At 40.0% G+C, this 102,743-nt stretch overlaps 5 protein-coding genes across 8 annotated transcripts in view; 2 read left to right on the top strand and 3 right to left on the bottom strand.

The window, feature by feature from the left end:
- The first annotated feature begins 5,487 nt into the window (after nucleotides 1–5,487).
- LOC308395510 (uncharacterized protein) lies at nucleotides 5,488–55,150 on the top strand. Of its 3 annotated transcripts, none has more exons than XM_080880391.1 (11): nucleotides 5,488–5,608; nucleotides 6,107–6,324; nucleotides 14,714–14,791; nucleotides 14,905–14,996; nucleotides 15,105–15,221; nucleotides 16,745–17,528; nucleotides 39,090–39,263; nucleotides 40,300–40,489; nucleotides 44,561–44,634; nucleotides 47,794–47,922; nucleotides 48,060–55,150. In XM_080880391.1, the coding sequence occupies exons 4-11, from the start codon at nucleotides 14,988–14,990 to the stop codon at nucleotides 48,173–48,175; spliced, it is 1,593 nt and encodes a 530-aa protein (XP_080736517.1). In that variant the 5' UTR covers nucleotides 5,488–5,608; nucleotides 6,107–6,324; nucleotides 14,714–14,791; nucleotides 14,905–14,987; the 3' UTR covers nucleotides 48,176–55,150. The 3 variants fall into 3 exon arrangements, with proteins under 3 accessions (XP_080736517.1, XP_080736518.1, XP_080736519.1); XM_080880392.1 differs by having other exon boundaries at nucleotides 5,490–5,608; nucleotides 6,153–6,324; XM_080880393.1 differs by lacking the exon at nucleotides 6,107–6,324 and having other exon boundaries at nucleotides 5,498–5,608.
- Nucleotides 55,151–57,106: 1,956 nt separating this feature from the next.
- Nucleotides 57,107–59,544, bottom strand: LOC308394992 (uncharacterized protein). 2 transcript variants are annotated; one of them, XM_080879644.1, is made up of 5 exons: nucleotides 59,420–59,544; nucleotides 58,461–58,607; nucleotides 57,885–58,059; nucleotides 57,575–57,740; nucleotides 57,107–57,422 (listed from the first exon to the last, which is right to left on the bottom strand). In XM_080879644.1, exons 2-4 carry the CDS (start codon nucleotides 58,513–58,515, stop codon nucleotides 57,575–57,577), a joined length of 396 nt encoding a protein of 131 aa, XP_080735770.1. In that variant the 5' UTR covers nucleotides 58,516–58,607; nucleotides 59,420–59,544; the 3' UTR covers nucleotides 57,107–57,422. The 2 variants fall into 2 exon arrangements, with proteins under 2 accessions (XP_080735770.1, XP_080735771.1); XM_080879645.1 differs by lacking the exon at nucleotides 59,420–59,544 and adding an exon at nucleotides 59,065–59,278.
- Nucleotides 59,545–62,905: 3,361 nt separating this feature from the next.
- LOC308394891 (ectonucleoside triphosphate diphosphohydrolase 7-like) lies at nucleotides 62,906–75,367 on the bottom strand. The gene is made up of 13 exons (XM_080879492.1): nucleotides 75,241–75,367; nucleotides 74,805–74,990; nucleotides 73,847–74,052; nucleotides 71,215–71,365; nucleotides 70,860–70,963; nucleotides 70,679–70,738; nucleotides 70,401–70,549; nucleotides 70,138–70,304; nucleotides 68,512–68,713; nucleotides 68,276–68,395; nucleotides 68,076–68,161; nucleotides 66,756–66,917; nucleotides 62,906–66,041 (listed from the first exon to the last, which is right to left on the bottom strand). The coding sequence occupies exons 1-13, from the start codon at nucleotides 75,246–75,248 to the stop codon at nucleotides 65,825–65,827; spliced, it is 1,818 nt and encodes a 605-aa protein (XP_080735618.1). The 5' UTR covers nucleotides 75,249–75,367; the 3' UTR covers nucleotides 62,906–65,824.
- Nucleotides 75,368–76,810: 1,443 nt separating this feature from the next.
- LOC308394890 (mitoferrin-2-like) lies at nucleotides 76,811–85,659 on the top strand. The gene is made up of 4 exons (XM_080879491.1): nucleotides 76,811–77,285; nucleotides 81,386–81,614; nucleotides 81,950–82,006; nucleotides 82,425–85,659. Exons 1-4 carry the CDS (start codon nucleotides 76,950–76,952, stop codon nucleotides 83,003–83,005), a joined length of 1,203 nt encoding a protein of 400 aa, XP_080735617.1. The 5' UTR covers nucleotides 76,811–76,949; the 3' UTR covers nucleotides 83,006–85,659.
- A 15,544-nt stretch (nucleotides 85,660–101,203) lies between these two features.
- The window catches only part of LOC308394843 (homeobox protein Nkx-2.3-like), a 6,873-nt gene continuing 5,333 nt past the window's right edge, over nucleotides 101,204–102,743 (bottom strand). The window contains exon 2 of the mRNA XM_080879415.1: nucleotides 101,204–102,743. This exon is cut by the window's right edge and continues 3,456 nt beyond it. The gene's annotated coding sequence lies outside the window, so the exon portion shown is untranslated.

The following is a 102,743-nucleotide window of genomic DNA, read 5'->3' as shown; positions in this document are numbered from 1 at the left end:
TCATATGCCAAGTAAGTACTGAATGTTTTACTCAATGTTTTGCAAATTAAACTTATCCTTTTCTCTTATAGAGTTTTAGTCTTATTGATGGTACATGATAAGAAACACAGACTGATTGATTTTTAAATGGTGACTTTTTAAAAAAAACTTCTGTGAATACCCAGAACACTGATGGGAAGTTGTAGCAGAATTGTAGATCTACTGTATCGCTGTGTATTTGCGCTAAGAATAAAAATATCATTGAACCTTCCTGGTGTTGACCTTTTTGCAGCATCTCTGTTGATATTTTCCACTATCTCTAAAAGAGACAGAGGTCTATGCTGTGGGGCTGAGCTAGTTTAGGTTACCTTGGTAATCAAGGACAAGGTTGACTCCCTCATGCAAGATTGTCACAACAGAGCAGTAAGATAAGCATGCATGATTTATAGACACTCACCCAAATCTATCAAAAGAAAGTGCATTGCTAAAAAACAAACAAAGAAAACTGAAGAGCTGTTGAACTAGAGAACTCATCAATTAATGTCTTTTTAGGAGAAATGTTAAAAGGAGCCTGAAGAGATGGAGGAGGGCCATATTGGCCTCAACTGGCAGAAGTCACTGACAGGGTAGATGAGAAGAGCTATGACAGGAAGCACCAGGTTCGGATGAGATTTGCCCTGAGATGCTAAAGCCTCTAGACATTATGGGAATGTTTCAGTTGACACACCTCTTTAATGTTAGGTTGTAATCTGGCATTGTGCCTGTGGAGTGGCAGACTGGAGTGGTGATTGCAATTTTCAAAAAGGAGATCCTGAGTGAGTGCTCCAGTTATCGTACTCAGGCTCCCGGCAAAATTTCTTTTAGGGTGCTGGAACGGAGGCCCCAGCTAATGGTGGGACCTCAGATTTAGGACAAGCAATGCAGATTCCAGCCTGGTTCTAAAACAGTTGCCCAGATCTTCACCCTTGCAGAACTTCTGAAGGGAATAGAAGAGAATCTGACCATCCAGTCTACTGGTGCTTTATAGGCACAGAGAAAGCTGACAAGAATGGAGTGAGGGTGAGAGCTGTGTCTGCATCCTTGGTATAAAGTACACCGTGTTTTTAATGGATGTTGAGTTACCGCTTGTCTCTGATCCTGTTTTTGACGTTTATGGACAGAATCTCAAAGTGTAGCCAGGCTGAGGAGGGCATCTGCTTTTTGAAGCTCAGTCAAGCATTTCTTCAGTTTGCAGAAGATGTGGTTCTATTGGCTTCATCAGAGAGTTCCCATCAGCATGCACTGCAGTGATCTGCAGCCAAGCATGAAACAACTGGGGTGAGAGGTCAGGGTTCTCCACTGAAAATCTCCTCCTTCTGCTCCTTCTGAGATACAGAACAGAGGAAAAAGAGTTAAAATATCTTGAACTCATTTAGAAGTGATGAGAAGGTGAAGTATGAGTTGGACCAGCAGATTGGTGTAGTGTCAACAGAAATGCACATACCAGTCTGTGGTAGTGAAGAGAGAGCTCGGCTAAAAGACAAAGTTTTGAATTTACCAGTCCATTAACCTCCCAACCCTCTCCTGTGGTTATGAAATCTGGGTGAATACAGCCACAGCTGCTGCATGTCAAAAGAAGCCAGTGGAGGTGGTTTGTGAATCTGGTTAAGAGGCCTCCTTCACTTTGAAGCCACCTTTATCAAATTTGGCTACCACCATCTCAGATTTTGGATTCACCAATGAAAACAACAGCTAATGCAAGCAACTTTGGTTTCAAGGCACAAACACAAATAGCTCCTAATTAGTAACACAAATTTCCAATGCTGTATAGAAAAATACAAAGGAAAGAAATTCACCAATTCAATAAAAACACTGCCAAACATTTTATTTAGCTAAGTTGAAGCACAGCAACCGGCTAGAAGGCTGGCTCCAAGAAACCACGCCTCTTAAGATAACTTTATTGTCGCCTAGACAGACGTCAAGAACGGGTAAATTAAGACTGCAGAGAACTAAAACCTTTTTGTGCTAGGTTGTAAACATATTTGATTTCTGCTGTAAAGTTTATGGAAGTCTATAGAGATTTACTTGTTTTGAAGCAAACAACCAGTGGCCAGTTAAGAAGCTGCAGGTTTTTTGGCACTAAAGCATTATTGCCATCTTTTCCGAAGGCATGGTTGAAAACCCTGCAGACATAAGTAAAATACATAAATTCATTTATTTAAGTATATAAATATTTAGTGTTAAGATTTGGTTACCAAAACACATTCCAGAAGTCAGGTGTCTCAAGCTTATGCTTTGTCTGAACCCTGTTTTTTGCTAGCTAAAACTCAAATCCAGCTTGGGGTGACACTGAATCATAGCTGTACGTTGCTAATGAAACAAGATAGCCAGTGCTGGCAACAGCAAATAACACACTCAGTTATGGGCTCTGTACTTTAAACATAGCAATCTTTGAGAAGAAATAGTAGTTCATTGTCAAAACAATAATGTGTGTTGAATGCAATCACCAAAAAAATTTTTTTATATTAATTATTAAACCAGTATTGGTGTTGTTGTTGAAATACAGAGCCATGGAGACAGCAGTGAGCTAAAGGCTGATGTCATACATTGTGAATTTTACACCTTATTGTGTTTGTATAATGATATACTTTTTACATTGTTATTATTTCACTGTGTCTATAAATCAAAATTTCTTTATCAGAGTAACAAAAAAGGTAGGTGATAGGTAGACATTTAATAAATGAACTTTGAACTCATAGATGACACATCGAGATGTATCAATTGAAACAGAACCATACTAAGTAGAATGCAGTCATGTATAAATACTAAGAAAAAACAGGATTACAACCTTAATATTTTGAAATGTAGCTTAGAATGTGTAACAGAGTGGCAGCAGAAAAGAAACATTCAGAGTTCAGAAAAAAGAAGAAAATCTCATTTCGCATGTGTATAAATATTAATACTTATTATTGAGGGACTACTAAGTAGCAATGTACCTGGAGGGGCAGTTCAGATTGCTGTGCTCGGCTGTGACTATTACTCATATTTCATTGCAATATAAAATTGAAAATATTAATTTATATTTCTCAGCTGAAATTAAATTAATGGTGGGGCAGAACTGCAATTTCACCATGGACATAAATTAATGAGTAAACAATCCTTTAAATCTACACAATCTTTTGAAAACACAGGCGTGTTTTTGGTAAATGATTGACTAATAAGGTGGGTTTTACTTCCCAGTGGTATTTTGGTTGAAAAGGTTAATATTGTTCTTTAAGTGTGTATCTATCTATCTATCTATCTATCTATCTATCTATCTATCTATCTATCTATCTATCTATCTATCTATCTATCGTTGAGAGGGCAACACATATGGGCTTCAACTGGCAGACACAGATAATCACAAACACCACGCAGCTTATCCTCGGTAATATTCATAAAATGTGGTGTAATGCGCTCATGCACCATGACAACCTACTTTCCTCTGAGAGTACATTAAGAATTAACTATCTTTACACAAGCAGCTATATCTGACCTAAATATCGCTGCCTGAACTGTATGGCTGTCTCTGTAATATAAGGCAGCAGCCAGCTTTTGCTATGTCACTGCTATGTAACTGATATAATATAAACATAATTTATCAATATGACATAAAAAATAAACCATGACTGTAAGTATAATGTTGAATTAAATGCAGTTATTAAATGAATACAATGTGTAATCATGTGCAGACTACAAAAGTAAGAATTTCTACGGTAAACCTGGCTTATCAATAGCTGCTCTATACACCCCAGTTTCCTAGGAGGCTGGAATACCGTGTGTAAAATAAACAAACGCAGACTGCAACGACCTGCAGATGAGTTGAAAGATGTTATCTCAACAGCAGCATATTTTGTTCATGTATATGCATGTATAGATGCATCATACATGCCTATCATGAAGCATTAATGGTCACACGCATTCAAGTTCTCCATACCACATGTGCTGCTTGGAGCTATTATTTTAAACAACCTGCAAACCATTGCTCCATGAATCTGCATGTTACAAACCATTGTTTTTGTTTTTGGAAAGTGGTGGTTGTATATCCATAGTAATCAAACAATCTTTTAGTTTTCAAACATTTCAAAATTTATTAATGCTCTTCTTCTGCTGAATTGACTAAATGTTTGCTAAGTGTATCAAATTAGCACAGGAACACAGTTTCTAGCTTGCACATATTTACAGAGTTAAAAATATCTGTTGCCTCTGTTTGTAGTTCAAAGAAAATATTTTTGATAGAAATCTACTGCATACGTTTCTTACATGTTAAGAAATCGTTCTTTATTATTGTGCAAAATGTTTGATCTGATTACAAAATAAATGAATGTTGTTATTGACCATGATGAATATTAATGTTACAGCTTATCGTCTTATGTTTACTGAACACGTTCTGTCAAGTTCGATTATTCTACCTCAGTTGTATCTATATTCACAAACTGGCCTGTCTCTATTTAACTGGTTGTTAATGCGAATATAAAGAACTGGAATTATATGGTACTTTTATTGCTTTACATGGGTTAGAAAAAGACTTGCATCATGGCTGTTCAGTAACAGTAAAGACGTCTGCTCCTCTGTTTGACATGGGGGTATGTAGGTGAAGTGGTCCCAGCGGGGTTCTGCTCTGAAGTCGCCCCAGAGCCCCGCTGAGGTCAGTGGGTTCGTAGCGTGAATCCTCCCGGTGTCCTTAAAGACGGGTCGTATGACCACACCCCTATGACGACACCGTGTCGTAGATCAAACTGTATCCGTTTTCACTCATGGGTCAAGTTATAAAAAGTGAACGAGCGCAAAACCGGCTGATCTGTCTTTCATAATAAAAGTCTGATCTCACGGGACCCTGGACACAAAATCACTGCTATCATATGATACATTTTCAAACTCGTGATGAAATGTCTTGAGGTTAGAATGAACTCTTTTAGCTTTTACCTGGTATCTGGCTTGTTTGTCATGAGAAAACAACTTAACATATATAACTTATAATAATTCTATTTTCTATCCAAATCAGGAATCATGTTTTTGGCCTTACGGTTTGTATGGATATTCTTTAAAAAAGAATTGTACATTTCTTTTCATATCTTACATTTTGTTACAGTGAACATGTCCCCAGGGGAATCACGGTAGAATGCATGCTTTTAAAATTGTATTTTATGTGTGAAAGAACTTCACTTTGTGTTATTCCGAGGTATGTAATGGGAGAGGATAACAGCTATAGACCTAGCTATAGATAAGCTATAGACCTAACAAATACAATCCTTGAACACAACAGATATGAAGGGATATTAAGGGGAAAAATAGTTATAAAACGTGTATGTACCCCGTTTTTAATTGATTTAATACAAATAGGTATTATTTAAAATGTTGCATTATAAAAAGTATGTCTTTAATATAACCCTAAATTAATAACGTACGTTTCATATCTTATTCTTCAGCGCGACTTTTATTTTGAAAGGCAATCCCAGAAGTGCAGCCCAATCTTTTAGCTCTGACACTCGCTCTTCGGGATTATTCGTAAACTCAAGTGCCCCCCAACCCGCCGATGAGAACTGCAACTGTTTTTTTTTTTTTTGTTTGTTTGTTTTTTTACAGCTGACACACTTCCCATTTCGATCAGGTCAGTCTCTTTTTCACTACTTGTATGGCTCGCTGAACCCTGAACCTAGTAGCTAACCACAGCGTAGCCAACAGCAACAACAGCGCTGTTACTCAGTGACAGCAAACAGGACACACACTGCACGCGCGGATCCACGCCCTCTATCTCTCTGCTTGTGTTTATATTTCATTCTGAGCCCGTAAAAGTGGTTCTAACCCGCGGAGCCGGCTCCAAAAGTGTCCCCCAGTGTTATTTTGTGAGTCCCGCGGACGGCACCAAGTCAAACACAGAGGGGGGTCTGCTGTACGAGCTCGTAAAAGTTTATTAACGACGGAATTAGCTTCAGAGGAGAGATGAGTGCTTCTGTTTTCCCACCCTCTCATCTCCAAAACGTTAGGTTTCTGCACCAATGAAGGGGAGGGAGAGACAGGAGGAGGAGGAGGACGGGGTGGTGGTGGTGGAGAAGGGGGTGTTTAACAGTCCTACAACCATCTTCTGTCCCGTTTATCCGCCATATAGGCCAGCTCGATACTGCCGTGAACTAACTTCCTGCATGTGGCTGTAGCTTGAACGGGATTTCTGGGCTGAGCGGTCACTGCTGCTGTCCATGCGTGAGCCTCTTCTCCCCCCTCCGTGGATGGTGCGGAGTAATATCATCTGGAGAGGCCGAGGCCGACATTTTACCCCGGTCCGGAGGAGCATTAACTCGGAGGGGACATCCGAGGACACGCGTTAAGGTAAAGCCCGTCTCGCAGCTTTGTGCCTTTGGACAAATACATAAGCATTTACGTAAAGTTTTACGACCGATAATTAACTGACAAAATATTTAAAGCACATATAGAAAAAAATATGACGGCTTTTAACGGTCTTCTGTGATAAAAATGGCTACTTTCACACGGATTTACACACTGTAGCTGCACGATAAAGAACTATACTTTTGAATTTGGAATAATAAATGCACCGCGTTCACAAAAACATCTGGAAATATATGCTTTCCACGTGCGATATACGTAACAAGTTAGCGTATATATATATATATATATATATATATATATATATATATATATATATATATATATATATATATATATATGTGTGTACCAAATTACACTTTTACTACCCCATTTCACGCTACATAACGCATTTATACCGTTTTGTTTATGTTTCCTATATGCGCGGCCAGGCAGCTTTTGCTCCCGGTGTTTATTCTTTGTAATGGCTCAAACTTTACAGTTGCTCGCCGACAAAGCCTACATTTAATGACGGGCATAACTTGCCTCGGCCTGTAACAGCCACCATCAATCGGCAGCAGCACCTGCAGGTGGACCTACAGAAGCCAAAGTTGTTCTGAGATTTATTCAACTTTAATGTAACGAAAGTCCGAGTCGGTGTGGACAGAGAGTGGCCACCTGACCGCAGCTGGGGCCGTTAAAGCGCCGGAGCCCGTCCACAGGCTCTCAAATCGGCCGTATTAACAATTAATATTGGACATCCGGTGGCACTGCCAGCTGCGCCCCATTTTTATTGTCTGTGCGCTGAAAGGATCCCTGTTGTCTCGGCTGGATACTCCGCGAAGCGTGGTGGCTGATTTAGGTAGGAATATTTATTTCTGCGTTATATTGCAGTTTTAAAAAAGTAAACTAAAAATGCATAAAATGTGAATGTGAGGTGTGAAAGAGAAAGGCTGGATGTGGGAGCGCGGCTCTCCAGCTCGCTGTGCCATGCGGGACACGCTGCTGGCTGCCACCATGGCACCTTCCCTTCGTGCTCTGGCTCTTTATGTGCTGCTGCTGTTGTTGTATCCAGCTGTGCGGGGACACAGCACCGTTGTGCCCCGTCAGTTCGATTCCACCGACCGGGTCAGTGATTAAAAGATTTATTCGGGAATATTGCGGACGCGCACTGGATGGACGGGGAAGACAGGCGAGGGGCGGCAGAAGGGGGCCACTTTTGCTCTCCATCGTTACGGGAAACGGAGCTCCAAGGACACGGAGAGGCGGGGGCGCATCCAGGTCGTTTTGGGTGTTTGTTCTTGTATTTTTTTTCTTTGCAGTTATTAACATGTTTTAATTTTATTGCTGGAGATGCGAAAGATTTTTCCCAGGCAGACCGACCTTTGTCCGCCGCCTAGATTTTTGGAGCTTTAATTTGGCAAATTGGCTTCCCAGACAGACTGACAGCCAGATCGTCTCTCCTCCCCGCTCTCCCGCCTCCTCCTCGCTGTTTTCGGCCACACTCTCTGCTATCACAGCCTCTCACTGGGCTCCTTCTGAATTTACTTTTTTCTCACTTTCAGTCTCTCTCCCTCGTGCGTAACCTCCATTCATTCGTGCAATTTGCCATCAGCCTGGAGTTTTTTTCCCCTGATTATTTCTGAAGAGGCCTCCAGCTGCAAAAGGTTCAGTGTCTGGTCAGACTGCTTTAATTCTGCCTCGTGGTCCAGTGTCAGAATGACTTGCTTCCACTCCCACATTTGTGCGTTATACCCAGCTAGCACTATACTACGTTAATTCTGAAAGTGCAAAACAAGTTTTTATGGAGAAAGTGTGGTAGTATATGGAAAAAAAAATACCATAAATTATCACATGACTGTTTGAAACTTCAAAAATAATAATAATCATAAGAGAAATAGCTGGCACTCCTTAGGCAGGTGCTATACTTATATCCTTGCTTGCAGACTGTCATGAGGACAGCTGCCACACCATGGACATGTAGTCCTTCCTGTTATACTTTCAGTTAGGTTAGGGGCCAGTTTAAGCAGTTATGTCTAGTTGTTCCATTGCAGTGTTTCATTAATGAACTTCTGAATACTCAAGAACTCTCACTCTCTGGACTTTGAGTTTCATGTGGTGAGATAGTTCACAACTACTGGAGCTCTACAGAAGGCAGAAGGCAAAAAACTGAAATTTTGACTTTTTTTATTTTTTTTATTTTGGTAATCTTAGTTTAGTTTTTTCCTCTCTCTGTTTTCCAGGTTTCTCTTTTAAAACACCTTTCTGTAAGTATTTGGGACCTCAAAGCTCCAAGAGCCACTTTACAGTAACATCTGCTGTTTTGATTCCAGGCATGAAGCCATTCATTTCAGTTGCATTTTTATTTATATAGTATCAATTCACCACAACTGTCACCTTAAGTCTCTTGACATTGTAAGCTAAAGACCATATAATGCTAGAGAATAAGGACCAACAACCAGATGTGAACAGCGTTTGGTGACATTGGGAAGGAAGAGCTCCCTTTTAACAGGAAGAGACCTCCAGAAGAACAGGCTCAGAGGGGGTCAACCATCTGCAGGAGAGAAATTAGCAGTGGCCACCTGGTAGCATTCACTTTCAACCACCATAAGCTGCTGCTTCTTATAGGCATATGAAAGTATCAGTTGTGGTTGAGCTATGCTCCTGATCTGTTTTAGTTATCTTTTGGAAACAGGCATCGTCAGGGCAGACTCCTCTAACATGCATTTGCGAGATGCTAGCATGCTTTCTGAGAAAAACTAAGACATAAGTGTCATTTTATTTCAGTTTGGACATTACGAAATACATAAAACACTACTGTTCATTGAGCTCCCTCTGCTGCAGTCTCGCTTTCACAGCAGCCAGTTTCGTTCGACAATGGCATTGAAAGGACGATTTCTGAGAGAGTAAATTGGAAAGCCCTCAGATTTCTGTCCAGAGCCTCATTAACCCTCTGATAGTGAAGCTCACCCCCCACACTTACTTTCATTCTTGCAAACAGGGGAGCTGTAACTCTGGTGTCATGGCGATGCTCTTTACCCAAATAAAAACCCCACCACAGGCAAACCGTTTTTAAAACTGCCCGTGTTGGAATACAGTGGGGCTGAAACAATTCATGGATTGGTCACCTAGTTCATCAGCTGAAAATAACCAAGAACTCATTTTGAATTTTAATGTTGTTTTCTTTTTCTTTTTTAGTTTGAAGCAAGAAGTACGTCCTTTTTCCAGCACGTCATTTGAATGACAGTAAATAGACTGGATCTGCATTCTTTATTGTAGCTTGGGTGAAACAATGTGTCAGTTTGGAATGTAGGAAATTGTAAATAAGTTACGTGCCTTTTTTATGATTATTTTCACACACAACAATTGAGAAAACAAATGCCAGATGAATCAATAATAGTGCAACTGTTTGCAGCTTTTGAATGTACTGTAGATTTGTTTTGGAAGGGTACATTATGGCGTGACACAGATTCTTTTGAATACTCTGCCCTGTGTTACATAACAAGCTGTTGCAAGGATATGGGTTCAGTTTTATTTTGCATTTTTCTGTGCCCACACAGTGTTCACCGGATAATTGCTCCAGTGCATTTGTAATAGACTAATAGAAAAGTCAGCTCTAAGTATACATGGGGTTAGAAATGGCTGCAATTACTGTAAGTTCTGAAGGCATCGAAAGGTCCTCTGTGGCGGGGGATGGCTGGTGGGGGGCCTCCATAACAAGGAAAAGTAAATTTCGTCATGCACCACCTGCACTACATGAACCATTTTCTTACCGCATTGTGAGTGTTAGCATATATATTTACTTTGTCAGTGTGCGTCCAGTGTTGTTACATAAGCCACAGTTGTGCAGGCATCCACTTTGCTTGCAGAGTCTTGTTTACAAAGCGCTAAATGCATCGTTGGCTGAATGTAAAGCCTATGGTTATTGGTTACTGTTGACTTTTTTGTTTCCCCGCTGCCTTGCTGTGAACTCTGTGAGTGTGTTTATGAGCAAAGAGCCCTTTGGACTGTGCCCTATATTTAACCAATGTGCACAAAAGGATTTCTCAGCTGTTATTGCATGAAGCCACCTATATCAGCCATGGTATGAACAAATATAAATACAAGTCTGTTTGGTGTATCTGTTTCATTGTGCAAATTTCCCCTGTAGAGGCAGCAAATAGCTAGAGGAGCGCTGTGTTCATATAAACAAGATTAAAAGAAATGGTAAATAGTACACCATGGACACATTTGCATGTGCGCTTCGCTCCTGTTTGCAGGATATATCAGCACCAATGTCGCATCCGGCAACAGAGGGGAAAGTGGCGTGGTAGCCTACTAAATGCCATTTTGATTTATCGTATTCAAAAGCTTTTTTTTGCTCTGGTAAGTACAGAAATATTCAAAGCTGGCACTCAAACAACTTTATTGTTGGTACAAGTGAACTGCTTCCATAATAATCTACATAGCTTTAACCCTTAGTGCAAACTCCCAGAGCTTCGCGTTTCAAACGGTCCCGCTCTTTGTGCTGTAAACTTTATGATAAATAATGTGTATCTTTTCTTCATTTGTATGAAGCCTGGATTATTATATTTATTCCACCCGTTGGTTATCAGCTTCAGAGGCCTGTTTGTGTCTGATAAGTGTTTGTGTACACAGTATGTTGGTAGCTGGCTTGTCTCATGTGCCAAATACCAGTTTTCCATTTGGCGTGCCAAGGCAGTGTCATAACCGCCCAGCCAATCCTCATTTCCTCATTCTTGTGTGCCTGAGGTCAATCCACAGAGAACGTATTATGGCATTGTTCTCAAACACTGAACCAGGGTCTGTGTGAGCTGCTTTCTTCGACTTTTCCACAGGTACTGAACAGTAGGTCTGCATTGTTCCTGCGGCGTGTGTGTGTGTGTGTGGGTGTTATGTTGCTCGGTATTTCATCATGTTGCCATCTGAAAAGAGCCGGGTGTATTTGGCGCCTGCAGTGTGGCCTCCTCCCTTCTCCTTTAAGGGAGAATCAGAGTTTTGGTTACACAAACATTAATGAATGGAGCAGCTGAAAGCAACGTCAATGCTCAAGTTTACCCGTATGAGGCGGAGCTAAAGAAGCAGTTCTTCAGTGGACCAGTAAGATAGTCCGATGAAAAGCGATTTACTGTGTGTGTTCGTCTGCACCACTGTTGCTCATAAACAATTAAAACACATCAGTGAGTCACAGTGTTGCACTGTGACATGTAGCTTCAACATTATTAACACACTGCAGAGGGTTTTTTGTAGCTTTTTTTTAATCTGGCGTGCAATCTGTTCTGCATCTGTTCGTGGCTGAAAATGGTCACCGACAAATGCACCATTTCTTCCTGTTCAATGTGGAATTGGTTGAAATCTGTGAATTTTCCACCCGCCTGTCCTGCACCTCTTGCCTCTCTTCCCTTTCTATTCTAAGCCCCTTCAAACAGACAAGTACACGACACATGCTTCATGGGGCTACAAATAGGTCAATGTTGACTTTTGACTTTATAATTCCTGCGATACTGTATTCAGATATCGGTCCAGTCTTTACTCAAAAAGCTACGCCTTTTATCAGTGACAACGTGCAGATCTGTGAGGTCAGTTGTTTAATTCTGTGTTTAACACACCATCCGTCAGTGTCGGTGGGCCAGTTGTTAGCAGGAGATGTAACATAGTGTGAATGAAATTATCAGCAGAGGGTTAGAACTTTGTAGTATTTCGCATTAGCATCGGTAATAATTTTGCTTGTGCATTACTGTCTAAAAGTCTTGACTCACCCCTCATTTCTTTATATTTTTCTTGCAAGAAGCCACACTTTATTTTTTAAAGAGGTCTTGAGCTACAGGTTTGTTTGGTTTTTTTTATACTAATTTTCAGTTCTTGTACCTGTGTGAATCATTCAAACATAAAAAGGCATCTGACTCAAGGGATAAACCAATGTTCTGTTTACACATAACAGACAGTTTGGTGCCAGACAAAAGATCTGGCAGGTGTAAAAACTATCTGCAGCAGATAAACTGAAAGTCATGTCCTTAAGAAATACGAGAAAATCCAGCAAAGACCTGACACAGGAGAGATGCATCTGGTCTTTCTGATAAACCATCGATGTTTACCAAAACCTCATCAGAAGTCTCAGTGGAAGGGAGGTTGTCTTGACAGAGAGAAAACACTGAAGCATGCCAAATTACCCAAGAACTCGACTGAAAATCAGTGGCAACAGGTCTTATAAAGTGAATTTCAAACTTTAAATTTTTGGTTCAGATCACTATCAATATGTACAGAAGTGGTTAGGAGAGAGGTACAACAGTAAGTCTCTGCAGCCACCTGTAGAACACATTGGAGGCTCTGTCGTGTTTTGGGACTTGCATATCAACCAGTGGTGTTGGGGATCTTGTCATAATTGGTGGAATTATAAATACAAGAAAACACAAACAGATTTTGAGCCACCTTGAAATCTGGAAAGTATCTTATTGGCAATGGAAAATAGGCTGCCCATTCAGTGAAAGAATACCTGGATAGAAAAAAACACATTGGAATACAACAGTTTTGGATTGGCCTCCTCAGAGCCAGGCGTTATTGAAAGAATGTGGGATCATGGTGACAGAGACGTAACAATAGGCAGGAAGCAAAGCCTGCCTACTGGAAGCTGGGAAACTATTCTGCTCCGAGAAATTCTGAAGACTACTTAAAGGAATGACAAGAAACCTTGCCTAAGATTTCAGGCTGTGTTGAAAAATAAACATGGTCATACCAAGTATTAACTTTAAGCTAGTTAGAATTGTACAAACTCCAGTTTTTGCCTTATCTACTGCATTTCCATGTGTTTGCACTGCTAATTTCCCTTTTTTCTAGCTAAATGTAAAAAAATAAAGGGTGGCTCAAGACTTTTGCACAGTACTGTATGTTTGGAGCGGTTGTTCTCAAGTTAGTTGGCATGACTGAAAGTTCTGATTATGATGCTATCCCTGTCAGGCTCTCTGTCTCTTCCTCTTGGGAAGCTTTTATTGCACTCAAAGTTGCAGAGCGTTTTGTCATCAATGCATTTATTATTGTTTCATGTCGACTTTCTTTTGTGATAGCCAGTCTACATGCAGTGTGTGCAGATAGCTGGCCACGGTATCTGTAAGGTACTGAAACTGGAAGAACTGGATGCATATCAACTTTGTACTTTTCACCTGATCTGACTTGAAAAAATGGCAGTTTGTCAAAGTATGTGACCACTTCAATAATATAATGCTGAAACATTATTTAGGGTTTTAAGTAAGGTTACTTGTGATGTTTTTAAAATGTAAAAATAAAACAAAAACTTATTTTTAAAGATTTATATTAATAAAAGAAGGAGTGAATCAGTTGGGCAGTGAAGAGAGCAGACAGAGATGGACTGACTTCTTTCTTTTTTTGTTTGTTTGCTCATGACCTTGGCAGTCATGATACAAGCTAACACAGCTCAATTCAACTTGTCAGCTAAGCTTAACTAGCTTGCTTTGCACATTTTTCACTTAGCTGGACAAGAGCTAATATTTAGCCTTGAGGATATTGACTTCCTCCTGCCCTGCATACTTTAGCCTTTTGATTCCATAGCATACAAAGCATGGAAGCTGTGTTTTATTGACAGTTTAAACTTAACTAGTGCTAATCTTTAGATGATCTATCCAAACTCTTCTCCTTTCCAGCTCATTGATCCTCATCCCACACTGGTCATGTAATGTTTAACAAATGAACATCAAAGTTCTCCTTTAATGCACATAACAGTATAAATAACAAATGCCAGTGAATCACATGAATGCTTTGTCACACAACAGAATTCAACCTTTATCTGGTGCATGAAAGCTTTTGCATTTGCTGTTTTAAACACTCGTTGTTAGCAGAGGTTTCTCAGGAAGTGATATGTCCTACATTTTTGCAGCACCAGCATGTTTTTTTTTCATGTTGAATGAATGGATGTATTAATAGAAAGCTAACCAACTAATGTAAGTAACAATAGCTGCCGCTGTAGAACAGACAAATAAAGAGCTCTGAACTCATTAATGTTTTGCTTTACAAATACAAAATATATATAAAAAAAAAAACCACCACAATAAACAAACGAAAGTGAATTTCACAGATTGCCCTTGTGAAATGTTTTCTGTCAAAGAAGCCCATTCATCTAAGAGCGGCACTGTGGATCTGTTATTAAAAAGACACATTTAAAACCTGCATTGTATCATCTGTACCGCTGTCGTCTCCTCCTTTTGTGCCGATCAAACAAACTGAAATCAGTAGCAGCAAACAGACAACTTGTACTGCACGAAGCCAACAAAACAATATAAGGCTTATGTAACACTGTAACATTTTTGTGTTCATATTATGTATTGCATCCCAAGATTTCATTGTCACATTGATTTGCTCCCTTTTTTATTGTTTTCTCCTTCAGGCTGAGAAATCGAGAGCTGCAGAGCTGCGACATGTGAAAAGAGCTCACCCACTTGGCCTACTCACCTCTCAATCTTAGGTAAGTACTTTCTTCCATTTCTCTTTGTCTCCTTTTATCTACCTTCACTTCTATCTTTGTGATGAACTCTTCTTTCCCTCTTTTGTCTCTGCTGGTGACATCTCAATGCTCAGACCGGAACTCAGTTGAGTTTTTCGCTGCTAAACTCACTCACACTCACGTTGGGACTGCGACCTGACAACCTCCTGCCTTGGGCATGCCTCAGGTAAAGTAGGAAAGCTACAGTGGCTCTCACCCATCACCTCTGAATTATCCTACTCCTTGCTTCGGTGTTGGATTTACTCTGTGTCTGTGTGTTTTACCTCCTTTCCAGCCGGGTATGAATGGGATGGAGCCTGCATTTGGCGAGGCCTATGGGGGGCACAGGGGTCTGATGAGCCCCTACCCTCTGGCCATGTCGCCACAGGGAGGCAGGACAGAGTACGACCAGGTAAGACAGCACAACATGGACAGAGCCAAAGCTCACGCAGCTTATAGTGTGACCTCGGGTAGACACTGTATAGTACACACAGATATATTAATAGCTGCCTAATTTGAGTTGGTGAGTCATTGTAGCAATTTAAATGATGTCATTAGTGATTGATCTATTAGTGGACAATACCGTGCTCTTACTTTGAAAGTATATCTTATTGGCTAGCTTGCTGGCTGTCAGTACAGTCACAGTTCAGCTGCTTCCCCAGAGAGGATTTCACCCTGATGTCAGATCCAGATCCAGCATCTGCACCTGGTGATACTACAGGAGGAGGAAACCTGGTTCATGTGTAGCGATGCTCAGCTCACTGAGGCTGCAGAACAGAATAAGCACTGTGATCACCAGCCTATTTGTCTATAAAGTGAAAGACTTGCAGGAGCAGCAGCTGATTATAATGCTCAGTTATAAATTTGCCAACCTGCCAATAATCAATTCTTAATCTCTGGGAAAAAATGTGTTTGTCTTTAAGGACAACAAAATATGACCTGTTTTTTATTTGTAATGTAGATTTTTTTTTGCTTGCATCTCTACATTTATTGTTCAATCTGTACTATAGTTTTGTGTTTATTTTCTTCAGGAAAATAAACACGGGCCACAGGCTTGATGATGATTGGATCGTGAACCATTTCCAATCCACTTGATCTTTAACCATTACAGCTTTCACTACACCGCACATTAGAGCTATTTCTCAGCTGTATTTAAACACGTGCTTTTATAAGAGCATGGGAAGAAGTCTGGAAAGACTTATCATTAAACAGATGCCCAGGTAAACTGTGCTTTTATGATAAAGCCTATATTATTAGGTTACATACAGCGATGAAGTCATCCTTCCGCTTCAGTGCTGTCACATAATCCTCCTCCTCTGTCTGTGTGTGCATTGATGCATTAAGCTGCTGCATGTCTCTTCTCTTTAATGTCCTATCATGCCTCTATTAGGAATATAATGAGAGCTCAGCAGCAGTAACCGCAGTGGCAGAAGGTCAGGTGGTCAGGCTATGGCAGAGTGGGAAATGTAATTGGGACACGAGACTGTTGTTTGTATTCTGTTTTTGGTTTCTGCTTGAAAAGCCATTAATCCTCTACCACTCTCAATCTTTTTGTATATATATACATCGCAAATACAGTTTATTTATTTATTCAGCAATGTTTAAACATCATGCCTCACATGAAAACAAGACCAAATTCTTCACGTGGCATCTCAGTTATCAACAGTCAGTGTATGTGGGCCAGGTGTGAAATAATCCTGACAGGATTACGGCACTGGGGGAGGGTGGGTAATTTTGATTAAGGTTTTTTTTCCCCCCACACAACTCAGTCTGACCTGTTTTAGTAGCAGAAGTAGATTCACAATTTAAAATGCTAGTAAATGCTGTCATTTTACACCAAAATAATCTTTAAAATACTGAATGATTTAAAAGTTTGTTTATTTTTTTGTCACAAATCATATGTTTAAGTGTCATTTATCTCTGTCCCCCTTTTAGAGTGTGCTCCTTATGCTGGGCTCCCCAGCATTGCCAAGGAAACGGCCCTTTGAGTTGCTAAGCGACCTGGTGGACGACGGAGGCTTTGGTGAAGACCTGCACCCAGAGCGCTGGGATGTGTCCGCGCTGGATGAGATGGCTCGTTACACCAAACTGGGCCTCGGGGTCGGAGGGGAGCTGCTGCCCTGCTCCGAGGAGGCTGTGCTGATGGGCTGCTGGGGGAGGAGTCGGGAAGAGCAGGAGGAAGAGGATGAGGAGGAGGAGAGGAGGAGGAACAGACACGCAGTCCCTCCTGGCACCCCGGAAGTCCAGAAAACTGCTTCAGGGAAGGAGGAAGAGGAGGAGGAAGGGTGTATCTCTGTTGCCCGGACAACAGAGCTGTGCGTTTCAGGAAGAGTGACTGAAGGTGGACAGGATGAGGGGGTGTCAAGGGAGCGGACGGTGGAGGTGTATCAGGTGGCCCAAGAGGAAGAGGAAGCAGCAGCAGCTGCAGTAGGACTGGCTCTGGAGCACTGCAGTGAGGAGCACAACTACTCCCTGAGCCAGGGAGGGGAGCTGGGGGCAGGACCTGCTCACAACTCCCAGACAGAGGAGGTGCAGGTGGTGGAGAATCAGCAGGAAGAGCAGGATAGGGAGGACAGCCAGGCCGAGACCGAACTGAAGTTGGAGGATGAGGATGAGGAGCAGGACGAAGACGAGGAAGAAGAGGAGGAAGAGGGAGAGGAAGGAATGGAGGAGACAGTGGTGGAAGCTGAAATTTCGAGCTCCTCGGAAACTGAATGTGGTGAGTTCTGGCTTCAGTGTGTGTGCGTGTGTGTGTGTGATGGCGAGGACATCTCGGCTCATCACAGCGCGGCCAGCAGCCTGTCTGCCCACACACAATCCATTTTGTTCTGCCTCCAGTCCAGACGAGACCTCAAACCGTCTCGTCTGACTTGGTTGGCTGAGCACAGGCACATGTGATACCAAATTTTGCGGGTGTAATTCCCAGACATCACACTGCTTCAGTGGCTACAGTGTTACTGTTATAAAATGGCTTTGAGGGCTGAAGTGTCTTTGGGTATTGAAATACCATCTGTAACAGGCGCGCTGCTTTGTTTCTGGGATGGGGTGGGGGTTTAGCTGAGCACGTTAAATAGGGTATGAAAGTTGGTACAGATTGTTAAACAACCATTACAGAAGAACGGGATTTCTAAGCAGCTTCAAAAGCAACATAAACATGCCAGCTACAGACTGCAGCATTCAGCTGGTGGCTCATTAAAAACCATTTTTCTTGCCTCATTATTTCTTTACAGCCCACTTATCTCTCATTCACAAATATCAAAGGTACATAGTACGACTCAAAAGCAGACTTGATCAGTTAATTCTACAACTATTTTGGTAATTGCTTAACTGTAAAGATGCCAAACTATTACAGATTTTTTGCTTCTGTGTTTTATGTAATACAAATAGTAGAAATAGTCTTTGCTTTTCAGACTCTAAATGACAAAAGAAGAACTTTGAAGCTGTCACACGGGTTCTGTGAAATTTGACATTGTTTCATAGTAATGGATTTGTTGCTGTTGTCTTCAGGATGCACAGTTTGTGTGCTAAAAAGCATTCCTACAACGTGTTTCAATGACCAGGACTTTTTGTAATTACTGCTAAAGAAACATTTGTTTTCTATGGCGGATTGAAGTCTCCTGGTCATAGCACCTTTGGGTGCCAGTACTGAGTACCAGAGTTATCATAGATGTGAGCTTTCTAATTAAATATTTTCAGTATTTTTTTTTTAAATTTTCAATTCTAGTTTCAGTTAAACTCTGGCATGAGTTTACTGTTATTGTGTGGATGCCTTAATAGGCATCCACACTATTGAGTTCCTGTTTCTCTTTATTGTGTGGATGCTTTAAGCATCCACACTATTGAGTTCCTGTTTCTCTTTATTCTTTATTATTATTATTGTGTGGATGCTTAAGCATCCACACTATTGAGTTCCTGTTTCTCTTTATTCTTTATTATTCTTAGGACTTCCGTACACTTTTCGCCGTGGAACTACTTCCACAATTTTTGTGCTATTTTCACCGTTCAAACTTTAAACTATTCAGCTATTTTTGCTAATGCCGGCTATGACTTTTGCTATTTTTAACTATTATACTTTTTAAAATATTCCACTTTTTTCCTTTAATTTGTCCCATTGAAATGAATGGGAAACTTCTGCAATTCTGCTAAAATTTGCTTGTTTTTGAAACTTAACTACTTCCTCATATTTTCACCTAGAACAACCATTCAAACTTTAAAATGTTCACAAATTATTGGGCTATTCAGGTATGATTCAGCTTTTTCAAATCTTTTACTGTTTTACTTTTATGCCTCTTAAAGTTTTGAGTTGCAAAATTGTGATTTTTCACAAAATACATGCGTTGTTATGGTTGCTATGCTCTTGGCTTCCAGTGTGACACTGAAGCTTTTGCAGTCTTCTCTTCATGTCCGAACAACTGTTTGCTACTTGCTCAATTTTCACTCAACTTCCACAAATTATACATCAAAACGTAGGTATTTTTGCTGACTTTCAGAAAATGTCACTATCATTGTTGTGGTATTCATAGAACTTTCGCAAATCTCCTCAGACCAACACAATGTCAGAAAACTCTCCATATAAAGTCAATGGAGAGTTTGTTCAAAATCACCGCTGCATTTCTGTAATGAGAGGCATATTCGAATCGTCATATCTCCTTAACGAAGCAAAGTTAAGACATGAGGCTTGTCCCCGAATATCTTCAGACACCCCTGACGCTCACAATTCAAGAATTTCTTTCTCAGCTATTACCGTTCTGAAATGAGTTGGACTTGTTTGAGGGTAGGAAATTCGTCCTTCGCTCAGATTTCTTCAGATTTCAAACTGTGGAAATGAACCACTTTTTTCTCTCGTCATAACTTTTTGTTGGATTTCCACAGAGACCTGAAAATTTCCATGATTGTTCACCAAAGCCTGCTGTCTCTTACGGTGAAAGAATGATATCGATACTCCAAATAGATTTCAAGTCACAAAGCGTTGTTTGAGGGCAAGTCAAGGCAGTTTTTGCTTCGCTCTACTCAGTTATGGTGCATTAGAAGTCAAATATCTTTAATAATTCATATTTTAATGATGAATTGTAAACACTGGAAGATTCCCCCATCTCTTCTGAACAAAACGGTGTAAGAATGACCGCTCTAGCCCCTACGGTTTGGAAATTATGGTCATTTGTTTGAGGGGAGTCCTCACTATGAGAAATAGGCTGCAATAATCCTGTGCCTCTCTGTGCTGCGTGTGTAAAAAGAGGCACATGTTTTGGCGGGAAAAAGTACACAGGCTCTCTGATTGGTGGATTCAAATTCAGCAGCTCCCAGGCTGACCTAGAAACTTACTTCTCTCTCCCTGTGCATTTTTTTGCTGATTTTTTCATTTAACAAATATATTTGAGGGACCCTCAGCATGTTCAGCATTTTTTCAGCTGTCCATTTTGCTTTTCCAATTTTTCTGTTTAACTTATTACTATTGTGCTAAATCATACTGTTTCTGCTATTTTATAAGATTTGTGCTTAATATAGTATTTCTGCTTTTAATAGGATTTGTGCTTAATATAGTATTTCTGCTTTTTATAGAATTTGTGCTTAATATAGTATTTCTGCTTTTTATATGATTTGTGCTTAATATGGTATTTCTGCTAAATTATAGTATTTCTGCTTTTTATAGGATTTGTGCTAAAACATAGTATTTCTACTAAATGTAGTATTTATGCTTAATCATACTATTTCTGCTTTTTATAGGATTTGTGCTTAATATAGTATTTCTGCTAAATTATAGTATTTCTGCTTTTTATAGGATTTGTGCTAAAACATAGTATTTCTACTAAATGTAGTATTTATGCTTAATCATAGTATTTCTATATATTTCTGCCTGGTCCCCAGGCAGCCAATCCTCTGTGAGGACTTAGACATTCAAATTTTCAAATCAGGTCCTGCACGGTTTCCCAGCCAATCATATATGTGTCCTGAGGCATTCAAATTTGCATATTGGGGACTTCATGGCTTCTAAGCCAGCCAATCATATCTGAGGGCTGAGGAATTCAAATCCACAAATCAGGGCCTGCACAGCTTCCCAGCCAGCCAATCATGTATGTGGGCTCCAGGTATTCAAATTTGCATATTGGGGAATTCGTGGCTTCTAAGTCAACAAGTCATCCGTGTCATATATCTCTAAAAATTCATATTTTAATGATAAATTGTCAACACTTGAAGATTCCCCCATCTCTTCTGAACAAAACGGTGTAAGAATGACCGTTCTAGCTCCTACGGTTAGGAAATTATGGTCATTTGTTTGAGGGGAGTCGTCATTATGAGAAATAGACTGCAATGATCCTGTGTCTCTCTGTGCTGCGTGTGTAAAAAGGATGCACCTGTTTTGGAGGGAAAGAGTGCACAGGCTCTCTGATTGGTGGATTCAAATTCAGCAGCTCCCAGGCTGACCTAGAAACTCACTTTTCTCTCCCTGTGTGTGTGTGTGTGTGTGTGTGTGTGTGTGTGTGTGTGTGTGTGTGACAGAGAGAGAGAGAGAGAGAGAGAAAGGCTTTTAATGGGATGATCTCATTCTAAGATTCAAATTCAATATATTTAGACTGGTTGACTGAATTGGATCTTGTGTGTGTGTCTCTCTGTGCATGTGTGTTTTCTTATGTGTACATATTTGTGATTGTGTGGCTGTTATAGATTTTTTTGCTGATTTTTTTCATTTAACAAGTATAGTTGAGGGACGTTCAGCATGTTCATCATTTTTTCAGCTGTCCATTTTTGCTTTTCCAATTTTTCTGTTTAAGTTATTACTATTGTGCTAAATCATACTATTTCTGCTATTTTATAAGATTTGTGCCAAATACCGTATTTCTGCCAAATATAGTATTTCTGATTAATTATAGTTTTTTCTACCAAATCATAGTACAGTATTTCTGCTTTTTATAGGGTTTGTGCTTAATATAGTATTTCTGCTAAATTATAGTATTTCTGCTTTTTATAGTATTTGTGCTAAAACATAGTCTCAATTTAAAATTACAATATTCATAGTTCATCACAGTGTCTCTGGTAAATCACAATATTTCTGCTCTGTTGTACTATTTTTCTAAATCATAGTGTTTCTGTAATGTTTAAGTATTTTTGGCTAAATATATTCTTTCTGTTATCTTATACTATTTCTCCTAAATTCTTGTATTTTTGAGAAGTTATCATGTTTCTGGTAAGTTACAATATTTCTGCTAAATTCTGCTATGCTATTGTATTTCTGCCAAGTATTATGTTTCCTCTAAGATATTGCAGTTCTGCTAAGTTATTCCATTTTAGCAAACTTCTTTTGCTTCTGCAAAGTTTTTACAATTTCTGCAACTTTTCAGCTTTTTCAGCTACTTTTTGCATACAGCTTCAGCTTTAAGCATCCACACTGCATTTTCGCAGGAAATGCAAATTTTTCTAGTTATTATTATTCTTAGGACTTCCGTACACTTTTCGCCGTAGAACTACTTCCACAATTTTCAGCCGATTTTCACCGTTCAAATTTTAAACTATTCAGCTATTTTTGCTCTTTCCGGCTATGACTTTTGCTATTTTTAACTATTATACTTTTTAAAATATTCCACTTTTTTCCTTTAATTTGTCCCATTGAAATGAATGGGAAACTTCAGCAATTCTGCTAAAATTTGCTTGTTTTTGAAACTTAACTACTTCCTCATACTTTCACCTAGAACAACCATTCAAATTTTAAAATGTTCACAAATTATTGGGCTATTCAGGTATGATTCAGCTTTTTCAAATCTTTTACTGTTTTACTTTTATGCCTCTTAAAGTTTTGCGTTGCAAAATTGTGATTTTTCACAAAATACATGTGTTGTTATGGTTGCTATGCTCTTGGCTTCCAGTGTGCCACTGAAGGTTTTGCAATTTTCACTTCATGTCCGAACAACTTCCTGCTACTTGCTCAATTTTCACTCAACTTCCACAAATTATACATCAAAACGTAGGTATTTTTGCTGGCTTTCAGAAAATGTCACCATCATTGTTGTGGGATTTATAGAATTTTTGCAAATCTCCTCAGACTAACACAAGGTCAGAAAACTCTCCATATAAAGTGAATGGAGAGCTTGTTCAAAATCACCGCTGGATTTCTGTAATGAGAGGCATATTCGAATCGTCATATCTCCTTAACGAAGCAAAGTTAAGACATGAGGCTTGTCCCCGAATATCTTCAGACACCCCTGACGCTCACAATTCAAGAATTTCTTTCTCACCTATTACCGTTCTGAAATGAGTTGGACTTGTTTGAGGGTAGGAAATTCGTCCTTCGCTCAGATTTCTTCAGATTTCAAACTGTGGAAATGAACCACTTTTTTCTCTCGTCATAACTTTTTGTTGGATTTCCACAGAGACCTGAAAATTTCCATGATTGTTCACCAAAGCCTGCTGTCTCTTACGGTGAAAGAATGATATCGATACTCCAAATAGATTTCGAGTTAGAAAGCGTTGTTTGAGGGCAAGTCAAGGCAGTTTTTGCTTCGCTCTACTCCGTTATGGTGCATTACAAGTCAAATATCTTTAATAATTCATATTTTAATGATAAATTGTAAACACTGGAAGATCCCCCCATCTCTTCTGAACAAAACGGTGTAAGAATGACCGCTCTAGCCCCTACGGTTTGGAAATTATGGTCATTTGTTTGAGGGGAGTCCTCACTATGAGAAATAGGCTGCAATAATCCTGTGCCTCTCTGTGCTGCGTGTGTAAAAAGAGGCACATGTTTTGGCGGGAAAAAGTACACAGGCTCTCTGATTGGTGGATTCAAATTCAGCAGCTCCCAGGCTGACCTAGAAACTTACTTCTCTCTCCCTGTGCATTTTTTTGCTGATTTTGTCATTTAACAAGTATATTTGAGGGACCCTCAGCATGTTCAGCATTTTTTCAGCTGTCCATTTTGCTTTTCCAATTTTTCTGTTTAACTTATTACTATTGTGCTAAATAATACTATTTCTGCTATTTTATAAGATTTGTGCCTAATATAGTATTTCTGCTAAATTACAATATTTCTGCTTTTTATACTATTTGTGCTAAAACATAGTATTTCTACTAAATGTAATATTTATGCTTAATCATACTATTTCTGCTTTTTATGGGATTTGTGCCTAATATAGTATTTCTGCTTTTTATAGGATTTTTGCTCAAACATAGTATTTCTACTAAATGTAGTGTTTATGCTTAATCATCCTATTTCTGCTTTTTATAGGATTTGTGCTTAATATAGTATTTCTGCTAAATTATAGTATTTCTGCTTTTTATAGTATTTGTGCTAAAACATAGTATTTCTACTAAATGTAGTATTTATGCTTAATCATAGTATTTCTATATATTTCTGCCAGGTCCCCAGGCAGCCAATCCTCTGTGAGGACTGAGAAATTCAAATTTTCAAATCAGGGCCTGCACGGCTTCCCAGCCAATCATATATGTGTCCTGAGGCATTCAAATTTGCATATTGGGGCCTTCATGGCTTCTAAGCCAGCCAATCATATCTGAGGGCTGAGGAATTCAAATCCACAAATCAGGAACTGCACAGCTTCCCAGCCAGCCAATCATGTATGTGGGCTCCAGGTATTCAAATTTGCATATTGGGGAATTCGTGGTTTCTAAGTCAACAAGTCATCCATGTCATATATCTCTAAAAATTCATATTTTAATGATAAATTGTCAACACTTGAAGATTCCCCCATCTCTTCTGAACAAAACGGTGTAAGAATGACCGCTCTAGCCCCTATGGTTAGGAAATTATGGTCATTTGTTTGAGGGGAATCCTCACTATGTGAAATAAACTGAAAGAAGCAGGTCTATGTCTCTGTGCTGCGTGTGTAAAAAGAGGCACCTGTTTTGGCGGGAAAACGTAAACAGCCTCTCTGATTGGTGGATTCAAATTCAGCAGCTCCCAGGCTGACCTAGAAACTTAGTCCTCTCTCCCTGTGTGTGTGTGTGTGTGTGTGTGTGTGTGTGTGTGTGTGTGTGTGTGTGTGTGTGTGTGTGTGTGTGTGTGTGTGTGTGTGTTTAGTGGGAGAGAGAGGATCCTGCCCTTATTTGACAGCATGTCATTGTAGGATTTAAATTGAACATAGTTAGACTGGTTGACTGGATTAGAGCCTGTGTTTGTGTGTCCCTCTGTGCATTTGTGTTTCAATAAGTTATTACTATTCTGCTAAATCATAGTATTTCTGGTACTTTTCGGTACTTGTGCTAAATACAGTATTTCTGCTAAATCATACTATTTCTGCTTTTCATAGGATTTATGCCTAATATAGTATTTCTGCTAAATTATAGTATTTCTGCTTTTTATAGGATTTGTGCCTAACATAGTATTTCTGCTAAATTATAGTATTTCTGCTTTTTATACTATTTGTGCTAAAACATAGTATTTCTACTAAATGTAGTATTTATGCTTAATAATAGTATTTCTATATATTTCTGCCAGGTCCCCAGGCAGCCAATCCTCTGTGAGGACTGAGACATTCAAATTTTCAAATCAGGGCCTGCACAGTTTCCCAGCCAATCAAATAAGTGTCCTGAGGCATTCAAATTTGCATATTGGGGCCTTCGTGGCTTCTAAGCCAGCCAATCATATCTGAGGGCTGAGGAATTCAAATCCACAAATCAGGGCCTGCACGGCTTCCCAGCCAGCCAATCACATATGTGGTCTCAGGCATTCAAATTTGCATATTGGGGAATTCGTGGCTTCTAAGTCAACAAGTCATCCATGTCATATATCTCTAAAAATTCATATTTTAATATTAAATTGTCAACACTTGAAGATTCCCCCATCTCTTCTGAACAAAACGGTGTAAGAATGACCGTTCTAGCCCCTACGGTTAGGAAATTACGGTCATTTGTTTGAGGGGAGTCGTCACTATGAGAAATAGACTGCAAAAATCCTGTGTCTCTCTGTGCTGCTGCACCTGTTTTGGTGGGGAAAAGTGCACAGCCTCTCTGATTGGTGGATTCAAATTCACCAGCTCCCAGGCTGACCTAGAAACTTACTTCTCTCTCCCTGTGTGTGTGTGTGTGTGTGTGTGTGTGTGTGTGTGTGTGTGTGTGTGTGTGTGTGTGTGTGTGTGTGTGTGTGTGTGACAGAGAGAGAGAGAGAGAGAAAGGCTTTTAATGGGATGATCTCATTCTAAGATTTAAATTCAATATATTTAGACTGGTTGACTGAATTGGATCTTGTGTGTGGGTCTCTCTGTGCATGTGTGTTTCCTCATGTGTACATATTTGTGATTGTGTGGCTGTAATAAATTTTTTTGCAGATTTTTGTCATTTAACAAGTATATTTGAGGGACCCTCAGCATGTTCAGCATTTTTTCAGCTGTCCATTTTGCTTTTCCAATTTTTCTGTTTAACTTATTACTATTGTGCTAAATCATACTATTTCTGCTATTTTATAAGATTTGTGCTTAATATACTATTTCTGCTTTTATAGGATTTGTGCTTAATATAGTATTTCTGCTAAATGTAGTATTTATGCTTAATCATACTATTTCTGCTTTTCATAGTATTTGTGCTTAATATAGTATTTCTGCTAAATTTAGTATTTCTGATTAATTATAGTTTTTCTACTAAATCATAGTACAGTATTTCTGCTTTTTATGGGATTTGTGCTTAATATAGTATTTCTGCTAAATTATAGTATTTCTGCCAAATTATAATATTTGTGCTAAAACATAGTCTCAATTTAAAATTACAATATTCATAGTTCATCACAGTGTCTCTGGTAAATCACAATATTTCTGCTCTGTTGTACTATTTTTCTAAATCATAGTGTTTCTGTAATGTTTAAGTATTTTTGGCTAAATATATTCTTTCTGTTATCTTATACTATTTCTCCTAAATTCTTGTATTTTTGAGAAGTTATCATGTTTCTGGTAAGTTACAATATTTCTGCTAAATTCTGCTATGCTATTGTATTTCTGCCAAGTATTATGTTTCCTCTAAGATATTGCAGTTCTGCTAAGTTATTCCATTTTAGCAAACTTCCTTTGCTTCTGCAAAGTTTTTACAATTTCTGCAACTTTTCAGCTTTTTCAGCTAGTTTTTGCATACAGCTTCAGCTTTAAGCATCCACACTGCATTTTCGCAGGAAATGCAAATTTTTCTAGTTCTTTATTATTCCGGGTGTTTCCGTACACTTTTCGCCGTGGAACTACTTCCACAATTTTTGTGCTATTTTCACCGTTCAAACTCTAAACTGTTCTGCTCTTTCTGCTAATGCCGGCTATGACTTTTGGTGTTTATTACTATTATACTTTTTAAAATATTACACTTTTTTCCTTTAATTTGTCCCATTGAAATGAATGGGAAACTTCCACAATTCTGCTAAAACTTTCTTGTCTTTGAAACTTAACTACTGCCTCATACTTTCACCTAGAAACTCCATTCAAACTTTAAAACGTTCTCAAATGATTGGGCTATTCCTGTATGATTCAGCTTTTTCAGATCTTCTACTGTTTTCATCTTATCTCTCTTTAAGTCTTCAGTTGCAAAATTGTGATTTTTCAGAAAATACATGCGTTGCTATGGTTGCTATGCAATTAACTCAGAGGAGACAGTGAAACTGTTTGAATTTTCTCTTCATGTCCAAACAACTTCTTGCTACTCGCTCAATTTCCACTCAAGCCCCACAGATTATACACCAAAACGTAGGTATTTTTGCTGGCTTTCAGAAAATGTCCCTATCATTGTTGTGGGACTCATAGTTATTTTGCAAATCTCCTCAGAGTAACACAAAGTCAGAAAACTCTCCATATAAACTCAATGGAGAGTTTGTTCAAAATCACCGCTGGATTTCTCTAATGAGAGGCATTTTCAAATTGTCATATCTCCTTAACGAAGCGAAGTTAAGACATGAGGCTTGTCCCGGTATATCTTCAGACACTCCTGATGCTCACAATTCAAGAATTATTTTCTCACCTATTACCGTTCTGAGATGAGTTAGACTTGTTTGAGGGTAGGAAATTTGTCCCTCGCTCAGATTTCATCAGATTTCAAATTCTGGAAATGAGTCACTTTTTTCTCTCATCATATCTTTTTGATGGATTTCCACAGAGCCCTGAAAATTTCCATGACTGTTCACCAAAGCCTGCTGTTTCTTACGGTGAAAGAATGATTTTGATGCTCCATATAGATTTAGAGTTACCAAAGGTTGTTTGAGAGCAAGTCAAGGCAGTTTTTGCTTCGCCTCTACTCAGTTACAGTGTATTACAAGTCATATATCTTTAATAATTTATATTTTATCTCTGAATTATGAAGACCTGAAGATTCCCCCATCTCTTCTGAACAAAACAATGTCTGAATGACCGTTCTAGCCTCTACGGTTAGGAAATTATGGCCATTTGTTCGAGGGGAATCCTGAATGTCAGAAATACACTGAAGAAAACTCACACCTCTCTCTGTGTCTGCGTGTGTAAGGGCTGACTACAGCAGGTGCAGCTAATTTAACTGACCTACATATACCAAGCCCAGACTCTCCACAGCTCCTGTTCCCTTTACTGTCTGTGTATGTGTGTCTGTGTATCAATATTTCTCCTATGTTTAGGTATTACTCCTCAATCATAGTATTTCTGCTAAAGCAAAGTACTTCTACTACATCTTAGTACTTCTGCTAAATCATAGTATTTTTTGAAAAATCATAGTATATTTGCCAAATCATGGTATTTGTGCAAAATCATGGTTTTGGGGCCAAATCATAATATTTCTGTTATGTTATAGTATATGTGCTGAATATATTATATGTGCCAAATCACAGTATTTATACCAAATTATAGTATTTATGCCAAATTACAGTATTTCTGCTAAAAAGCAGAAATAGTCCTTTTTAGCAGGAATTTCTGCCAAAAGATAGTATTTATGTTAAAACATAGTATTTCTGCTAAATCAGAGTATTCCTGCCAAATCATAGTATTTGTACTGAAACATAGTACTTCTGCCCAATCACATTATTTGTACTAAATGATAGTACTTGTGCCAAATCATAGTATTTGTGCCAAAGCATCGTATTTGTATGGAGTCATAGTATTTCTTCTAAATCATAGTATTTCAATCAAATCTCAGTAGTTGTTGTTAAAACGCAGTATTATTGCAAAATCATAGTATTTGTACCCATTCATAGTATTTCTGCTAAATCATAGCATTTGTGCCAAATCATGGTATTTGTGCAAAAACATAGTATGTCTGCAAAACCATAGTATATCCCTTATGTTATAGTATTACTACTAAGGCATAGTATTTCTGTCAAATCATAGTATTTGTACTAAATCATAGTACTTGTGCCAAATCATAGTATTTGTTGCACATCATAGTATTGGAACCAAAACATAGTATTTGTCCCAAAGCATCGTATTTGTATGGAGTAATAGTATTTCTTCAAAATCCTAGTATTTCAATCAAATCTCAGTAGTTGTGTTAAAATGCAGTATTATTGCCAAATCATAGTATTTGTGCCAAATCATAGTATTTTTGCCAAATTGTGGTATTTGTGCCCAATTAATAATTCTGTTATGTTATAGTATTACTACTAAGTTGTAGAATATCTGTTATGTTATAGTGTATCTGCGGAATATAGTATTTGTGCCAAATCGTAGTATTTATACCAAATCACAGTATTTGTGCTAAAACATAGTATTTCTGCCATATTGTGGCATTTGTGCAAGAACATTGAACTGTTATGTTATAGTATTACTACTAAGTCATAGTATTTCTGCGTTGTTATAGTATTTGTACTAAAACGTAGTATCTCTGCCAAGTCATAGAATTACTGCAATTTCATAGTTTTTTTTAGGAAATCTGTTATGTTATAGTATTACTACTAAGTCATAGTATTTCTGCCAAATCATAGTATTTGTGCCAAAGCATCGTATTTGTATGGAGTCATAGTATTTCAATCAAATCTCAGTAGTTGTTGTTAAAACGCAGTATTATTGCCAAATCATAGTATTTGTACCCAATCTTAGTATTTCTGCTAAATCATAGCATTTGTTCCAAATCATGGTATTTGTGCAGAAAACTTGGTTTGTCTGCAAAACCATAGTATATCTCTTATGTTATAGTATTACTACTAAGGCATAGTATTTCTGCCAAATCATAGTATTTGTACTAAATCATAGTACTTGTGCCAAATCATAGTATTTGTTGCACATCATAGTATTGGAACCCAAACATAGTATTTGTCCCAAAGCATCGTATTTGTATGGAGTAATAGTATTTCTTCAAAATCATAGTATTTCAATCAAATCTCAGTAGTTGTGTTAAAATGCAGTATTATTGCCAAATCATAGTATTTGTACCCAATCATAGTATTTTTGCCAAATTGTGGTATTTGTGCCCAATTAATAATTCTGTTATGTTATAGTATTACTACTAAGTCGTAGAATATCTGTTATGTTATAGTGTATCTGCGGAATATAGTATGTGTGCCAAATCGTAGTATTTATACCAAATCACAGTATTTCTGCCATATTGTGGTATTTGTGCAAGAACATTGAACTGTTATGTTATAGTATTACTACTAAGTCATAGTATTTCTGCCAAATCATAGTATTTGTGTGAATTTGTATACTGTAATATCACTGTAGTATGTAGTGGCTAAGTAGGGGGTGTTTACAGTGTAAATAGGTCATCTCTTGTGTTGGAGTGCCCTCTTGTGGCGCCTTTTGGGTAGTGCCTTAGTAAACGTGAACCCTGTAAGAAGTGGTATCAGACTGATTTGTAGTGGAGGAATTTGTTGCCAGTGTTCTTAATCATAGAAACCACACCATATCACCTCTCCACATCCTCCTACTGTATGCCATGCCTCCCTGTACCATCCATCTGACCGCCAATAAACTCCACCTGTGGTAATCTAATCCCTGGATGTGAGCCTCTCCTTCTGACCGAGGATAGTTACTATTGCAGCACCACCCAGCATTAAACTGACGTACACCATTCTGTACAATAGTATTTGTGCTAAAAAGTAGTATTTCTGCCAAATCATAGTATTACTGCTATTTCATACTATTTAAGCGAAATTACAGTGTTTCTGCAAAAACATGTTTGAGGGGTGGAAATCTGTCCTCCTCTCATTTTTCAAACTCCGAAAATTAAGCCATTTCTTCTCTCGTCATGTCTCCGCGACGGAGATACAAAGAGCTATGTAAATCGTAGTCAAAGTACACCAAAGTCCGCTGATTCACCCAGTGCAAGAATTATGCTTCTATCCCACCTAGTTTTTGAGTACAAATTTATACACTATCACAGACCGGTAATTCATATTGATAATTTATTACAATTCTGCAAAGTTTTATGATTTTAGCAGCTTTTCTAATATGGACCTCACATTCTTGTTAACAGTCTATGGCAGAAATACATACAAGTACACAGCCTGATGAAGCAGACAGAAGCAGTACCTCTGATTGGTTCAGCATTTTCACCTCTTATCAGCACAAATCTCAGCCTCTTCTGCTGTTTTCATTAGAATTGTAAGCTTTTCCACCTTTTTTCAGTTACGTGAGAACCAGTTTGGCTCAATGAGTAGCTGAAAAATGTCAGCCTCTTCTGCTGTTTTAGCAGGATTTCAGAGTTCAGCTTTTTCACTTGTTTTAAGCACAAATTTCAGTTTCTTTACCTCATTTCACAACAAAGTTCTTCCTCTTCACCTCTTTTCTGCTAATTTGAGCTTCTGCTCCACAGTGCACATTGTCCCTCTCATCATATCTTTGCTTGTGACCAGAACTCATTTGGCTCAGAGGGTAGGGCATCTGCCGTGAGACCCGGTGGCAGAGGTTTGAATCCTACCTGTGACAGTTGCTACACATGTTCCCTGCTTGCATGTGCTCTGCTTTCTTGTGTGTCACTGCTCTCCAGTGTGTCATTACACATACAGCCATCTTCAGCAAGTACTTCTGCTTCTACACCTCTTTTCAGCTCATCTTTTTGCTTCTTTGCCTCTTTTCAGCAGAAATTCTTCTGATTCACCTCTTTTCTGCCAAATGTTTAGCTTTTTCACCTCTTATCAGCACAATTCTAAGCAGCTTCTGCTAATTTCACCACAATTGTCACTCTCTCCACCTCTTCTTTGTGTGAATGAGTTTGGTGCAGTGAGGTGAATTGCCGCCTTTAGACCAGAAGGGCCAGGTTCGAATCCTGCTCAGGGCAATGTTTTGTTTTGTTTTTTTTCAACTTTTTCAGCTTTTTTCAGCAGACATCTTCAGCGTTAAGGCATCCACACAGCATTTTCGCAGGAAATGCAAATTTTTCTAGTTGTTGTTGTGTTTGGTTTAGCTTTCATTAGTTTCAGTGTCAGTTTTTGTCTTATTAATTATTACTATATGAAAGCTATTTGTTTGGGACAGAATGTTGAAGTGTTACATTACAGACAGATAATATTTTGAAACTGATTTGAATTAGTTTGTGAGGACACTGTAATGTTTCTGGGGATGTTCAAGCATATTATTAATTATTAATAATTGTAATTATTAATTATTATTAATTTAATTAATTATTAAAGCAAATTATTTGCTAGTTGTTCATTCTGACAACAACGTTTACACTGAGCTCGCTTTAAGAGGATGGAATTAAATATTGGCCTAACAAATATTTTGTTGTTATTATAGGAGCTGTATGAAATTTGTAATCACATTCCTCCTTAATCAAATGTTGTTGAAATGTGTGGCACTTTGAAATATGTGTTTGCGCTCTGTGTGGTGTTGCAAACACACACTACGTCAGATTAGTTTGGCTAATTTTAGCAGTGTTATCAGCAGTAGCCTGACTTTCTTCCATGCTACTGTCCACATCATGATACAAAATATGGTTATATGTAGCTTTGGTTGCTTGGATATATTCCACTTTATTCTGACAAAGCTGACATACAACTGCTCTGTTTTTTTAAACATCAAAGTAATGCAGAACAGAGCCGGCTAGCAAGCCTGTCATCTGTTTACTTTCACCCTCACTCATTTACAACTTCCTTTTTTTTAACATAGATTTCCTACCTGTGTATAGAAAGTGTGCCACATAAATGCATACAGCTAGATAAAGTAGATGTGTGTACAGTAAGATAGTAAAATGGGTAGTAAAAAAATCTAATCTTAGCTCAGTGTGACTTTACTGTCTTTTCTACACTTTCTCTTCTTCAGTGCACATGCACACCCTCTCTCTCACACACTCTCTCACAGACACAAACACACAATAGATAGGTGATGTGAACAAAATATTCAGTTTGAGCACAATCTGTTTAATTTTTGTAAATGCAATGAAAGTTTACCTGCAAGAGTTGAACCCAAAATAAGAGAGAGATAGAGTGAAGCCAGCAGGGAAAGTCATCAGCTTTTCACTCAGCTTTAAATAAGTTAAGAAAAGTTCCATCCATCCATCCATTCGCTTCCGCTTATCCTTTTCAGGGTCGAGGGGGGCGCTGGAGCCTATCCCAGCTGTCATAGGGCGAGAGGCGGGGTACACCCTGGACAGGTCGCCAGTCTGTCGCAGGACCAACACACAGGGACAGACAACCATTCGCACTCACATTCATTCGCACATTCACACCTAGTGACAATTTGGATTATCCAATTAAGTTAAGAAAAGTTATGAAATGAAATTTGCACTTAAACCACAAACTAACAAGCCTGACATTAAAAGCACCTGAACTGCTGCTGGTTGGTGTTAGCTTCTTCCATGCTGTGTTAATATGAAGAGTACACTGGTGCTGTAGAGCACAAAGGTGCCCACCCACTTTTGGAAGGTCTCCCATGAATTCATGAAGTGAATTGCCCTTTCATTTTTTCTATTGACATTTCAGACAATTCCTTTTTTAAAGGTAAAGGTACAAGATAGTGTACATAGATACTTTTAACAACAAAGGAGCTACTGATGCAACAATGCCATACAATTCCCATAGTCTGCATTGAATGACTTCCAGCCTTCCCAGATTTACTCCTTTTCATTATTCCAGTATTGTACAATATCCATCCACCCCTCCATTTTCTTCAGCTTCATTGATTCAGGATCGTAGTTGGGCTGAACGCTATACCGGCTGTCGGTGAGTACACCCTGGACGGGTCACCAATGTAGCCGACATAGAGAGAGAGAGAGACTATTATTCACACTTACACTCACACCTACTGCCAATTTAGGCTCACCAGTTAACCCATGCATGTGGGAGGAGTCTTACATGCCCCCAGGGCCAATGCAGGAAAGGTCTGTATGGCCTAGTTATGTTACAGTGCTTGGTTCCTGACTGTCTTCACTTTTAAGATTTCTGAAGTTTCATCCTTAATCTTGACACATTTCTATGGCAACCGTAACCTCCACCAGTCAGAGACGTCACTGCTTCAAGGTAGGGTTGTGGGTAGAGTAGTTATTTTCTGCAACATCATGAATGAAATTCTTTTTTTCTTTTCATATTTTTATATTAATATTAATATTTTTATATTTTATTTTTATTCTTTTTATATTCTTTTTAGAAAAAAACTATCACTAGGTCAATATCACTAGGTAAGTCAGCGGTACAAGCTGTTAATCAGCATCCCTATGGAGAATATGAATATGGTTTTTCACTTCTGGAACTTAAGTATTGGGGTCTTTATATCAATACAAGCTATATGTTGTTAAAATACATACTGCCACCAGTTTGCTGCATGACTATGACTGAAATGGATGCAGTGTTGTTGAGTTTAATTTCTGCTGCATAAAACTGAGTAGAATCACTGTGAAAAATTTTAGAACAGCTTCAATATCATCACTGTTTATTGACTTGATGCTGTAAGGCTGTTATTTACTCTCCTGCTGACTGTTTTGATTAGATGAAAGTGAAAGAAAGTCAGCTTTTTAAATGTCACTCTGGTTTGCTCATAAAAAAAGGAGCTTTCATTGTATTTCAGAACTCAACTGAGTATCTCTTATGTAGATGTGGGGATGTTTATTCTGGAGGAAATTTGAAAAAAGCATGGAGGTCTTATTAGGTCAGCACAATATGAATCCTCCCTCCCATATTTGCAACATGTCAGTGTAAGTTTTAGGGCAGCAGTTACCACTGAGACCTCGGTGATATTTTCAATAGGAAATTGCTATGTCGCAATTCTGATCACTTTCAGCGATAAACACAGCTGTGATTTTTTTTTTTCATTCTTGCTACTGCACAAAAAGATCTGGTGCCATGACTTTTAAAATCCTGCTTACAATCCAGACACTAAATACCATCAATTGGATTTTCAAAACTAAACAGATGAAAAATTGTTGGGCTCATTCATGGATTGTATGTGCAAAAACAGTGCAAAAAATGAATTCTTGGATTGGCCACAACAAGCAGTCAGTTGTTGCCTGAGTCATACATAAAGGCTGATAGAAAGTGTGCTCTGATTCGCATTTCTTTGTCTTTGGCTTCTGAACACTTGTCTATGACGTGTTGCTGCTCTGGAGAAATTTACAGATAGCTTGCTAAAGGTTTTTGTGTTAACAGGTAAAAGATCAGGTTACATTGACATTACAGGGAAGCAAAGGATGCAGAGGTTTAGAGTTGAAAGACTTTGTTTTGTGATAACTAACATTCAAACTAACAGGACTAAACTGGAGGTTTCTAGGCAGTAGTAAAATGTTGTAGTGTAACAATTAGGTACATTGTAGTGGCCTAATCCCTCAGTAATAAACAGATGAAGTCACTGTTTGCTGAGAGCACAGAACATCATCAGAACCCTTTAATGTGAGATGAGTTGTTATTCCCAAACTACAAGCCATGAAACATAAGCATGTATGTTGATAACACCTATGTAAACTGACTTCCATTCAGATTAGCATCTTTTCCCAGGCCTTTTCTGCCTCTAATCGGCTTTGCGTTAGATAAACAAATCTTAGGCTTCTCGTTGCAAGGTAATAGAGAGGTCGGTGGCTCACTCTCAAAGAGCGAGGTCCAGCTCGTGTTTCAGCTGTCGCAAGACACAATTGTTGGTCCTTTGTTCCTGTGGTGTGTGTTTGTGTGTGTTTGTCCTGTTGAGCTTTTATTACCATTAGCCCACAGCGATAGCAACGGTATAAATGACGGATTGTAAAAATGTGATGTGTACTCGCTAAAATTGATGATGGTTGAGTGAGTTTAGGAAACCAGACAAAAGGCTGAGAAACAGAAAACCATGGAGCAAAAGATCGAGTTGAAGGGGGAGCGCAGACAATGGCGTTATCTGCAGACAGGACCAGACACCATGATGTTACATAAGCTGTCTGTGTCTGTGGTGTGTGTGTGTGTGTGTGTGTGTGTGTGTGTGTGTGTGTGTGTGTGTGTGTGTGTGTGTGTGTGTGTGTGTGTGTGTGTGTGTGTGGACTGTCCACTCATGAATAAAAGCAAGGGCAGGACTTCACAGTTATCAAGTTCAAATCTGATTTAATCACAGCAGAAACGACTGTGTTCACTGTGACAGCGTCTTCTTTCTGTTTTGGACGTCTGTGCAGCGGGTTCGAAGAAGAGCTTCTTCTCTCCTCCTGCTGGTGGAGCTTTGCACGCTGTATTATTTATGACGCCATTATTCGTGGGTCTGCATGCCTGAGGCTAATCTTCTATGACGTCTTTGTGTGAAACGGCATACGTGCTGGTGGCTTTGTCATGAGGACATACAGCATGTGTTTTTTGGATTGGGGCTCACAGCATGATCTCATAGCGACCAAACATAAACACGAATAGCTGTCAGTTATGATTGGGTTGCATTCGTCATTTCACTTGCTGGGTATTTCTCTTCTAATAAATATTGCATATGTGGCTGTCAGCGTTGTCCACCTCCAAGATTCACTTTCCTCCGGAGCAGTGTGGCCTGGAGCATCAATGCTGGATTTGGATTATCTCGTCAAGCGATTCTGTTGCAACATTTTAACCAGATTACGTTCAATAAATGTTATTTGTATGCTTAAAAAATAATGAAGATTTAATTTTCTCATTGCTATTTTTATCAGATTCTTCCAGCCATTCTGAAGAGCCATGAAAATATTTTCTAATGTGAACTATGGCTTGTGGAGCCGGTGTTGTAGCTGTAGGTTTCTATGACGCTTTACATTTCTGGCATCCTGAACGATTGAATTGAGTAGAGGGTATTTTATCACTGCAGTTTCATATTCATAAGTTAAACACTGCAGCTGTTCTGTGATCACTCAGAGAGTCAGAAGCAACACAATTGCTCTCACACAAAGCGCACGCTCTGCCTGGGTTGTGCTGAATGGTGTTGAGTAAGTATGCCTCACTCTGAGCTCAAGCTCCAGCAGATTATTTTATCTAACTGCTAACCCCTAAATCTTATGACAAAGTAACAGTGTTTTCAACAGTGAGGTGAACTGAAGCATGATTATTACTGCTGCTGTGGGGAAAAAATACACGCAACCTGTAATTACCTTGAACAAAGAACCGCAATGAAAGGGTTGTCTAATGTCATTATTCGGACATCATCTGACACAACGCACAGGTTAAATGTTGATGCATCGCTGAGAGAGAACGGTAGAAGCAACAGTAGGTCTGGCACTTAGCGCTCGGTGCTCAGGCTCTGTGGGGATACAGCTGCTGTGCAGAGAGAGCTGCAGGAATGAGCGAGAACTGTGCTGTTCTTAAATATTTTCCCTAGTTGTAGCTCACCAGAGCGGTGTGAAAGTGTGCACCTTTTCCCAACAAAGAGCCTGATTATCACGTTTGAGATGAACTAAAGCTCATACACTCACTTGCCAATTTATTAGGTGCACGTAACCCTAACAGGTTTCCCTTTCCCTGCCTTCTGCCTGGCACAGATTCTACATTCCTCAGAGATTTTGCTCCCTATTGACATGACACACTGTCACACAGTTGCTTCAGATTTAAGGGCAGCACGTGATGTGAATCTCCCGTTTCACCATGTCCCAAAGGTGCTCTACTGGATTGACTGGCATCTGGAGGCCATTTGAGTACAGTGAACTCATTGTCACATTCAAGAAACCAGTTTGAGATGATTTGAGCGACATTGCACCTTATCCTACTGAAAGCAGCCATTAAAAGTTGTCAGGAGCAATACTCGGGTGGGCTGTGGTGTTTAAGGATGATCGGTTGGTGCTCAGAGGTCTGAAGTGTGCCAGGAAAATATCCCCCACAGCACCACTGACCTGAACCGCTGACACAAAGCAACATGGGTCCATGCTTTCATGCTGTTTATGCCAAGTTCTGACCCTACGAATCTGAATGGTACAACAGAAATCGGGACTCATCAGACCAGGCAACGATTTTTCAGTTTTCTGTTGTTGACACGTGTGATCTTCTGCTGCCGTAGTCTGTCCGCTTCCAGGTTTGGCCTGTTGTGTTTTCAGAGATGCTCTTCTGGATATCTTGGTTGTAACAAGTGATTATTTAACTTACTCTTGTCTTCCTATCAACTCAAAGCAGTCGCATCATTCTCCTCTGACCTCTTGGATCAACAAAGCATTTTGGTCCAGTGAACTGTTGCTAACTGGATCATTTCTGTTTGTCTAACCATTCTCTGTAAACTTTAGAGATGATTGTGAAATACTCAGACCAGTCCACCTGGCACCCACAACCATTACACGCAAAGACACTTTTCTTCATCGGTTTGAACTTCAACATCTCGTCTTGACGATGTCTGGCTAATTAGATATTTACATTAATGAGCAGCTGAACAGTAATCAGTGCTTCCTCCCTTCTATCCTTGTACTGTTAAAATTCTAAGTGATAAAAATTACAAACATTTATGAAAATGCAGGAACCAAAACGATTACTCCGGAGTATTTCTGCTGTGCTTCAAAGTAATGATACCCACTATTCTAGAAAATATAAGCTGTATTATCATGACCCTGTCAGTGTTTAAATAAACTCTTTTTGATGGTTCAGCAGTTGTGCCACTTGTATTTGTACTTACATGTAATTTAGTGCAATGGTATCCAGCCAGAAGATAAGATGTCACAAGATAAAAAGAAACAGAGCAAAAGAGAAACTTGCATTTTATACAGAGCTGACAGGGAAGCCTTGTCAGGACAAAAAGGATTATAGGAAATAATTTCCACCCACTCACATGTCTGTTTGGATGCAGCACCAGGGGGAATTCAAGAAACCGACAAGATGGCTTCCGATCTTTCTGGAGATATAAGTTTTATGAAACACTTTCTTCTTGGCTGCTTTCCTTACTCACTGATTCTTTTCATCAAATATTTTGTTCTTGTGTCTATTCTCTGTCACTTAGTTTGTTTGTTGTTTTAACAGGCAAGCAAGTTGCTTGAAGAACTGCAAGGTTTTTCCCACATGAGTGCCTAAGTCTTTGCATATTTGTCCTTCTAGAGGTGGAAGCAGAGCCAGCCAGGCAGCTGGGCGAGCGACCGTCGAAGCGTCGCTGTTTCTGGGAGTACAGACGTGCTCGGGAGTCAGCCACAAAGAAGAAACTTGGCGGTGACGTCCACTGGTCTCTGTCCTGGAGCTCCAGCACTCTTCCCAGCACGCTGTACCGCCGAGAGGGTGAGAATACAGCATTACTGCGTGATGCTAGTGAATGCTATTTAATGCTGATTGTTTCATACAAAAAATAAATAAATAAAAAAGTCAGAAAAGTTACTAGATTATTAAGTGAAACTGGTTGTTTCTCTGGGGAAGACATTTTTGGAGTGCCGATGACCTAATTATTAAAAAAGATAATTGTCAGATTGATAAGTTAAACCCTAATCAAAGGGCTGGATTGAAGGTTTAGCAGCAGGAGTCATTAACCCAACGTGCACGCTGCAGTTGGGATCGTCCCATTTCCTTTTTCTCCCGTGACACAGATCAGACCTGCACCCTCAGGCATGTGCCCTACATACAACTTGCATGTCAAAATGTGGATTTTTCAACATTCCCATCGTACGCGAATCTCACGTCAGGCTCAACAATAGCTTTGCTGCAGTGCTGCAGCCCGTGTCGTGCTGTACAAACCAGAATGGCAGTCCTTTAAACTTAGTCCAGTCAAACCACTCAAACAAGAGTCAGCACTGATAACAGTTTACGTGTTGTGTAAATACTCCGTAAATCTATCAAACTATTGGGGTGGATGCTTATTTTAAATCATGTCATTCATTGTACAGTAATTTCTATGTGACATCTCTATGATAGTTCTGTATCATGTCATATACCTCTAATGTAGTCATTTCAGGGGGGAAACAATAGCTCTTGTAGCAAGCTCAGATGATCCACCCACACCATTTGCAAATCTTCTATTTTAAGGGGCTAGCAATTAGTAGAAAGTTGGTTTAAATAGCAATTTAGCAAAGTGCCTTGGGTGCCTAATGTTTATTTCAAACTTTAATCATGCAAAGCTGCTCTAGAAGAGTCCAGTACTAAAAATATAGAGCTGCAAACCATAATACCTCCAAATGAAAGCAGATATTAAAACAAATAGATGCCTTGCCTTGTACCACTGGGAGATTTGGCATCCTGACATTTTAAGGCCAGGTTTGGTAGAGCTGCACTGTTTTTACCTGACCGGACACGTATGGAGTTCATTTTGTTGTCGTTAATTCAGGCAAAAAGGGGCGACGCAAAGCCCGGAAAACAGATGCCAGCGACCTGACGCCGAACCCTCAGAAGCTCCACAACATCGGGGAGCAGCTGCAGAAGCTCAACGCAGCGATCGATGGCATGGGTCCGGTCAACGACCTGCCCGCTGTGGCCCGAGCCCGTTCACGCAAGGAGAAGAACAAGCTGGCCTCCAGGTACAGCATGCTCTTTACTGCCCTCCTACATCCTCTGCACTAAGTGAGAACACTGGAAATGCTCTGTATTGATTTATGAGGCCTGAGTGGGAATTTTTAGAGGGTTTCAGCTTTTGTAATTTGTTGGCAGAAAAGAGAAGCCTGCGGGGCTCTGTGGTCTAGTATCTGCAGTCTTTAGCCCTGTCAAGATTGGTTTTCAAATATGTGCAGCATTTAATAGTTGACCTTCTAAATTCGGGTGGTGGAGGACATGGACGGTGAAGAACACATGGAGACGTGATATCTGTGTGGATTTTAGACCATCAGTTGCATTCATGTGATGGAAAATAAAAGGATCTTGGGAAATGGGTCGTGTTTTTGCTGATTTGAATTTTTCCTTTGATGATGCCGTCATGTCGTTGAACTCTGCAGATCAGCAAGCCTTAAAAGAAACTACCATTTGTAAAATTTCAAACGGGCTTTAATTTACTTAAAATATGTCCCTCAGAATAACACACACACACAACACTGAAGGTCGAAAAGCTTGGTCTTCAGTGTATTTTTGCATTGCCTGTTTCTTTGTAACAAACTTACCTTGGATATTATCTTGACAGAATAAGTGAAGGAAGGACGGAGGGAAGCAGAGGAAAAAACGAGAGGCGGGGAGATGGAGGGGAGCAGGATGAAAAGCTGAATACAAGGAAATCAGGCAGGATTGAAGAGGCAGACGAGGAGTAGAGGGAAAGATGGGTCATATAAAGTTCATCTTTGCAGGGAGGGAGGGGGAGATTTCAGAATTCAGGACATTATTGCAGGAGCCTGGGAATATCTTGTAATTCAAAACATACATTAAACACGACGCAAACATGTCATCTAATAGAAAGTTTGGCAAGGACTTACAGAAATAAAGCTGAAAAAGAGACTGAAGGGGAGGGGAGTGAGGGAAATTTAACGTCAGAGGAAGTGTGACTGCGAAGTCACCGAGTACATGTTTTTGTTTAGTATGCAGGAATCTCATGTGAAGATTCACTTCTTTTACTCTGTCATAGCTGTGGCTGCGTGAGTCCAGGTTGGGGTTAGTAGTTGGATTAGCCTGACCGCCTTCAGACCTTCCTTCTCATTCTTTTCCCTGCTCATGTCTGAAATAACCTGCCTGGGGCATTCAGGCGGCACAAAGGAAAAACACTGGGCTGGTTCTTAGCCCTCGCCCAGTTTGGCACAACATTCCAGCCAACACGCTTAGCAATGATAACTGTCCCGGATGCTAACTTACTAACTAGACTCAGCAGGAATACACCATCATTTGGGAAAGTATTGTTTAGCTTCTTCAGTGGTTTCATGGTGTAGTGATTTTGACCAGTTAGAAACCAGAGGAGACACAAATCCATACATCCGCTGAAGTGAGCTCTTTCAAGTAATGAACCAACAAAAAGAAGCTTTATAGCTAACTTCTTCATAATAGACCTATATCACTGCTTTTTTTTTCTTTCTTTCTTTTTAAATAATTTTATTTGTATTTTATCAAAGTCCCTCCAGAAGCCTCTCCACTGTTCTGAATAGTAAATCTGGCTGCTTGTTTCAAGCTCTTATCTAAATACATGTAAAAAAAGAAAAAGGTGTAACGTCTATTTTAGTGGTGTTTTGGGCATATGAAGTGCATCTATAGGATCACCGGTTAAATTGGATTAAATAACAGCAAAATAAATGAAAACTTAAACATTGTTGCCATCTTTGCCAAAAAATAAGATATAAATAGCATTTTTACAGACTAGAAAAATACACAAATATTCACACCAAAAAAAAGGTGAGTGGTAGGTGTTGTATGAACACGAGCAAAAGAAAAGCTCTGGCTCATTCCACCAGAGCACTGAGCAAACATTAAGCTAAGTCATGTTGTAGATAGAGAAAGCTAAAAATAAAATCATACTAGAACTTACCATCATCTTTTCTGCTACTATCTTATTATTATACTGTAACTGTATTTGCTTGCCACTACACAATTGAATGTGAATGAATTTAATTGAGTTGAATGCAGTTTTATTTGTATAACACCGAATCACGACAGCCAACTCAAAGACACCCCCCCCCCCCCATGAGCATGCACGGACTTGGGGAAGGAAATACTCCTTTTTAAACTTCAGTATGTAATTGGATCGTTGGAAGCAGGGACAGGACAACCTCCATCATACACTGTTAAGAGGTTTTGGGGGGGTTTTGCTATGCATTTCCTGTTATAATAATTTGTTTCACCTAGCTTGCAAGCTAATGTGAAGTTTGAACCTTTGGCCATCAAGTTTATATGAATTAGCTTAAGTTCGGCTGTGTTCAGGAATATAGGACTTGGTGACACCAGAAATAATAGCAAGGCAAGGCAAGGCAAGTTTATTTGTATAGCACAATTCAACAACAAGGTGATTCAAAGTGCTTTACAGAGACATTAGAAACAAGAACAAATAAAAAGCATGATTTAAAATTGAATAAAACAAGCAAATAAACTAACTAACTAATTAACAAACAAACAAACAAACAAACAAACAAACAAACAAACAACAGTATATAAAATCAAAACAGATAAAATCAGAACAGTAGATAAAATCAGTAGTTAAATGTAAGTTTTGAAATTTAAGCTTAAAGTGTGGATTTGGTGCTTTATTCAAATGCAGCTGAGAACAGGTGAGTCTTCAACCTGGATTCAAATAAACTGAGTGTTTCAGCTGATCTGAGGCTTTCTGGGAGTTTGTTCCAGATATAAGGAGCATAAAAGCTGAATGCAGCTTCTCCGTGTCTGGTTCTGACTCTGGGAACTGATAAAAGACCGGATCCAGATGACCTGAGGGATCTGGATGGTTCATACTGGGTCAGGAGGTCATTGATGTATTTTGGTCCTAAACCATTCAGAGCTTTATAGGCCAGCATCAGAACTTTAAAGGCTATCCTCTGACGGACAGGCAGCCAGTGTAAGGACCTCAGAGCTGGACTGATGTGGTCCACTTTTTTAGCAGCAGAATTTCAGGCTGAAGTCCAAGAACTACTTTGGATTTGACACAGTCTGTAGATTTACCCACAGAAGCAAAGTAAATCTTGCAATCTTTGCAACTTTGGCAATCTTTGACATTACAAATGCTGCTCAGTACTCATGTTAAGAAGGTTAATAATCATGTTTCACAGGATGCATAAATTCAGTGCAGAGAATTGCCAACCGTCATCAGATATCATCAGATTGTAGATTTCCTGCCTGATGCATTGTCCACAACACCCTATTGTGGCTGGCCACAGGTTGGCATACACTTCCAGGTTTCTTAAACACAACCATTTGCAGCCCTTTTCCAAACACATGCATGAACCAGAAGCTTTCAACTTGGTGAACACTTTTCCTACCTTCAGGCAGCGACTGATTTTCATTCAGTACATTACTTAAATCAATTTGCAGCTGTAGGTAATCCATCACAATAAACAGCAAGATCTCTCAAGGACTATTTTTGGATTTGCATTAAGAACAGAAACTCTATATCTCTATAATCACATTTCCAAATGTAAAAACCTGTGGTGCATATTGGAACCTGCTCAGTACTTGGTTAAGTCCCATCCCCGCAGTGATTAGGAACATTTAAATTTTTGTACTGTCGTCCACATCCTCCTCAAACCATCAGGGACTGTGGTACAAAAAAGAAAAACCTGGCAAGGCTCAAGTCAACATGTGGAGAAACACTGAGGAAATATTCTATCCAGCGCTACTGACCTGCAAGTATTTTCTTTCCCTAAGTTTCATTTAGCTCACTCATAGCTGTATGAAAAGAGAAATTCTCTCCACATTGCAGAAAATAGTCCCCATGAGAGGCATTAATATTTGACACGCATTGATTGTTTTATTCTCAGATCCCTTTTTTCCAACACTCTCAAACCAGAACTGGATTTGCCCTTTTGTGGTGTCAAATGGTCCTTCAGAGGGGTTAAAGAGGTTTTCAATCTTCCTCATGGTTTGGAAATACGGTCAGCGTGAGCCAGCTGACTCAGTAACGGGGTCATGTGGAGAATGGGAATGCTCGCACAAAGTCTAAAGAATGACAGTGTTTTATTTTCCTCTGTTTTCAGGGCCTGCCGGCTGAAAAAGAAGGCCCAGCACGAAGCCAACAAGATCAAGCTGTGGGGGCTCAATCAGGAATATGGTCAGTACTCAGGAAATCACTGGGTATTCTTTAGCAGGGGGTTTCAGATGCCTGACACTTCTGACTTTTCCCTGAACATATAGTCAAAATAGTCATTAAACTCTATACATGCTCTTCTTATAAATGATTGCATCTAGATTTTTATTTTATGTTTATTTTTATATTTCTCTCTTTTTCAAATGGGTGACCCTTCTTGCTGTGGGTGGCTAACGATAATGATATCTGCTTTTTCTTGTGATACAGTCACCTATACAGCAGCACCAAATATCAGCATTATAGTCTAAACATTTAGTCAGTTCCCATCAACCTTTTGGCTTCTCCCAGTAGTGACGGTGTTCAAATAAATTAGAGTAAAGTGAAGTTAAATGGAGGAGAGCAAGAAAATGCAAATCAGCTGCTAATTAATTAAACTGCTGCATTCATTAAAAACCAAAACTCTATCCTGGAGGTTTCCACAAAACCAGTGAGTGGTGTCACATGGGTGTGTCCATCTTTTATATACAGTGTGTGGTCCCACACCTAGTCCTAACTGCTTCAACGTGTGTGTTCAGAAATCTTCTTCTACTGTTCAAGTCAAGTCAAGTCAAGTATTTATTTATTTGTTTGAGTTAGTGTTGCTTCCTCATCAGCTTGCACTAGTCTTGCTTCTCTTCCTTAACCTTTTCTATCAAATAGAAGATAATCTTGGCCTCCTCTATCAGTTGTGTGTGAAAATCTAAGTAGATGAGCAGTTTCTGAGACAAGTTTGTCTCGCACCACAGCTATGTTTAGTTCAAAGACACATAAATCAATTTTCTGTCCCTTGCTCGGTTTGCAGTTTAGGAGTTCGTCTTGATCATGTCGACATGCTTAAATGCTCTGAATTCCTGCCAGGTGATTGGTTGATCAGATCTTTGAATTGTTGAGCCGTTAAACGGGTGAAGCAGTTTTGTATGTACAAAGCTTCTAAACATTGTGAGTCTTTTTTCACTTCACGTGAGTTGACTTTAGTAGAGGAAAGAAGTGGGAGAACTGGCTCTGTGGGACAGACTGTTGTAACACTATATATGAGATGGAAGAGCCTTACAATTTAAATTGATAGATGATTGAATGAGTTAATTTATTATACCCAGCGTCAGTTAATGAGAGTAAAACCACATCAGAGGCTGCAGCGTGGCAAGGTGGACATTTTCCTTACTAATGAAATTTAAATCAAGCTAAATTAGTGAGAAACCATCTTTTCAAATAACACTGAAGATGCTCTGTTTAAGAAAACAGGTTAATGCAGAGAACTGATAGTAACAAGACCACGAGGAGCAGGGAAACCCTTGGAAGTGCGACTTCACCTCGCTCCTGATAATCAACACCTCGACTCTGCCAAATCTATCAACCCAGTTCTGCCCACCTACTCCTCCTCCTCCTCGTCCTACTCTTCGTGCTCCTCGTCTGGTTTTCTATCGATCTCTGTGAATTCCAACCTCACTAGCATCAACTTTCTTTGTCCATTTCTCCTTGATTTTCTCTGAACGTTTCAGTCTTTCCTGATTTTGGCCCAGCATTTGCTCGCAAAGATTTTAGTTGTGGCTTCTGCTTTTGTGATTTTTTGCCTTCTGACTGGCCCAAATACAGAACTTAACCTCACAGATTTCCTTCCTTCCGTTTTTCCTCCTCTGCTCCTGTGTCATTTGTTTTTCTCTTCCATTCACTCGCTTTATATCGCTGCTGTTTGCATCTATACAAAACACACTTTTGCATACTTAGCCGCAGATTCAACAGGAAACTTCAAACAAAGAGCACTTTGGTACCATGCCAGTGCTGTGTGAAGCCTCCGGACTTGCTTTGTGTGAATGTGTGTGTGTGTGTGTGTGTGTGTGTGTGTGTGTGTGTGTGTGTGTGTGTGTGTGTGTGTGTGTGTGTGTGTTACAGAGACTTGGGGAGCAGCTGGTCAGACCCACTGTGGTCCTTCGCCCACACACGCACTCCCTGCTGATATGAGCCCTGGACAAATCACATCAAGGCGAGAATAATGTACACAGACAGAAGGGGTGTCATGGCACCACTGGGTCACATGACCTGACAGGGGAGGAGCCACTAGCATAGGAGGTGCCGATGATTCACAGCACTACTATCTGAGCTAAACTAAACCGTTTCTGTTTTATAAGCAAACAAAAACACAGATGTTTGGGGAAAATTTTCAAACACTGGAAAGAAGCGGGGCTTACATAAATATACCATTATAATGTTAATATAATAATTCACTCTTAAACCACTTTTGCTAATTATAGATGTAAAACAATCCATTTATTTTTAAATTAAAAACTAAGATTACCTCTTCTATTAATCACATGCCCACCCACTGGCTGGGCTTGCTGCTTACCATCCGCAAACCTCTCCAAGTATAATATTAATAATAAGAAAATACTTTTTATTAAACGTACATTTTCCAAGCCAATTTCAACCCTACATTTTCTGCTTTCCCGTGGGCCCAACCAGCTGCTTCTCTGTGCCACATGTTGTAGCAACCCATCTGCTATTATCTCACAGACCCAAGAAGGATTCCTTTAACAAAAAGCGTGTTTCTTGACTCCAGATGCTTCATATTACTAGTCAGTATCTGTTAGCCACTGAGCAGCTCCACTTGGACAGTTAGGAGTTGAAGATCGAGGGTTGAGTCACAAACTCACTCATCTGACCTTTTGGGCACCACTTTCACTCCTTTAGTTTCAGCTTGATGTTTACTTTCCCTTTCTTTTTCTCTCTGCTTTCTCTTCTGCTTTCTGAAAATAAACATCTGCTTCGTACCGCTGAGGGGAGTTCTGCGAGAGCAGCTTTGCATGATTGGCAGTTCAAAATAGTTCTTATTTATCTCACAGCCTTTCTGTAGCCCCTTCAATTCACCCTATCTCTAAAACAAGCTGTTTCAGCTGCTCTCTCTTTGAGCCAATTTAGTCCCGATTAGCCATCCCTTGCAAACAGAAGGTCAGTATGTTTGACAGCCCTGCACTAAACACTGTAATTTGTCTCATGTAGGCGACTAAAAATGCACGCCTTTGGATTCTGTGGAACTCCACAGCCCTGAATGATATCAGTTATTCTCCCTCGACTTTCAGAAACAGAATTCGACCCCTGGAAACGCTTTCCTGACTCACACTGCTGTTTTTTCCTCTTTTTGCTGCATAGAAAACCTGTTGGGAGCTCTGCTACGGATTAAGGAAGTGATCAGGCGGCGAGTGGAGAGCAGCGAGGAGGAGGACACGGACGAACGAGGGATGACCCAACGGCTCGAAGACATCCTCAGAGAGTCGAGTGGTGAGAAACAGACTAACATTACAGATATGTAATAAGCAGTTTGGATATTTCGTGCTATAAAAACAGGTTTGATTTTGCTTGCGACTTGTCCTTTTCTTTCCATCGCACCTCCTAATTTATCTCCATGGCTACCTCAGGTCCCTTAGTTGCTGGGCGGACCAAAGACTTTGTGCAGAGGATTTTGGCAGCCAGCGCAGGCGGTCAGAACCAACGCAAAGAGCCCCCACAGGACGGGGATGAGGCATCGGGGTAAAACCCCAAAACAGCAGTCCCTTTTCTCTCCGTACCCTCTTCTTCCAACCCCGCCCTCCCAGCACCACCAACTTGTCGAGACCAAGCTCCTCTACACCTCTTCTGCTCTCACGTCGTACACATTTAAGCAAAGAGACGGCAAAGTGGAGAGGCTGGGAACCAAGAGGAGGTGAGGAAGAAGAGGAAGGAGTAGCCTAAACAAAGCGATAGTAAATTGCTACCTTGCTCCTGGTCCTCTCCTGTTGGTCCTCCAAACAGCAGCCGTCTTCACCGCTCTGTCTCTGCAGGCTGCACCACAACCACCAACAGGCCAGAGCTGCTGCTGCTGCTGCTGCTGCTGCTGATGTCTCTGTATTCTGTGTTCTCTGTGTGCGTGCATAAGTGTGTGCGTGTAACATACTGTATGAGCGTGTATAGTGTTCCTCTCTCCCTCTCTGTGCTGTATTTGTACCCCATTGTGCCTATGAATAGACATTGCACTGTTTTGTAGATGGTCGTAGTTGTTGTCAGGGGGCCGTTAGTGAGCCGAGGGCGAGGGGGCATTTGAGGATAAGAGGAAGTTCTAAAAATAAGGAAGTGGGAGGAGCCCAGGCACGGGAAACAAAGAAGAGGGTGTGTTTGTTTTGGTTTGGGGTTTTTTTTTGTTGTTGTTTTTTGTTTGGCTGGGCTTCTATAGAAGCTCTACATACCATTTGAATTGCACCAGCATCTGAAATGAGACCCAATGCCAGACCAGTCAATGGTAACTGATTGAAAAGTCCTCGGAGCTTTAATAGTCACCCATCCCTCTCTGACACCCCCGTCACCCCATCAAAATGTAAGCAGAGATCAAAAGAAAAAAAAAGAAAACAAACTGCACCTTAATTTAAACTGACCAAAGATAAGTGATACTGCTGAACTACTCTGACACCTCTCACCACTTCAGATGCTGCCAGCCATTAACACACCATCCTGTCCTGCTGAGAGAGGGGTGAAGTGACTGATACACTTTTAATTCTTGTCCTATTTACCTGCATGCATCATTCAAAGATGGGCATCACCTGATAGACTTAGATCCTTTTCACGTAAATGCACTACCGTCACGGACCCGAGAGGCCGTGGTGTGGCAGACGGGACTTGACCAAACGCCTTGTCGATTGGTTGGCCGTCTAGCTCTGCAGCCTGGTGCTCCTTTAGCTGATCTGTGGTGGATTTATTTTTTACCCCAAAAAAGGGAAGTGTCCTCGATGCCTGCCCCAAGCCCTCTCCTCAACCCCCTGACCTGATTATGTAGCGCAATTTCCTGACTTGCAATGACAAATAGAGAAAAAAAAACACACACACACACTTGTAGAGCTAGAAAGCAAATAATTTGTTTTTGTTGATTTGATTTTGTTGTTATTTGATGATGCCACAGCCCACAAAGTGGGCGTCAGTCTTGAGAGTTTTGAGAGAGAAAAATCTGCCTTTTTATTTTCTGTTTTTCTTTATTTTTCTGTGGTCTCTGCTAAAGCTGGAGACCAACCTGTCCACACTCTGTAAATGTTGTTGGACGCTAAAAAAATTAATTAAGACCTTTGAATTGCACTGTGGTAAGAGCAACAAAGCACCTTTGAAGAGGGCTTCAAATCCTCCAAAAGAGAGAGGAAAAAAAAGACTCTTGGCACCTTTTTCTAAAGACAGATATTGATTGAGAGACTTGAGGGCACCAAGCGCTTTGCGACCAACTGCTGGTTTGGGCTTGTTTCAGTATGGTGCTACTATATGATGACAGAAAAGTCATGCAAACACATTTGGAGGCATGAGGCAGTAACTGCTGACTGGGTTTTGGCCTGCAAGGACGTACTGTTGTAATAGGCGGTTTGTTTGCATAATGACGCCTTTCTCAAGTGCCTGGAGCTTAAAGCCACAGGGACCTGTGTTATTAAAACCTATTACAAGGTAAAACTTAACTCGTGACTGCTGCGCCAAGCTTGGCATCACTTGACTTTACTTAGAAGAAGAAGAAGGAAAAAAATGCAGGCTCATCTGGGGTCACCAAAAAAAAAAGGTGAAGCAGAATGTTTTCCTTTTAAATTAAGTCTATACATGGAAACCTACATTGTTTTCACGTATATGTTGAAATCTATTTGTGGAAACAATAGTGGGCACTGGTTTCTGTGAACATCATATCTGGGAAATATACATAGGGGAGCGGCTGTTCTCGGAGCAATTCCCTTTTGTTTTTTAACCTTGACAAGCTCCCATCTGGGCTGCATTCCAAAGCTGCTGTTCTACACACTGCCCCCTTTCTATGGAAAAAAAATTGGAAAAACAAGACATTTCCTGTCTCATTCAGGAACGGAGCGGTTCAACTTAAACTCTTCACGTCGTGGATGTCTTGCTTGTTGTCATTTTTTTTAGAAGAGTGAGGGGCAGCTTAGCGTCGCTCCTGCTTTTAGTTTTCTGCTCTGTTCTGGGAAATGTTGCTCATGGTTGTATAAAGCTGTACTGTAAACAGAGGATTCCTGTTGCTCAGCTGGAATGGCCTTCCTTGCTGGGGAACAGAGCGTCGAGGCTCTGGTGCCAAAGACGGTCTGAGAATGAAAAGATACCCGATTCAGCTCTAATGTCAATGAGGCGTCCTCAACGTTACCACAGAAACCCGCTCAGGCTTTCATGTGATCATCCGTGAAGAGACGCGTGATCTCGGGGAAGGTCACTGAGTGTAGCTAATGGTGTGCACTTCTACACCCATAACCCCCCCCCCAAAACTCACACTTTCTCCCGGGGGGCTGGGAAGCTGCTGATGCTGCCAGCAGAGTCACGGGATCGTGCGCTGGCAGCAGCTCGTGCAACAACAACAGAAAACATGAGGAAAGAGCAGAGAAACAACTGTGCAGATCGCCGAGCTTTAAAACGCTCTCACACCCATCTGTCACGTCAGAGGAGGAGGATGAGGTCTTTGTGTTTAAAGACTACACAAGTTTGTACAGATATTTTCCTTCGTTCAGATCGCTGTTACGTAACACAGCGCACCATCTGCTGTGTACATTCATCTATATGCCAAAAACTGCAAACAGTTGTAACACGGTGAATTCCTGCCTCTGATCCAAACAGAAAAACAGCCGGTTTTACACAAGCGGTGCGCTCATCTAAGGGCCTTAACTGATGCTGTAGCTTGTTGTATTGTGGAATATCCCTTTAACTGTAAAGCTTTAATAGGGAGTGGCCGGTCTTGGCAAGGCCACTTGTTTCTGTTTCTCACATTCCTGATTCAGTTCCTCTGTAGTGTTTCTGTTTGTGTGCACCTGGAAGGAGGAGAGAGAGAAAAGTGAACTGACCCAAAGATGTCAGTCGTGTGGTCACTGTTCACTTTTTCACGGTCAGAACAGGGCGAGCCCGGCCCAGGCTCAGCCGCGGATCTGCTGGGGTTTAACAAACAGCCCAGAACAAACAGTCTCGGCTTACAATTTTGTCCACATCCGACCTAATATAGACAATGACTCTGCAGAAACTGGACGATTCTTATCTGACTGGCTTCCTCGTCGGGTGTCACCATCTGCCAGACGCAGAGAGAAGTAAACAATTGTGAAACTTGCCTGTTGCTCATGTGCACGTGGGCTTTTTCTGAGAAAGTTCTGGAGAAAGGGGGAAGACGTTGAGTGCTCAGCAGTTTAGGGAATGGTGACAGTTGAAAGTAAGGAGCTTCTGCATATGTGGTATACAGAGAGGACACACATCTGAGGCTGTTAATGATTGCTACCAGTGTGGAAATTCCCACTGAAAACGTTACAGGGAGGTTTTAATCTTTTCATCCATTTATCTCAGCAGACTAAGTTTCACGTTTCAAAGCAGTATCGTTGACTGTTGACATTTTAAACGTTAGAGGTGCATTAAATGCTGGCACGGAAGTATGGATACGAAAAGATGCAATATAACTGAGGCAGGTACTTATTAGAACAACAACAAAAACCCCTCTGTGGGCTAATAAAACAGTAAAAGCTCTGTATCTCATACACAGCTGTGCTGTGTGGAGATGCTCTGCTTTTGAAAGACTTCCAGTGGAATTTTGAACTGCAACCAAAACATGAGAAAATGAATTAACAGTAATTCTGGTCATAAAGTGATTTCACAACCGAGATGACCAGACCGTCCCTTTTTCTGGCTGCTGTGAACAGGATTTTATTTCATTGTAAGTTTGTCTGTTATCTTCAGTAACTGTTTAAAATCACGAGATTAACCGATTGTTTTCTTTTTTTACACTCTGACGTTTTTATAGCTGCCTGAGGAAGAAGTTTTAACCTCTGTGTGTGCCATGCTTGTAAAGTGTAGCTTAAATCCTTGAAGCAGCAGTGTTAGGGTGAGAACAATTAGAAGTGGTTGACCTTCCTAAGCTTACACATGGCTGCAGTGGCTTTTTGGACCAGGCATTCAGGCCCTGTGGACCCGCTGGGCTGAATAGACTCATCAGTAAGACTACACCGGTGGGACGCTGCTGACCTCCAAGTGCCCGTCCCCGCTCTGCTCCACTGCTCTCATTGTTGGAAACACTCTGGCTTCTCCAGTTTCAAAGGCAGAGGAGGCCAGGGAAGCGGCACTTAGTCAGGGACCCTGAGTAGTTTATCCGAACCCTTCTAATCCACACCGTCACCTCCACCCTCTGCCACACTCTGATATCTTTCAATCGCCCTGGTGGCCTGCGTCTCGATGCCCCGCTTCCTTTATTGCTGACCTGGAAACTTCCATCTGGAAGGAGCCAGATGGGGTCCAAGTGTCAGTTTCAACCTGCAGGTCCATATTACTTTTCTCCATCAATTAAATTGAAGTGGAAGGAGCTAGATGAGGCTTTGCCAGTCGGTGCCTCATGTGGTATCATTGCATTTAAATCAGAGAGCGGAACATCTGTTTTTAGAACATCTGGCAGTGGTTGTTTAAGGACTCTGACTTTGTATGATTAACAAGGTCCTACTTGTGCACACCATGTTCTGCCAAACCTAGATTGCTTGCAAACTTAATGATAAATTATTGAACATTTTATTCAGACAGCAAGATACCACAACTTCAAGGCTTTAGAGGAACTGCTTGGTGCTTTGGGAAATACTGTTGCTAAAGGTTAAATCGTACCTTATGAGGTTATGTGTGAGGCTTTGGTCTTGTGTTAAAGCAGCGGTTGCAATGTCATCTTAACTAATTTGCTAATCTTTTATATGTCGTTATCAGAGTGGAATTTGAACTCTCGCCATTAACATTTTGGCAGCAGCTCTGTTGTTCTTTTTGGAGCTGTATTTAGGCTAGAGGGTGAAAGCACTGTACTGTCAGCTGAGGTCAGCAAACTATATCAAGAAACCGTTTGGTTACAGTACCCACAAAGAGAATACTGTTAATTAGGTATAAGTGATAAAATATTCAGATTGCAGTCATCAAAACTCAAACACAGACTTGTTGAAAGTCCACACAAGTTAGAAAGTCACATTGTTTGTCAGATAATTCCGTTAAAAAATCCTCAAAGGCACCACCTTTAAAGCCGGGACATGCAGTTCAAGCTGAGGCTTAGCAGGATTCATATGTCCAGCAGAAGCAGTGCGATCGCTGTCCGCTGGCAGTCTGAGAAAGAATCATCTCCCTACACTGAGCTCCGTTTCCAGGTGGAGGACGTGTACAGTCTGGTACAACTGGGAGCTTCTCTTGCTTGTGCTGGTGTTGGTTCGTCAGCCAGCTGTGGAAAACAAAAGTTAGGCTTCCAATGAGCTGAAGGGAAACCAAATGTTAAAAGCAAGAGAAAGTGTCACTGTGCTTTTCATGCTGTAGTTTTTGGATCTTAGACACGTACATCATCCACTTCTGCCGATGTGCTGTCAGGATCTTGGAGGACACCAAAGGAGTGTGTTTGGAGTTGGTGAACCCCGTTTATGCAGACAGACACTGTTAAACAGCTTCTGCTTTAGGAAACAGTCATTGCCTAGAGCTGCCTGTGTCTGCACCTGTCAGTCAAACTGGCCATGGCCAGAAATCCAAATGGGTGAATTGTAGTTGCCGTAAAGTGGGAAATTAGCTGTAAAGACCAAAACTATATATTGTACCAGGCTGTAATCATGTTCATGACAGAAGTTGGGCATTTTAACATGGGAGTCTATGGGAAGTGGCAGTTAGACACGTCTGTGGTGCCTTTGTTCTTCAGCCACAGAAGCTGGTGTTTAATAGAAAAGTCCAAAGGACACTTTCATTTCTGTTAAAAAAGTTATTCTTTTGTACTTTTCAGGGGAAATACAGCTGATGTTTTGGCAGGACAGTAACGTATGCAGTGACCAAAAATGCAGACATTCATATTCATTCTCACAGAGCATTTCGTACTACTAGTGGGTTTTGAAAACCTGCATGGTTGTAGCATCCGATACGTTAACAACGTGCTGCACATGTGTTGATGGCACAGCCGGTGGCAGCTGAGACACACCTCGTGGCTTTAACCAAAACCGAGTCAGTCGTTTCTGTCCAGATTGATGATGAGTCGAAACCAAAGGCCAGTTGTGGATGTGAGCAGTTTAAAAAAACAAAAACAGAAAAACATGTCTCATTAGAAATGAAATAGTACTTTAGTATTCTAGAGAAAAATCCTGTGGAGAGAATAAAGAGTGAACAATCACATCCCTGCTGGTTCTTTAATCTGTCTGAAAACACACTGAAAGATGGGAGGAAAGGAAAACTAAGAGACTAGCAAACATTCCACAATGCCATGTCATATACTGTACAGCAACCCTGTCTCCTCTTCCCTTTCTCTCCCCCTCCCACACCCCCCTGTCTGTCTCTCAGTAATCCAGTAATCACAATACTACAGTAATACTTTGGACCTGTTAACACATTAACTCATCTTTATGTAAGTCAGTACGTAATCCTTAATAATAATCAAAAAAAGAAAAAAAATACAAGAAGTGCCGTACAAATAGAAGCCTAATATTTTTTGTTTTTGTTTTGTGTGAGTGTACTGTACACCTGTATAATGTATATTTTAATATTTATATGCAGCTGTTGTATTAAAGTATATTTTTAAAATAAAACACGAGTTTGTTCTTTTTATGTTTTGCAATATATCAGGTTAGAAATGAAGCATGTGGTGATATTTCCTGTATTTAATGTAAAACTGTATCTGTGCTAACTTTTGTAACTTTTGCTGTTTTTACCCCTTCTTAGTGTGACAGAGACAGTGTTTTCGATTAATGTGCTCTTTATTGTTTCTCTTCATTTCTCTGAGTGGCAGGAGTCAGGATTTGCGTTTCCCTTTAGGGATCCTGAAAGGTTCACAAATACTCAACAGCTCCCCCAGCAGGCCTCACAGGGTTAGAGTGGCAGTTATTAATGTGGGTTTTTACATGATATCATACTGAAAACAAATGTTTAGGAAACATGATATCGTGAAGCAGACAGTTAGAAACAGAAAGACTAACAGTAGTCTGGCTCACATTTCTGTTAGATAAAACCAACGCCTCAGAGATGAGCAGAAATACTGAGGTATATGCCTGCAATCAAAACGTTAGAGATAGAATCAGCAAGGGAGAGCGATACACTGGGAACAGTTTTTATACGTTTTTTTTAAAAAGCCATTCAATTTGCAGAAGAAGATGCCCAGAACCAACAGCTTTTGGATGAGTCCAAATCAGCCTACATAGAAAGATTGTGTGGAGGAAAAAAGCAACTGGAATACTTCCAGACAGAAAATTTGGATGCAAACCTAAACAAAATTCACCAAAAAAATTTACTTAAGTAACAGAAAATGATACTGATCCAAAGCATATCAGCTGACAGTGTCTTAAAATGTCCCTTTTATAATCCTAAATCCCCCACCCCCAAATTTAAAGTTACCAGTTTTTACCAGACCCTCTGTTGGCCATAGCATAGAGGCAACTTTCACCACAACTATTTCAGAGATGTCTCGATGCATGCTCAATGATCCAGGTAAGGAAATCCCAAAAATGGGATCTGGATGTAGCAGTTTCAGTAGGAGAAACGTTCGGTCAATCATTGAGTGACTTTGCTCTCTCTTCGAAGAGAAAGGGAATGTCTCAGACGAACAATGGGCTGTGAGGGCAGTTTCTTGATCATTAATATCTGTTTTATATTATTGTGAAGCACTTTGTGGTTTTTATCCTGCGAAGAGTCTTATATAGGTCAATAAAGTAAAAATAAGTTAAGTAGTATGCAAATTGTCATTATCATTGATCAACAACCACGGATCAAAGATCAGTGGTACACTGTTAGACATTTTATTGTATTTTTACAGCAACTTACTGGCAACACTATTGCCAGTAAGTTACTGTAATTACTGATCTACAGTATCTTTACTGTTGTGATGTTTTACAGTTCAACCACTTTACTGTAAACATATATTACAGTATAACAGCTTTACTGTAAACGTGGTTTACAGTTAGAAAGACTTACCGTGATTAAGTTTTATAGTATCACTGTACTGCAAATGTGGTTTATGGTATAACACTGTAATTGTGTACAGTATAATTTGTTTAATAATAATAATAATAATAATGGATTGGATTTATATAGCGCTTTTCAAGGCACCCAAAGCGCTTTACAATGCCACTATTCATTCACTCTCACATTCACACACTGGTGGAGGCAAGCTACGGTTGTAGCCACAGCTGCCCTGGGGCAGACTGACAGAAGCGAGGCTGCCATATCGCGCCATCGGCCCCTCTGGCCAACAACAGTAGGCAAGTAGGGTAAAGTGTCCTGCCCAGGGACACAACGACCAGGACAGAGAGCCCAGGGATTGAACCGGCGACCTTCCGGTTACAGATGCGATTCCCAACCCCCTGAGCCACGGTCGCCCGTTTAGACTGTAATTGTGTTTTACAGCATATAAAATAATATTAACATTCATATTCAATATAAGAACATTTACAAAAAACAATATAATTCAATAAAGTAGTCTCAGAATAGTGAATTAAACCAACATTTATTGTTGATATTTTTTTAACAAGAAAAACATTTTTCAACTGAATAAAAACAATGTCAATAACCAAAATAAATAGAAGCGTACATGAAAACTACACAGTCCTTCACCTTTCTGTGTCTGATTTTTTTAAGGAAAACAGTTTTTCATTCCACTAAAAACAGGACAAACCCACCAGCATGAACATTAAATAAACTATTACAATTGTAAAACAAAAATCATTTAAAAAATGTAATAATTATCAGTGGGTCCCAGGAAATAGAATGTGACATGGGATTTAGATTTCCGTTACCAGGATGGTCGGGTTCAGCGTAGTCTTTATCACCACCTGTCAAAGACACATCATCAATATTCATGTTTGCTCAGGTTATTCACTTGTTCACATCTGTCTGAGATCATTCATACTGTTGTATGGATGTGTGTACAGTATGTATATAATTATCAGCTATGTAAAAGATATTATCATCTCTGTATTCTTACCTAGTTGGAAGTTCTCCATTCAAACTCAGAGAGCCGCTGGAGGAAGGTGGTGATCCGAGGGCTGATGCTTGTAACCTTCCTCTTTACGACACGACCTGTCTTGCGGCTTGTACCAAGTTTTGCAGGGCATTTTGTTCCCATGTCTCGATTGATCCTCACAAAGAACCTTTTAACGGAAAAAGGGCTGCTTTAATTTCAAAATTAAAACATACATTACAGCAATCACCTATATGTTTCTGCAACTGTAGTCAAGCTATCACATATATTTCATTCTTAAATGGTGTAAACTTTAATGGTGTAAAGTATTTACCTCTGTATCATCTCCAGTGTGATGGACGCTGACTCCTGATACTCAAGGTTGAAAACGTAGTATGACGCAAAGAAGACAGCAAGGGTGCTGGCAAAGTCATGCATCTGCTCAGGCTCATAAAATACCTTGCCCTCCAAACTGATCATCCAGCGGCTTGCAGACATGAAATTATTCCCTAAAAACAGACAAGAGTCCAATAAGACAATGTGCTCACCCTTACAAATAAGGTTTCCACAAGAATGCTGGATAGCAGGCCTCACACTGTAAAAAAATAGAATCCACACGGTTTGCTGCTATTTCTCTTATTATTTATTATGTAATGAAAATTATGATCAATTACAGGAAAAAACTGCCTAATGTTTTGGCATTTTCGCCTGTGCTGAAATGTTAGGCTGTTTTTTCCTGTTGGTCATTGTGTATAATAAGAGAAACAGCAGCAAACTGTGTGTATTCTATTTTTATACAATATAAAACAGACAAACCCCTGTTAAGTAAGTTGTTGTGGGTACAAATACCACAATAATTACATAGATTTTTTACAAAAATATTACAAGAGGATTGAAAGTATTTACTTACCAAGCGCTATTACCCTTGGTGTGATGGGTAAGGTCATCTCTCTCTCAACAGACATCTTGGTGGAAAAAGCCTTTAAAACACAAACACTGAGGCTACATCACACTGTCAGCGCAGCCAGCAAGGGCAGGAGGACAGCAATGCACCACACTGGGCGGGAAAAGACAGAGAGACAATTGTTAATTTAATTTTGCATTTATTTAACCCTTGAAAAATATATTTACATAAGTAAATAAAAGAAAAAAAAACACACAACCCATCTTTTCAAGAATAATTCAACTAATTGCTCTTTTGACCAACCTAACACAGACGTTACATGGTTTTCCTATGAAAAAGACCCTGGAAGACGTTGTATTAAAGGAAAAAAAACATGCTCCCCTTCCCACTTAAAAAAATAATAAATATTAAACTTAGGTTGGAGTTCCTCGCGCCACCAACCTAATGTTATATTAACTTTTTAATGTTGTGTACTGCAGCTCACACAAAATTAAATAAAGCAGGCTAACCTACATGAGCAAGCTCAAAACTGGATAAGATTGTTTTAGCAGTCTCTAAATTTCCAAAAAAAAGTTGTCTTTCTTTATTCTCATTAAATGTGTATTTTTACCTGCTGCTTTAGCTGAAGCTAAATGTCCCACTGTTAGCGTGGCTAGCTTCTCAATAGTCATAGAACAGAAGCGCAGGAGGACAATGCACCACACTCGGCGGGAAAAAGACAAAGACTGTCGTTGCGCCTGTGTTCTTCGCCCCTCCCCGTGGAAAATATATATCTAAATATATATTTAAATAAGAAAAGAAAAAAACACACACAACCTATTTTTTCCAGAATAATTCAGCTAATGTGCTATTTCGACCAAGCTAACACCGATTTTAAGCCCCCCCTCCCCCCCACACACAAAAAATATACATGCTCTTAAAAATTAATAAACGAGTATGTTAGGTAGGAGAGTCCTTTGCATTACCTTATGACGTCCCGTTTGCAGTTTCCACACAGAGGTCCAACAATAACAGGTGCAAAATCTTTTGTCCTCTCGAGAATATCATAACGAAGAGTTAACAAAGTTGGCCTGTCTTTCCTCTCCTGTCAATCACTGGATCACAGGTCATGTCAGTCAGGATATGGAGTGGTGGTTGGTAGAGGTGGGCGGGGCCAGCATGCATTCAGTGTGTGTTTCACTAAGTTGGGTTGACTAGTTCCCAGAAGAGTTCTGTACATGTTGCACGTTCAGTAAATGAGCAATTCAGTTACTGCTCGACTGAGAAGCCTCCGCCAAATTATTACAATATTCTCCACTGACTGAAGTTCGCCTTTGGCAACGCAGTGGCAAGCACACATTTGCAGCAGCTGTGCATGTGCATACAACTGCATGCAGCAGATTAGATGATCAGAATTCTTGAACCTTACACACAGGCAAGTCCCCTAAAAAGTCAAAACCATAATACTTTCACTGGTATCATACTGACAAATGGCATAGGTTGGAGGAAAATCTGGAAATGGTTGGCAGTGAAAGAGTTAAAATGTAATGCACTATTGCAACCAACCACTGAAAGAGTAAAAATACACAAACAGTATGATGAACCATTCAAATCACATAATAATGAAAAATACAGCAAAGGTTAACAGTGTATCATTCACCACATAAACAGGGTGTAACTTTAACACCAATTGTCTGTATGATCAACTCGGTCACCTATAACATCTCAAAGTCTCTGGCTTCGATCTTCAACCCGTTGGTAGGCAGCTCTGAACACCACATCCAGAACACTTTGGATTTTGTTGAGAAGGTGAGAGATGTCCTATGGAGGCAGATGAAACCATGGTCTCATACGATGTTACATCTCTCTTCACTTATGTTCCAGTCACTGAAGCAGTGGAGGTTGTTCATAAGAGATTACAGGATGACCCCAACCTCAGCAACAGGACCACTCTCACCACAGACCAAGTGTGTTTGCTCTTGGAACTGTGTCTTAATTCCACCTATTTCACATACAAAGGTCATGTAATACTGACCCATGGCACACGCGGGTTAGTGCACCATGACAACCCATGGTGCACTAACCCGCATGTGCCATGGGTTCACCATTGTGACCAATGTGGACATGAAAGAAGTGGAAAAGAGAACTCTGTTATCATACCCTGGAACAGCACTAAGTCATTGGTTCAGACACCTTTGTGTCAGGATGTACCACAATTCATGGATCGCATTAATTCGGTGGACCAACACATCAAATTCACCAGGGAGGATATGAAAAATGGCAGGTTAGCCTTCTTAGACTGTAACATTTCCATCAGTAATGGGGGATATTTAAAGTAGATGTTTAAACCTATGCATATGGATCAGTATTTAAGGTTTCACTCTCATCGTCCACCGGAGCATAAACTGGTTGTCATCAGGACGCTACAACACAGAGTGAACACCAACCCCACAGACACAGCGGCCAGGAAGAACATCACATCAAGAAGGCCCTGAGTAAATGTGGTTATCCCAGCTGGACATTTGTCAAAGCTGGGAAGGCTCCTAAGGAAAGCTCCAGCCGATCCAGGAGAGAAGGACAACTGCTGCCTAAGCGAAAACCCTCAGTGATCCCGTATGCATCTAATAATAATAATAATAATAATGTATACTTTATTGATCCGCGTGGGGAAATTACTCTCTTTGTATTTGACTTATTCACTCAGTGAAGCAGTGGGCAGCCACTGAGCAGGGACGGTACCTTGCTCAAGGGTACCTCAGGGTAGCCGTTCAGTGGATTCGAACCCCCGCCTTTCCGATCATGGGAAGGTAAGCAACCACTCTACCTACTGAGCTATCCCTGCCCTGCGCTTTCTCTAAACGCCACCGCGTCTCTGTGGCTTTCAAACCCTAAAACACGCTGCGTCAAAAATCGGTCCTCCCCAAGGATTGGGTCCCTGTTTTGTCTGTATTATCAAATTGAACATATTAGACCTTGATGTTCTTTCCCCATCTGATGATGCAAAGAAATCCTTTATCCTTTATTACGTTAGCTAACGTAATAAAGGAGTTTTTAAGCACAAACTTTTCAGATGGCCTGTCACAAAGGCCAGTTTGAAGACCTGCAGAATTTGTCACTACTTTGTTGGTTTCATTTTTTCAGATTTTTTAAATGAACTATCTTTCTGATTATAAATGCCATTTGGTATCACATTTGGTCATTTTATACAATAAAAATTATGTACTTGTGGTGATTGTAGTATCCAAATACCACTGTCCAGAACAGGCAAAGTGAAGAGCAGTCTTTCTCAAATCCATTCACACTCCCATCACTCTGTATGAAAACTTATGTAAGTTAATGCATTAAAGATGAAAAAATGCCCTAAAGAAATCTTCAAACCCTGCTAACCTTCTGATCTCCTCACACATGCACAGTCACTGAAGCTTGTCAGATTTTTTAGTTGCACTTTAGCTGAAGCTTATTGGCATGTCCATAGATGAAAATATAGTGATATAAAAGAGTTTCTGAATAAATGTTACTAGAAGTGAGGTAGGAAAGTTTAATTAACTGTATCAAACCTTCTCTGAAAAGATCCATTAAATGGCACCATTTATTTGCTTACATTTATATCATCTACATATGATCTGTTGGTTTATTACCTCAGACTAACAAAAATGAAAAATCCACAGCAACTTATTATGAATTGTGATAGTTTCAGTTCCAATATTTCTTTTCCTAAAAAACTTACATTTAATACCAGAAATGACCTGATATGATTTGATGGGAAAATGTCATAATTTGACCACAATGAACTATATAACTGTGTGTTTTTGTTTATAGATTTTGAAGCCTTGACTCCAGCTTTAAGCTTAGCTGGATAGTGCACAGACATCCTGCTAAATATAATTTCATATACTGAAAAGTTAGTCCTCTTAAATAGTCTGCTAGTATATTTATTCACACAGCAAACTTTATTATTTGTCAAACAATAACAAAACAGCCACTAAAAGTTCCTGCATTAGAAAGCACAAAAGTCTGTTTCAGTGACTCAAAACCAGCTAATGTAAAAAAAACCAAACAAACCCCAAAACAATTTAAAGGGGGTGGGTGATCATAGGAAAAGTTGCTAATCGGTGTCACTGTGGAGATGAGTGTCTGATTGTGTCACTACTTTTCTACAGTTCCAGCATGATTACACTGAACCCTCATATGCAGAGTCCAGAAACAGTGAGTGAATGAACGTGGCTATTGCCATTATTTGTATACAGTCTTTGATTTTAACATGGGTCTCTAGGGGAAGTGATTGGACGGACTCACTTTTTCAGTCAGCCATTGGCTGCCCAAAATGATCCCGTGGCTATTTTGGCACTTGGATGTTGGATTTTCATATCCAGCAGTTGCTGCTTTGCTTGAACACAGCTAACATCATTTCATGTCTGCAGTTAGTTCTGTGCATTGCGTGAGGTGTGCTATCAAGAGTCAAATCACTTGAATTACAAAGAACCATTTATTGGGATTGATTCGGTTCACATTTACATTAAAAGTACCACAATTAAAAACATTGAAATCAAATCTCCTCTTCAGTGAATTACTGTTCAAGATTGCACAATGCCCAGCTCTGGAAAGACAGTCAATGACTGGTCCTCCGTCAGGAGTCAAAATATCACAGAAGCAGCAGAAATCTTAAAAATTCTCATCAGGATGGATCAGAAAGAGGTTTGCAGTTTTTTAACATAAGAACTGGAATGAAACAAAATGGACCTGTTGGCACTCAAGTCTCATTGATTAAGAATATAAGAGTGAAAGTATTTGTTGCATACACATGGGAGAAACGTTACAAATGAACACTGACGATTTGATGAAGACAAGTCAGAACTCATCTATACGAGGAGCAGCAGAACGGAGAAAACAAGAGAACATATTTAACGTTCTGAAATGACGCAAAGCTCTCAAACGGCTCCGCTTGTCTAAACAACAAAACATTCACATTAGCACCACTTACAGCTTACAAAAGGACAGTTTTCTTTGAAAACAATGGAGTCATCATCGTTCAGCTGGATGAATCATGCCCCGTCCCACTGACAGAAATCGCTGTGAGAAACTCTGAGCCATACATTTGAACATTTAAAAACAATCCACTGTAGGATCTATGATTTATATGACTTCTCAGGAAATGTCACCAGGTGTGGCTCAAACACATATTTCTATCTTCATGGTTTGCTGCACAGCTCCATCAGTTTGTCAGAACATGTCACTCAAAAAGAAAAACAAAACAAAACAGTGATTTCAATTTACAGCTATACAATACAGTAGACACAGAATGGAATACACCTCTTTGTCTGCATTAGGCTCTACTCCTAAAAATGGCTTTAAAGTAGTTCATCTTGATATTCGAAACACAGACTGAGAGCTGTTCTGTACTTTCGTTCATGTCCCAGTATCCATCTAAGCCTGAGGCACAGGAAGTGTCCCTCCCCCTTTCTCTGAGTTATTGCATTCAAAAATCAGACAGCATCTGCTTAAATCAGGCCTGCAGGTTCTTCTTCTGCTTTCAGTGCCTCTGTCCAGACTCTGATTAAGCCTCCTTGCTTATTTCAGCTAAAAAGCTTCTTGGCCCTGCCTACCCTCTGATTAAAATTTGGTTGGACGGGGGTATTGGCAGGACAGCAGTGGAATTCAAGTATCAAACCATGGTCTGAGGCCAAAGTGATGCAGCTGACATCATCAGTCTGCAGGATTGCTTTGAAGGAAATCTTCCCATCGAGACGAACGGAGCTGTGGGTGAAAGCCGATCCTTGATCATGGAGGAATGGTGACAACAAGCTTTAAATCAACTTGCACTAACTTATAATGAAATGCCAGTTTTGGAGAAGTGAGCAATTGAGCTGGGCACGAGGGCTGAAACAAAAAATAAGTTCTCAGGTATGAAGCAGCTTAGGGTTTGTTACAGATGTCATTTCACAGATAAAGGGCAGGTAACACTGGGCTACAGAAATGATGGCGGGGGAAAGCACAGGTCATGTAGGATACAAAAACCTGTATGCAAAAGTGGCAGATTTTTCCTGGTATTTCTCATCTGCAGCAGCCACTGACACAGGTGAGTAATGTTTGGCATGTTGTGGCATAATGTTGTGTTTGTGTGATATTTGGAGATGTAAACAGCATGTAAATAGGATTCGCGTTAAAACGGAAGTCGCTCTATAAGCACATGCATCATATACCATCCAGTCATATATGTACACAACCTGTCTCGTGATGGGTGGTCCATATAAACATCTGGCACTCATTCAGCCTCTGCCTACTCTCAGCTCTGCTCGCATTAAAGAGCTCAGGCTGCCTGGGTTTGTTTCATATGGACCCAATATGCTCATTTTTATCCTTTGACTGTACCAGAGTAGCTCTGTATCATTCACGCCTAAATATAATCCTTATCTAACTTATACTGGGCCTCAGTGGAGCCCCCCAGTTCATCTTCTATCTAAAGTGAACTGCTTTCGCTCTTGCAACCTTCCCTTTAAGCCAGCGGGGGCTTCTGTGCTCACAGTGAGTGTAATGTGCCTGAGATGCCCATATTTGGGCTATCCCCTGTCACTGACATCATCCAGAGCCAAGGGTAGAAAAAACAATGTCAAACTGAGTGTTTAAATCAGTCTGAAGCCTGAGCTTTTACCCACAGAGATTATTGCCCAGTGACTGACCTCATTACTTGACACTTTTATTTCATACGACCACCAACCACTGTAACAATACATAGGTGGGGAAAATGTTAAGGTCCCCTTTAAGAACTGAATTTTTGCACAACCGCTTTGACTTTCAATATGATAAAACAAAAGACAAAACAATTAGATGATAACGAATGACCACTCCCTCTGCTGTCCTTTTAGGTGACTTTTCCCCTCCAGTGAGCCCATATTGCAAAATAATCTCTATCCTCTCGTGTTTTCTCCTCAGTCAGCAGTGGAAACATTAACAATGACACCACATCCATGTTAACCATCCACACTGCCTGTAACCTAGAAATAAGATATTCGAAGGAATGGGTAGCCCCCCCCCCCCCCCCCCCCGAAAAAAGGAGTGGTTTGATCCTGTAAACCTGGGGTGATTCTTTTCATCCAAAGTGGTCGTGAAGAGAAGAAAGTGAGCCCAGAGTCTGTCTCTCCAGTCTGAGGTGAGCTCTGTACGATCAAAGGATATACAGAGGTGTTTGATTTCGGGGCTCATTAAACTGTCTCCATGTTGCGATGTTTTTGTCTGGTCTCCTCTTACATCATAATCTACCAAATCACACGCTTTTCCACTGAGTAATTTCTCCCTTCCTCAACTGTCCTCCATACTCACATTTTTCACACACAGTGAGGCACATATAAGACTGTATGCGATTAGTGTGGAGCCTCCCGTCCCAGACATATTTCTCAGGGGAGGAGAGCCTCTCCCTCTTCCACCCAGAGGAGGTTCAGGACCTCGGCCTGCCGCTGCTCCCGCTGGTGAATCCTCCGCAGGCGCAGGATGTAGAGCAGGATGGCCAGCACCACCACCAGGATGCAGAGTGAGAACAGGTGGTGGTTGTAGACGAATGAAGAGCGCAGCCAGCTGGGGTGGTTCTGCCGCAGTGCTTCCTGCTGCAGGTCCCTGGAGAAACAAGCGGGGCAGAGGAAGCACATGTTTAATCCAAAACAAATCCTTGCTAATGAGCAGAGCAGCAGGAGCAGCATTCTGTTTAGCTGGTGTATTATTTTTGGGGGGCAGGTTTAGTCAAGTTATAACTTTCTGTAACTGTTTCATTTCACGGATGTAAAGAGGATGTTTTAAAAATCTTTTCAGGTAAACAAACTCTGTTTATATGATGCACTGTGCTTGTTATTATTAATTTGTGGCTCTCTTGCACAGCGTGTCTTTTGTCCCCCACCAGTCAAAGCAGTTAGCTGCTCCTGTCTCAGCCTGGACCTACTGGAGGTTTCTTCCTGTTAAAAGGGAGTTTTTCCTTCCCACTGTCACCAAGTGGTTGCTCCAAGTGATTGCTGGGTTTTTTCTCTATTACTTTAGCGTCTTTACTTTAGAGTCTAAAACCCCTCGAGGTGTCAGGTGACAGTTGTTCTGGTTTAGTGCTTCATGAATAAAAATGAACTGAATCGCTCTATAGCTGATTTCAGACTGTGAAAAGATAAAGACGTAAGCCGTGTTTTTCATAGCGAGCACATTCCTGTGACACATCTTGTGTTTTTTCCCCAAACAAACCTACAAGTTAAAAGGTAACTCAGTGCAGGGATAACAGGAGCAAATCAATGAAAGTACATACCAGCGTAAGTTAGTGTAGAGTTAAAGTGTGACATATCTGACAGTTACCTGAGAGGCAGGAAGCGGGTTTTGTACAGGATGGCCCCCAAAGTCCACTGGACCTCTTTGTCATAAACCAGCTGGGCTGTTTTCAGGTTCAGGTAGTTGGTGGGGAAACGGAAACCAGAGTGTAACACTTCATACACCCAGGCTGACTTGAAGCACTGATACCTGGGGTAAAAACAGCACAATAATGGGTCAGAGGAGGATGAAAGTGACATCTGAGGGCAGGGAAAACAAAGCAGCCATTTAGATTTACAGCTGCAGATAGAGTCATGCAAATGTGCACCACCTGCAGGCAAGAAAGGGAATAACTTTCACAACTTTGCCACCAGCAGTATATCATTCTTTCAAGAATCAAAACACAGTCTGAAGAGTGATGTAGCTGACATCATTAGCCTTCATTTGCCATTTCCCACTGAGACAAACAAAGCTGTGGGTGAAACTCTACGACTGAAAGTGGCAAAACGATGGCAGCAGGCTGTTACATCAACCTGCACTTAACTGCAAAGCTATATCAGTTTCTGGGGTGAACATTTCAGCTGGTACATGACGGTAAGAGTTGCTTTTTCTCCTTTTTTCATGTTAGCGATGTCACATCATAAAGACTCGCGTGTAAAATTTGAGTTTGTTTGTGTATTTATACAGAATTTATGCATAATTTATAGTTAGTGACGTAAAGAACTGAGAAGTGAGCAATTAGGAAATATTTGTTCTGTTTTTTTTGTTTACTGTCCTCGAAATGCTTGGATGTGCCTGTGGCTCCTGGTGTTACTGAAATAATCCACTGTTGTGCATTGGTAGAAGAATTGGGTCAGCCTTACTTACCAAGAGTTTATGGGCTGAAAATCAAGTTCAGAGAGATTTGTTTATATGTGGAAAGCAGGAGAAAAGAAGTATCCTCATTTACAACACACAATATGATCTGCAATTAACTGCAGTTTGCTAGACTGAATAAATATGTGTGTATCTTAAACATGTGAAGATTTTAGCCACAAACATGTCCAGTTCTAGAAATTTGGTTTGATGACAAAAATAAACCACAAACCAACGGCTGACGTAACTTTGTCCATTTTCTACATATGGTCAGTGAAGTAGTTGGGGAGTAACTGAAGAGTTCCTCCTCATGTGGCCTAATAAAAGTGAATTGGCGATTGTGATAATTACACACTTCACATCTCAGGTTCTGCTCTTTGCTATGAAAAAACTCTCACACAGAACTGGAAAATTCTCAAAAGATGCCACATTTATTTGTGTGTGTCGTTTGTGTGCAGGTGTTTCCACGGACAATTTAGAATAGCATGAATACAGCCAGAAAACTGAACTTACTTCAGTCTGCTGTCGTCTGCCTGTTTGGAGTAAAGGTGGTTTTCCAGACGCTGTTTCAGTGTCGACCACTGGGTAGAGCAGTAGTCCTGTTAAATAAACCGAAACATGAAACTGAACTTTCACTGAACAAACACAGAATGTTAAAATCTTTTATCTAATATATTTGTCTAATGGAAGGACTGGTTTTGTTTGTCTGTTACCATAGAAGCTTTGGAGTATTTCTCACTGTTGTACTGTCCTCCTATCCTGAGCACGTCCTCCATACAGTAGTAAAACTCAGAGAAACCATAGAACTCACTGTTGCTGAAGTTGATGGGAGCCTGCAAAAATATTAGATGCCAATTTTTCTTTGCATCTCTACTTTATAAAGAATCAAGGAAAGACTGAGCAGCGATCAATACCATAAACAAAACCTTGCTATCATAAAGGTCCATACCTGATAGACACCTCTTGGTGACATAGTGCCATTATGGAGACCCAGGAAGGGTCGCACTGCCTCCTGACACTTGGTCCAGTCACCCTGACCCCTCAGGTGCAGCGTGCGATTGTCCCGGACTATTGTTTCAGTCAGTCCGACGGGCAGGCAGGAGTCCAGGTACGGTTTGTCCTTACTCAGACCCGTCTGTGTGGTTAGATATCTGGACAATAACATGGAAAAAAAAAATTAAATCTACTTCCTTCACTTAGCTACACTGACAGAATGTGAGGTTTAGAAAGATAAGTGTCTGCAATTAGATAAATCAGTGAATCAGAATTAAATACTTGATCAGTTATAGGATGTTTAAAAGTCTGAATCAACATTGTCAAATCAAGATCATTAATTATTCATATCATTTTATACACAAAAGATTCACAGTCCTGAATGTATGTGCACTATGTTTCACATCACATGCTCCAGATTGGATTTTAGAGAGGATGTGTGATTGTGTGCAGGGAGATGGTGCTGTTTTTCTAGTTTCTGAGATTAAACCAAGTTAAAGGCAGACAGTATTTTTACAAGGTTCAGCAAAACCTGGAAAGAAGCAAATAGAGAAAACAGCTGTGATAAGTGCCAGCTTGACTTTGGGTAAGAGTAATACGAAAGGCATGAGAGGAAAAGACACCGTCTAGAAGCTGATCTCTTATGGTAACACACCTGGGAAACAGGTGTTGATTTTTGTTTGCTTCAGCTTACTTTTAGAGTAAATATGGGAGCTGTTTAACATTGTTCTCTATGGAAGAGATGGATGGAGGAGGCATTTATAGGAGAACCTTAATGATAATAACACTGATGAAGGAGGACAATAATGGCTATGGGTAAAACAATGGCTGTAGAGGGAAAACTGTCAACACAGCAGCAGTTGAAAGACAAAAAAATGTGATTCATTTTTGGACTTGTCCCACTCTACCCCACTCTAACCGATCCCACAGACACTCATCATAAACTCTGAAACGGGTGAAAAAAAGCATGAAAAGTGGAACTGAAGAAAAACTATAAAAAATATTGAAAAGATAAATACAAGCTCAATAGTTTCATGTCTTGGCTTCGTTTTAAAGTCTGAAAGGTGTCTGTAGGTGAACGTATATGGAAGCAGTTAGAGTTAAAAGAGGGGCAACTTAAAAGAGGGTTTAAACACTTCTCTCCATTGAAATACATTATAGATTTTGTTGAATAAAGTTGAATATTTCAAAAAATATAAAAGTTAGAAATGAGAAAAATACAAGCAGACATGTAGAAAAGAAGAGCAATATAACGGTGGTTGAATGGTTTTTCTAAGTTGAAGGTGATAGCTGGTGAAAAACCTACACAATACAGGATAATAATAATGAAAAATAATAACAAAGATTTGGATTATAATGCTGTGAATGTTTAATCTACATTCACACTAATTAGAAGTAAAGTGAATGTTATAATATATTGGCTATAGAATAATAACAACTGCCTGTAAATATCAGTTTTACAGTGTAGCTCTGTCTAAAGGAAAAATGAGACACATATCAGTTATGCAGCTGTAATGCAAAATGTAGATATTTGCAGGTATCTCACAGTGTGCTTCAAGCATAAAAAACACATGTGACTAACCTGTTCTTGGTGAAGGTGCTGTTAAAGAGCTGGTCCTCGTAGCGCTGCCTGGCCATGTTTCCTCCAAAGCCCAGGAACGTGGTGACATACACTCGGTACACGTGTTGCGTGTGCTCGACATCACAGCCCAGATTAAACTCTGCGAGGAAGCTCTTCCCTGCCTCCTCCTGAAAACCACAGGCGTGTTACGCTAATGCAGACAGGAGCAGCCTTCCAGGCTACATCACAGGCAGGACAGGTCAGTACTCAGTGTATTTCCTTACTTCTTGAGGTGAGTTGAAGGTGATGGCGCTGGGCACCTCATAGGCGATCTGAAGCGAAGCTCCACCCATATCCATGATGCCCACTGTGCGCCGTCTGCTGATTGGCTGCTGGTTCTGAGAACTTGTCGTCACTTCGACTGTGGCGTCCTCTAAAAAATTTTTTTTTTTTAAATATTAAAAAAATTCCACCCCCCCAAAAAATAACAATTTTGCATAAAACACACGTGAAACAAACATTAGTGTGAGTTTGGTAAACATCATGCCTCCGTCACACTCACCCTCATCAGGATGGTCGAAGCGGCCCAAGACAAAGTTAATGCCAATCCATGCATACACTCCTACGAGGTCACAGGAACATGTCGTTTCACAGTGAGGAGACAGAAACAAGCAGGCAGCAGTTAGAAGTGTCAGATTTAAAGAGTGCCACTATCAGCAGGGTAAACAAGACTGTCAGCTCACCTTCCTGTTTCCCAGAGATGACCTCAACATGTGAACGGGAAAAGAGGAAATCAAACTCCAGGGGGACATCGGTGACAAGATCCTCTATAATGTCTGCTTGCTGCCTACATGCAGAGAAGTACAGCATAAAACGGGAGGTTTTGTTCACAATATAGAAATACAGAACAAGTGAGGAAAGCTGCAAACCCTTCATTTACCAGGGACAGCCAATCAGAAGAAAGGTGAGGGAGACCATATCAGCTTTACTAGAGTAGAGTCAAATGGTTCACAGTGGGAGCTGGAAACAACCATACCAGGTCTCCCTTAAAATACCATTAGATTAAAAACTGATGCTGTTGCGTGGTGTTCTGTTTACCTCTCATGCAGCAGCCGCATGCCAGCAGTACAGAGGATGTAGAGTGGAGTCTCTTTATGTTTGTTCTTTGGGACATGAGCAGCAGCAAAGCTGAGGAGAGGGTGGAGGTAGTCACTGGCCTGCGTTGGTGTGGTTGCCAGAGTAGAGATTCCTGAGAGAATATACACACACACACAGTACAATCAGGTATAAAATACAAAATTCAGAATTTTTAGCTAGTTATAAAATTAGAGCTAGCTAATGCAGAAAGCTAATACGTCGCCCATAATGGAACAGAAAGAAAATCTAATGCTGTCAAGATAAGATGAAGTTGAACAGGGTGAATTTGGGTCATAAAATGACTAATAAATGACTAATATATAGGTATAGTTGAGGTTTCACACAAACACTTTACATGACATGATCTAAAATATATCAGTGTGTTTTGGTAGGAATAAATGCTGAATGATATGAAAAATCTGGAAGTATTTGATGCAGATCACTGAACTAGACAAAGCTAAGACATCAGCATTATAACCTTACATACCACACATCAATCATAAAAGCCTTAAAAGGAAAATGATTAGAATGGTTGTCACACAACGATGTCCCGGCATTCAAAGGGTCAGGTTTCCTTTAACTGCAGCATTCGATCTAATCTGCCTGCTGTGGCAGAGATAAAACAAAGTCGCAGGGACTGAAAGCTCCTCACCACTGATGTGACTAATTATTAAAAGGTACAGTGTGTAAAATCTAGTAGATTGTTTTACCCCTCCCAATTTAGTGCATAATCCTATTGTTACTCAACATGCCAGGTGTCTATTTGTTCTGGAGGAGGCTGTGAACATTTGTGGAAGGAGTCGGATACAAGTCGGGAGGGTCACATATCTAATCTGCTGACATTAAGTAATTGTGATAATATCAGCCATGGATAAGCATGTATAAGCATTAATGCACAGATCTGTGTGTTAGAGCTTTGATTTTAGTTCAGGAGATGAGGCCTGAGGTGAGGAGGAAGAGGATGAGGTGGAAATGAGGGAAGACAGAAAAGTGATGGATGAGACAGATGAAGAGGAGGAGAACGACATAATGAAAAAGAGATAAAGAAAATTTACATGTACAAATATTAAATGGTCCTATCATTTTAATTTTGGGATCTTTCAATTAGAAGTGACTTATACGGCAGTGTCTAGTCACATACATAAAATAGAATTAAGTGTAACACCACCAAGTTCACTTTGCATGGGAAAACAACTGAAGCCAAATCTGTTTATCTTTTTCCTACTTTCTGTTTTCCATCATGTTCTTTCCAGATTCACATGCTCTGACTTTCACTTTTCTGGCCGTGAGCCAAAGGGCAAACAGTGAATAAGAAATGATCTCGCTGTCGCCATCATCTTCTGTCTCACTGGCACCGTCTGGCACCAAAAACAAAACAAAACAAATAAACAATCAGTCTTTGCCACTTTGTTTCTGGTCTGTACATAAGGCTTAAACAGTTACAGTTAAGCAAACCTAGAAACAATGTTTCTTCTAATTGCTCATTCATTTACGTGAACACTGTGATTCATCTTATGCCATCCGACTTTGATTTACCTCGACTGCTGAGCATAGCCTTTCCTAAATCTTTCTGGGGTGGCTGTAGCTCAGGTGGCAGAGCAGGTCAGCCACTAATCAGGTCAGTGGTTCGATTCCAGGCTGCCTCCTGCATGCCAAATATCATGCAGATACTCAGAGGGCCCGGTGGCGCCAGTGTCCGGCAGCCTCGCCTCTGTTAGTGCGCCCCAAGGCAGCTGTGGCTACAATGTAGCTTGCCATTGCCGTGTGTGTGTGTGAATGACTGAATGTAGTGTAAAGCGCTTTGGGGTCCTTAGGGACTGAGTAAAGCGCTATACAAATGCAGGCCATTTACCATTTCTGACTGAGTATAAAGAGAAATTTAGTACTCTGATCTGCTCCTGTTCTGTTAAGGGTACACCATTTATACAAATGTAACATTTCCTGTATATGTTTCAAATTAAAAGCCATTTAGCATTTTAATACACAGAAACTGTTCAGTTCTTATAAAAAGCCTTTTGCAGTCAAACTTTTGCAAACTAATTTCCATCTGAAAAAAAAAAAACATTCATAAAATTATCAGTGGCTCACAAAACTGGTCAATAACTCACATGTTATTCTACCACAGCAGATAATAAGAAAGGACGTCTATACTACAAGAAAAAAGGGAGAGAGAGAGGAGGATACACAAGAGTGCAGACAGTAGGATGTGAGGAATATGTAGGAGGATGAAGGATGATAAAAATGGACAGACATGACTTTTCAAATCCAGACAAAGGACTTTAACCACACATTCATACAGTGTTTAATTCTATATGCTCTAAGCACTTCATCTACCCCGCATCCAAGGCCAGCTAGGAACTTCCACTTGACCTAAAATCCATGTCTTAAAACTTTGATACGTAAAGAAAGGCCCCAGCCAATCAGTAGACCTGAACTAGAAACATTGTGGCTTTGAAGTTCTAACCACTGTACACCATACTGCCTGGGGAGTCGCAGAGGATCTATTCATAAAACCAGTCTAACATTTGCTCATGTGCGTTCTCAGCAAGCTTTCACACTCTGTACAAACTCCGAGTGAGCTTTGCTTACTCACCAGGCTTGATCTTCTTGACGACAGTGTTGCGGCTGCGGTCCCTCATTTGTCTGATGTCCAGTAGGGTGTGGGGGTTCCCGTTATGGGGTGGCCAGTAATACACAAAGATCCTGGAGCCACTGCTGCCACAGTCCACCACGATGCCATAATTCAGTGAAGGGTTGAGGATGTCAGTAGCCTCCATAGACTCAGTGAGGGAGAGGTATCTGAAGGAGAGCAAACAGAAACATTAGGAGATGAAGAATATACTCAGAAAACTGCACTTATGTACCAAAGAAAGCACAAAGGTGTCAAGAGCTTAAATAATATCCACAGACATGCTTCTTCCTTTAAATCCGCTTGAAACAAATGTTCTACACATTCATACAAAGAAACCGCAGAGTGCATTTACATTTTTCCAAATGATCTCCTTATTTAGTATCTTTCCCTTGTTTACTGAGGAGAACACCTGCAGTCAGTCCCACACACTGAGTCCTTTCAACAGTGCTCTCAAAGCTGGTTATCTGTTTACCATGAGCTTTCCACTCGAGCACACTTGAAAGAGAGGAGGGCCTGCATTATTTGAGCTCAAAGAGAATATGATCGACATGACGGCACTTAAGAAATTCTCTAGACTTCATTGCTCAGATTAATGGTGGCTGATTATGAAATGCACCTAAATTTATGGCATGTTTTGGCATGCTGTTTCACCCTCCTATTTCCTTAGAGCCATGCTTCGTTTAGCTTAGCTTCTACAACACTGACTGGAAAAGGTTTTGGGACTAGATTTTTGAAATTGCATTTTCTAACAAGACAAACTAACACAGGAAGACAAAAATCTATTAAAGTGAGCCCAAAGTAGCATATAAGAGGAAAACACGTTACCAAAAGGCTTCCAGATTTGCAAGAGGCCACTCTGTCAGCCTCTGTGTACGGCTCAAATGAAATGAGTTTATTTGTTTCATTTCCGTCCACTCACTTGTTAATTTGGGTCCCAGACCGTCGCTGGGTGCCCCATAGCTGCCTTTGGTAGGTTTCCAGAAGGAAGAAGGCAGAGGTGATGAGCAGCAGCAGCAGGAGCAGAAGCCTCTGTCTTGGGGCACAGCCCAGAGACAGCAGGGACACGCTGCAGTACCAGGAGGCTGGCAGGCAGGACAAAGTAATCCTGTGGAAGACGAAGACACAGCAGATACTGTTATATACAACAGCAGCCATTCTGACATGAAACAGTAGGTAAATACAAGTTTAAGTTAATTAATTAATTATAGGCTCTGTTGTGTTAAGTGCTGAGCCCACAGTAACATAAGTAGTAACACCTGTGTTTCCCACAGCCATGGAAAAACATTTGTTAGCGTGCCAAGCATAACGGCTTCTCAGGAATACTCTGACAGCAGAAACTGTTATCGGTTTATTACCTTGCCATGTGTCCACATCAGCAAAAGTACAAAATGTCACAGTCGTCACCTCATGGCGGCTGCAGGCTGATTATGATGTTGTCAACTGAATTTTTTTTTCTGCTGGAAGGGAGTAAGAAGGGGGAGGGGGGGAGAGAGGCTCAGCGGACTTAATGTTAATGCCCTGTTGTCTAAATGCACGTAAAAATAAAAATAAAATAAAAACTTTACAACACAATAAATACTTTACTCTAGTCAGCTGGCAGCCTGTACACTGGCAGACCTAACTAACACTGTTTGTCTTCGTAAGGCCTTAATTTTACTTGCTACAACCTCAAAAAATCGAATTTATTTGTAACACTTGCAAACAAACAAATTACTCTAGCCTGCCTGCCAGAACAATAAGCATATTGTGCTTCAAATCTGTGATATGTTTTTAAATCCCGTGCTGCACTTGTTAGACGCTGTCGTTAAATAGAAGAGGACCATTTTAGTATAATCTCTCTTTTTTTCCACGGGTCAGTGTAACTAGCCTACCTCTCAGTTATATAAGCTAAAACCGTTACATAAAACACAATAACTGTAACCCAAACCAAATAACAGAGGGAAAAATACATTATATGCTGTATTTATTTATTGGCTACAAATGTAGCTATCATTGTTAATAACTGTTCAATTACAAACCGGATACGTTTACGAACAACTGATAACCATCACAGCACCCGTATGCTATCACTCGCTCTTATAAACGTACCTACAGAAGCCTCTTCTCCACCATGGCAGTAAAAGACATTAATAATACTTGTTTGTAGTTCGACAGATAAGACAATACGACCCCTTATTCTCTCGCCGCATCACCGTAAATTATTAGTTTAGAGAACACGACGAGGAGACGGAGAGGAAATGACCGAAATTTCCGGTTAGCCGGTTGGCTACGTCATCAAACACGAAAGGCGAAGGCTTGCTGCATTCAAGCCTGTAGGAATAATCAGAACTATGCAATGCGGTGGAATGGGAAATATTTTATTTTTCCGACATATGGGAATTATTTTTATTACAACAACTAAAATCATAATATTAAAAATACATCAGACTATCGTAGAGTGTGTATGTACGATCATACACTAGCAATATTAATAACAATAATAATATGTCTATAACATTTTATAGACTTTTTTTTAATCAAAGACTGTTTATTTTATCTTGAAAAATCAGTAAGTTGTGTTTTCTCCAGATCAAAAAGTCCATATGACATATGATTTTGTCATGTAAAAAAACAATATACCCTTTTGCTGAAGTAAACATATCAGTATTAAAGAAAAATAAAAGAAATCCCACAAATGCCCTAACTTTAAGTGTAGATGTGTTTCGTTCAAGTCTACGTTGATGCGTAATCTGGGACGTCCTGTTCCAGCAGGCCCATACGCGTGATAAAAAGAAGTTACAAAAGACGAGATTTAAACTCCACCCACTTTACCTACCCGCCCAGCCCAAACTGGCTAATTGGAGCGAACTGTCTATGATTGACAGCTAGTCTAGCGAATCAAATTCATTTGTTGGCGTGCAACACTCACAACCAACCCATCCTTCCTCCTGGTTCCCGGTCTCTCTGCAGCTGGCTGCCGCGCACTTTCTATCCCCGGCCTGCATTCATAAGCTGCCGGGAAGAACGCGCCAACAGGCAACCGCCGGATTTGTCCATATCAGTAGGACTAAAGTCACTTACCTGAATGGAAGCGGATGGTTTCATGTCCCGGCGAACGTCGGTGGAAGCAGCGGGCGTCGATAGCCGGGTCACTGGCCCTGCAGCCAGGGCAGAGATTCGATGGTTGGGCGGCAGACTGCTGGGAACATCGGGAGGATTTCATGTCTCATCCAGAATGGCGGGGGAACAGGACTTTGTCTCGGTGTCACATCGGTCTACTCTGGAGACCTTGACTTCTGTCGAGACAGAAATAGACTATGAAGGACTGCCTCAAGGAGTATCCACCAGCACACACATGTTGGCAGGTGCCGTTGCTGGAATCATGGAGCACTGCGTTATGTATCCCGTCGACTGTGTCAAGGTATAAGAGCGATGGAATATAATAGGCTACGAGTTTTAAAGTTTGTCGTGCTCTGTTTTTGCAGCATTGAGGGTAGCAACTGGTTGTATAAAGCCGAATCTGACGCAGGCCTCTTTACAAGCCTGAGCTCGATTAACGCTAGCTTACAAGCTAACAGGGGGTAACCTTGCTAACAGAGGTCAGTTAAATCAGCTACGTTACCTAAACCTAAAATTATAAAACTCAGGATTCTCAGGCGGACGCAGTGGGAAGCTTAATGTTAGTGTGTATGTTTACCTTTACCTAGCTTTGATTTGGAGAGATAACTGATGTGTTAGGCTTGATAGTAGCTCACTGAGGTGCCGTTAGTGTGGTAACCGGCACCTCAGTTTGTCCCAGATTGTTAAAGTTTGTCCCTAACATGCATCCTTTATCGCACAGGGTTTGAAATGTGCATTTTTGGTGTGTTTTCTTTTTTCAATTTCAAGTGGACTCGTAAATTTACACCTTGCTACACAGCACTACTTTCCCACGGGTCCCGATACACTTAAAGAAAGTTATCACTTAACCCATTAACTCCATGGACATTTTGTGTTGCTTTGTCCAAAGCCTTCAATTGTGCTACGTTTTAAGTAAATGGTTAGTATCGTAAAAGTAATCCCGAAGAAAATCCAACAGGCGAGATTTTAGAATTAACTTTGGAGTTCACATATGGTCAAAGTCTGATATCAAAGACGTAACCGTAGAGGACTAAACGGAAGCGATACTGGGGACAGTTGTTGCTTTCATTCATTTGCATTGTTGGAGCTACCTTTATGGTTGTAGACAACATCACTCTTTGCTTTACTTTGGGAAAACACTTTGCAGAAACTGTCAAAAAACCACGGTGAAGAGTTGGCTGTAGTAACTGAGTAACTCATTTGGGTCATTAGTCACTGGAGCAAAAGTCAATGACACACTAGTTAAATGAAGCACTCCTTGGCAGAAGAGGGTGTGGCCCTGTGCACAGGCTTCTTTCTCAGAATAACTGGATGGTTTAGGATTTTCTAACCATGTCTTCCTATGATATAAATGTCTGTGCCAACTGTGAACAGCTGCTTGTCCCATGCTTTAGCTAGAAAAGTTGAGTAGATTTAAGGATTAGAGGAGGAACTGACTAGTCAAATCTTAGCAGTCAAAAAGCATTTCAGCAATCAAGACAGTGTCTTCCTTTGTAAGCTTAGTGCTCAGTATGCGGCCTGTTATTTCCTTTTTGTATCAGGAGATAAAGAAGCAGTAATTCTGTGGTTTCTTATAGCGGTGGTAAATCAAACAAAAGGCTTATTCACTATAAATTCCAAGTTGAAGATTTGGTGAAAACAAGCTCAAGCTTTCCCTTGCAGGACCTTTCATCAGAATCACACCATGATCAGCAGATGTTTGTTGAAAATGTTTTGACTTGCAGATTTGTGGTTATTCCAAATTCTTATTAACAAGGATGTAAATGTGCAATCTGCTGCAGTGACAAGTCCTGTGCAGGTCATTTTAACTGAGCAACATTTGGTAAAAAATGATGTTGATCACTTCCTCATTTTTAGAAAGCCTTTAACAAAAACATAGAGCAATTAACATTCAGACCTAATGTCATTCCTGGTAGGATGTCAGCTACATGTGCTTCGGGTGTTTTAATTTATAAAGGAGACTTTAAGTTGAGAATTTCGTAAGCCTTTCCTGGCCTTATGTGTCTCAAGACTGTGTCGCTCTTCCAGCAACAAAGCTGAAGTAGAAGGAAGTGGATTACAAAACTTTGTGGTTGAATATCTTTTGTCTGAAGGAACTTTGGATTTTCTTTACAGTAAACTTTTAAAGACAACTTCCTTTTACTGCTAAGGTTTGTTTTTTCACAACCTGTTTCCTGCTGCCATCATACGTAGCTGGCCAGCATCTTTATGTAGTACTGATCGTTATGCTTCAGTCTATTCTTCTCACTAAATTCAGTGTCTGTTTCTTCATTGCTTGAAGGCAGGCAGAAAGCATTATCTTACTAAACTGTTTTGGTGAAAGAAGTTTCTTTCACCAAAATAATATCAGGAATTCTTTTTTTTTTTTTTTTTGTAAGCGAGTTTTATTTACTCAATCAACACATAGTTTGAGCTTTTTCATACATAAACGTCTATTTTAAGCTAGGGAAAAAACAAATGCAGACTTTTTCCTGGGTGAACCATTAAAAAAACCTTTTGAAAAAATGGTGAAATATGTTGCAAAATGTTACAAACCTCTGATCCATTTAATCAGACTTTAAAAGGAAGCACTGCTGTAGTTTCTTCAGTATCTACAATTGACCTTGCCCTTTGACTGTTTGAACAAAGCTACCCTGTCTATCTAGTTGGTAGATTTTAATGTTTTTTAGGGTAATGTAGCAACCTAGCAACAGCTGCCAGGTTGCTACATCAGGCCGTCAGAGATGATTGCTTTGATAGCAGAGGTGGCATTTGCTCTTTTGCAGGGCAAATATGACACTAGTGAGTTAGTGGTATACAGTGAAGTAAGGCTGAATACATAAACCGGTGAACTGTTGTCATTTTTTTCACTACCAGCTGCTGCTGTTGTTTGCTGCTCAGTGCTGAGGACGTGGACGTTCTACAACAGTCTTGAATGCACCGCTCACATTGTGGATGGATGAGCACATTCTGTGTGCGTTATCGTTTCCCAGAAGCACAAACCGGGAATGTCCATGTGAACATTTTGCCAAGAGGAAGATGTGCTCTCTGCTCTTCTGTAAAGCAGCTGGAAAAACTTAGGATTGTGACATGTTAGGGGGCTGAAAATATTGCTCATTGCTTTGGCAATCTGTTACTAGGCATGGGCGGCAAGTCTCAGGTCTACCCTGGGGCCTAGTCCCAGTAAGAAAGGCCCAGTCGGAACACCTTACCCCACCTCAGTTGCCTCCTTTTGGTGTGGCAGTGCAGCGGCTGCACTCTGAGCCCCTCCCAAATGACTGAACTCCTCACACTATCGCTAAGAGAAAGCCTAGTTCGCCTTACAGCGAAAGCACATATCCACAGTCTTATTCTTTCGCCTTTTAATTAAACTTTCAATGATAGCATTAACAAAAGATCAGGCCGAGATTGAGGGATTTATAGTGTTTCTCAACAACAACACTCCCTCTGGTGGCAGATGGCTGCATAACAGTAGGACACAACTATTACACAACTATTTACCAGCATTGGGTGTGAAGTAAAAACAACTAGTATATGTGATGCTGACTAGTGACAATAGCGATGATTGGTCGACTTGTCACGCACATCCCTGTCTGTTACTTAGGTGGTCAGATTCATTTATTGTCCACCAGTGAACAGTAGTACTCATTCATGGGCAAAAACACTGATTGAACTCAGATCTAGTTACATTTTCTACAGTGATATGTACTTCCATAAACATTGGATGATTTCCAGTGAAAAGGCTGTTAAAATGACACATACTGCATGATATTTGGACACAGAAGTGAAACCGCGCCATCTTTGTCATCCAACATCATTTGTCTCAATCCTTTACTATATTAGGAGTTGTGGGTTTTGCTGTTTATGACAGGCTTCCTATACTGTCGTCATTTTAAAAAGCTGCAGTTTTCAAAACGCAAGAGCCTCTTCTAAAGATTAAAGTAACTTTGTGTTGCATCAGGAACTGCAGCATCAAATACCCAACATAGTAAGAACCACAAACAGAATAGACGAACCTAAAATTTATCATTTACATGAGTGCTTGCCTACTGCGCCAAATGTCCTGTTAGCTGTTCAGGTTTCCCTGACAGAGGGATAAGTGTTTATAATGGTTATGCTGACAGAAAGGGGCCCTGTAACACTTCCTCCATTTTTATTTTTTTCCTTGTTTGTTGTTTGTTCTCTTTGTTCTTCTGCATCTTTTCTGCAAGAATGCAAAAGTACGCCTGTTAACTTTGAACAAGAAATATCACAATATCCAATTCCAAGTGTTTATAAAATTGAGTGGGCTTAAATAAAAGTTTGTATTTATTTTAAAAATACTTATTATTCCCACCCAGAACGTTAAAAGGTGGGATACAGATTGCAACATTATTTATTTATTTATTCTTTTCAAATTTTTTTTCCTCCCCATTACCTTAGACTCGCATGCAGAGCTTGCACCCAGAGCCGGGCGCACGCTACAGGAACGTGATGGATGCCCTGCGGCAGATTGTACAGACTGAGGGCGTGTGGAGGCCGATCAGAGGCGTGAATGTACTGGCAGTGGGGGCGGGGCCTGCCCATGCTCTCTACTTCGCGTGCTATGAGAAGATAAAGTTCTCGCTCAGTGACACTATACATCCTGGCACCAACAGCCACTTTGCCAATGGTAAGATGTTTCCCAGTCAGCAAATTTTGACTTATAATCAATGGTGCAGAAGTTTGATTGTGTTTTCTTTTTTCTTTCTTTATTTTAAAGAACAGAAGAATAAAGAAACAGGAAATGAATTCAGTAGAATTTGGTAGAAGGAAGTTACACTTGACTCTGTGACTGTTTATTATTGTCAGTTTGATTGTTTGATTGATTAAATTAATTTTTTTTTAAATTAAACTAGAGCCAGTTATGCTAACGTTTTTAACACACTCCTTGTAATGTGTTCAAAATATTTGGAGAGTCAGTGACATCTTGTGGTTAAAACTTTTTTTTTTTTGTCTGTTGTGCAGGAGTGGCGGGCTGCATGGCCACAGTGCTGCACGATGCCATCATGAACCCAGCTGAAGGTAAACTCTCCTCCTCCATCTCTTTGCTTATGTCAGCTCAGCTGATGTGCACGCAGTCACATGTGATGTATTCTGCACAGTAAAGACTTGGTGTTGACCTACTTAAAGAACCTCCGCCTACTTCAGGTCATTATAGACCACGTGGTGTTTCTGTGATTAGGACACTTGGTGGAGCTACAGGCTCAAGCTGCAGACAATAAAAGAGCTTTTTACAACAGACCAGTCTGATGATGACAGTCACACGGAGTTATGCGTTTACTTGAGAAGGCTAACATTTTGTTCTGTGTGAACAATTAATTCTGTGTGAATATGATTGGAGGGATTGATAAGAAATGGTCATTAGATCATAGAAAACACGTGCTTGATCAGGTGTTATTGAATGTGATTGAGGAAGCTGTGTCCTGTCTTTTTCTTTTAGTTGTGAAGCAGCGAATGCAGATGTTTAACTCACCTTATCGTGGCGTGGTGGACTGTGTGAGTTCTCTGCTGAGACACGAGGGCCCAGCTGCTTTCTACCGCAGCTACACCACCCAGCTCACGATGAACGTGCCCTTCCAGGTGCTCCACTTCATGACCTATGAGTACCTGCAGGAGCTTCTCAACCCCCACAGACAGTACAACCCTTCCTCCCACGTTGTTTCCGGTGCTCTTGCTGGAGCCCTGGCTGCTGCTGCCACTACCCCCCTCGATGTCTGCAAGACCCTTCTCAACACGCAGGAGACTCGGGCCATTCACGTGATCCAGGCAGAGGCAGCGACGGGAGCTGGAGCGGTTGCGTCGGCCTCTGGCAGCCGCCAAATCTCTGGCCTGGGCGAGGCTTTTCGGACGGTGTACAGGATGGGAGGCTTTCCAGCCTTTTTTAAAGGCGTCCAAGCCCGGGTCATCTACCAGATGCCCTCTACTGCCATCAGCTGGTCTGTCTACGAGTTCTTCAAATACATCCTCACTAAACGGCAGCATGAGAGAAGGTTGCATGGAGATCGGGATGGAGACAAATAAACGCCTGGAAACACGACTGGGTATTAGCATTTCAGAGGTTTTTTGCACCGTAGCAATCACTGTTATGGGTGGTGATTTCTGAACATCTGAAGGTTAAAAAATTCTTTCTAATTCTTTGAGCAGAAAGTCAGTTATCATCTTGTTTACTGATATCAATTATGATATCTGTTCTAATTCAAAGCGGGTGACTACATTTACAACCAACAAAAGTAGCCTCTCATTATAGAGGGTTGGCAGATGTCCATCTGCAAGAAGATTGCCCTGAAATAACAGGTTCTGGTTCCAATTTTCTTTGAGTTTTTTTTTGTTGTTGTTTTTTTTACTTTTATTAGTGTTTGACCCAACAAACTCTCAACATGGGCATCCAGAAAGGAAATCATTTGTTGTGGCTGAGCAGTGTTTCCCACAGATGTTGTTTCTAGTTGTGGCAGAGAGCGTCTACTGCTAGAGAGTTCCATGTACCCTTTGTTTAACAAATTATTAACACCTCTACAGATATTTTTTTTCCCACTAACTCATGACACCATAAACTTTGGTGCAATCAGCTGCATCGCCAATGAGACTCCGCCTCAATCCCGATGGGTCTCTGGAGCCGACAGCTGCAAAACTCCAGAAACTGTAAATTTGTGTTCATCCTTTAAGAAGTAGCTTAATGATATTGATAACCAGCACAATGGCATAGTTATCAGAAAATCAACTTTCTAAATAAGTGAGAGGGACCACTGGTAAATTGGCTAAGGTGCTGTTCTCTCAAATGACCAGAGAATAAATGAATAAATAAACCCTTGAACGAGTCACCATCAGTGTGTGGGAAGCACTGCTAACACACTGAAGTTAAGTCTGGATTGGTCCCACCCGTTAAGGACCCCCCAACCCCCCTGACTCTTATGTATGTTTGGGGGAAAAAAAAGACTCAGGTTGAAGTGATGGCTTTGAGCTTTAGTTTGAGGGTGTTTATACTCCTAATGAACTTGGTTTTGATTGTAACATTTTATAAATACCCCAGAAAGGGTAAAAAGTCCCACACTGATGGGAAGATGCTAGAATGGCCTTAAATCTCAGCAGGTTAAGTTACTTAAGAGCTGCACTGTGGCTTAGTTAAGACACATCTCCTGACTGCACATGTTGGGGGGGGATGGTTAAAAGCGTTACTGCCATTGCACCCTCTGACCACAGGGGGGTGCAGTGTTTAATTGCCATCCTAAAAACTTGAGGACAATTGGAGATTAGATGAAACTTTTAAAACAAGAACTTGAGCTTCGTAGCTCACAGCCTTGAATAACTTTGAGGGACATCCGGCAGAGCAGTGTTTTGAGGCCAGGTCAGGCCGCCTCTTCATCAGATGCAGACATTTGATTCCTCCGGATCAAAACTTTGTTCTGGTTCATGTCCACAGAGTTCCTTTGAAGGAAGTGTTGTGCAATGTTGTGATGTCCTCTTTTTGCACAGTGTTGGGTTACTGAATCAGTACTGTCAAATGTACAGTAATGCTTGGCTCAAAATAAGTGACTTTAGTGTGGGATCACCTTTATTTTACCTAACCCTCTCTGTCACGTGTGTGACACACAGATTGTTGTTTCTGTTTTGGAAAACAGAATTGGGTTTGGATCGAAGATTTAGCGCTTGAGTGGAACGTGTGTGTGTGCGCGCGTGTAAACTACATTGTTTTGGAGGTCAGTTGTGACTGAGTTTATTTGATCTTAGCACAGCTGTTGTCCTTTAATTGGAAAAACAGTTTGAGGAGGAAAAAAGTATGAATTTATTGGACTTTTTATTTCCTTTGCCAGGGTCATCGTGTCACTTCATGTCTTTGCTCTAGAAAAGTGCTTTTTCTGTTGCAGCCATGAGACCGGGCTTCTGGATTTTTAAACCTTTTTTTGCCCTCATTATCACACGTGGATGTGCAGAAAACCATATCTTTAGTAGAAGCTGTACAAATAAGGTAACAGTTTTTATATCACTGCAGTCATGATTTATTTTTCTTCTGTTTTTCCAGCACTTGAAAAACTTAAAAGTTGTTGTCATATTTAGTGCAGAAAAGCAACTTTGGAAAATAAAGAGAAACCGAGGCAACTATTTAAATACACGCCTACAGTTAGCCGCTATACAGCCACGCACAACTACTACAGAGATCACTGTATAACAGATATAGATTTAATGTTTTTGAAGCCATAAATCTAAAAAAAAATTTTTTTACTAACATGCATAAATAGATTGTTAAAGCTCCAAATATGAGGCTGACTTCTATGCTGAATGATATAAATTTGAACTGTGAGTTTTGTCAACTGTGCTGTAAAAATGCAAGTTTTTGTAGTGCACAAAATCCTCACCTGGATGATAGGGGAAAAACCAAACTGTATTATTTTAAGAGCAGCGACACCTTATGTATCTGTGGAACAAAATAAATAGGTAAAGAGTATTTTGAGTGTGATTGTGGGACTGATCCTCACGTTTCAAAGTTGGGAAACCAAAGACTGAGCAGTAGAGGGGATGAACTGATGGTTTGTCAAATAGCAACACTAATGTGGAACGCTTGTGCGCACTTTGAAAGAGTCGCCTGTATTTTGTGACTTGTAAATAAACTCGCTAAGGCAGCTCCTCGCAGAAGCAGGGACTTCTCTTGGTGCTGGCTCGCCAAGCGCTGAGGCTATCAATGTGTCTGCTGGTCTTATTTTTCCTCACCCTCACATTACAACATCGACACTCCGCTTCAGTATGTGCACAGTCTGGAGACTATTCATCGATAGAGATACCCTCTTTTGGTATTGACTGATACACGCGCGCACACACTCTCTACTGGTCCAAACTTTTATAACACCCCAATTTTTCCAGTTTTTCTATTGAAAATTATACAGTTTAATGTCTCATTGCACAAATAAGCAATTGCAGTTGAACAGAAATGATGGAATCAATTTCTTAGACCAAGATGTATTCTAAACCTTTGACTCATCAAAGTAGCCACCTTTGGCAAATATAACGGCTGAACACACCCGTGGCATTCTTTCGACAATAGAAATGAAATGTTCATAAAGTTCTTCCCATATCTGTTGCAGAAGTTCCCATAAGCATGCGGCACCTGTAGGTTGCTTTGCTTTCACTCTTTTGTCCAGTTAATCCTAAACTAGCTCGATGGGGTTTAGGTATGAGGACTGTGGCACATACTAGAGGGTATACCATGGTGCTGCAGAATGCTCTGGTAGCTGTTTTGTTTCAGGGGGCCCTCTCACTCTGTACAAGTCACCAACCCTGGATCCAGCAAAACAGCCACAGACCATCACACTTCCTCCTCCATGGTTGACAGTTGATGCCACCCACTGTGGAACCATTCTTTCGCCTACTCAACACACATTCATCAGTCCATATGACCTTTTTCTAGTCTTCAGTAGTCCAGTGTCGGTGTTTCATGGCCCAGGCAAGCCTCTTTGTCTTATTCTGACATCTTAGCAATGGCTTTCTTGCTGCCAAACATGCAGCTCGAAGTCTTCTCTTCACAGCTGAAACAGACTTGTTTACTACGACCACTATTAAGCTGTGCTTGATAGTGGTTTGTGCCTGCCAGACCTCTTCCTGTCAGTTTGCCCAGTTTCTGAGAGTCTTTTGATGGTAAAGGAAACAGACTTATTTCTCTGTAGGAAACACCTACCACCTATTTTTAAGTGTTGTGATGGTCTGTCTCTCTTCCATTGTTAATTGCCTTTTTCTCACCAGTTTTGTAGCAACACACTACTTTCTGCAGTACAATACTGTTCAACTCATGCTCACGAGGGAATGGTACCAGAAGTTCAGTAATTCGAGGTGTGATCCTACTGGCTCTTCCACCTCCACACACTGTTATCTCTCTCAGTAATCATAAGTCTGTATTATAACATGAGGTATGTTTTTTTTCTCTCCTCACAGTGTAAAAACATTCATGTTGATAATACGGAAAAACAAAAACCACAAAACTCCCTGAAATGTGCTTTACAATGTGAAATTCATTTGGCTGGTTTCTGAGTTCTTTGAGAAAAAGCTGGAGATTCAAAAGCAAACTGTTTTCCAAGTCTTGCTCGATGCAGGATTTTTAGCTGCTTGACATTTTGGTGCGCCAAGTTAAGGCCCTGCAACCATGTGAAGAAAAACCATATATGGACAAGATCCAGAGGCTGCTTTGGCTCGTCAGAGCCCGTCTATGATGGACTGTGGTAAAGTGGAAATCTTTTCTGTGGTCTCACAAATCAAAATCAGAATTCTTATTCATTTTTCTTCTGGAAATCTTCATTGTCAAGTCTCCATGGGTTAAAGAGAAGTGGGACCATCTGGCTTGACATCAGGACACAAAGCTAAGCGAAATCCATGGAAAGTAAATCTTGCATTTCAGCTGCTTAGGTGTTTTATAGATGGAGGCACGAGGTGCACATATTTGGACTGGTTTAACAGAAATGTTATTTGTGGGAATTCTTGAACATACAAGCTTAAAATGTAAAAGTTGTTTTGAGTTGTGGGTTAATAAGCATGGCATAGGTAATGTGTGATGGTGTCATCACCTCAAATACACAAGCTGGCAGCCAGAGGACATCTTCACCACAGAAGCTCTTGTTTATTACAGGAAAATAACGGCAAATGCATTCTGCACATAATCCAACAGTGTGGCTCTGTAGTAAAGACCTGCGAACTGATAAAAGAATCTCCGTGTTTTTGATCAACTGATAGCATCAAGGAAGACACAGCACTTTCAAAGCAATGGTCTCCTCTGTGTTTATCATATGATCTGTTGTCTCTGTGCTATTTTTAGTTATACACAGGATTTAAATGTCTGTCAAATCACTGCACTATATGCTTTTAACAGTGTCCCAGCCTCTTTGAAATCAAAGTTGTATCATTTATCATTTATTATTTATTATTTATTTATATAACACATTTAATTATAACAGCAAAGTTGCCCAAAGTGCTGTACAAAAATACAAAATAACTAGTAAAGTAACTTATAATATTAGTAACAAACATCAAATACCAAATAACGCTCCTACTGTATTAAAAGCCAGTGAGAAAAAAAAGGTGTTTTAAGATAAGATTTAAAAAGATTGACAGTAGGAGCCTGTCTGATGTGAGGGTAGATTATCCCACAGTTTAGGCACTACGACCCCAAACGCTCGATTGCCTCTGTGAACCAGCCTCGACCTTGGTATGGCTAAAAGCAAAAGATAATTTGATCTAAGAGATCTAGAGGGCGCATAAGGCTAAATACCCAGGAGCCTGTCCATTCAGGGCTTTGTAAGTCAACAATAACCTTTTTAAATCAATTTTGAAGTGAACAGGGAGCCAGTGAAGACGGGCAAGCATGGGGGAAATATGTTCACATCTTTTCAGAAGCTGCAGCATTTTCGACCAACTGCAGTCTTGCAAGGCAGGTCTGGTTAACTCCAACATATAAGGAGTTGCAATAGTCCAGCTGGGATGTAATAAAAGCATAAAAGCATGGATTACCCATTCAAAGTTTTAAAAAGATAAAAAAAAATATTTGTATGACGCTAAACCACTGGAGAGGTTTGGTGAATGAAAAAAAAACATGTTCCAAGTTTGAGAAGTAATGCAATAGTGGAACAGATTGTGGGAACATCATCCATCCATTCATCCGTCCATTTGTTTAGTGTGGTTTATCTGGGTTCAGGGCATGGGGGCAGGAGTCTAAGCAGAGAAGCCAGCAGTCCTTCAGCCCATGGAAAATGAAACCTTACGTAACAAACTACTATATGTAGCTTGCCATCACCAGTGTGTGAATGTGTGTGTGAATATGTGTGTGAATGTGTGTGTGAATGGGTGGATGACTGAATGTGTAAAGCGCTTTGGGGTCCTTAGGGACTAGTAAAGCGCTATACAAATACAGGCCATTTACCATTTATATGAAGTTGTTAAGATGGGTTCATTAGGTCACATGACATTGCTCATCTGTAATTGTATCATTAAATCTGAACAGAATCTACATATTTTGGAGCACAGAGGTCTGTGTGTCCAACTGGGCTGTTCACATTTTCCATCAGATGGCTCTATGGTAGGAGTCTGGATGCTAATTTGGACCTGTTAGCTTCTCAATTATAAGATTAAAAATGTTTAAGTAAGAGTGAGAGAACATTTGATGTTTTCAGAATCACTTTTATTTGACTGAACATCATTTGAAATGGGATTGTGAGAGATATCAGAGCTGTGAGAATCTGGATATTAAACTACACTAAGTGATGTTTGGGAGAGGGGAGTGTGGGGAGTAGCATGATAGTGGAAGTGATTCATGAAAACAAAACTTCACGTTGAGCAAATAAGGGATACATAAAGGGTTTCTCATCTCAACTCATCATTTCTATAGCACAACTTCTACAAAGGAGGTGTGGCAATATATTGTTAGTATGCTGGATGTACATTTGCAATAAAACAGAAAAAAACCCAACTTAATTTGTTATTGTGCACATAAATTAGAACAAAATCGATGGAAAATGTGGTCTGCATCTTTTATTTACCTGTTTTCTGCTAATGTTTGTTGTGAATGCTTAAAAATAAGTAAAATGAACATTCTGAAACCATCTTCATGATCTTTGGCTTGCAGGAAATTTTGTTAATAAGAAATAATGAAGGGCCAACAAAGAAATGGCATAAATCATCATTCTGGAATACATGAAACACACATAGGACGTCCTCTTCACTTTGAGTAATGAACCTTTTTACTGCAGGAGGTGGTCCAGATTAAGCTGACTGACAGAAAGCAGCTCCTCCACCTTCCCTGCGCAGATCCCGTTTCACTCCAGCCCCCATGTTTGTTGTCATTCCCTGTGGCCTACAAGCTAAAATGTTGTCTCTTCATGTCTCTCATCTCGCTTTACCCCCTACCATCCCTTTTCTCCCTCCATTGTTCTTTTTCGGCATCATTGCCGTGAGATGTAAGGGGATCTGTTAAGTTGGACAGGAAGGTCTTGGCAAGTGAGGTCACTCCGGGCACACGGCAGCAGGTCTGGTCAGAGCCAAGGTCAACATCAGGCGTGTGCGTAGATGAAAAGACAAACGAGGTGGCTTAAACCCAGCTCACATTCTGCAAATCCCTCAACCAGTCACCCATGTGTGAGTGTATTTGGGTGAAAAAGGACAGACGGAGGAGAGATTTGGTCTAACAACACACTCTTTCTCTCGCTTGATAAACGATGTGACAGTGATGTGTAAATGTGGGATGAGCTTCTAATCTCTCCATCGGTGACGCTCCGCCTGCAGGTCATACAAACAGAGACAATGGCACACTTCACACAACTGTAGCAATTGATATAAACAGTATTAATCATAATTCTTTTGGCAGTGTGGGGGCTGCTCTGCACCTGTTTTACACCTGGAAGTGTGCAGAAGAACACTCCCTAAAACCCACTGAGGATGATAAATATAAGTTCACAGATATGTTTGCCTTCATATGCAACATCCACTCTGAAAACTGGCAATTTAGCATATTTGGTCCATTTTTAAAAGATAAGTGAACATTTTTTTTCTTTTCTTTCTCATTAGCCTTGGTTTCTAATATAGTGCTGTTCCTGTGAAGCACTTTGTAACACAGATTTGGAGAAAGCGCTGTATAAGTGCCCACTTCTTTTTCATCATTATTGCAACTTCCCCCTCCTGCCTGGATCATGCTACACGCAAATATTAAAACAAAGAAGATCTGTTATACAAGATTGATTTCACAGTCTGGGTTGTGTGTTTGCATGACTTCTGTTAGTTCAAGAAAACACACAATCCAATCGCCAACCACTTTATTAGGTACACCTTGCTAGCACTGAGTTGGACCTCCTTTTTGGTTTCACAACTTGATACTTTGTGGCACAGATTCAACAAAGCTTCGGAAACACTCGTCAGGAATTTTGGTGCAGATTTATTAGTTGCACATCCATGATTGAGATCTGGTGACTGTGGAGGCCTTATGAGTACAGTGAACTCATTGTTGCGTTCAATGAACCAGTTTGAGATAATGGTGCATTATCCTGCTGGAAGCAGCCATCAGAAGATGGGTACACACCAGATAGGGGCGACTTGATCTATACTTAGGTAGGCTGTTGTGTTTAAACAATGCTCAATTGGCTGAAAGTGTGCAAAAATAAAACCCCACATCATTACATTACCCACACCAGCCTGAACTGCTGGATCCAGAATGGATCAATGCTTTCATGTTAATTATGCCATATGACTGTCGCAGCAGAAATTGAGGCTCATCAGACCAGGCCAATATTCTGCTGTCCAGTTTTAGTAAACCTGTGTGAACTGTAGGTTCAGTTTCCTGCTGTTGGCTGACAGGTATGGCATATGCAGAGTGTGGTCTTCTGCTGCTTTAAGGCTGGATGTGTTGTGCATTCAAAGATGCTCTTCTGCATAGCTTGGTTGCAACAAGCTGTTATTTGAGTTACTGTTGCCGTCCTGTTGACTCAACACTGGAATGTCAGCAGGGTGTCTTGACCATATCCACATGACCATATCCGCATTGGATTAGCGCACGTTACTGACATTTGCATTAACGTGCAGTTGAACAGGTGTACTTAATGAAGTGGCTCGTTAATACAATTATGCTGTGTGTTCCAGACTTACAATTATGATTGCATGTTGTGTTGTCAACCTGTCGTCAAGCAAAATGAAAGTCAAGCCAAACTGAATGATTTTTCACAGCTTTAAAGAAACCCTGAAGTGTGACCTGTGTGTATGCGATAAAATACCTTCTCCATTTCTTTCTTTCTTTACTTCTTTTATGTACTGTTTTGTGTGGATCTCAGCAGCAAATATTACAACCTCAGTGATGATGATAGAAATTACAGCGATGAGGAGTGTAAGACTGGTAGACTATACCGATAGTTTACCAGTATAAACAATATGAATGAACAAAGTAACTGCAGCTTCCCAGACATAATAAAACTAAACGGATTCAACACAAACAACAGATGTTCAGAAGCCTTTGGTGTTTACAGTGTAGATTCAAATGAAAACAGAAATCTTTTAAGTAAATTGAAATAATATTTTTACGTTTTGCAAACATGAACATGACAGTTTTGTTTAGTTTTAACAGCTGAGGCTTTTTTTTTCTCCTCTGACCAGCTGTAATAGCACCCTCAGCTTATTGCTCTACCTCTTGATTTACCAATCAAGGACTGGATTTGATTTTCCTTTTCTTTTTAATATGGTAAATGGTAAATGGCCTGTATTTATATAGCGCTTTACTAGTCCCTAAGGACCCCAAAGCGCTTTACATATCCAGTCATCCACCCATTCACACACACATTCACACACTTAATAAAACACACTTCAGCTGTGTGAACCTGCACCGTGTCTCCTTCCATGGAGCAGCAAGAGGTGGAGGGACAACGTAAGAGACCCGCTTAGTATGAGATCTGCAGATTTTGATGGCTTAACCATGATGAGAATGGCACCTGTCATCATTGAACAGTGTGATGATGTAGGCTCATTGTAATTATTCCCACTGGGATTTTAGGTTGAAAATGCAATTATGCAGAGTGGCTGTAACTCAGGAGGTAGCGCAAAAAAATGTAAGTGCAAAGAATGCATTTATTTGCCAAGACTTTAAACCTGCATTTAAATTCAAATTATTAAAAAACAAACAAACACACAAAACAACCAAAAACCAACAGCATGCTGAAAGGTTTTGTATGTTAAAAGTGCCTTGACTGGGATTACTTAATTTTAACACTTAATCTCCCCACTGGCTTATCTTTTTTGATTTTGCACGCACTTTGTACAAAGGTAAACTACTGTGCAGCATTTAAGCATCATCATGTACTTGTAATTAAAATTTTTAAAGACATCAGGTTGAGTTTTATCAGCAACACCTGGACATCAGCTGATGTTGACGTATTACTTCATTCTCTTTTCCTGTCCTGATTTTCCCAGCTGGTGCAGAACTGGAATTAATGATTCTAATGATTTTTAGTGACACACACACACACACACACACACACACACACACACACACACACACACACACACACACACACACACACACACACACACACCACAATTTATGTGTGTTATTGTAAACCCTGACAGTTTAGGATAAATCTCAGTGGGTTGCATTGGATAAACACCGTATACTCGTGTATCTTCCCAGAAACATAACGTTTTAGACCCAGAAAGCTGCACCAGTGAATGGATAAATGTGGATCACAGCATAAATATTTAGATATCTCGGGCTGATGGACGAGCCAAAGCCGTTCTCTTGGCTGGCCTTCATCCCGTCTCCCACCCCAGGACACAGGAAACCAGTTAAAAAGACATTTGCAAACATCCACATTGCAAAATCTATTACACTGACGTCAGTAAGCATTACATGAACTGACAGACTGAGAAGACACTGTGCAGTCTCCCAAGAGCACTTATTCACTAGAGCTTGTAGGTGTCATCTATTCAATTGGTGGATAGCTCATTTTAAAGATGAACTCCCACAGGCTGCAAGATGAGCACACAGGAGTCTCTTGTGCTATTCAGCAGTTGTTTTAATAAAAGCATAGTTTTGCTGCAACATCATACGTTTTCAGTACATTCTCTATGTAATCTATGTAATTTTTTTCTTGCTTGTTTTTCTCTTGAACGTTGGTTAACTTTAGCCCTACAGTGTGGACCTTTAATGAAAAAGAACTCCAAAATGGAAAAAGCTCTTGTAGATTGTTATCTTTTGTACGGGACTTCTGTCTCAGCGCTTTCTGTAAACTGTTTTTCACATATAGAAAATAAAAGTAAATACTGCAAAAAAGCTAATAACCTCTTTCCCCATTCTGAACTCTCCAGCTTTACCTCATAGGTCAGTGCTGTCAAGATAACTTACTGTTGTTCTACAGTTTAAATTCATGTGTTTAAGTTTGCCCAATTTGAACTTGACATGAAAGATTAGTGCAGAATTACTTCACCCCTACGAGTGAACTGATCATTTTCATCACACTAACATGAACTAATTTTGCTGTGAAATGTCACAGCCTAGTGTGAAAAAGTGCAGCCCTCTGAGCTTTAATAGAGCCAATCCAGTGATGCAGCCGTAGTGCCAAAAAATATGAGCCAAAAAAAGCAGAGCCAAAACTTGAACCAGGAAAGTTATCCTGCAAAACCAGGACTTTCCTTGTGCGACGGATTGGCAAAATTCCAGGAGGTAGGTGCTGAGACAGGTTTCAGTCTCCTGCGACCCTGGATGGATGCTACTTACCTCACAACTCTTCCATCAAACAATAAATTATCTGCAGTCTTATGATTAGACTTCAGTGTAACGTGTCAGAATCAGGCTGTATTCACAGTGCTTCACTGGTTCCATTTTGTCATGATACACGCTTATGCTGAAATGGATTCAATTCATTTTTCACCTCAAAGGGCTACACAGAGTATTCCATAATGACAAAGGGAAAAACATTTGCTGGAATTTCTTGTAAATTTATTAAAAATAAAAAACAAAAATATCTCATGTAGGTTTTCACATCCTTTGCTCGTACTTTGTTGAAGCTCCTTTGAAGACCTATTTTTGGGCAGATTCTCTCATTCCTCTTTGCAGAACCTCTCAGGCTCCCTCAGATTGGATGAGGAGTATTTTCACATGCCTCCAGAGATATTCAATCAGCTTCAAGTCTGGGTTCTGGCTGGGCCTGGCACTCTGGGGCAAGTTATCACTGAGGATGTCTGTCCAGTCCTCTTTACCCGAGCCCTGAGTGGTTTCCCAGTTCCTGCTGCTGAAAAACATTCCCACAGCATGATGCTGCCACCACCATGCTTCACTGTAGGGATGGTATTGGCCAGTTGATAAGCAGTGGTTTTCCTCCAAACATGGTGCTTGGCATTCAGGCAAAAGAGTTCAATCTTTATTTCATCAGACCAGAGAATTTTTTTTCATAATCCTTCAGATGCCTTTTGGAAATTATATGCAGGATGTAATGTGCCTTTTACTGAGGAGTGGCTTCTGTCTGGCCTGGATGGATCCCACTTTGCTCGTTGGGACTTTCAGTGAAATTGTTCTATACCCTTCCCCGGATCTGTGCCTTGATAGAATCCTGTCTTGGAGGTCTATAGACAATCAATCCAACTTCATGAACTTTATGATTTAATTAAGTTTTGGACTGCCTGTCGTCAGCACAGAGACAGATTAAACAGGCTAGCAGACTTTAATCCACACATCAGTAAAGATAAGTCATAGACAGGTACAGGTTTGAGAAAATGACTGAATGCAAGAGAGACAAGCAACTACTTCAGATGCAAGTTTATTTTTTATGAGTAGCCACTTTCATGGCAGAGGACTGGACTGGTGTAAAATGGGTGTAGCAAAAGAATTATTTAGAAATAAGTCACATAATAATTTGATTTGTAAGATTGTGATCAGCTGACCTGTCCTGGTACTGCAATATTAACAGCTCTTTGTTGGTTGAGCCAACTGAATTAAACAAAATATGAGCCGATGTTTCACTTGCTGCAACTTCTTGACAGTATAAAGCAAAGTATAAAGTATAAAAAAGTAAAATACTGAGTGAATCTAATGAGTGTCATCATCTTAAATGGAAATTGATATCATCTATTTAGAATAGAATAGAATAGAATAGAATAGAATAGAATAGAATAGAATAGCCTTTATTGTCATTGTACAGAGTACAACGAAACTGGAGTGCCACTCCCTTGGTGCAAGTTTCAATAATAAATATAAATGTAAAATATAAAAAGTACAAAAAAACAATTGTAAGTACTCAAACAATATTATGTACAATATATACAGGATAGCAGCATTAATATAATGACAGTATGAATAGCAGCATAATATAATGACAGTGACGGTATGGAATAGGTTCAATTGTTTTTGTGCTTATTTACTACGGTGGTAGCTCTGGGAAAGAAGCTATCCCTGAATCTGTTTGTCCTGGTTTTATGTGACCATACCATCGACCTGACCATAATAGTTCAAACAGTTGGTTGCTGGGGTGAGAGTGATCCTTGAATATATTGCCAGCTCTGCTGAGGTACCGAGAGTTTGCAGTGACCTCCAGGCTGGGCAGAGAGCAGCCAGTGATCTTCTGGGCTGTGTTGATGACCCTCTGCAGTACTTTCCTGTCTGCAGCTGAGCACCCTGCATACCATGTTGTTATGCCGTACGTTAGGATGCTCTCTATGGTGGCTCTGTAAAATGTCACCAGCAGCCTCTCCTCCAGGTTGTTCCTCCTGAGCACTCTCAGAAAGTGGAGACGCTGCTGGGCCTTTTTAACCACCACCGTGGTATTTGCAGTCCAGGAGAGGTCATCAGAGATCTGCACGCCCAGAAACCTCATGGAGTGTACCCTCTCCACACAGCTCCCGTGAATGTAAAGTGGGGCCGTGTCTGCTCTGCCCTTCCTGAAGTCCAAGATAAGTTCTTTAGTTTTCGTGGTGTTCAGTTGGAGGTTGTTAACTGAACACCACTCAGTCAGTCTGTTGACCTCATCTCTGTAGTCCGACTCATCCCCCCTTGAGTCGGACTACAGAGATGAGGCCAACAGACTGACTGAGCAACAGACTGACTTTACAAGCAAAGTTTGAATAAGAATATGTTTTTGGGTTTTACTTTTTTTTTTGCAGGATATTTTACAAAAACATTGTTCAGGAACACGTCATGTATAGGTAAAAAAAAGATTTAAAAACTTTAAAATTATTTATATGACAGTAGGATTTAAAATGCCACTTGCTAAGCCGTCCTTAACTTTAAAATAATTACTCATCATCTTCTCCTGTCCTCCTTTTTCTGTCTTCATTCATACATCTATGTGGCACATTAATGTTTTTATTTTATTTACCTTTTTATTTATAGAACAATTGCACATTAACCCCGAACCATGAAATAATTGCCAAAAATGCAATTTTTTTTCAAACTGGAGATTTTCTTTAAAAAATTAAATCTATTTGCATATATGAGTTTTAATTGGTGTCATTTTTGCTACAGCCTTTTTGAAATAGAGATCTCAAAAGTCAAGCATCAAAAAACATGATAGACTTGGCGTTACAGCTAACTGACCCATTTAGTGACAAATTGTAAAGAAGCTGTGCATTTGAAAAGATCTCACCAACAAAAAGGGAAATAAAGAAGAAAATTATGTTTATATTTGCTCTTCTTCTACAGCTAGCCGCTGACGTACTGCAACTTTACATCTGCACCATGAAGAGTCCACAGGTGAAGGAACCACTACAACAGGAATGAGAAGGATGTTTCTGGGCTGTCAGCGTGTTGTGATATGTCATTATATTCTTATTAGTGAGCAAGTATTTTCATGCTCTCACTGAAAGTAACGCCATGATTCTCACAAAAAATAAACTCATCTGAAAGTAATATGCACTCATTTGAAGATGCTGCACATTAAAAAGTAAATTCATTAAAAAGATCTGTTAAAAAAAACAACAACTTACATTGTGCTTTTAAAAAATGATTTTCCATTTCAATTTTAAAGGATTTCACACATTAAATGTGACCATCTACAGAAACCTACTTAAGAAATGGATGATGTACTGGCTGAATTTTTTTGTTCCAATTTTGTACAAGTAAACTACACAATCAGAGGTCATTAAGCTCATTGCATTTCTTCTTTTTTTTTTAAACATTTATTTATTGGTTTTAACCGGTTTTACACGGTGCACCGTGAGCAAAAAAAAAAAAAAAAAAAAAAAAAAAAAAAAAAAAAAAAAATATATATATATATATATATATATATATATATATATATATATATATATATATATATATATATATATATATTAAAATTAAATAAATAAAATAATAAATGAAAAATAATAAAGTAAAAGTAAAATAAAATAAATAAATACAAACAAAACCACAACAACAACAGAAACAACATAATAATAGAAACAAAAACAAAGCAAACCATAACAAAAGGGAAGGACAGATATACAAATCAAGTTAGAGTTTCAGGCTGTTAAGTCCACAGTGTATACGTTGCAGCTCTCCAGAAAGTTGTAGTATTTAGACCATAGCGCCCAAAACTTGTCCAGTTTATTCCTTAATGTATAAGTTATTTTCTCCATAGATAGTATAGATGTCAGTCCATTAAGCCATTGAGATAATCCACATATTTTTTGATTTTTCCAACACATAGCAATACAGCGCTTGGCTTCCAAAAGTCCAATCGTTAACAGAGCTCTATTGTTTGCAGCAGGTACAAAATTATTCGGGTATATATTTAAAATACATATTTTAGGATGAAGTGGAATCACATCACCAATGATTTGACTCAACAGATTTATTACCTTTTCCCAAAAGATTTTCACATGTGGACACTCCCATATACAGTGAAATAAAGTGCCCCTGTCCACTCCACACTTAATACAGGTGTCTGGGATGTTTGAGTTAAAATGATGCATTTTTGACGGAGTAATATGTTGTCTTGTTAACCATTTATATTGAAGTAGCACATTAATTGTCTGACTCTGGGCCAAGGAGCATGATTTATACCACTCATCATCAGATATGTTCATTTGCAAATCATTCCTCCAAGCCTCTAAAATAGACTGTGTTGATTCTTTGGAATTTTCCATAAATAATTTGTTCAATGCAGAAGCTTGGCCTCTCCCATTTAGATGCTTTATAACTGTGTTCTCTAGAGAGGAGTAGGTGGGGATTTCTAAGCTGTTACCTTGTGTGGTTAAGATAAAATTTCTTAATTGAAGAAATTAAAAAAAATGTTTGACAGGAATAGAAAAAGTACTTCTAAGTTGTTCGAAAGACATAAGAGTATTATTCCTAAATATATCAGACACTTTTCTTATACCTTGATCGAACCAAAATTTAAAACCTGCATCCGCCCTACCAGGAAGAAAGTTGTTATTTCCAAATATCGGAGTAAACCTATCATTACATTTCTGGATCTGTAAGACTTGTAGAAATATGAGCAAGAACAAAATTGCGACTTTGCTTAGACATCACTGTGTATCACACCCTCCCTGTAGCTGCAGGTAAGTCTACTCATAGAACTATAATAAAAATATGTGATTTTACTGAATACTATAAAAGCTAAATGACTGGTAGAAGGCGTCATGTGGATCAAACTATATGAAACATCCAATTTTGACTAAATGAAAACATGTCAGTAAACCATTTGATATGATTCTTATTTCTCAGTGTGACCCTTTGGAAAATGAATTCGGCACCCCTGCACTCAGGAAAGCTGACAACTTGTGCATCTCTTTTGCACCATTTTGATGTGTAAACATGGGCAATTTGAACAAAATAAAGTTTATTTAAACTTCATTTACCTTACCTTTACCTTTAAACTAACTTAGCGCATCGTGTAATCTGTTCTAGACAAGACTGACACAACTCTCTAACCCATACGTCTCAGATTTGAATAATAAAGCCATCAACTGGAATATGAAAGAATAGTTTCAAATGCAAGTGAGTCATTTTTCCTCTGTAGGCTCTGTGTTTAAAAAAATGCATACAGCTGTGATAAATTTCCTGACTCATGAAATCTGATTTTCTGATAAACTTTGAGGTTTACGCCCCCCCCACCCCAGTCAATCCTGCTTTGTAACACAAGACTCAATTTGGGCAGAGATCCCTTAATGAAGGATGGGTGCTTGAGTCACTTCTACTGTTGCAGACACAAAGTCTGAGTCATTATTTGAGAGAGCCAGAGAAATCCGGGGGGGGGGCTCATCTTTGCCCCAGGACCCTGGGGCAGCTGTTATACAAGCTTGAGCAGTAGCGACAATGCAGCAATAGCAGCAGTGGTAATTTTATTCACTGCATCACTACTACACTGTAGTAGGAGTAGCAGGCACAGTAACTGTAATAATATTACTGTACACAGCGAGCTTATAGCTGCACTCCTGAGTACCTGAGTAGACCTATAAGCTTAAATGTTCATGTGGCCTGTCTGGGCCTGTCAGTGCTCGGCGCTGCAGCCTGAGCGGTCTGCTAATGGGAGGAGTGTTGCTCTTTGATGACCAATAGTAAGAGCTGTATGAGTGGAAGCAGCAGCCCAGCATGGACAGCAGCCTCTACAACAACATGTGGGTGTTGTGACAGAAACAGAGAGCACGCCAAGAAGTACTCCCCAAACTGATAATGGCACAGCCATGAATGATCTCATAGAAAATGTTTTCATATATTGTGTGTCGCCTTTAGCAACATGTATTTTTTCTAGAAGGGAGAGCATAAATTTCTCCTTCTCTCTCTCTCTAAACTTTATACAGCAATTAAACAAAAGGGTGAAAGCATTTCCACAATAGGGCACATCTACATCTACTGCACAGCAGTTTATCTACTGGGGTTATAAAAATGTTGGGGGTGGGGGCTCTAATTATCCCATGCTCTTTCATAGATTTCTTTATATCAGCGTGACAGATGAACTCATGTTTTGTTTTATTCCCACAGAGACTAGCTTAGACACGTTTAAGACCAGCTCCCAAAATCTGAAACTTGTATAAAATGAGCAGCTTTAGAGGAAGCCGCAGCTTTGTGTCACACTGTCAGCTTACTTGTAGTGCAAAACCCTGTTAATGTGACACAAACATCACTTTGCACACTCCTGCGATGCACTGCATGCCCACAGGATGGAGAGATATGAAGTAAAGGGACAGGTGAAATAAATGCCTCATATTTGAGCTGCTTTTCTAGAACTCAGTAAAAGACAACAAAACAAAGAGGACAAATGAAGGTATAGTTTTCTTGAGGTTCTAGTGATACTTTAAAAACCCTTTTGTTCATGATGAAGCAGACTTGTTTCTCTTCAGAGTGCAGATTCCAAATGTTGATACTCATAAAGTTGTTGGTAATGATTCACCACTGTCTCGAGTGTGGATTTACTCCCACAGAGTGTCAGCATGTCTGAGTATATCTTTAGGGCACGCAAAAGATGTTTAATCTTCAGTTCGTGTTTGGCCAGTGTCCTTAGTAGAGCTGTAAAACCAATTATACCTTATTGTAACTGCTGTGAGAGGTTAGATTAAAGCATTAAATCAAGTCATGCAGACGTATCGTTGTTATTTAGGTTTGAAAGTTCTCCAAACTCAGACCTTGGCAGAAAAAAAATAACTCAGAGAGACTCTACAAATCAGAGTTGAAAAATCAAACATATTAACACATGCAGGGTGTGTTGCAAACACACTGATGACAGGTGTGTTTGCTCAGCCAGAGTCAGAGCAGCTGCAGCTAACTGTGTGCTGTAAACAAATCAGTAAGCAAATATATGGGCCAAATTAAAAAACAACTGTGACACAAGTGTGTGTGTGTGTGTGTGTGTGTGTGTGTGTGTGTGTGTGTGTGTGTGTGTGTGTGTGTGTGTGTGTGTGTGTGTGTGTGTGTGTGTGTTGAAATGGCTCATTTTACTGTCAGTTACCACCACTGATGCATTAGAAGCTGAAAAAATCGGTTCACATTGGTACAGCTAAAAATAGCTCCTGGATACTGCAGCGTATTATCATTATTAGCGGTAAAATTTGATTAAATTTACAAGCCACTAAAATGTTTTAGTGATAAGTAGTTTTTTATCTGGGAGATTACAATTTTATAAACCATATTTTTATTATGTAAAGCATTTTATATTTTTATACATTAAACTGTCCAGCAGTGTACAGCAGTTCAGCTTAGCTACAACAACACAGCTCCTAAAGTTAATTAGTAATCCAACACTGTGTGTAATAACGATGCTAAAACTATTACTTTTATACTTTTATATATTTTTTAAATTTGTAATACAGCCAAAACTTTTCTAAAGAAAAAAATTAATGTGGAAGTTTTATGTTAGTTTATGTTACAGAAAGGTTTTATTTATGTATTTTTTACCGTAATATTACTATATTAATTTGAGGTAAGGCGCCAATATTTAATGGGCACTATGTAGCCAGATTTGTTTTTTTGTTTTTTTTATTTAGCAATTACAAATATGTCTACAGATATGTAGACACGGATATGTCTAAGTCATTATTGAAAGCGTAGCGCTTTACTGAAAAAATGTGACAAATAGCTGCTATTGGCAGATACATAACTGTGTTCAATTAAATTCTGCTGAAGTGGAACCAAAACAACAAGAATAAAACAAACCGTTTCGGTACCAATACTTTCAATAATAAAAACATCGAGTCTTAAAATTTGATTTTGTAGTTTGTAACATTAGATCGACTCTTAAGTGAGAAACCAGAATGCGCATTGGTTTGTCAGGCCCAGGGTAAGACCTGGAACACTTAGTTAACGCAGTAGTATGAAATAACCTTAGTTAACCAGTTGTACTACCAGACATACTACTTTCTATTTTCATATAAAAATATTTCTATAATAGACAAATAACGGAAATGTTTTCGTTTTATTTTATTCTATTAATAGTTAAAGCTGAATAAATGAATGTTTTTAAGATTTTTATCATTTGAGTGCTCTTATTTATTCTGTTGTGTTTTTCCCCAAGTTATTATTATTATTATTATTATTATTATTATTATTATTATTATTATTATTATTATTATTATTATTATTACTGTTGTTGTTGTTGTTTATTCACTTCCTCGTGACCTTGCAGATAGTTGTGTTTACCTGCTAGACGCCTCTCTGTCTCCCTTTTATTTGCCTCCATCAGTCTCTGTCCTGCGGGCCGGCAGCACTTCAGGGCGCAGAGCTTATCAGCTTTCTGTGTTTACCTCTCAATTAATCCCCATTAGTACGGGAGAAGGCATTAAGGCCGCTCTGGTGGCCTCTAATGTTGTTTTGTCCCAAACAGGAGATGGGCTGGTTAACAGCTTA

Source organism: Rhamphochromis sp. 'chilingali' (assembly GCF_963969265.1).
Source record: "Rhamphochromis sp. 'chilingali' genome assembly, chromosome: 4".
NCBI lineage: Eukaryota > Metazoa > Chordata > Actinopteri > Cichliformes > Cichlidae > Rhamphochromis > Rhamphochromis sp. 'chilingali'.
This window is presented reverse-complemented; position numbering and strand designations above follow the sequence as displayed.

Coding starts and splice junctions, on each gene's coding strand:
- LOC308395510 (XM_080880391.1), top strand. Junction 15,222..16,744: donor GCAGGACAGAGTACGACCAG/GTAAGACAGCAC, acceptor TCCCCCTTTTAG/AGTGTGCTCCTTATGCTGGG. Junction 40,490..44,560: donor AAGAACAAGCTGGCCTCCAG/GTACAGCATGCT, acceptor CTCTGTTTTCAG/GGCCTGCCGGCTGAAAAAGA.
- LOC308394992 (XM_080879644.1), bottom strand. CDS start 58,515: ATGTCTGTTGAGAGAGAGATGACCTTACCCATCACACCAAGGGTAATA. Junction 58,060..58,460: donor ACCAAGGGTAATAGCGCTTG/GTAAGTAAATAC, acceptor GTCTGTTTTTAG/GGAATAATTTCATGTCTGCA. Junction 57,741..57,884: donor ACACTGGAGATGATACAGAG/GTAAATACTTTA, acceptor TTCCGTTAAAAG/GTTCTTTGTGAGGATCAATC.
- LOC308394891 (XM_080879492.1), bottom strand. Junction 71,366..73,846: donor CGTCAAGAAGATCAAGCCTG/GTGAGTAAGCAA, acceptor ATATTCTCTCAG/GAATCTCTACTCTGGCAACC. Junction 70,964..71,214: donor ATGCGGCTGCTGCATGAGAG/GTAAACAGAACA, acceptor CTCTGCATGTAG/GCAGCAAGCAGACATTATAG.
- LOC308394890 (XM_080879491.1), top strand. CDS start 76,950: ATGGAAGCGGATGGTTTCATGTCCCGGCGAACGTCGGTGGAAGCAGCG. Junction 81,615..81,949: donor CAACAGCCACTTTGCCAATG/GTAAGATGTTTC, acceptor TCTGTTGTGCAG/GAGTGGCGGGCTGCATGGCC. Junction 82,007..82,424: donor CATCATGAACCCAGCTGAAG/GTAAACTCTCCT, acceptor TTTTTCTTTTAG/TTGTGAAGCAGCGAATGCAG.